The 136,728-nt window shown below is 57.8% G+C and overlaps 6 protein-coding genes across 10 annotated transcripts; 5 read left to right on the forward strand and 1 right to left on the reverse strand.

Moving 5' to 3' along the window:
* The first annotated feature begins 9,206 nt into the window (after nt 1-9,206).
* Nucleotides 9,207-14,153, forward strand: RPL38 (ribosomal protein L38). Of its 3 annotated transcripts, none has more exons than XM_075994713.1 (5): nt 9,207-9,257; nt 9,447-9,487; nt 9,651-9,711; nt 13,497-13,619; nt 14,084-14,153. In XM_075994713.1, exons 2-5 carry the CDS (start codon nt 9,485-9,487, stop codon nt 14,107-14,109), a joined length of 213 nt encoding a protein of 70 aa, XP_075850828.1. In that variant the 5' UTR covers nt 9,207-9,257; nt 9,447-9,484; the 3' UTR covers nt 14,110-14,153. The 3 variants fall into 3 exon arrangements, with proteins under 3 accessions (XP_075850828.1, XP_075850826.1, XP_075850827.1); XM_075994711.1 differs by having other exon boundaries at nt 9,207-9,239; XM_075994712.1 differs by having other exon boundaries at nt 9,210-9,299.
* Nucleotides 14,154-18,813: 4,660 nt separating this feature from the next.
* Nucleotides 18,814-54,869, forward strand: TTYH2 (tweety family member 2). The gene is made up of 14 exons (XM_012778705.2): nt 18,814-19,007; nt 26,511-26,683; nt 30,883-30,994; nt 35,767-35,987; nt 39,018-39,113; nt 39,579-39,651; nt 44,022-44,091; nt 44,343-44,398; nt 44,848-44,940; nt 45,208-45,300; nt 46,687-46,829; nt 47,495-47,680; nt 48,230-48,308; nt 52,888-54,869. The coding sequence occupies exons 1-14, from the start codon at nt 18,879-18,881 to the stop codon at nt 52,966-52,968; spliced, it is 1,605 nt and encodes a 534-aa protein (XP_012634159.2). The 5' UTR covers nt 18,814-18,878; the 3' UTR covers nt 52,969-54,869.
* Nucleotides 54,870-62,169: 7,300 nt separating this feature from the next.
* DNAI2 (dynein axonemal intermediate chain 2) lies at nt 62,170-89,475 on the forward strand. 3 transcript variants are annotated; one of them, XM_075993969.1, is made up of 15 exons: nt 62,170-62,256; nt 62,929-63,025; nt 67,010-67,203; nt 68,726-68,887; nt 70,059-70,180; nt 73,813-73,955; nt 75,230-75,343; nt 79,459-79,598; nt 80,492-80,614; nt 83,577-83,800; nt 85,245-85,380; nt 86,049-86,195; nt 86,963-87,190; nt 88,945-89,049; nt 89,231-89,458. In XM_075993969.1, the coding sequence occupies exons 3-14, from the start codon at nt 67,021-67,023 to the stop codon at nt 89,038-89,040; spliced, it is 1,818 nt and encodes a 605-aa protein (XP_075850084.1). In that variant the 5' UTR covers nt 62,170-62,256; nt 62,929-63,025; nt 67,010-67,020; the 3' UTR covers nt 89,041-89,049; nt 89,231-89,458. The 3 variants fall into 3 exon arrangements, with proteins under 3 accessions (XP_075850084.1, XP_075850083.1, XP_020136434.2); XM_075993968.1 differs by having other exon boundaries at nt 89,236-89,457; XM_020280845.2 differs by lacking the exon at nt 62,929-63,025 and having other exon boundaries at nt 88,945-89,475.
* Nucleotides 89,476-94,694: 5,219 nt separating this feature from the next.
* Nucleotides 94,695-117,900, forward strand: KIF19 (kinesin family member 19). Its single transcript, XM_075993922.1, has 20 exons — nt 94,695-94,817; nt 95,955-96,035; nt 106,559-106,669; nt 107,138-107,225; nt 107,529-107,665; nt 108,694-108,819; nt 109,196-109,390; nt 110,212-110,358; nt 111,014-111,136; nt 112,419-112,584; nt 113,190-113,364; nt 113,500-113,698; nt 114,258-114,528; nt 114,608-114,729; nt 115,141-115,274; nt 115,518-115,623; nt 115,828-115,915; nt 116,453-116,826; nt 117,020-117,167; nt 117,359-117,900. The coding sequence occupies exons 1-20, from the start codon at nt 94,695-94,697 to the stop codon at nt 117,487-117,489; spliced, it is 3,045 nt and encodes a 1,014-aa protein (XP_075850037.1). The 3' UTR covers nt 117,490-117,900.
* A 676-nt stretch (nt 117,901-118,576) lies between these two features.
* On the reverse strand, nt 118,577-123,159 carry BTBD17 (BTB domain containing 17). Its single transcript, XM_012778715.2, has 3 exons — nt 123,026-123,159; nt 121,335-121,611; nt 118,577-119,868 (listed from the first exon to the last, which is right to left on the reverse strand). Exons 1-3 carry the CDS (start codon nt 123,108-123,110, stop codon nt 118,794-118,796), a joined length of 1,437 nt encoding a protein of 478 aa, XP_012634169.2. The 5' UTR covers nt 123,111-123,159; the 3' UTR covers nt 118,577-118,793.
* A 5,611-nt stretch (nt 123,160-128,770) lies between these two features.
* Nucleotides 128,771-131,363, forward strand: GPR142 (G protein-coupled receptor 142). Its single transcript, XM_012778716.3, is given in 4 exon segments — nt 128,771-128,823; nt 128,825-128,862; nt 129,624-129,782; nt 130,492-131,363. Coding segments are annotated over 4 exon segments (1,122 nt in total).
* Nucleotides 131,364-136,728: the final 5,365 nt, after the last annotated feature.

Below are 136,728 nucleotides of genomic sequence, written 5' to 3' on the forward strand. Positions count from 1 at the left end.
CCACACTCAGGTGATGAGGCTTCCTTGCCCTCCGGTTACTAGCTGTGTGGCCTTGGGCAAGTCACTTAACCTTTCTGGGCTTTAGAAGCCTCAGCTGTGAAATGGGGGCTGTGATCTTGCTAACTCCGGGCTGTGGGGAGGATCGCAGATGGTCTTCATGGAGCAGCTGGGGTGGTGCCTGACGCACAGTAGGCACGCGGCACAGCGGTGGCATTTGTCCCCTGCTCTATGGTGAACCCACAGGACAGGGCCCCTCACGGCTCCCCCAGTGGCTTCCTGCCCAGGTCTGCTGTGTCTCCAGTCAGCCACACGTGGACCCTCTTCTAAGTCCTCTGCCAGGCCGCTGTTCTCAGAGGACTAAATCCAAGGGTAAGGCCGTGTTGACAACAAACTGCAGCCACTCCTCCCCTGCCTTCCCCAGGAGCCCGGGCTGAAGACTTCATCTGCTGTAATTAACGAGCCAACGGCATCTGTCTTGCTCCATTAATAGCAGACCAGCCTGTCAGGCGAGGGCTGACATGGGGATTCTGAACAGGAAGGTAGGAGAGGACCAGGCAGGAGCAGGGGCATGACCCAGCCAGCGTCCAGCCTGCCCTGCACCTCCACCCCACCCCCTGTCCCCTTGCCCCTCCAACCCCTGGGGCTGACTGTCCAGAGGCCACAGGCTACGCAGAAGGAGGACGACTGAGTGAAGGGGACAGCCTCCGCCAGCCCCCCCAGGTGCTCCCAACAGCAGGAAGGGTCGGGCAGGTGGGAACAGAGCCATCGCTCAGAGGCCCAGACAGTGGGGAGCAGCCGTGCCCCCTGCAGAAACCCCCCTCCCCAAGATTCAGCCAGGCAGGACGCTGGTTGGGGCCATTCTGCCTCCATCCTTCTTTCTCCAAAGATTTTGCAATTCCTGTGACATGGCGGCACGTGGCTGCTGGTGAGCTTCGGGAGGAGGCGGTGGCCAAGGCCTCTCACGCGGAGACCAGTGGCAGTTCCCTTCCCCTTCCCTGTCCCCCAGGATGGAGTCTAGGTTCACAATTCAAATTGTTTTTCCTGCTTGCACGCACCAGAGCAGAAAGCAGGAAGGAGAGAGAAGGACGTGAGGATAGTGACCCAGGCCCCGCCCAAACCGTGTTGGCCTCCGTGGCCGCGTTCCTCCTGCGTCTCCTTCCCCCGACTCCGGTTTCCTCCTCAGACCCTCCTAAGTGTGCATGTGCTGGCCGGCAGGTGCTTGCACGCACGCGTGTGGTGCCTCCAATGTATGCAGCCCGCAGACCCCTCGAGTCCCTGCTTCTAGCCGCGAGCAGTCTCTTTAATCTCCTGCCTTGGGAGGCGTTGCAGCACGCTGGCAGTTGCTTCTGGAGATGCGGGCACCGGCTTAATTGGTAGAACTTGTCCTGGGCGATGTAACACCACGATGCAAGCTCAGGCCTGTTTCTCTGGATACCTGGTGGGTGTGTGGCTGTGCGTGCACGTGGGTTCGCCTGGGTGTCGGAGATGTGCACAGGGGCTCACCTGGGCGTTGGACATGCCAGCCAGAGTGTGTCTCTCCTGTTGAGCGGCAGATGAGCTAAAGGCATAGCTGGTTGGAGCGATAAGGGAGCAAAGGGCTTCTGAGGGCTGGTGGGACGGGACAGAAGAGAGCCAGCCTGAGCCTGGGTGGCCTTCTCCACTTTGAGACCGAGAAGGCGAGGGGCAATCCTTCTGGATGTCAGGCATCCAGACAGCCGCCTTCAGTGGGCTCCCTGCCCCGTGTGGAAGGGTGGGAGGGTGGGAGACCTTCCATGGACCCCTCCAAGTCTGCAACTCCCCCCTGCTCTGTGCCCAGGGAAGACGACCTTGAACCTGTTGGGTTTGGCCAGCGGGTGCCCCGGCAGGAGATGGGGAGGAGGGAGCTCCAGGGATCCTTTCCCCAGAGGGCCTGAAGGTCACAGCCCAGGTTTGGGGGAAGTAGACGCCCCTGGCATGTGAGGCTGGTTCTGGTTTCCTTCTTCGTTATCCCCCAAGGGCAGACGAGCCCCCAGGCAGGGGGAGGGAAGGTGACTCACAATTCCCCCCGGAACACATCCCTCCCAAGCCTCTGTACCACGTCCCCACACCCTAAGTCAGGGCCGGCCAGCGTGGGCAGGACACAGAGGGGGCCCAGGACCACTCAGGCCTCACACGAGGGTCGCCAAACTCAGGGCCTCCCCTGGACACTGCTCACTGCCAGGGCGGCAGAGGCAGGCGCCCAGCAGGCGGGACGCAGACTCAGAGGAGCAGACAGACAGACAGGCAGAGGAGGAGGGGCAGCTGAGCGGAGGCCAGAGGGCTCCCTGTGGGGCCAGGTATTGGGGCCCAGGGGCTGGGGCCGGGATGCGGCTCCAGCCTTCAGAGGCCAGAGCCTTCTGGGAGCAGCAGCCGCCCCCATGGAGGCTCCGCAACCCACCTGCCTGCCCTGACCCAGAGGACCCGACCTCTGGAGGGGGTTGGGGGTTATCACTGATGTCATCCTGCTCCCCTACCCCAGGCTAGCCCACACCAGCCCCGCATGCCGGCACTGACACCAGCAAGGCGAGGGGCCCACCATGCCCTCCCCTGCGGGCCCAGCCTGGGCGAGAGCCGCCCGTCACCCAGTCACCCAGTCACCAGCCTCCCCCTGGGGCCTCCCACCTGGCAGAGGGACCCGCAACCCGCCCGACGCCACTGCTGACGCCAAGGGTCTCCTGTCATTCTCGCCCAGGACACTCTCTGAGCCTCTTGATTTATGGACTTTAATTTCCCCAGATCCTCAGTCGCGCCCTCCTCTCCCTCCGGTCTGTCAGGGTGTTCGTCTCCCAGCCCCCCGGCCCCCTCCCCCTCCCTGTTTTTTAATTTGAGGCATCCGTCTGGAGCATCCTGAGCGGGGCCGTCTGCAACGCCGAATGCATTAAACCGCTGACAGCTCTATTGATTTCCTCTCTCCCACTGCATAATGCAAGATATACACAAGCCGATAGGCTGGCCCTCTTTGAAGGGACTGTGCCCTTTTTTCCTCACTCTGATGTCCCCTCACCCTGGCACATGTTGATATATGGGAGGGGTGCCTGTCCCTTACGCTCAGGATGGATGCTCCCCTGCCCCAATACCGCTTCCCTCACCGTTGGCGGACGCGGCCCAAGCCGTCCCTGTTACGCCAGCAGATTGGACGCCGTGGAGGCAGCTCTTGGAGTGAAAGGGGCCGGTGGGGGGAAGCACAGGAGCGGAGGAGGTGGCCTCTGCCCCCGCGGAGGAGATGGCGCAGGGCTCTGGGAGCAGCGGGCTGCCTGCCCCGCCGAGGTCCGGGCAGGGGAGGATGCCTGCCGCTCTGCCAACACCGCCCGGTTGCACTTCCTCTCCCCCAACTCCTCGGGAACTCCTGCCTGGGACTCGCATTCAATTAACAGTCAGGAGCCAGCTGCTGGGCTAAGCACTTTTCTGTTCTCCGTGCCTTCTGGTTTCTCATAGGCAGGGCAGCCGCCGACAGTTGTGCAGGCTGCGCACGATGGCTGCAGTGGCCTGGCTGAATTTGCACGGTTTATTGCACTACCTCCTCCAGGAAGACCACCTGGACGGATGTCACCCCATCTGATGGCTCCTTTGTTCTTGGCCCCCGGGACTCACTTGCTGTGAGGGTGCCCACGCTCTGGCAGGTTGCTCTGAACGGGCCGGGTGGCTTCTCGGGACACACCAATGTTCTGCTCCTCTTCGTGAAGCAGCACGGACCACGTTACTTACTCCCGGAGGGTTTCCCAGGCCCATGCCATCCCCAGCATGGCTCAGACAGACCTCAAAGGCTCCCATCTGGTCCCAGAGTGACCCTGCCTGGTCACTGCCTCCTCTGCTAGTCTGTGAGTTCCCTGAGATGGGGACAGAGATGGGATCAGAATCTTATTTCTATATCTTCACCACCTGCCCAGAGCCTGGCACAGAGCTGGGGTGACCAAAAGCCATGCCAAATGGATGCTGCTGTGATAGGGAACGCACCTAGCACGGTACCTGGCCGACAGAGCAGCTCTCCAAAACCGGGTGGCATCCCCCTGGCCAGTCAGTGAGCGGGGCGGTGGGTGCGTGGGCTTGTTCTCCCATGGGCACCTTAGAGGTGGGCCCAGTGCCTCTTCCCCCCTCCCACTCCACCCTGACGCAGCCCCCCACCCCGGTACAAGGTTTCCCACTGGAAAAGGTATTCCAACCACTCTTTGGGCCGGCCTCGGCTACCACACCTGCCCGGAGTGGGGACGAGGCTCCTGGCGACGGGGCTGCCGCAGTGCTCCCTTGGTGACCGCAGCTGCCCGTACTCCGCCCTGCCAGCCCCCAGAGGCCCACGCAGGGCCAGTGCCCAGGACAGTACCCCTTTGAGCATCCCAGGAAAGGTTTGCAAACCCCAGGCTAGGCACAAACGTGAGGAATGGCTGGTGGGTGCGAACACAGTAGCCTGGGCCCAGAAGTAACCTGGTCACAGGCACAGGACAGAGACACCCGTTATAATTAAGAATATTCTCGTGGTTTTGTCCTTGTAGTCAAGGGGCTCACAATCAGAAGCGATTTTGCCCCCTCCCCAGGGCACATTTGGCAATGTCTAGAGACATTTGTGTTTCTTGCAATGGTCTGGCATCAACTGGGTAGAAGCTGGGGACGTCACTAAACACCCTCCAGAGTTCGGAACAGCCCCAGCCCACCCCCAGACAGAGAGTGACCTGGTCAGGGAGGTCAACAGTGCCCAGTGTGAGAAACCCTGTTCCAGTCCAGCCAGCCACGCAATGTGGCTTTTGGCTCAGCAGCTGGGAGAATGTTGGACCCGTCTGCCTCCCTGGGGCATCTCAGGGTCTCTCAGACTCTTTGGGGACTGGGGGAGAGTGGTAACAAGCATCATTTTAGTGTCACGATCTTGGGTTCCCGAAACAGCACCAGCCCTTCACCTGCACCCTGCCTCCCCCACTCCCTCCCATCCTGTCCCCAGGTAACCGAGTTTGGTGACAGGGACTATGGGCTCTCCCCTGCTGGAACCATTAAGGTTTAATAAACAACTCCCTTCCAGAATGATTTAAAGGACAGTCCTGCTGGCAGCCAAACACACGGGCCTCTCGGGGGCCTCTTGGAGATTAAATGAGATGGTAGATACGAAAGCACTCCACCAGGTGTGAAACAGCATACAAATGTTACTTATAATTTATGCATTGTCCTCGCAGCCTGAGATGGTAGCATTCTAGGCAGAAAGGGGCTGGGGCCTGCATGGTCCATTTCCAGCCACAGCCTCAGCGCCCCCGAGTGGCGACTGGTGGACACTACAACCCAGGCGGGCGGGGCCCGGAGGAAGCCCAGGCCAGGCTGCCTTGGGCTTGGCTAATTATCACACCAAGCTCTGCTGCAGCCCTGCAGGGAGGAGAGAAAGGTAGTGCCTCACTCACACTCACAGACACAAACACTCTTCAGAAGCAAGGAAACCAGGGCTCGGGAGATCAGCACTAGTAAGTGAAGGAGATGAGATGGACCCCAGAGATGGGCCGATTCACAGTGGTGGCTACAGTGGCATTCGTGAGGCTGGACAGGCCTCAGACTGCAGCCCTCCAGCCTCTTCTCCCCAACCTCCTACCCCCAGACCCTACACACTTCTGCTCCAGCTGCACTGAACCTTCAACCGCAGTGAACTTCCTACTGTTCCCGGAAACACCCTGCGTTCTCCTGTCCCTGGGTGTATGTCAGCTCCCTCCTTCCTTCTGCATGGAAGCCCTTCTCCTGGCAGACTCCTGCACACCCCTCATGGAGGCTAAACTCTGTGTCACCTCCTCCATGAAGCCCTCCAGGACTCTCCCAGGAGGAATTAGACCCTCGGGCCTCTGGGATCCCCGCAGCCTTCGAGTGTTCAGAGCAGGCGCCATGTCTGGTCATTCCCAGGGTCCAGCCTGTTCCTGGCACAGAGTAGGAGCCCAATAAATGCTCACCCAGCAAATGGAAGGGATCAAATAATAGAAAAACATGGAGGTTGGGAGATCTTGCCAGCCATGTACCATATTATCCCTCTGCCCGCCTGCGAGGTGGGTGCTAGGGCTTTTGACGGATCCTGGTCCTACCTCCAACGTGCCCCTGAAAGTGTAGAGAGAAATCTAAACCATTTGGCCTTCAGGGCGGCCAGTATGGGCCTGCTGGAGGGAGGGGAGGAGGCCGCGTGCCTTCCAAGTCCCTCTCTGCCCCACTGCGGAGCCCTGGGGCCAGCCCTGAGCCAGCAGAGTGACGAAGGGAAGGAGGAGAGAGGGTGGGCGCGCCCCACAGCTCTGCAGGGGCCCTCTTGCACCTCCAGCCCGTGACTGCGCTGCGTGCACCCTGCTCGAGACCCTCCTCCCTGTCCCCTTGGACACTGGCAGTAGCCCTGGCCGTTCCAGTCTTGGATGTTCCGGCCCACCCCCCACGCAGCACAGCCAGAGTGACCCCGGCAGGCAGCCTGGCCCCGGCTCTGGCCCTGCTCTGGGCTTTCCTCTCCTGCCCATCCACCCCGGGCCCCTTTGGACTTTCCTGTCTCGCGCGTGTGCGGGAATCACAGGGAGGCTCACGCCCAGGCAGCATCCCGGGCTGCAGCCCCACGGACACAGGCTGCGGCACTCCAGGCCAGGGCTTCGGCCCCCTCTGGTTTCCAACTGTCCCCAGTCACACCAGGACATTTGGGGCTCAACTTCCCATGGAGCACGGGGAGTGTTCCCCCTGGACGCCCTGCTTCACCTTTCAGTAGCCACAGTTTATTTTGCTATTTGTCCCCTTGGGGAGCTGGAGGAGGCCTTTGGTACTTGAACAAATTTGCCTTTGTGTTTTGTTACTACAAATCTATGTTCCCTTAAATTATACAACTCAAGAGGGCGAACATCTGTCTCTCTGGGATCGCTGCCAAAAGGGAGGTGCAGCCCCTCCTTCTGTCCCCGTCCTTGTCCTGTCAGTCCTGCTGTGGGGACAAGAAGCAGCAGCCATTCATTTGGCAAATATTTTTTTATCACCTACTACGTGCCAGGCACTGCTTTAGGTGCATTAATTCCTCCTTCCATCCCTCCCTCCTTCCTTCCATCCCTCCCTCCTTCCTTCCATCCCTCTCTCCTTCCTTCCATGCCTCCCTCCATCCCTCCATCTCTCCCTCCCTTCATGTCTCCGTCCATCCCTCACTCCCTCCATCCCACCCTTCATATAGCGAGTGATCTCAGATGTCACATCCAGCTTGAGAACCCTGCAACAGCAGCATTGAGCGCCTTCTGCATACATGAGCACTGCATTCCAAGAGCTATCAATAGGCCGGGCGCGGTGGCGCACGCCTGTAATCCTAGCACTCTGGGAGGCCGAGGCGGGCAGATTGCTGGAGGTCAGGAGTTCAAAACCAGCCTGAGCAAAAGCGAGACCCTGCCTCTACTATAAATAGAAAGAAATTAATTGGCCAACTAATATATACAGAAAAAATGAGCCAGGCATGGTGGTGCATGCCTGTAGTGCCAGCTACTCGGGAGGCTGAGGCAGGAGGATCCCTTAAGCCCAGGAGTTTGAGGTAGCTGTGAGCTAGGCTGACACCACGGCACTCACTCTAGCCTGGGCAACAAAGTGAGACTCTGTCTCAAAAACAAACAAACAAACAAAAAAAGAGCTATTAACAGCCCTGTCCTTGCCTTCAAAGAAAAGTAGTACAAACATACAAAAGTTTTAACATGGCCACGCAACCCATGGAGAGATGATTTCGGGGAACCCCTGGACGAAGGACAAGCGACAGGAGTCAGGGGTGAAAGGTCCTGTCGAACTTTGAAGGATGAGTAGGACTTAGTATCAGAGCAGCAAATGCCTGGAGGTCAGAAAGACTCATTGGCTCGCTTGGCTGAAAGGGCAGCTCCCTGTCCAGGAGCAGTGGGGTAGAAAAAACCAGAAAGGCATCTGCCTGCCATGGAGGAGGGCGGCTGAGACATGTGGGAAAGTCCTTCTCAGGTCAGGGCTGAAGCATCCCTGATTCCCAGACTGGATCTTGAACCTCGGACATCTAAAATTAAGCTTCTGCCAATTAACTTTTTCCACTGCTAAGACCCAGACACATTTATAGTTGCAGAAATATAGTTTGGCTCCTTTAAAGGACTCTCCAGTACTATTAAGAGTATTTTGTTTACCCTTCCCTGCATCACCAGCACCCCTGGGAAGGGGTCAACCCGGGCTTGTCAATGTCAGTAGGAGGACAGGAGGGGCGAGGGAGGGAGAGAGGAGAGCGCGCTGCAAGTAGGGCTCACGGCTAAGTGCTCTCTCTCTCCGGGAGGGCTGCTCTGTAATCATAAGCACAAGGCAATTACATTCTGCTGTGTGGTTATTAAATTTGGGGGCAACAAATATAATAAAATGTAGACATTTGTAGAGAGGTTGAAAATAAAATAAAAGTGGAGGATAAAAATAAAATCAATAACCACAGGTTTCCAGGCGCCTACCTTAAAAGACGGTATAAATGTGCACCAGTATAAATGTGCACGGGGTGGGGTGGAGGCTGGGGGACCCCAGGGGCGCAGGAAGCGGTGCCTTCCCCCAAAGGGCTGGGGACTTGCACGGGGTCCAGTCCGGACTCCGCGTCTCCCAGCGGGGGTTGGGGCCTAGTGCCCCCAAAGCCCTCCTGCTCCGCGGGCAAGAAGGGCGAGAGCAGGAGCCACCTGCCGCCACTTCCTGCGCACCGGGGCGCACTCAGCCCCGGGGCAGCTGCTGGGGCCCCTCGCTCCCAGTGCCCCGCCACGCGGGAGGGACCCCGAGGCAGTTCGTGGGAAAGCCCCCTTCGATGGAAAGAGGAGGCCCTGGCCGTGACGGACTCGGTGCCCCTCACACACAAGCGGTGCAGGGAGGAAAGGCGGGGAGCCCCCGCGAGAGGTCCCGCCAGGTGCGCACGGGGGTCCCTTCCGCGGCATGATGAATTCCCTGGGCAGACGCCCAGCGCAACGAACCCGAAACCAAAGCTAGCGAAGCCACGCTGGGGTTTGGGAGGTTTTCGGGGCAGGAAAGGAAAAGGGGATGGGGTAGTCGGGAGGGGGAGGGGTGGGTGAGTGGGCGGAGGGAGAGCGGCGGGCTGGTGGGTCGCTGCCGTGGAGCTGCACTGTTGACCCTGACCGGCAGGGGGCAGGGCTGCTCCAATTGGAAGGGCGAACGCTTATATGATTCTTGACCCTTTGCGGACACCGTTCCCAGCTTCCTCCGTTGGGAGGGTTTAACTGCCCGGAAACGGAAGTCTTGTTCTCTTCCTTCCTTCTGCCTTCTTGCTGTCTGCTGTGAGTGTCTCTCGGGCGGTACGCGAGGGAGAGGGGTAATCCGGAGCAATCCACGGCCTGGTGAAATTTAGGGTTCCTGGGCGTGCATCGAGGGTGTGAGGGAGGAGGAGGGAGTGCGGTCGGGCCGGTATTTCGGGGGACGGAGGGGAGTCGGGGTTCTCTGCTCGCCCCCGCGCCCTGTTAACGCTGAGGACTGTTCCCCCGAAGGTACGGGTCAGCACCCCTTCTCTGCGCGCCTTGTCGCCATGGTGAGTACGGCCCCTGCCTGGCGCTTTCCCGGGGGGGCGGGGAGCACGTGGGGACCTGGGGGGAGGGCGGGAGCCCCTTTCCAAGGGTCTTCTGGAGCGAGAGGGGCCGGTGGACTCGGCCGTCCCCAGAAAGTCTGCAGCTTTTCCCCGTTTCCTTTTGCAGCCTCGGAAAATTGAGGAAATCAAGGACTTTCTGCTCACAGCCAGGCGAAAGGATGCCAAGTGTAAGTGGGCGCTCTGGAGGCTTACGACGAGTGAATGGTCTCGGTCGCGCTGGCGTGGGCTGGGGCCTCGCCGGTGCGCCCCGGCGGCGCCTCCCCAGAGCGGGGCGCGGGCGGCGGGCTGGCGGTGTGGGGCAGTGCTGCTGGCGGAGTCCCCGGGAGGCAGACCTGCTGGGGCACCGTCGGGTGGCGGAGAGAGTTCTTAGGGCCGCCTGCCTTAGCTAATTGTGAGCATCTTAAAGACCATTCCGAGTTCGTTTTTCTTCTGTTGTCTATGCGGTAGATTCATGCATCTTCGCTGCATGAAAGTCTCGAAACGCGCGTCCCGTAGTAAACAGTTTCGTGCTGCACGTTCAGTTCTGGGCATGCCGTGGACTGAGTACGGTCCGAGCTCGCAGTGAACTTAACTACTAAGTAATTCAGTGTCTGATGGCAAAGTTTTCCTTAAACTTTCTTAGAGCGCTTTTATTAGCCACCAGTGGAGCAGAATGGTCTAAACACAAGCCTGTTTTATGAAGTGTTGAATGTCTCCTGTGGTTAGTTGAGTGTAGCAGAACTGTAGGTTGTTCGCCCTCGAGGGATGCTGGGGGCTGCCCAGCACCAGGAGAGGGGACCTGTACCCTAGCCTGGGAAAAGATCAAAATTTGAAGTACGGTTTCTGCTGGATGTGTGTCACTTTTAACACCACCCTAAAGTTGGAAAATTTTAAGCGGAACCATCCTAAGTTGGCGGTGATCTTTATTCATTTTGCAGCTTGTAAATAAAGGGGAAAGGAGGTGATGAGCAGGTTTTTGATTGATGTGGGCCACCCTCTGCTGCCCACATATTGTCATTTTTTATACCAGGCATGAAAGGTAGTTCTGTTTTCCCGTTGTTATGGTTGAAGATTTGGGGGCTTGTGTTTAATACAAGTTAGATCTTGATTTGTGTTATGTTACTTTAACCTGGAGTCATATTTTTTCTGCTACATGGAAGAGAATTGGATAGTTTGTGAAAGTAGGACACCCGTTGGGCAGATGTATTAAGGTGGGCTGAGACCAACCATCTCCAGTGCTCTATGCCAGTGATAGAACCAATTGGTAGTGCTTGGGAAGAGCCTTTAATAACGAGTAGGGGGTGGGCAGAGGCAGGGAGGGTCATGTTTGTGTATCCTGATTACCCAAAACAGGCCTTTGATCTTCTGGTGTTGTATGAACTGGTAAATCAAAACCACCCGTGGGAACAAGTAGCATCTGGTGGGAATGATGTCTGTGTGCTTGTGTTTTGTGTACTGTCATACTACAAAGAGAGGAGATTATTGGGTCAGTTTTAAGTTCAGAACAAATCCCAGCTCTACCAGCAGATAAGATACCTGTTCTCAGCAAGTTAAATGTGACACCATCCTTTGCTTGTATTTAAAAGGGGTGGTAACAGTATCTGTCGCACAGATTGGTGCAAGGACTGAATCAGATGATCCATCAAAGCCCTTAACATGTTGAAGAAGTGATAGCCACATCCATCAGATTCGTTTTCGTTTTAATTCTGTTTGGGAACCTGGTTTTATTTTTTATTTATTTATTTTTAATTTATTCTTCTTATTTTTCTTTTTAATCGTGGAGGACAGAAGAAATGGGAACCTGGTTTTGTTTTATTTTATTTTATTTTTTAGACAGAGTCTCGCTTTGTTGCCCAGGCTAGAGTGAGTGTCGTGGCGTCAGCCTAGCTCACAGCAATCTCAAACTCCTGGATTCAAGCAATCCTGCTGCCTCAGCCTCCCTAGTAGCTGGGACTACAGTCATGCGCCACCATGCCCTGCTAATTTTTTCTGTATTTATTAGTTGGCCAATTAATTTTTTTCTATTTATAGTAGAGACCGGGTCTCACTCTTGCTCAGGCTGGTTTCGAACTACTGACCTCGAGCAATCCTCCCACCTCAGCCTCCCAGGGTGCTAGGGTTACAGGCGTGAGCCACCTTGCCCGGCTGGGAACCTGGTTTTAGATGATATGGCTTATGAGGGTAGGGGTCACAGTCCCCTGGGCATAATAAGGTGTTCAGTAGGTGTTGAATAAACTTTCTTCACATGTGAAATAGGCCTAGCATAAAATTTACCACCTTAACCATTTTTCAGTGTGCAGTTCAGTGGCATTAAGTACATTCGTATTATTGTGCAACCGCCACTACCACCCATCTCGGGAAATTTTTCATCTTCCCAAGCTGAAATTGTCCCTGTTAAACAATTCCCCAGCCCCTGGCAACTACTTTCTGTCTCTGTGATTTTGACTATTCTAGGTACCTCTTAGAAGCAAAATACATACCGTTTGACCTTTTGTGACTGGCTTCTTTCACTTCAGATAATTTCAGCAAGGTTCATCCATGCAGCATGTGTCAGAATTTTCTTAAGGCTGAATAGCCCATTGTATAGGCAGACCACATTTTGTTTATCCTTTGTGTATTGATGGATATTGGATTGCTTCCACATTTTGTGAATTTTGGCTATTGTAGATAATGTCTCCGAACATGGGTATGCAAATATTCTGTCATTGTTTTCAGTTCTTTTGGGTATATACCTAGAAATGGAATTGCTGCACATATGGTAACGTTGAATAATGTTTTTTAAGAGATCTGTACGTCTTTACAAGTGGTGTTCAGCTTAGTTTCTGGGATACTGAAATAGGTTGATTTGGATGAATATCCAGGTGTCTGGATTTATTAAGAACATGTGCCAAGACAGCCAGTGCCTTGGGCCAGCTCCAGTCACGGTGCTTCTTCCAGTGATGTGCCCCTGTCCTCTAGGAATTATTGGCAGAAATGGAGTTGGGAGATTGTGAGTACAAGTTAATCTTGTGCTGCTGCTTTGAGATTAAGTGCTATGCTGTGTGTCTGGTTAGGTACTTGGGTTCAAGCACTAGAGCCCATGTTCAGTCCTTAGCCACCTGATTCTCAACTGGCACTTCACTGCTTTTAAAACAGTGAGTACTTTGGAGTGTCTGTGAGTAGTTTTTAAAGAAGTTGGAACGAGGCATTTGACAGGTACATGAAGTGGCTAACCTATTCCTGGGAAGCAGATGTCTTCCAGCAGCCAGATGGAAGTGCATTGACATTTACATATAATCAGACTGTGTTTGCAAAATTTCAAACCCTGCGCAGTTGAATTTGAGGCACACTTAGCATTTGCTCTTGTCTGAGCTGTGATCCTGAGACAGAACTCGGCAATAGGAAATAACCCAGAAAACCAGTTACACATAAATTTTAGGGAAAGCTTTGTTACGTGCTGCGGGGGTGGAGGAACATGGAGGAGTCCTGAAGGAGAAGCTCTATATTACTGCCCCGAAAGTCATATATGCAGAGAACTGATTTGCAGGAGTGAGGTGCTAAAAAGTTTTTAATCCCAGCAGATAACCCATCTCCTTACTTTAGGAACTGCTTCTATCTCTTGGAAAAAAATAAGGTTTAAGTAGAATATTCTACAATGTTGTCAGTTCAGTGTGCCAATGCCTGTTTTAAATGTAAACAAACCAGTTAAAATTGAATAGGGCTCAGGCTCTTGAATATTAATAAAAGGGAAATGTAGATCTCTGGCACCTTTTTTTTTTAAATTTTTAGGTCATAGAAGGACACATAGTCTTGTTTTCTGTTTCACCAGAGGGGGACAGTACAGGGAGGTGGGGCACAGCTCTGGCAGTGGGTGCTGAATGCCCAAGTGCAGTCACTTAATAAATGCCACCTGCTGCATGAGTGTAAAGCACATGAACTATGTGGCCTCTCTTTTCTGTGATACAACTTAATTACTGATTCTGGTCTCTGATAGCTGTCAAGATCAAGAAAAATAAGGACAATGTGAAGTTTAAAGTTCGATGCAGCAGATACCTTTATACATTGGTCATCACCGACAAAGAGAAGGCAGAGAAACTGAAGCAGTCTCTGCCCCCTGGTGAGTGAGCCTGAAATGAAGAGGGGGGTGGTGTAACTGACTAGAAACAGAGAATGTTACTATGTTGCCATTTTGTTTCAAATCATCCCGGGATTTAAGAAAGCCTATTTTGTGGTTTTTCTAAGTCTCTGCTCTTGCTGTTGGTAGCGTAGGGAGTGGTCGTGATTCCCCGGTTCTGTCCAGTACCAGAAATAGTCCTTGGCCAGAGGAAAGTGTTTGGTTCATTTAGTCCTCACCCCAACCCTGCGAGGCAGTGCTCATACTGACAGTGCCCATTTTTACAGGGAAGGGAGCTGATTGAGTATCATAGGCCAAAGACTAACCTCATGTTTTAACCAGAACCTCCCTGGTGGGCTATCTCTGAGCCTTGTGAGCTCTTGTTAGCTTAAGTACAAAATCAAGACAAGTGGCAGCAACTCAGCGTATCTCCTGCGTGACTCACTTCTTTGTCTCTTTCCCTCTAGGTTTGGCCGTGAAGGAGCTGAAATGAACCAGACACGCTGATTTGAACTGTATTAAAATATTTTAAAATTCTTAAGTGTCCTTTATCTCTGACATGGGAAGCGAAATGCCGCTTGGTAGTAGCTTCTGGTGGAAATGGGGCATGGATCCTGGTTGCTAATCCCTAAGCTTGGATGAGATCTCAGTGGACAAATGAGACCATCTTTATTTAGCCTGAGTTTGAAAATAGACATAGGGAGGCCATAAGAGAAATAGGTGGCAGGATGGAGGTCAAGTTCACCGGCATTCAAACAGGTCCACAAAGGCCCAGCTCCCAACACGGGTGCAGCAGGGGCCTAGCTGCTCTGACTCTGGAGTAATTAGATACTGGTTCTGCCACTTAACTAACTCGCATGATTGTGAGAAAGAACTTCACTTCTGCCCCTATTGCCTCGGTTGGAAAACAGCCGTATTGATAACCTTTTTCATAAGGCTTAAATGAGCTAGAACTGCTCATGCCACTTGATACTAGCAAGTTTCAGCCGGGCGCAGTGACTCATGCCTGTAATCCTAGCACTTTGGGAGGCTGAGGCGGGTGGATTGCTCAAGGTCAGGAGTTCGAAACCAGCCTGAGCGAGACCCCGTCTCTACCAAAAATAGAAAGAAATTAATTGACCAACTAAAAATGTATATACAAAAAATTAGCCGGGCATGATGGCGCATGCCTGTAGTGCCAGCTACTCGGGAGGCTGAGGCAGTAGGATTGCTGAGCCCAAGAGTTTGAGGTTGCTGTGAGCAAGGCTGATGCCATGACACTTACTCTAGCCTGGGCAACAAAGTGAGACTCTGTCTCAAAAAAAAAATAGTAGCAAGTTTCAGTGAGGTGGGGATATGGGGTCATGTGGGGACAGACCACAAGGTGGCACCATTCTACAACAAACAGTCTCCAGTAAATGTCTAGAAACATAAAATACACTCTCAAGTGAGTGCCTGAGATAGTTGGGTTTTTTCATCTTTAATTTTAAAAGTGTGCTTGGGATTGTGTTGAATATTTAAACATAAGCAGGTTGCAATGGGCAGGTATCAGTCTGAGTATTTCTGCAAGAATTGTAAGGGTGAGAGGTTTTTTTAAATCTGGCTGTGAGTTTACTGGAAGGCTGGGGTTTTATTTCCTCCAGGAGAAGGTGTACACGGGCACCCAGAGATTGTCATTAGATATGGCCCTATCAGCTTTCAGTCTTCCCATTCTTTAAACATTTAAGATTCCCAAGGAAGAGCAAGAGTTTACCACTTTGGCTTTCTTTGTCCCCAGCACATTGTCCAGAGACTCGGCCCAGCTCCTAGGAGACAAGCCCTGCAGGGATTTGTCCGCCCGTCCAGAGAAGGCGTCCTTTCATGCAGTGCTCTGCAGCGCTGGCTTGTGCCTTACGGTCATTGGGGCACTTAAACAATTCACTGTGGTGGTCAGGGCTGACTGCAGAGGTTCTGGTGATGTTGGTTTGGAGCATAGGTTTGTTTTTTAACCCTCAGGTGGCAGACAGTGTCACCACTGCCTTGCTGAAGCTTCGGTGAGCTAAAATTTACACACTGGGGGTGATGAGTGGGCCACAGTTGCTGGTTTGGACTGAGCAGGGTACTCGGGAGTGCTGTTCTGGAGTCCTTAGGAGGTCTGCTACTGTTCTCCCTCACTGACTCACCTAGGTCAGCAGGCCCCTGGGGAAGACTGCCTTTGCAGGTTTTGGTATTCCAAGCAGCACACAGGTAGCCTCTGAGGGAGAGTTTCTGCAGTTAGTGGCTTTTAAGTGTCAGGTGCAGGCCTTGCCTCCTTATTCCCCCCTTCCTTTTTTGGTGCCCAGCCCCAGCTGCTGGGGTTCCCCTGCACCAGGTCAAAGTCAATCTTGGGGTGACCACCCACTGACCAGGAGGCAAACATCTTCCACCAGGGTGTCTCCTGTTGTCCTTTCTCTCCTAAGGCACCATGCAGGTCACAGTTGTGACTAGTCTCTTCCTAGAGGAATGACATCTATAACTTTGAGTCAGTTGAAGGTTGGGTGGTGGTTGGGAGGCTTTGTAGCAAAGATAAGCACCTTTAGCATTATGTGCTATTGACCTGGAGAAGGAGGGGGCCTGAGCAGGGTACCAGGCAGTGCCTGTCCCCAAGGTTCTGGGGAGAGGGTAGGCTGTGCTGTGTCCTCTGTTACCAGTGCCCCCCTGAGTGTGTGGGCTGTTAAGGGGCACCTATGAGATCCATTTCAGGCCCATTTTTCTAAAGAACCTACAGTGGCCGTGACCAAGAGTCAAAAACCAAAACCCTTACTGGGGTCTGGGGGACGCTAGCATCTGGCTCTGCCTACCTGTTTATTTTTTTTCTTCTTTTATTTATTTATTGGGGTTTTTTTGTTTTTGTTTTTTGAGATAGGGGTCTTGCTATGTTGCTCAAACTCCTAGGACCAAGCCATGGTCCTAGGACCAAGCCTGCCTCAGCGTCTCAAAGTACTGTGATAACAGGCAAGAGCCACTGCCCCTGGCTTAAAGGGAGATGATGTTTTTTTGAAGTATAATTTACAGTGAAGTTAACCCTTTTTGGTGTACAATTCTGTGAGTTTTGACAAAACACTTGCAGTTGTGTAACCACCACTGCAGTGGAGAGAATGTTTCCGTGACCCCGAAAAGCTCCCTTTCCCGGCCCAGCCTGCTAGGCTGATCTGCGCCTGCCCCTGCTGCTCTCCAGGCTCCTGGACCCCCTCATTCGCTCCTGCACTGGCGATTTCCTTCCTGCCCCCACCCCTTCCCAGATCTCACCGGGTCCTGTTCCCTCTGCTCAGAATCCTCCCCAGGACACCCCCAAGGGGTGTCCTGGGGAGGATTCTGAGCAGGACTACAAAGTGCTGAACAGGATTTGTAACTCATCTCCGTGTTTGCAGGATAAAAGTCGGCTTCCTGGGCTGCTAGGCTGTAGGTGCTGTGCAGGCAGGAACAGGGACGTGTGTGCTTTATTCATCACTGTATCTCCTAGGGCAGAGAAATACCCAATAAAATTTGTTGAATTAAGGAAAGAAACCCCTATGAGAGAAGGACAAGCGTTCCTGGCCTCCCTCACCCGGTCTCTGCCTTGGGCACGGGTAGATGTGACCTCTGGAAACTATGGGATGGCAACCACCAAGAGAGGCCCCAACAGCAGGGCAGGACCGGACTCCCTCTTCCGGCCTGGGGTCTGTGGGCATGGGAGGTCTTGGCCCGCCCTTTCTAGCAGCCCCGCATCTGCTCTGTCCCCCAGGCCGAACCCTAGGAGCCCTTGCCCTGCCCGGTGGGCCTCCTTTCTGCCCCGGCCACTCTGCACCCCTCAGGCTGGCTGCCCAGCGCTGCCTCCCTCCAAGCCCGAGCCTGTTGCCTGTTGCGACCCCTTCACTCCACCGCACAAACCTGCGGCGGCTCAGCTGCCCTGCCCCCTGCCTCCAGGCTGAGCTCCTTCCTCCCAGCCCAGGTCACACCTCTTACGTTCGCAGCTGCAGGACGGTGCAGCCTCCGCACATGCGCTCAGCACTGGGGCCCCAGGGGCGCGAGGCTCCCCAGGTGGGTTCCCCACGTGGGCGGCTGCTCCTGGCCCTGCCTGGCTTTGTTTTTCTCCAACTTGCCCTCGGAATAGCGTGCGTGGGACGTCACTAGTGGACTGTCGTTGTCGCACACGGAACTGCCCTGCGCTCTGATGTGACAGTACACCGGGCACCCGTCCCTGCCGGGAGCTCCCACTGCTCTCCCGCCCTCCTCTCTGCACAGATCAAAGTTCCCTTTCTCCAAGAATCCCGCCCTGTCCCTCCTGCCAGGAAAATCAAGCAACTTTTTTCAGTCCTCAAAACACCTCGTTCTCATGCCGGAGCCTTGCAGGGGGCATCAGTTACTTATTGGGGCAGATGGGGGGCGGGGGGAGCTCCCGAGGGCGGGGACCACATTTTTTTTTTTTGAGACAGAGTCTCACTCTTTGCCCCTGGGAGGCTATGGCATCATCACAGCTCACAGCAACCTCAAACTCCTGGGCTCCAGCGATCCTTCTGTCTCAGCCTCTGGAGTAGCTGGGACTACAGGCATGCGCCACCACGCCTGTCTAACTTTTTCTATTTTTAGCAGAGACGGGGTCTTGCTCTTGCTCAAGCTGGTCTTGAACTCCTGAGCTCAAGTGATCCCCCCGCCTAGGCCTCCAGAGTGCTAGGATGTAAAGGCGTGAGCCACCGCGCCTGGCCAGGGACCACATCCTATTTCCCTTTGAGTCCACATGGTTTACACAATAGATGCTCAATAAATGATGGAGAGTGAATTTAGAACGAGTGACCGAGTGGCTGAATATTGCTTCCTTCCCTCCGGCATCCGTCCGTGTGCTCACCCTGTAACAAGCCCTGGGCGCGGCCAGCCTCGCTTCTCCTGCCAGGACTGCTAGCTGCTCTCATTCATTGACACTTTATGGCTTTGATGTGATAAGTAATTAACAAGCTCGGAGCCTTAGAGACTGAAACAGTTTAGAATAAAGTTCTGGAAGCTTTTACACTTCTACTTCCCAGTCTTTCGCCCGTCAGGTCAGGACAAATCCCAGCTCAGAGAGGGGCGCCGGGCTCCTGGGGCTGCGCGCTTGGGACCCGGACCTGGCCCGGAGAGGGACGGGGCGGGTGCGCGCCCAGGGAGAGGCGGGGCCTGGGACGGGGCGGGGGCGGGGCCTGGGACGGGGCGGGGGCGGGGGCGGGGCCGGGGGCGGGGCGGGCGCGCGGCCCGGGCCGAGTGGCGGCTGCAGCTGCGGCGGCAGCGAGCGGGTGGCACCACGGCCGAGCCATGCCGGCGGCGCGCGTGGAGTACGTTGCGCCCTGGTGGGTCGTGTGGCTGCACAGCGTCCCACGCCTCGGCCTGCGCCTGCAGCCTGTGGACAGCACCTTCAGCCCCAGCGACGAGAGTTACCAGGAGGTGAGTCTGCGCCGCCCCAGAGCCGGACCACGCGCGCCCTGGTCCCCGCACCTCCCCTTCTCCCCTCGGCAGCCCGCATCTCCCACGCGCCTCTCAGACCCTTTCTCTCTCCCCCGTCGCCCCGCCGCCCCTCCCCCGCTTCTCTTCCCTTCCCGCCTCCGCTCTCCAGGCCCTTGGCCCGAGGCCCCTCCGGCCTGGGAACCTCGCGAGCCAAGAAAACTGGAAAGATCGGAGTTAAGCCGGCGTTGGGCAGGGGAGGAAGGGCCCAAGGGGGCAGGGCAGTGCGGGGTGCGGGCATGCCGAGGGGTGCCCCGACGTTTTCCACCTTCTGACGTCCCAAGACCGGTTGCTGCCTGGCCAGGGAGAAGTTTTGGCAGAAACTGACTTGAGTCTCCCTAGTGCGTCTCCGCAGCGCGCCTCCTCCTGGCCCTGCCTGCAGGGTGGGAGCCGCTGCCACGACCTCTGCTGGGCCCCTTCTGGAAGGCTGGAGGGCTGGGGAGGTGGCCTGGGTGACTTCCCTGTAGCACGCAGAGAACCAGCAGCGCCTGTGTTTGTTTCAGGAAAGGAAGGTGGCCTCCGATCAGCCCCCCTCTCACACTGTCACCCTGAGAACCCCCTTGTGCTGTCAGCCCATCTCTTCTCTTTGTCCTCTCCTTGGTCCTGGACTGCCCCATTCCTGTTCCCCCACCCCACCCCTTCTAGGCCCTGAATTTCTGGGGTCGGGGCTTCTTGGCCAGCCACTCCCCTCATCCTCACACTGCTGGCCCTGCCCTCTGCCGGTTTCTGCACCCCACAGTCAGGGGCAGGGCTCCCCAGACCTCCCTGCCCGGACGCAGCTGCAGAATCTCCCAGTCTGTCTCAGGTCTGGTCCCACCTGCTGTGGACCTGTGTTCTGGCTGAGTCGGTCGGTACCCCCGTTGGGTCAAAGATTCATGGGCTGGGTGGCCTAGGAGAGGGCACGTTTATTCAGAGTTGTGCACCCATCTCGGGACTTTGACCCCCAGACTGTGTCTGCCTGCAGGGCCAGGTTCTCCTGGTATGGGGCAGGTCTGGGCAAAGAAAGCAGGGCCTCTCTGGAGGCCTTCCTCCCACAGGGCCCAGGGGATCCTGATCTGGTAGAGTGTGCACTGCCCAAGCGCTGGTGACAGTGACAGGGAGTCTAATAATAACCCCTGGCCCAGGCAGAGGGTGCCTGCCTTTCCAGCAGGAGAGGAGAATCAGGCCCCCTTCCTGCTGTCAGGTGGGCGCACAGGAGCAGGGCAGCAGGGCAGTCCCACGCGCCCAGCTCCTCCAGATCTTTCTGCCCCTCCCTCTCCCGGAGCCCTGCCCCTGGAAGTCCAAGTTCCCTGAGAATGTGGCTGCCTGGGGATAGCTCCAGGGAATCTTCCGCTCCCAAAGAATGCATGAAAAGAGGCGGATATGATTTCAGAGACAGCTGTGTTGTTGGGAGAGAGAGAGAGAGAGAGAGAGTGTGTGTGTGTGTGTGTGTGTGTGTGTGTGTGTGTCTGTCCATCCCCCAAATCCTGTGTTCCAGATCCCACACCCGGAGTGTCCAACCATAGATTTCTCCTCTCCACTGGAGGAAATCAAGAAGACCCTAGGTGGGGGTAGGGATGGCACTTCTCCACACGGCTGGCCCCAAAGATAGCTCCTTTCTGTCCAGCGGCTTTGGCTGGCAGAGCCTGAGCCTGCCTCATCCCCGCCCCACCCCCCAGTCCCACAGACAGGTGGCAGCTGAGCCAGAGGGACCCACTCATGTTCTCTGCCCATCTCGTCCCAGGGTTCTTTTTTTTTTTGAGACAGAGTCTCACTTTCTTGCCCAGGCTGGAGTGAGTGCCATGGCATCAGCCTGGCTCACAGCAACCTCAATCTCCTGGGCTCAGCGATCCTACTGCCTCAGCCTCCCGAGTAGCTGGGACTACAGGCATGTGCCACTATGCCCGGCTAATTTTTTTTGTATATATATTTTTAGTTGGTCAATTAATTTCTTTCTATATTTTGGTAGAGACGGGGTCTTGCTCAGGCTGGTTTTGAACTCCTGACCTCGAGCAATCCGCCCGCCTCGGCCTCCTAGAGTGCTAGGATTACAGGCGTGAGCCACCGCGCCAGGCCTCGTCCCAGGGTTCTGACCCTGGCTCACTTTGAGCTGGGCATCAAATGGCCCCAGAGGGCATCCCCTTCCCATCGGCCACTGGTCCTGCTCAGCCCACCCCACTCCGCCCCATCGCTGGGTGGGGGATGAGTGTGGTGGGCCAGGACAGGAAGTCTGGCACTGGGTGTTATTTATGGCTGCTCCTGTTTGGGAGTTCCCCTGTTGTCTGACCACAGCCTCTCCCAGATGTACCCTTTCCTCCTGAGCGCCACTCACTGCCAGACCAGACGGTGGATCAGTCACCTCCGTCTGCACGCAGCAAACTTGACTGGGGCCAAGCACCGTGCCGGGCCTGGGGTGACTGTGATAACCCAGGCAGTGGGGCCTTCGGGAGCAGCTGCTGAGAAGTGTCAGGGCCAGCCCCTGGGCCCAGTGCTATGGGCTGGGGGCTCTGCCATCCACCTGGTGGGTTGGGTTCCTAGTTGTGACCATGGGCAGCTGTCAGCCACTCTGAGCCTTGCTTCCTTCATCTGCCGCTGTTAACTGAGACAGTCCACGTAACGTGCTCGGTAGAGTCCAGTGGCACATAATAGGACCTGGTGATATAAGTCATGGGATGGACTGGCCTTGAGGTTCAACAGCACGTCTCGGTGCAATACCCCGTAGAGGTGGAGAGGGAGGAGACCTGTTCCACAGACACTGGCCAGGGGAGACTGAACAAAACACACGCACAACGGGCTTCATTTGCTCGTGCCCCAAATGTCCAAATGAGCCGTGCAGGCTCTTGGGACAGTGTGCATGGTACAGCGTGCATGTGTGTGCACGTGCATCAAAGACTAAGAGAAGATGGAAACAGGCAGGTGAGGGCCTGGAGGAGCGGCCAAGAGGGGCATGAGATCTCAAAGCAAAGGGCTGCTGGGAAGTGCAGAGATGGTTGAAGAGCAGGCCGCCTGGGGAGGTGAGAGAGCCTGAGCAGACCCATGTTCCAGAACCCGAGGAAGTAGGGGCTCCCACTCATTTTCCGGGGTCTTTAGGAGGAGTGGAAGCCCCCAATCCCCTGATGGGGCTCTGCCCCTCCCCCTGCAGACTTGAGCCTTTGTCTGCCAGCCTCAGGGCGAGGCTGCCCTCGGGGCAGCAGAGGCCTTCGAGGTGGCACCAAGGCAGGCCATGGAGGAGGGAGCCCTGGCCCTGGTGGGCACCCAGCTCCAGGCCACCAGGCGTGGCTGTGTGTCTTGGAGGGGAAGCAGCCAGGACCTGCAGCCTGAATCTTCTCACCTTTGACAGGTGAGGAGGGTTGGGTATGGAGACGATTCCTACTTCAAGGAGATAGTAAGGGGACCGGTGAGTTAGCCGATACAGGCGTGTGGCCAGTGCCCGGCACATCGAAAATCGCCACAATCGCTGCTTAGGAAGGAGACGCCTGCTGGCCGGGTGTCCGTGAACAGTATTGACAACAGAAAGAGCACCTGGCACTAAATCCAGCTGTTCCTGAGCAAGTGAACAAGCCACTTCAGTTCCCTCCTTGCCCGGTGTTGGTGCCACCATCACCGTCCACGGCCCCGCACGGGAGCCCCGACCCTGCTGAGCTAATGTGCTTGACATGCCTTAGAAAGCCCCGGACGCCGTGCACCGGGTATTTGTTGCTACCGTCAACATGCAGGAGCCACGCGTGTGCCGCCTGTTCCAGCTCTCCTTGCCCTGGATCCGTAGACCACATTCTTTTGGGACACGTGTTGGGGGTAGAGGAGATGTTTTTAATATTAATACTTTACATGTAGGCATGCATTTTCATGTGTTGTTGTTTCGTCCCTGTTGTTGTTCAGTTCAGGTCAGTCTCCCCAAAGAGTCCCGAGCGTGTGTCCTCAGGCGGGGGAGGGGACAGAGTGAGGGCTGGGCCAAGAACTACAGGACTCCCTGTTCTGCCACGGGGTGGGTCCGAGGAGGGAAGACCAGGCCGCAAGCTAAGGTCGGGATGAGGAAGCCCCATTCATGCAGCCCGAACTGAGTCACCATCATCAGACAGTCACACTGAGCCTCGGGAGGGGGCTCTCGTGCTCCTGGCTCCCCTCCCCCACCTCCCCGAGGCCAGCTCACCTCTCCATACCTCTTCTCAGGGCTGGGGCTGTTGTCCCCCCCTCCCCAGTGTGGACACCCCACGCGTCCGGCTGCAGCAGTCACTGCTGCCCCCAGATTCGGTCCTGGGTTGGCGCTCACTGCTCTGGGTTTCTCATTACATGGTGACAAACCAGAGATAATTAAGTCACTTTGAAGAGGGCAGAGGCAGTCTAACCACTGATGTGGCAGCCATAGGCATGGTATTGGGGCAGCCCAGGGTGGGGGTGACTGCAGGGCACAGCGGGTGACGTGGAAAGTTGTCCTTGCTGAGCTCTGTGCATCAGAGCAGGAAGCCTGTGCGCAGGTCTGGGCTCCCTCTTCCACCCCACCCCCATGCGCATGGGGACTTGCGGTGTTAATTAGGGCCAGGAAAATAATTGCCCATTAGAGAGCAGCAGGTGACACCAGGCTGGCCATGGGAGAAGGTTCTGGTTAGGCCTCCACTTGCCTCCTCCCCTTCCTCTTTGCCCCCATCTTCCTCCCTTCTCCCTTCCTCTTCCTTTCCCGCTCCTTCTCCCCCTCCCCCTCTGCCCCTGCCGCACCCCCACCCCCAGCGTCCCCGAGCACCCAGAGAGGGTTCCAGGGAGGGTTCGGGAAGTGACCTGCTAACAAAAACCCTCCGAGTTTGGGTTTCCCAGGCGCCGCTCTCGCTGGGGCTGGACTGCATTATCGGTGACCTAATTGAGGCCAGCTGCCCGGCTTGGAGAGGGCCCAGGCCACAGAGTCCCAGGGCCTGCCGAGAGGCCAGGCTTGCGGATCGGGAGGCCGGAGGAGGCTTGAGAGAGTGTGGAACAGGGGAGCCGGCCACACCGCCCGCAGGCTGACCGCTTCCTGGGGGAGCCTTCCTTGCTGGGTGGGGACACATGGCATATTCAGTGGAGGGGGGGCATCCCATTTAGGGATACAAAGAGAGTAGGACTGTCTAGGAAGCAAACTAGAAGTAAAGGGTGGCTGGGGGGAGGGCTAGATATTAGCCACCTCCAGTCCACACCGGAGGTTTGTCTGGGGTTCGGTTACAGTCTTTTTCGGTAGGAGTAACTTATGGGACAGTGCACAGTCTTAAGTGTGCTGCTCAGTGGATTTGTGTGTATGGCGGGGGGACATTGTCCCAGTGAAATAGTACTCCAGACCCCCAGGATCCCCCTCACGCTCCCTTGCAAAGGTCGCTACTATTCACACCTCCATCTCTATAGGTGAGTTTCTCTGGCTTTGAACTTCATATAAATCAAACCACATCCTGTCTGCTGTTTTGTGTCTGCCTTGTTTCCTTGAACATCACCTCTGTGAGATTCATCCCTGTTGTCATGCATGGCTGCCGTTTCCTTTTCATGGCTGCATGGTATTCCATTTATGACCATAATATGTTTTGCATATCCATTCTCTTGCTGGTAGACGTTTGGGTCATTTTGGGTGTTTGGCTATTGCTGCTGTAAATTGCTGTGAACATTTGTGTGTGTCTTTTGTGGAGACACGAGCCCTCCTTTCTGCTAGGTCATGGTAGGCATGTTACACAGCAGTTTGCAAATTGTTACGGGGATCCCTGGGTTTTAGGAGAGGGGCCTCAGGGGCAGGGGTGGCCAGGACAAAGTGTGGCGTTTCCGTGCACTCCCCATTCAGATGCGGCTCTGTATTTCAGGGCTCTGCCAAGTGAGTCAGTTTGAAGAGGCAGCTAAGCTACTAGAGAAAAGTTGGAGAACTTCTGTTGACACTGATCCCGTGCTTCCCAGACTTCAGTGGGATACGCATTGCCTTGGAGCATGGCTAGATTCAGGTCCCCTTTGCTGGGTCTAGGGCCTTCCCAGCTGCCTGGAGGAGAGTTTACAGTGTGCAGAGCTGAGGGGACCAGGGAAGCTGTCACTGTGACATGTTTGTCCCAAGTGGAGGTAAAATCCACATTTTACATGGAATCCTTCTGCCCCCTTCCCACATGCGCCATCTCTCTTGCCCTTTTCTGGGCTGTCCCCACCACTGCGGCTGAGAAGCCTGTCTGGCCTGGGTGACCAGCAGAGCAGCCCAACTCAGGGGTCCAGAGACCTGTCCACATCTCACAGGGCTGGGCAGCGTGGCCTGCAGCAGGTGTCCACACCACTGTGCTCTGTCCCTCCGGCTGCAGACCCCTGGCCTCGGCTTGTCAGGGCTGTCTCTGTGTTGCCTGTCCCTGCACAAGCCTTGTCTCCCCCTTGGACCACAGGGTCCTGGAGACTCTCCCAGCCACCCCAGATTGCCACCACTGGCATGCAGGCTCCCTGAAACAGGCTCCCCCGGACACTACCGGACACGGGGGATCCTGGACTGGGAACCCCTCGGGGGCTCGTGGGAAGCAGGGGGTGGCTGTCAGCTCAGGAGCCTGACTTAGAGCCAGGTCCAGGCCTGGCTGGCGGCCACCAATCCCGGTGCCATCTGGTGTCCATCTGGCGGAATCAAGAGATTGGAGGGCAGAGGGGGGCACCCAGGCCTCCTGACAGACAGCAGCTCCCCGTGCAGGACCCTGAGGTGCTAGGCCAGCCCGAGAAGGCTCTTCCCGCCCCACTCAGAATTCTGGCTTGGCTGCAGCCCCTGACAGCTGGGGTTAGCTGTCCCTGATGGGACACAGGAAGGAACTGCACAGGTTGCAGATCCTGACTCTTCCCAGCCCCAGCCCCAGCACAGAGCTGGCCTCTTCTTTCTCTGGAGGGGCCCCGCCACCCAGAACAGCTCCTTACATTCCGGGTAGAAAGTGTGACTGCACCGCCGACAGCACCCTGCGCACAGCAGGCAGCAGACAGGCAGTGCTGTCCCCGCCTGGCTGGGTCTCAGGTCCCACCTGGCGTCCCACCCAAGGCCACCCGATGCGCTGGTCCTCCTGGGTGTCCCTCTCCTTGTCTGTCTCCATCATCCATGGGGCTCAGCACCCACAGCCCTCACCATGACAGTCGTTGGCGATTCCTGCCTTGTCTCTCGAGTGGCTCAGAGCTCTTCATCAGCAGGGCCTGGGCCGTATCCTCATCCAGGTGTGTGAGCCGGAAACCGGGGACCCGCCTTGGCAGCTCCTCTCCCCCGAGGCTGACCACCGAGCCCACCGCTTGTCCTCGTGCCCTCTAAGCTCTGTCACCTCCACCCTGGTGCCTCAGCACCAGAGTAGGAGGAGAGGAGGAGGGACAGACAGAAAGGGCGGGTGACAGACACACAGCTCAGCCCCTGTCCCCATACCCACAGTCAGTCGGGGCAGCAGGGCACTCAGGGCCCCAGGGCAGGCGCTTCCAGAAACCCCCACTGACGGGCTGCTGAGCTGACAACAGGCCTCTCTTCTCTTCCAGTCGCTGCTGTTCCTGGGGTTGGTGGCCGCCGTCTGCCTGGGCCTGAACCTCGTCTTCCTTGCAGCTTACCTGGTCTGCGTGTGCTGCTGCAGGCGGGACCATGCGGTGCAGACCAAGCAGCGCCACTCCTGCTGTGTCACCTGGACAGCGGTGGTGGCCGGGCTCGTGTGCTGGTGAGCGTCCCTCGGCACTGGGCCGGGGGCGGCACAGACTGCCAGGGAGCAGGGCCGAGGTAGCCTCGGCAGCGCGGCAGGGCGAAGAGCCCACTTGCTCGGGCCTGAGCCACCTGTGTCTTGCCGGTGCCTAGCCCTTGACCGGGACGCCCCCTGCTCTGCCCCCAGCGAGCCCTGAGTGGCTCATCGCCTGTCTGGCCGTGTTCTCCCAACCGAGCTCTTGATGGAAAAGATGTCCCCAAAATGATACTGTCCAACGTCAGGAGACCTGAGATGGTGATCGGGGGTCTCCAGGAGGGCCCTGTGCCTGGCCCCCAACCCCTGCCCCAACGTGGGTTTGTCCATGGCTACTGCGCCTGGCAGCCACGCAGGCTGCTCCCTGAGTTTACGGCATAACCAGATAGCAGGCACCTCCACCCCCTGTGTGCTGTCCTCTCCCGCTGCCGCCCCGGGTCCGTAAGGTCAGAAGCAAGTCTGACTCCAGTCCAATCAATCCCATCTTCTTAGGAGATCGATAGCTTTTAGTGCCACTGGGTGGTTCTTCTTCTGTGCCGTGGGAGTGAGGATCCTGAGTCCCATGCAGGCGTTGGCACTGCCCGGCCACTCCACCCGCACACTAGCTGCTTTCAGGAGTTGTATTTTTCTTTTTTTGTTAGTTTTATTTATTTTTTGTAGAAACAGGGTCTCCCTATGTTGCCTGGTCTTGGTTTGAACTCTTGGCCTCAAGCGATCCTTGCTTCTTGGCCTCCCAAGGTGCTGGGATTACAGGTGTGAGCCACCTCGCCTGGCCTTTTTCTTGTTTTTGTATCTATAGAGGCCTTCCCGAGAGCCTATGTGGCCGCCCCTGGGTGGAAGCCCCCACTACTTGGCAGCAGGACAGGAGCCAGGCAGGACCCGGCGAGCCTGGGCTCTCCCCGCCAGCAGCCCCCCTCACTGCCGCGCTTCCCTTCCCCATCGGAATGTGTTCTGGTCCCGTCCTGCCTGTAGCGTGAGGCTCACCTAAGCCAAAGGGTGGGTGAGGCCCAGAAGCCACCTAGCAGGGGTGACGAAGCTCTGAGCCCCTGGGAAGGGCTGAGATATAGGCTCAAAGGTTAGAGTTCCAGCCGAGGTCAGGAGTTCAAAGACAAGTTTGATTCCGTGTAGGGAGGAAGATCTCCTGGGAAGTAACCGTGGCATTAAAAACCCTCCTGCCGAGGGCATGTGGCAGCTCAGGGTTCGCAGGGAGAGGTGGGACCCTGGGGACCACCGGAGAAGCCAGCGGTGCCTGCGCTTACACTGGGCCCCCTGGCTCATGTGAACTCAGGTTTAAAAAAGAACACACACACACAACAAACTTGTTTTTGAAAGGTCCTTTAGAACAGTAAGAATGGCTTTGGGGGGGCAATTCTGGTGAGTAGAAGTCACCCATAGTGTAAAGACAACTCGAGGCAGGAGAGGCGTGGCAGGGTTCGTTCCACAGCATCTCCACGTGGCTTGTGCCAGGCCAGTGGGAGCGGGCGGCGGGAACACAGGCCCTGCTCCGCCTCCCCGGTCCTGCAGCTCTGGGCGTGCCGGGAGAGGCAGAGGATTGCCACTGTGTGATTTGAGTAATTGCAAACTAAGGAGAGAGCCCTGGAGGGAAGGGACGGGCATGAAAGTAGGTGACCCACCCGCGTTGGATGTCCCTGGGTGCAAGGGCGCCAAGACCCAGGGGATGAAAAGCGTTACCCAGGCAAAGGTAGGGATGAGGAGGGAGGAGCGACTTCCAGGCAGAGGGAAGAGCACAGGTGCAAAGGCCTGTGGCGGGAGGGAGCGTGGAGCTGGAGGAAGCCGATGTGGCCGCAGCGGGGAGAGCAGACACGGGTGGGGGTTCTGGGGGGCGGGTTGTGAGCAGATCGTGTAACAGTGTGAGAAGACGCAGAGGGGCAGCTGGGACCCAAACCATGCAGGAGTGGGATGCTGGCAGGGAACCAGAAGACAGGCAGGCGGCCGTGGCTTGGTTTGACACGGCTTGAGTTTGTTTAAGGTGTCTTTGAAACATCCGAGTGGAGACTCAGCCTTGGAGTTATAGCCCGGGGTCATGAGGGCATCCAGTGTGGCAGCCACACACAGACACAGGGACCTGCCACCAGAAGAGCTGGGAGTGAGGAGGGGGCAGGGCCGAGCCAGGGAAGGAGCCCAGGACAGAGTGGCCGGGAAGGGGGAGGACAGCCATGGGGGCACGGGCCAGCACGCCTCGGGAGGGGGAGGCCACGCTGTCCACTGTGCGTGGGGGTGGGGTGGGAAATGCCCTTGGGTGCAGCGGCCAGGAGGCCATCGGTCACCTTCGCTGGAGCTGCGTCCCTCAGGGTTGGTGTGAGTGTGGGAGAGGGGGGGTAGGAGGAGAGGCCGGGAAGGGGAGTGGAGGCAGCAGGCGGGGGGGGGGGTGGCAGGTGGAGGCTGGGGGGTGGGATGGGAGAGAACGTGCCGAGCCCCTCTGCTGAGGCTCCATGGACAAAGGGAGGTTAAATAGGTAGAGAAGAGACCAACACAGGGTTCCTGAAAAGGCAGCAGGTGCTGACATGCCAGAGAGAAGACTGCACCACCGACTCATGTTTTCTGTCTTTTCCCTTAAGCAAATGGTCCACCACATGGCCCAGGCAGGACAGCAACTCCTGGGAAGAAATTAGGGGGCTGCTTGTAGACCACAAGGCCTGTGGGGGGCAGGAGGGGCACGGGACACAGGGTCAGGTCGGCAGGGGCAGGAGGATCCAGGGCACGGGCCCCCCTGCACTCAGCGCTGTGGACAACCTGGACAGGAGCGGCTCACTCAGAGGCCACGGTTAAGAGTGTCGTTGCCCAGTTAGTCAGAGTTGACTCCAGAGGACGGTGACGACATGGACCAGGGTCTGAAGACCTTAGTCCAGAGAGGGACACATGTCCAATGCGGACAAGCAAGAGGTGAAAGGGTGATGAGGAAGCCACGTTCTGGTGTCTCCCTTGGTGTCACGCAGAACTGGAGGCAACCCAGGACCTAGCAGGTGCCAGGTTTAAGGGGAAGGTTTACGCTCAGTATAAGAAGGAACATCCTACAAGCTGCCACGTGGGTGCCCTGGGGGTGTTGGGAGGACAAAGTGGAGAATGGTGAGGGGGTCCCCAGTTCCTGGAGGTGTAGGGTGAGACCCAGGGTGGGCACTGGGCGTGTGGGCTCGCCAGACCTCAGCGGTTCCTGAGCCCACCTGTGTCAGGGTCGCCTGGGAGCTGGGATGAAAGCGAAGGTGCCTGGGCCCCACCCAGACCCACCAAGTCAGAATCCCTGTGGCTGGCCACAACCTCCGGCTTTCAGAGTCTCAGGACTAGGGGACGGGATTTTCCTATTGCCTCACGAAATGCAGACAAGCTTCAGGGACAAGCTGGCTCCTGCTCTGTGACTTTGTACGATCCTTAACCTGCCAGAACTTGAGAAATCATTGCCCCACCCACCCACCCACCCATGCCATCCCCCAGGAAAGAGTTTTTCAGCTAAGGTCAAAAACCTGCTCCAAAAACAGCCATGGGTGTTTATAGCAGTGTTACTCATAATTGCCAAAACTTGGAAGCATCCAAGACGTCGTTCAGCAGGTGAACAGGTAAATAAACACTGGTACGTCCAGACTACGGGATAGTACTCACCACTAAAAAGAAATGAGCTACCAAGCCATGAGAAGTAATGGAGGAACCCTAAATCCATATTACTAAGTGAAAGAAGCTGATGTGAAAGGGCTACATACTGTATCTTTCCAACTGTACATTCTAGAAGAGGCAAAATTATGGAGACAGTAAAAAGACCAGAGGTTCAGGGGAGGGAGGGATAGTTGGAGCACAGGGATCTTTAGCGAGTGGAACTGCTCTGTAATGATACCATATGGTGGACACATGTCACTGTCCATTTGTCCAAACCCCTAGAATGTGCAGCACCGAGAGTGAAACTAATGGGAGCTCCTGACTTCAGGGGATAATGATGTGGCTGTCCAGGTTCGTCACCTGTGACAGATGTCCCTCTCTGGTGCTGGACTGTGATGGTGGGAGGCTGTGCGTGTGTGGGGGGGGGGGACAGGGGCGTTTGGGAACTCTGTACTTTCCATTCCGTTTTGCTGTGGACCTAAAACGACTGTTAAAAAAAAAAGTTTAATTTTTAAAATAAGCACAAACATTCTCCTCCGGGTGTCACCTCTAACCTTTGTTTGGGGTCTTGCTCGCAGTGCTGCGGTGGGTGTTGGTTTCTATGGAAACAGCGAGACCAATGATGGCGTGTACCAGCTCGTCTACTCCTTGGATGATGCAAACCACACTTTCTCTGGGATTGACGCTCTGGTAAGGCCCCCGGGCAGCTGGCCGGCCACAGATGCACCCGTTGGTCCCTGTGGCCATCTCCCAGTGGATCCCAGCCTGCGCAGGGAGGGGCTGTGTGATGCCCAAGGGCTGGACACCCCCTTCTGGGCTGCAGTTGCCCCTGCCTGGGGCCAAGGGGCCACTTGTGCCTCCCAAGCCAGGAGGGCAGCAGGGATTGGGGTCAGGACCACAGGAGGGGTGTGGGGGTGGCTGCGAGATCAAACACCGTTTAGTTTTTCGGAGAGCAGACACTTTCCCCTGTGTCAAAGGAGACCTTGAACGTGGAAAAGCAGCCCCACTGCGTTTTTTACGTCCGGCGTTTTAAGTGCTGCGTACAGAGTGTTGTGGGGTCCGGGAGATACCGAGGGAAGAAAAACTCTCTTCCGAAACAAGCGAAGAGCCCCGTGGGGTGGTAAGATTTTGCAGGAAGCCCGGCGATATGTCTGTCCTTGGGGCTCTGTCTTCTGGGCCGGTTCTCCAGCTGGGGCTCACAGTGGAGGATTGTGCTGGGCTGCACATGGCGGACTTTTAGGGGAAGGAGAAAGCTGTTCTGCTGAGCCTCTGGCCAGGCGACAGAGCCAGAGGACAAGGGACTAGGGTTTTCTCAAACTTTGACCTTGGTCCCCACGCCCCTGCCGCCTTCTCTCCAAGCCCCAGTCCCTTGGGCTGGTTTTCCGGGCAGCCCCACAGTGGCTCTGGGTGCTCCCTGGGAGCAGGGCTCCCGCAGGAAGCAGAGGGCAGCGTTCAGGGAAACCAGTCCTGGGACACGCACCCCGGTCGTGGTCCTCTCTGGGCCAGGTCCCCTGCAGAGGGTGACAGCCGCAGCAGAAGGCCCATCTGTGTCAAGCAGCCTCCGCCACCAAACCCAGCCCCAAGCAGAGAATCTGGCCAGCACCCTGGCCTCCTCTGCAAGAGGAGTCGGCCTCATTCGCCCACTCCTGCCCCCTTAAGCTCCTCTAAGGCCTTAATCCCTCAGTGGGTGGGTGGGGGGGTCACCTTAAAGAGACAGCTGTGCTGCTCCTGTGCCCAAGACAACTGGGGGAAGGGACCCCGGCCTCCAGAGAGGGGCTGAAGATCGGTCCACACCCAGGCCCAGCTCCCCTGGTAAACTCATCTGGCCACTGGTATCCGCTAGGGCCCATCCCTGGTTGCCCGAGAGCTGGTGTCTCAGGAGTCTGGATGCTGGGCTAGGACAGCCCTGCAGGGGGAAGAGGGCGGCTGGGATGGAGGAGCTGAGGAACGGGCCTCATGGGGTGTGGCCTGGCCCAGCTGGGGGCAATGCACCCTCACCCAGGCCCTGGTGGGGCAGGGCTCCAAGGTCACTGCCCTCCAGGCTCTGTCTGTCCCTCTTCAGCCCCCAGCACCCGACTGCTGGAGGAGGAACCTGGCCCTGAGAGGAAGCCCCTGCCCTGCCCTGCCCAGGAATCCCCAGGGCCCTGATGTCACTGGCTGAGGGAAACTCCCAGAACCACCCTGATGGGAAAACTTGAGTGCAGGGAGGTGAGCTGGGAACAGCCCCCCAGGCCAGGTCCATCCTCCCCAAGGCCCGAGAGTGCTCCAGGGCCAGGTCTGGATGTTTCATAGCAAGTCCCACTGTCCAGAATTCCCCGTGTCCCCAAAGGGAAGGGTCCTGCGTCTCTGGAGATCAGCCATCGGCCTTCCCCCATTACAGAACATGAGGACAGGCTGACAAAAGCAGCTTCCGGCTGTGGGCGTCCACCTCCTCCTCTGGGGTGAGCCAGGCTGCCCTCCAGCCCCAAGGGCTCCAGGGGAGGCTGCAGACCCTAGAGGGCTTCCCAGATCTGAGGGGTGAAGTCCAGATATCAGATAAGTGGGCATTAGACGAGGTAATGTTGGGGACAGTGCCTGGCAAACCATGGAGTGCGCTCAGGCTGGGGCGACTCTGATCCTGAGTGCTATTATAGTAATTACGGTAATCACTGTGCAGTGCAGAGGCTGGGAGGGGAGGCCTTGGGCCGCAGAGGCAGAGTGGGGGGACTGGAGGACAGGCCAGCTGGCGTGGACCTGGGCCTTTTGGAGCCCAGATCAGGCAGCTGGGTGGCCGCCAAGAGGTCTTCTGGGGCTGCACCCAACACAGGCTAGGTGGGCCCTGCTGTGAGCCCCCATTTACTGGACTGGAAGCTCCACCCCTGCGCCCTTCCGCCCAGAGGGAAGCCTGTGCCAGGTGGGTAGGGGTGGCTTGGGCCTGGAGGCCTGGCAGGGTTCCGGATCAACTGCACACCCTGATTTGGGGGGTCAGAAAGGAGTCATTTGGGGGTGACAGGTGGGCAAAGGCCCTTCTGTGGATCAAATGCCCTCATCCGGCCACCTGGTGAAGGAGCCCTGTGCACCAGGGCCCTGGGGGCTCTGCTGCCTGGTGTTTGTGGCTGGTGTTCTGGCTGGCGGGTGGCTCCCCCAGCCTCCCTCATCTGAGCCTGCACAGGCTGTGAGCAACACTTAGGTGAAGAAACTGAGGCACAGGAGGTTACACTGCTGCCCCAAGGATGAAAACGAGCAGAACCGAACCCAGGCCTCCTGGTCTCAGCCCCTCACTCCCATCGATCGGGTCTGTCTGTCCTTCCAAACAACCTCCTTAAGCTGGGGAGATTCCTCCCTCGCAGAGGTTTTCAAACTGGAGCTTGTGGAGGGCCCCGCCCTGGAGTTGGTGATTCGGTAGACCTGGGGCTGAGCACGAGTATCTGTGCTGATTCCCACGTGATGCTGAAGCTGCCAGCCTAGGGACCACACTTTGAGAACCGCTGCTCCACCCTGCGGGCAAGTTCTCACAATCTCCAGCAGGTCCCTAACCCCGCCCAGCCTGGGGAGCCCACCCGTCCCTCCTGTTCTCAGAGCTTCTCTTTCCTCCGTGGCGAAGAGCTTGGTCCCATCTCCAGAGAGGGTGGCCCACCCTGCCCTGGGCAGAGCACTGTGTACTGAGCCTCGGGAATCGGGGTGGCGTGGAGAAATGGGGAGCCCTGAGCTGATTGATGTTGTAATTCTTATTTTTTTTTTTTATTTTGCTTTGTTTCCTATGGAAAAACATGAGGAAGAAAGAGAGGGCCTGACAAATGTTTCTTTTCTTTCTTTTTTTTTTTTTCAAGGAGAGATTTAAGAAATAGAAAAGGTAAAAATGTAAGGCTATAGAAGGAGAACAGAGTGGTCTTATAGAAAAAGTTTGCAGATTATTCTTTTTAATTTTTTTTTACTTAGTCCATTTTTTCTGCACAATACAAATAATTTTAATAGCCCTTTGCTCTGAAGTTTGTTTAATATGGAAATATAAGTCTCACATTTGTTGCTGGGTTTGCACATAATGTTATCATTTGATAGTAGTGCCGTTTGTGTCAGCGGTTACAGAGCTCTTGTACGTTTATCTTGGTAAATTGAACGGGAGAGCTTACTAGGGTGGCATTTGGTTACCGAACGTGCTTTACGCGGCGCGGGGTTTTTCCCTGCGCTGCTGGCTCTGCCGCGTGGGTCTCCATGCGCGCTATCTTAGTCCTCCCCCAGCCCGAAGGAACCAAACATAAGCCCGAAAAAAACGGAACAAGCCGCTGACATTGTAAAAAAAAAAAAAAAACAAAATGAAACAAAGAGCTATTCTCTTCCCTAGAACCAGGAACTCCCAGTGTTGTGCAGATGTAAAAGGCCACACGGTGGACGTTAAGTCCCCACAATGCGGCCAGTTTGCCACCGGGAGTGGTCTCTGCTCGACCCACTTGCCTCGCTCGCCGTGGGAAGCTCCTTCCCCTTCTCGCGTGTTGTTTTTGTCTCCCGGGCCTGCAGGAGCTTTGAGCTGCCGGACGAGGATTAGCACACTCTGCCCTCTCCCAGCCAGCTGTGCTTCTTGGTTCAGCTGACGGTTTCCGAACAACAAAGCCCTTCTTCCCCCGGCTGCCGGGCTGTGCCCCCAGGCCCTGCGGGCAGCCCTGGCTGTTGGAAAGCCCCTGCCAGTACCGCTCTCCCTGAGCCTTCTGGACGCCAGCAGGGGTGGTCACAGCCGTGTCCTTCCATTGCCACCTTTGCACAGACAGGTGCTTCCTTCTGGGTCTGCTCAACCTCAGGCCCTTGTGGCCCAGCCAAGGGACATGAGCCTGTCCACCCACCTGGTGGGACAAACGTCCGGGGAGGACATGTGTACACACAGAGAAGCCACTGGTTTCCTCCTCCTGCCTTGTGTCCAGGCTCTTCGAAGACCGGCTTGGGACTGTTTTATTTTTGTGAAGTCCAGTGGTTCTGCCTGCACGCAGGTCCAACAGCAAAACCTTGCTCTCGTAGGAGATTTAGAAATCCTGTTAAGGGAATAAGAGGCCAAGGAAGCAACATAGGAACTCTTCCATTTAAACATTTCTCTAAAAGAGAGTTCCTAATCCAAACTGTCAAAGTTTGTAGAGAATCTCCAAGGAAAATCGATTATTTCGTTGGTTTTCCCATCTGGGCCTCTCTTTATTGGAAGGCACTGGGTCTTGAAGCCCGGGTTCTGGTTGAGGCCAGGTCAGGGCCTGTCCCCTGGCTTGAGGGACATGAGGGCTGGGTGGGTATTGGGGCCTTTGCCTTTGGTCCTTCCTCCGGGCCATGGGCTCATGAGATCCTCAGGCTGGGGGCGGTGTGGTGTAGCCCTTCAAGCCTGAGCACGCCGCCTCTCGCTGCCTGCGAAGATCTCCTCCCCCACAATGAGAATCAGGAATGTTACCTCCCTGGCTTTCTCCCACCCAACGGCCAGACTCACAGCCCATCCGCCCACCCCTCCCTAGGTTTCCGGAACCACCCAGAAGATGAAGGTGGACCTAGATCAGCACCTGGCCCGGCTCAGCGAGATCTTTGCTGCCCGGGGGGATTACATGCAGACCCTGAAGTTCATGCAGCAGATGGCAGACAACATCGCCGTCCAGCTCTCGGGATTGCCCGTGTGGCGGGAGGCCACCGCAGAGCTGACCGAGCTGTCCGACCAGACTAGCTACGTGGAGTACTACCGGTGAGGGCCGGTGGGGCAAAGGGTGGATGGTGGGGCTGCCTGGCTCCCTCCTCCAAACCTGCATTTGGGGCCTGGGCAGAGATGCGTCTTAATAAGCCATCAGCCAACATCAGGAAGACATGGGAGCTTGCAGGGGCCGAGTGGCGGGCGTGCAGAACGGCCGTCCTGACAGACAGGCAGCCAGAGTGCCCGCAGTCCCAGCTCTGGAGGCTGGACTTGGCCTCCGGCTTGTGCAGGGTGCTCCTCCCAGACCACATGCTCCGTGGCTGGTGCTGGGTGAAGCCACGTGGTTTACATCCTCACCCACCGGGGCCCATGAGGCAGGCTCCCTTGGACCTACACACTAAGCCACAGGGGTGCAGGGGGCTGGGGAGGTGGTGGCCTGTTTGTCTGCGTGGACCGGCCCCTGATGGCAGCGTCCCAGCACCCCAGCGTGCCCCAGCCTAGGTAGGGAGAGGCTCCGCCCTCGCCTTCCCCCCCTCACTCAGGAGCACAGGCTCATACCTACGTCCTAGCCTTTGGGGTCCTTTCACGTCTCCCCTGTGCCCATCCCAGGTGAAGGCACGGGGCACAGGGACAGCTGCCCTCCCTCCAGGTGCAGGGTCTAGCGGAGGTCACTCTGGGGAGAGCCAGGGAAGGGGGTTAAGCTTTTGGGCGACTCCCAGTTGAGAGAAGTCACTCATGAAGCACAGGTCATCGTGCTCCCTGGGCCGGTGCCCAGCATGGAGCAGGCTTGAGAGTGGCGTGGGTACTTGAGTCATGCAGAACAAGTGTCAGCTCTCTGGACAGCCCCCCGCACCCCGACTTGTTGGCTCCTCTTCAAGCCATTGACAAAGCTCAGAGCCTTTAGCCCAAAAGTGCACGACTTACTCTGGTTTTCTGGACTCCTCCCCCTGTGTTGTAAAGCCCCACCCCAGGAGGTCACCGCTGGATAGAGTCCAGGGGCCTCTCCCCGTCCCGAGAGTAAGGGATGGCAGGGTTCCAAGGAGGGGCGCTCGTGAAGTCCGGGGCTCTGGATGGCGCTCCCCATCTCCTATCTCCCTGGCCTATCCAGCCCCTGCATTTCCACAATGTCACGGACGCTCTGGATTGAAGGAGACCTTGGTCTAACTCCCCAGCAGATAGATACTTAGGAGCAAAAGCGCCTCCTCCCAAGGGACAGAAAGCAACTGCCAACTCTGAGACCTGCCTGTGACCTCCTGTGGCCCAAACAGCGGTCTCTGATAAGTCCTGTGACGCGTGGGCCATTCGTTGCCTGAGCCTTTGGGATCTTTATGTCCGGACAAGGCTGGGGTAGGGGCATAAAGGTGTCCATTTCCACCTTGCTCTTCCCGCCCAGCGCACCTAGTGTAGGGCCCTGTACATTTGAGGGCCTCACGTGGGCATTGCGACAATGACACTGATGAAATAAGTCAGCAAGGACATATCAAAAGGGGCTTATTGTTAATGATTTCATTAAAAGTAGGGGAAGGTGGTGGCGCCTGCACAGCTGCTATTTCAGTGTGGGCAATTGGGGGGTCCCCATGACTCCCAGCTCCCACCCCTTATGTAGGTAGGGGCAGGAAAGGTCTAGTCCGGGTCGCACCTGTCTCCTGGGAACCGATGGCTCCGCCCCCACGCACAGCCTTCCCTGTGCCTGTGGCCCCCCTCACTGGGCTGCTGCCCAGCCTCAGCCCTGCTCCCCTGGAGGGCCCCCGTCTTTGCTTTTGGGGTGGTTCTTAAGCAGAGCCATCAGCTGAGCAAATCTTTCTGAGCACTTTTGCACGAGGGCTGGCCAAGTACTGGGGGAGGTAAGAGCAAGAGGCTGCTCTCCGAGAGGCCTTCGGGTGGGAGGCGCGGGAGTGGGAGTGGGAGAGCCGAGTTCTGGGTTAGAAACACCCCCGCCAGCCCCCGCCCGGCCCCTCGGGGAAGACGCATCCGCCTCGAGAAGCAGTTTCCAGGAAGCCCTACGACACGAGGCCTGGACGCAGAGAAAGTGCTCGGATCACACTGCGGGCGGCGGGTTGGAAGTAGCCCTGATTGGATTTCCTGCTGACGGACGGAGCAGGGCTGGGCAGGAACCAGGAATCTTTAGGTTTGAAACGCACAGCCGGCGTTTGGAGAGGTTCCCCGTGGCTGGCCGTGTCCCCTGTGGGCAGGGTCGAGGTGGACAGTCTGGAATCCCTGCACCAGGCTCTCCCCACGATGGGCCTCTGCTTTCCAGCCTGTAGAATGGAGCCCCAAACTGCATGGTTCCCGAGCTTCCTTCCAGCTCTGAGTCTGGGAAAACTGACTCCTTGGTGGCTTCCGGCAAGTAGAGGGCGGGCTCTGCCCGGTCCCCAAAGTCCCCAGCCCTATTTCTGGGAACCCAGAGACCTGCTGTGGGCTGCCCCCTGCTCTCTGTGGGGGTCGAGGACTTTGATTAGTCCCCATGATTCACAAAGTCGGAAAGACCCTCACTTGGCAAAGGGGCCTCCAGCTCGCTCCCTCTGCCACCCCTGCCCCCCCACTTGGAGCCTCTGTGTCACTCTCTGCCAGCCGCAGCACCCCCTCCCTACCCACACCCCGACTCCTGCTCGCCCTCTGTGGTGTTAGTGCAGGAGAAAACCGCTGCTGGGAAGGAGGGTCAGCATATTCACGTGGCTCTCGTGTCAGGAGAAGGCCACGAGCCACGTGTGGCCATTTAAATTTAATTAACACATTTCGAGTTCTCGGTAGCCACCTGTGGGTGGTGGCAGATAGAGTGGACAGCACAGATTTAGAATAGTTCACCACTGCGGAAAGTTCTAGCGCACAGGGCTGGTTCAGACACTCAGCCATGAGGTTGAGGCAGGGGGTGGGAGGTGACAGCTTTATTCAGGCAGAAATGGGGGTGCAGCCCCAGAGCCCCCACGGAGACCTCTAGCCCATGCTTTCGGGGCGCTTCCTAGCTCTGGGCAGCTTATGGGCATGAAGGGTCATGTGGGCCTGGGGGCTGCAGCGTGGGCCTCCCAGGTGGCAGCAGGCAGGGCGTTCTGCCTGCTGCCCTGACCATCCCCGTCCTACGCCCAGGTGGCTCTCCTACCTCCTGCTCTTCATCCTAGACCTGGTCATCTGCCTCATCGCCTGCCTGGGACTGGCCAAGCGCTCCAAGTGCCTCCTGGCCTCGTGAGTAGCCCTGCCTGTGGGCCCGGGACAGAGAGCTGGGCAAGGGGCCAGCGTCAGAGAGAGAGGGGGCCTGGCCAGGCCCAGAGTGGGGGGCAGCAGCCAGACTGCCTGAAGCAGCCAGCCGGGGGGGAGACAGCAGCCTCTGACTCACCATCTGGTCACCAAGCAAGCACCGGGCCCTTGTGCTTCCCTGTGGAGCAGCTGGAGAAACCTGGGCCCAAGCGTCGGGGCCCCCAGCCGTGCCCGGTGTCACCCGCTCCTGGCGGCAGGCTCCACAGCCTCTCCCAGCAGCCGCCGTCAGGGCAGGGACCGAGGCTGCCTTCAGAACCGCTGCAAGGGCTGGGGCCGGGGAGGGCAGGATGGCAGCCAGGAGGGGGGCCTGGGGGTTGGTGGGGTGACAGCCATCACAGGGGGACGCCTGCCAGCCTTTGCCCGGGACTCCACCAGCGCCTGCCTCTCCCCTAGGATGCTGTGCTGCGGGGTGCTGAGCCTGTTCCTCAGCTGGGCCTCCCTGGCCGCGGACGCTGCTGCGGCGGTGGTGAGTTGGCGGGGGCCGTGGGGGGGGTGGTCTGGCCAGGACAGTCTGTCTGTCTGGTACTGTGTCCTGTCTAGAGCCCCCAGGGAGGGCCAGCTTCCGGTCACAGCCCCTAACCTAGAATCCCAGCACCTCAGAACCAAAGGGACTTGGGTCATCTGGACCAGCCTCCCGGGCGGGGAAACAGGCCCAGAGAAGGAATGGGGCTTGCCCAAGGTCAGAACCAAGACAGATAAGCCGCCACGGCTTGCCCAGGCATGCGGGGGTGACCAGGTGGCTTCTCTCTGGGTGTGAAGGACAGACGGGCCTGGTGGGATCAGGCTGGAGGAGCTACCGGCTTCGGAAGCACCCCCCTTGCCAGCTCCCAGGCCTTGGCGTGTGGGGTGTGGCCTCGGGCTTCCTCCCGTCCCACGACCTTGGGCTCACACGCAGTCTGAAGCACACGTGGCATGTATTTCTGGAGGTGGGGCCCCAAAATGTTTAAAAAAAAAAAAAAGTGGAGGGCTTCCTTGTGGGTGCTTTTAGTCTTTAATGGACCTAATACTGGCGTGAAGCCGTGTGTACGAGGCTCTTTGTCCACGCAGCGGATGGTTTGCTGTGCGGCGCTCACCGGCGCCAGGGGCTGGGGCTGCAGAACGGGGAGGACTCGGTGTTTGCTGTTGACCATGTCCCGGCCTTTAGACGCAAGACTTGCAGGCGGGTCGCTGCAACCCCGAGGGAGTCAGTACAGTGGAGGTGCATGCTGTGTGTGTGTGTGTGTGTGTGTGTGTGTGTGTGTGTGTGTGTGTGTCCACGTGCACGTGGGACAGAGGAGCACACGACTGACCAGAGGGTTTCTAGGAACCCCTCGCTAATTCGGGGTCCACACACTAACCCCGTGATCTCCGTCTGTTCTGACTTAGCAGCCTGAGGGAGTAAGAGATGGGGGCTCCGAACAGAAGCCCCTAACCAAACTCATGCCTTGCGCAGTGACTCGGGGGCTGGCCAGTGGCTCTGGACTGGGCACTGTGCCTCCACGATGCCCTCAGAATGAATGAATGGCCCCTGGTGCCGCTTGGCGCGGCAGCTTCTGGCAGAGGCTTGTGCAGAGGGAGAGGAGGTGGCCTCTCTTGTCTTTGCCCCACCCCCATGCAGCGGCCTCGGCCCAAGGACTGGGAGAGAGAAGGGCCGGGCAGGAGGGCCCAGGGCACTCCCAAAAGCATCCGATGGCATCAGGAGCTGGGAGGGCTGTGAGTAGCGCCACTGCCGGCCAGCCGGGCCGACACAACCTCTCCTCCGCAGCCGAGTGCAAGCACGGGAGCTCGCCCCTGTCGCCGGGCAGCCTTGCCTTCGGGAGGCAGTGGTGGCCTCCAGCTTGCACCACCTTGTGCCCGGCTGCCCTGGGGGAGTGGGCTCCCGCCCAGCTTCAGTGTGCACAGAAACCAGAGGCGCCTTAATCTCCCAGCTGGGTGCCCTGGAATGCAGGGAGCTGGGCAGAAAGGCCACTTCCCTAATTCCTTCAGTGGAAGAGGGGCGTGTGGGGAGAGCTGAATGGGCCTTTGACAGGCTGGAGAGGCTGCTGCATTTCAATAGGAAGCGGGAGGAGCGGAGGGGAGGGCAGGGCAGTCTGGCAGGGTGATAGTAGAGAGCTTTTGTGTGGCTTCCCAGTGCCACCCTGCTCTGAGGCCAGAGGACTGACAAGGCCACCCCTTCCTGCCCTTCCAGTGAGGGGCTCCAAGAGGACCAAGCACTGCCCCTGAGGTCTGTTCCAGGGGATGCAGAGAGAGGAGGGTAGGTGCGACCTGGGGGGCAGAGCTCTTAGCTGTCAGGCCCGGGGCCACCCCATGTGGTCATGAGTCTGAGCGACAGAAGCTTCCAGCACGCTTCACGTGGACTCAGAGACGCATACAGACAGGGGGAGGGGGCAGGAGGGGAGTCCTGGCTGGATGTCAGCTTCTGGGGCTCAGGGGGGCGGCCAGGGTCCCCCATGGTAATAGCAGACAGGGCCCGCCCAGTGGCTGTGCTTAGCCGGGGGTGGCAGAGGGGCTCTGTCCTCCAGTGGTGGGACCCAGAGCCCCCTCCCAACCCTGACGACTGGGTCCCTGCCCAGATGTGAAGGCTGTGGGAGAAGAGGGGGACAGGATCTAGCAGTGGCCGCAGGGAGGGGTTGCGTCAGCCACCTCCCAGCAGTACAGCCCAGGCGGGGAGGGGAGGAGACACCAAGGAGGAGGAAGGGGATTCCTCTAGCAGGTGCTTCGGCCGGGGTGCACCTTGGATGAAGTGCTCCAGGGGAATTCAGCGGCCAAGGGACGGCCAGGCCAGCCCCCCTGAGTCACAGGGTAGGAGTGTGGCCTCTGGAGCCCCCTGCCTGAGCCCACATGCCCCCTCAACCCCTTCCCAGCAGTGGAGCCTGGGAAAAGTTACTCAAGTCCTCCATGCCTCAGTTTCCTCCTATGCGCACAGGGAGGATCAAAGGACCTGCCCCACAGGGCCGTGAAAGGAGGAGATGAGTGGGTCTATCCCTGGGGGGTGCACAGCCAATGCCCAGGAAACAGCGGCCACCACTGGCCCCCTGCACATCTGTGAGCGTCACGTGAGCATCATGGGGAGCCCTGCGGACCCTCCCCTCCCTTCTTGGGAACCGATGCAGCCTCAGCCACCGCCCGGGCTGGGCGCTGGGCAGCTTCTCCCACCTGCCCCATCTGGGCCTGGTGCCCCTTCCTCTCCCCTCCTCCATGCATCCCCACCCCATCACATGAATGAAGCACACGTACATATGCACACGCACATGCATACATACACATGCGCACACACACATGCAGGCACTTGTCTTTGCTAATAGTGAGTTGACTCCTCACTAAGTCCTACACCCCAAACCATCCCGATGCCCCTGTCCCAGGAGACTAGGCTCAGGGGTGGTGGAGGGCTCTGAGGAGCAGGCCTGGCCGGGAGGGGAAGGGGGAGCAAGGAAGGCCACATCGCTAGTGGAGCCTTGGACGGCGGGCTCCTGTCCCTCTCCCTCCTCGGATCCAGACTTCTCGGGGGTGACCCACACTGATCCAGTGGCCTCACGTCGCTTTTCCCAAGGCGTCCCCAGCCCTGACCCGGGCCCAGCTGCCTTCTCTCTGCGCCTGCAGCTAGGGGGTGGGAGCGCACCAGGCCTGCTGGCCCTGCGGCCCTGACGGATGAGAAGCCTGGCTGACTTACCATAAACGTTAGTGGTTGGTAGATAGAGCAATCCTCCCAGAGTTCTGAGCGCTCACGAGTGTGTGTGTGTGTGTGTGTGTGTGTGTGTGTGTACACAGGGCTCTATGAAGCTCTGCACCTAGGGACATGTTACTCCCCAGCACCCCACACCCCCACGCACGTTCTCTAGACCTTAGTGCTGCGACGCAGCTTGCCACTGTATCCGTGCCCGGAACCCTGCGTGGCACCCGGGAAGCCTCAGTAAATACTTAGCATTGCTCTAGTGTGGACCCTGAGGCAGTCGCCCCTGAAAGGGGACAGGGTCACTGGCAGAGCAGGGCCATCAGAGGGGTCCCCTGCCCGGGAGCCTGCACCAGAAGAGGGGCAGCCCCTAGGAATAGGCCAAAGGACTAGAACTCACCTGGCTACTCAGAAAGGTGGGTACGCCCCTCACCCAGTCCCAAGGCACCCCAGGCTGGATCTGGGGTGGCCTCACTCAGAGGACATGTCCTTGCTGCCACCTCTCCCAGGGCCTGTGTCTCCTCCCACTCAGCTGCATGGGCCTCGGTGGTCACCTGGCTGGGCCGTGATGCAGGTCCTGGTCCCCAAGCTTGTCACTGGCCGTGTCCTCCGACTCCCAGCCCCGTGCTCTGCCCACGCCCTGTCTCAGCCGGTGAGGACCTGCAGGTGACGGCCCATGGGTGGATTCGGCCACTGGCCTCATTCTTTAGAGAGAGAGTCGGGGCAGCCTTCGTAGCCCGACAGCAGAGCAAGTGGCCCTGCTAACAGCAAGACAAAAGACAAAACAGAGACGAGCAAACGAGGCCACACACAGCCCTGCAAACAGCCCACAGCTGCCCCGGGCCTGGGCTCGCCGTCCCTGAGGCTCTGTCCCACAAGAGGCATTTAGGAATAAGAGTAATAGTTGACATGCTGTCTGTCCCCGTCACTTTTCTGAACACTCTGTGTATTAGTCCATAAGGTAAATAGCGTTATCTCCACGGTACAGATGAGGAAACTGGGGCGCAGAAAGAGTGAGTAACTGGCGTGCGGTAACCGGGCCGGGAGGGGCAGAGTGAGGATGCGGACCAGGAGGCTGCTTCCGACTCTGTCCTCTGCCATCTGGGAGTGAGCGCCAGGGGCCTGGCTCCTCCCCGGGCCCCGGTGTCAGACTTTCCTCCGCACTCTCCTGTCTCTCCCTGACTCAGGGCACCAGTGACTTCTGCGCAGCCCCCGACACCTTCATCCTGAACGTCACGCAGGGCCACATCAGCACAGGTAAGGCTCTCGGGCCGGGCCCACGTGGCCATCCAGACTGTGCCTCTACTTACCTCTCTCAGTCTTGTAGTTACCCAGCCCCTCCCCACCCACAATTTCAGGCCCAGCTCGTCCTCTGGGCCATTTCCAAGAAACCACCTGCCCCCTTTGGGAGCTCGGGGATGGGGGTAGGAAGGCCAGGCGTGGGCGCGAGGATGGTAGGGGGTCTGGCCATCTGCGAGCTGCCTGACACCAGTGCCACTGCCTTGCAGAGGTGACCCGCTACTACCTGTATTGCAGTCAGCGTGGAAGCAGCCCCTTCCAGCAGGTATGGCCCGCCCAGCCCCGCCCTCGCCCTGCCCTGGCTCCTCAGCCACATCCCCGAAGGGGCCAGGCTCTCGGTCAGTGTGTAGGTCGGTGGTTTTCACGTGTTAACGTGTGTGCACCTCCCCGGGGAGCTGGCTCACATGCAGATGCTGTGCAGGAAGTCTGGGGTGGGGCGAGACTCTGCATTTCTCACAGCTCCCAGGCAAGGCCGATGCTATGCTGCTGGCCCGAGGACCACATCTGGGCAGCAAACAGCGAGAGGGAGAGGACTGAGTTGTGCTCAAGAAGCTGGGGGGAGGGGGAGGCTTCCTGCAGGCGGGAAGGGCTGTGGTCAGGATGCACCTGTGCAGTTGCAGCCAGCTGGGGGACAGGAGCGCCGGCCCCGCAGTTTTCGTAGGGCTCCTGGGTAGGGTGGACCCTCACGGCAGGGCTGCGTCTCTCCCGGCCCAGACGCTGACCGCCTTCCAGCGCTCGCTGACCACCATGCAGATCCAGGTCTCGGGGCTGCTGCAGTTCGCCGTGCCCCTCTTCCCCACCGCAGAGGTAAGGCGGCCGCCTCCCACGGCATCTGTGCAGGAAGAGGGGGAGCCCCAGGTGAACCCTAACTGCCCCTTCTCTTGCCACGCCCCACCCCCACCCCAGGGCCAGGCTGCAGAGAGCTTGCTGGCTCTCTGCATCCCCTCTCCCCGGCGGCTGGGCCCCTCCCTTGGGCACTAAAGGCCTCTGCATAGCTGCTGCTGTGGTTTTAGCTGCCCGAGCCCCACCCCCACCCCACGGCTCACGCTCTGCCTTTCTCTCTCCCTGCTCCAGAAAGATCTGCTTGGAGTCCAGCTCCTGTTGAACTCGTCAGAGTCTAGCCTCCACCAGCTGACAGCCATGCTGGACTGCCGGGGACTGCACAAGGTGCCGGGCACCCCAGGGCGTGGGGGTGCGGGGGTGCTGGAGGGTGACAGCCTGGGCTCTTCTCAGACCCAGGAGCAGGGCTGAAGCTGTGCGGTGGGAAGAGGAGGAGGTGCCTGGCTTCTGGCTTCTCAGCCAGCGGCTGGCACAAGGAGCCTCAGTAAAGGTGACCAGTGGTCAGGGACAGGAGCATTGTGGGACCCTGACCAACGTGAGGGAGGCCGTTCCCCATTGTCCAGACTCCCGGCCATCTGGTGCACCCATCTCACTACCTGATGTCCTGGTCCCATCGCAAGTGTCGCCTTTTCAGGCACTTGGAGCATCAGACAGACACGATGCAGGGAACACGTGGGCATACGTGAGCACCCTGCCCCCACGCAGCAGGCAGTTCGTGTCCTCCGCTTTCACTCCCTGTGGCTTGAGAGCAAATAGTCGTAATGAGGATCGTGGCTGCCAGCACTGTGCTTGGCCCTGTTCTGTGCACTTTATATCCAGTGTGTCATTTGTTCCTCACAGTTGTACTGTGAAATGCATGTGATTTCATGGGAAGTTTTACATATAAGGCAACTAAACTACACATACATGAGTGTGTTGTGGACGGATGAACACGGATATGTGTGCACACGTGTGCATGTGTACATGGGTGTCTCTACAGAGTAGCCCACTGAAGAGCCCAGAGCCAGCAAGTCCAGACTGGGTTTGGATCCTGGTAGTCTGACTTCAGAGCTGGGCACAGGGGACAACCTGTGTCCTCTCCCCTCCCTCCACATCTGTTCCCTCGGCAGGTCCTAGCAGCTGCATTGTCAGATGCATCCTGAATCCATCTGGTTCTATCTCCACGGCCGCCCCCACTGGCCCGTCCTGCTTTTCCTCCCACTTTCTCCTGCTCCCTTGCTACCCATGACCTTTCACACCCAGCAGCCAGGGCAGTCCTTTTGAAAAATGAATTGGATCACGTCCCTCCCATTCCCAACCCCTCCGATGTCTTCCTGACCCTTATGGTAAAGTCCAGACTCCTCTCCTGCCCTCTGGCCCTGTCTCCTGCTGGCCTGTCTTCTCATTCTCTTTCTACCCGTCTGGCCTCAGCTTACCTGCCACCTTTCTCTGGCTCCCCGCACCCTGCAACCTTGTGTGTCTTGTTCAGAGCCAGCCCTTCAGTGCCCGGCACACAGTAGGTGCTCAGCAAATGTTTGCAGAGTGAACCCAAGAAGCCCCGTGGTGTGAGGCTCCAGAGCGTGGACCCTGAGTGGCAGTATGTGGGGCTTAGGACAGGGGGCAGGTGCTAGGAGGCCCGGGTCCCAGCTAGGGGAAGGGGGCTTCCGGAGAGGAGCCCAGACCCGGGCTTTGCCCCGTTCACTCTCCAACTGCCCGTTCCTCCTCCTCCTCCAGGACTACCTGGACGCCCTCGCCGGCATCTGCTACGACGGCCTCGAGGGCTTGCTCTACCTCAGCCTCTTCTCCCTCCTGGCCGCCTTCGCCTTCTCCACCATGATCTGCGCGGGGCCTCGGGCCTGGAAGCACTTTACCACCAGGTGGGCAGGGGCCTCCTGCAGGCCGGAGCTTCCCGGGGGAGCACACGGGAGGCTCTGCCCTGTGGTCGCTGAGAGCCAATAGCCTGCGACTGAGAAGGGCGGCAGAGGGCCCAGCAGGCTGGCAGGGTGTCTAGAGACGCTTCCCCAGAGTCCAGACAGACCCCCAGCGGGAGCCCCAGGGCAGGAGCTGGGGCCGAGGTGGTGACAGCTCTCCTGCCACAGCCTGGCGTCCCTTGCTTCTTTTCTCTTCCTTAGCAGGACTTTGCAACGTGCAATGATGACAGATTTTGGTGCCGGGAGGGGTGCCCCAGGGAATACCAAGAAGGATAAATTGCATCACTATCATCAGGGAACCACAGGCTCACTGAGGAGGTAGACAGGGCAAGGTGGTGTTTCGGCACCTCCTGAGCAGATGAGGCAAGAGGAACCAGGGTAGGGAGGACCCGCGGCATGCAGTCAGCGTGGTGGGCTGCCTGGAAGAGGTGACCATGAAGTTGGGAATGGGGCGAGGCAGGGCCCAGTGCCATGATTTAGAGGAATCTCAAGGAGACACACGTGGCCAGAGAGAGTCTGGGAGGAAAGACCGGGAAGCAGAACAGGACCACCTGCCTGGGAGCCTCCCACTCCTCACGCTGGCCCGATTCCACCTGTCGTTCTACTCGTAGAAACAGAGACTACGACGACATCGACGACGAGGACCCCTTCAACCCGCAAGCCCGGCGCATCGCAGCCCACAACCCCCCGAGGGGGCAGCTGCGCAGCTTCTGCAGCTACAGCAGCGGCCTGGGCAGCCAGACCAGCCTGCAGCCCCCGGCCCAGACCATCTCCAACGCCCCCGTCTCCGAGTACATGTACGGCGGACGCTCCCGGGGCTCCGCACACACACGGGCTGGGCCGATGGTTCCCCCTAGCCCTGGAGGGGAGCTGGGTCTGCAGACAGCATATCCGGGTCCCCAGAGCCAGGTGGAGGGAGAAGGCATCAAAGGCCCCCGGTGGTCCCCACTACAGCCATGGGATGCCTGGAGGGAAGGCCCCCAGGGAGTAGCTAGTCACCCTTCCACACTGACATGTGATAGAAAGAACCCACCGTAGGTGTCAGGCTGCAGCAGCCTTTGGCCACAGCCCATGGAACGTGTCCTCGGCCTGAGAAGCCGCGTGTCTGTGGGCCACACCGCTCCTGGCACCTGTTGCCCATCTGCTGCTGGTCCCCAGCCTCCCAGGGTGCCCCCTGCCTGCATGTCTTCCACCCACACGGCCTCCACTCTGTCTGTGGTCCCTCTCCATGCACCCACCCCCAGGAGCCCCCACTCCCACGTGCACCCCTCAGGCCCCCTCTGGAGGAATTAAGCCCGCCCCCCCACACACACTGTCCCCTCCTGAGCTCTCCGCTCTGCCCGCAGGAACCAAGCCATGCTTTTCGGCGGGAACCCACGCTACGAGAACGTGCCGCTCATCGGGAGAGGCTCGCCCCCGCCTACGGTAATGTGGGCTTCCCAGCCACGCCCCTGCTTTGGCCCTTCTTGGGGACATAGTTCAAGATGAAACCTCCAGCCAACCCAGGGAATCCCCTCCGCAAAGGTAGAAAAGAGTGAAACGGTTTTATTGCTGAATAAGCGTGACACCAGGCTGCCCTGGCTGTCACAGGCGGCCGCTAAGGAGATTGCAAAGACGGAAAGAAATCGTTCCCTGTCCTGCAGCCGGGCAGGCACGAGACGCGCCCCGCCGCATACCTGTCCTCAGGCGAGAGGACTGGACAGCACCGTTTGTCACACTTGTCCACCCTAAACCCACCTGCTAATGGGTTGGCCATCCTTGTTAGCTAACTTCCTTTATCCAGAAGAAAAACAAAACTTCCCATATTTCCATGACTATCGGGGGGGTCACAACTTGGAGCCAGCCCTGAGTGAACCGCCCCTGAGCAGGGGATGAGGTGCTGTCTGCCTCCACATGTGCATTTCCGAGAGGTGGCTCCCAGACCCTTAAGAAACCATTCCTGGACCGTAAGACTGGCAAGAGTCTTGTTTAGCTTTTTAAGAGGTTTACGTGCATCTCAAAGGGACAGATTATTTACAATGGTACGTTTTCTAAAGGAAATACTCCAAGAAGAGAGGGAGGTTCCTGTCCCTTTTTTGCACCAGGAAAAATTAAGGGAATTTTTTGCTATCTAGATTTGTATTTACCCTTAACCCTCGGGCCCTGCACAGCCCTGGGCTGGAGGGTGAGTCAGCCGTGGTGTCATGTCTTGAACAGCTGATACTGGACACGGCCTTCCTCAGTCCTCCTCAGCTCCCAATGTCCCTAGGACTGTGCCCCTTGCCCACCTCCAGCCAGGGCACCTGAGATACTGTCTCAGGGAAGGGGCCCAAGGTGTGAGGGGTGGGCAAGTTGAGGAGAAAAGACCTTTCTTATCCCAGAAAAGTATCTGAAGGTCAAAAACAGCAATATTGGCTGAGACAGGGAGAATTGCAAACAGAGACAGTAGATTTTTTATGTATATATGCACATATAATGACAGCAAACTTCATGATAGAGAAATAGTAGATCATTGAGGTTCAAGGATACAGACTCCGATGCCAAATGCCTTGACACCATTCCCAGCTCATTGCTTATGGCCTCTGTGACCTTGGACAAGTACTTTGTCACTCAGTGCCTCAGTTTCCCCATCTGTATAATGGGGATGTAATAATGGCACATCCCTCCTAGGTGGTCTGAGCGTTGGAGGAATCGGTCGTTAGAGTGTGTGTGCAGTGCACGGTAAGAGCTTTAGGACAGTGAGCTGGTTGATTTCTCACCCCTCCTTCCACTGTGAGGGACACTTCCGCCTCACCTTCTGTACAGAGCTGTGGCATTGATAAGAAAGGGCCAGGAGACACGGTCAGAAGTCTGCAAGAGGGATGGGCAGAAGAGTTCTTGTTCCATCCAGGTAGTTGGAAAGGGGACGTCCAACCATGAAATAGAAGCACTGGGCCGAGTACCTGGGACCGATGAGAGAGACCTGGGCCCCGAGGACGCAGGAAGTGCACACACACGTGCAGGTTTCCAGGGAGGCAGCTTCCCCATCCCGGTGCTCGGTGGAAATCGTAGGGCCAGACCCAGTCCCCGTCTTCAGGAAGCGTCTAATCTGTAGGAGGGGGGCTCACAAAAGCTGCCTGTAAAATGTGCCACAAGGGGCCAGTAGGGAGGAACTGTCCCCACTGCTCTGGGGAAATCCCAGGAGGTTCTGTGGGTAGGTGGCATTTGATCCACAGTTTAGAGCAGTGGGCCTAGACTGGGCAGTTTTGCCTGCAGGGGACATTTGGAGACAGTCTGATCACTGCACTTGGGGGACGGGGAGGGAGAGTGGGCTCTTCTGGCATCCAGCAGGTTCAGCCAGGGACCCTGCTGAGCGTCCTACGGTGCACAGGACAGCCCCTGCCACGGAGAGAAGGCTGGCCCCAAATGTCCACAGGTCCTGTGCACTACAGGATGTTTAGCAGTGTCCCTGGCCTCTACCCACCAGAAATCCTGCTCAAACCACTCCCCCGTCTCTCCCTCCGGTGACCCCACCTTGGTGCTCTTCTTCTCAGCAGTTTGCAAACACACAGCAGCAGCTGCAACTTGTTCTTTCTTTCTGGGGTCCTCGGGAAGGGCGAGAGGGCCGGTGGGAGCCTGCGTCCAGAGCGAGCACCTGTTAAATCCCAGCCTGGCCTCTCTCGCTAACAGAAGCTTCCTGGGATCCTTTTCCACCCACCAGCTGCCGTGGCCCCAGGAATGCAGACTGGCTTTAATATTAATCTAAGCAGAACATAATTAGCAGAAATCTGCTGCTGTGAAAATAGAATTACTCAGTGCATTGCGATGCCAAATACAAATGATTTTGGGATTACCTTCTGTTTTGAAAGACCCAGGCCACTCCTCCTGCCATTTGCAGAGATCAAGAACTGACCTTATTTGCAGGCTCAAGGACAGAACAAACCTTCTCTGGCTTTAAGACCTGCCCAGAAACCCTCATTGCTTTGGCAAACTTGACTGCTGGGCCCCACCCAGTTCAACCTGCCTTGCTAAGACCCTCACCGCCCCCTCACCGCCCCCGCTGCCTAAAGAGCATCTAATGATGCTGGCAGAGGAGGGTGGGGTGTCTACCCCAGTAAAGAACACTGGTGGGGACCAGTGTGGAGGGTCCGTCCCCCATCCTCCCTGGGGCTGCCTGATCTAAAAGCTCAGCAAGTTTGGGGTTTGGATAAATTCCTCCCTCTCTGGGACAGACTGGGATTTCACTAGGTGACCTGCATGTGCAGCCTGTTCCCTTGCTGGAAATGTGTCTCCCCCTCGCTCTGCCTTCAAGGAATCCCTCCCTCCTATCCTTCCAGGCACTGTTTCCCAGGGCGATCATTAAAAGTACCAGCCCTGGGAATTCTCTCCAGACTGACTCACAGAAACAATCTCCTGGGAAAGGAGCCTGGGAGGTTCTAAGTTTACGAAACTTACCGTCAGGCAGGTTGGGAAGTACTGCTTTAAGGAGGAGGATCTCCACGGGGCGCGGTGGCTCACGCCTGTAATCCTAGCACTCTGGGAGGCCGAGGCGGGCGGATCGTTTGAGCTCAGGAGTTCAACACCAGCCTGAGCAAGAGCGAGATCCCATCTCCACTAAAAAAATTTAAAAAAATTAGCTGGCCAACTAAAAATATATAGAAAAAAATGAGCCAGGCATGGTGGCGAATGCCTGTAGTCCCAGCTACTCGGGAGGCTGAGGCAGGAGGATTGCTTGAGCCCAGGAGTTTGAGGTTGCTGTGAGCTAGGCTGACATCACAGCTGGGGCAACAGAGTGAGACTCTGTCTCTAAATAAATAAATAAATAAGGAGGAGGATCTCATCCCCACATGTGCATCTAAATCGGGAGGGATTTGTTAAAACACAGGCTCCTCGTTCTGATTCAGAAAATCTGGGCTGGGGCCTGGGGGTTCGTGTTTGTAACCTGTTCCCAGGTAAGGCCGATGCTGCTGGCCTGGACCCCGCCCTTGGGGAACCCCTGCCCTGAGCCTTCCTCACTGTCACCATCACTCTCTGCACAGGGCTGTCCTATGCCTGGTAGGACATTTAGCAGAGCCCTGGCCTCTGCCACTAGAAGCCAATGGCATCCCACCCCCTACTCCCGGTTGTGGCCACCAGAATGCCTCCAGACATTGTCACATGTCCCTGGCAGACAAAACCACGCCTGGTGGAGACCCACTGGGTGGAAGAGCCTCACACCCCCGCCTCCCCCAGCCCAGCCAGGTGGGAGCATTTGTGAATGGCAGGGACCCCTGAGACTTCCCGGGGGGCCAGGACACAAGCGGCATCTGGAAGTTCGTAGAAATGCAGAATCTCAGTTGCGTGGACAAGGTCCCCAGGTGGTTTGTACGCAGGGGACAGTGTGAGAAGCCCCACTCAACTTTGTGCCGTGTCACCGCTGCTCTGAGTGGCTGCACGCAGGAATTGCCTAAAGTGCTCTAAAAGACACTGGTAGCACTTTAATAATGCTTAGTTTGATGTTGTGTGCATTTTGCCTTGCTATGTACACACACTGGCGGGTGCGGCCCAGGCATTGGGGTTTTGGGGCTCCCCAGGCGTTGCTGATGCACAGCCGTGTTTGAGAACCTCTGTGTTAGCGTCTTGCCTGCTTCATGTCATTTCACCTTTTCAACATAAAAGTGAGTGCTTGTAGGTCCATTTTGCAGATGGGTATACTGAGGCAAGGAGAGGTTGGAGAACCTCAGCCAAGGTCACAGGGCGAGGAATTTGCACAGCTGGGACGTGGACCTGGCTCTCTGAGTCTGTGGGCCCCTGCCCTCGGCATGCTTGCTGCTGGCAGTTCCTCGGTGCACTGGTGCTCCCTGCCACTGACCCAGGCCGGGTCCCCGGCTGTGCACCGGAACGGGCACGGTGGAGGGAGAACGGCTGGTCCGTGCGTGCATTTTGTGTGTGAGGCTGGAGCCGTCGCCAGGCTCCCGCATCCCGGTGACACCACGAGGTTATGACTAGGTACCTGGCCGCCGTGGCTGGCCCTGCTCTGACCACCCCCTCTCCTTTCTGCCCGCAGTACTCTCCCAGCATGAGGGCCACCTACCTGTCTGTGGCGGATGAACACCTGAGGCACTACGGAAATGAGTTTCCAGCCTAACAGACTTTCAGGGCTTCCTGCCTCCATTTTCCGTTTTGGTTTTTAATTAATGCAAATACACGCTGCGTTTCTTTAAGAGAAACCAAAGGCATCTGGAGACTGGCAGGCCCCTGCAGAGGGCGACTGAGATTCCCGACCAAAGCCCCAGGGGGGCAGAAGACCCACCACTTGCTCCAGCCTCTCTTCTGCCTGCCCCCCACCCCAGGAACCGCCCCCGTGTTTGGCTGCCTTGGCGGTGCGGTCCCTAAGCTGACTGCCTGGCTCTGCTCACCCCTGCACCCCACCCTCACCAGGAGGGGCCCGGCAGGAAAGAAGGACAGAGTCCGGTGCCACCATGGGGAGCTGTGTGTCCCACTGCTGGGACTGTGCCTCTTGTTAGCACCGATCTCATTTTCAGAGTCACCTCTCTGCCCTAGTTCCCTGCAGGTGACAGTGGGGAGGGCTGATCAGGAGATGCTTTTTAAGGGAGGTGACATGCCCGATGAGACCAGAACAGTCCAAATCAGAGTTCCCAGGGCCAGGCAGGCTCTTCCTAGGCCACAGAGGGAAGGCATCAGGAGAGGGAGGTCTGCAGGGGAGGCTGGTGGCTTGGGCATGGGGGAGGGGGGCCACAGCCCACCCTGGGGACCCAGGTAGGGACAGGGGTAAAAGCCCCACCTCCACTGTGGAAACAAAACTGCAAGCTTATTAGCTGCAGACAGGGACAGTCTCAGGTATGAACAGACACTTGGAAAGCAATACTAACTTTTTTTTTTCCAGTGTTTTAAACATTTTGATTATCCAAAGAATTGAAACTCATAGTGCATCCAGTTTTTACAGCAGACTCGGGGCTCATTCCTGACACCTGGTTTTTATACTGGTAGCACTGCTTGGACAGATTTTGCTGGCACCGGCCAGTTCTTTACAGGTCCAGAGGAGACAGGGAAGAGTGGGTTTTTAAATAAAATAAATGCCAGTGAGACGGCCTGTCCCAAGCTGCTGTTTGACGGGGATCTGGGCTCAGCCACCCAGGGAGGGAGGATCTTAAAGAGGGAAAGTTGAACAGAGTCCTCTGTCCCAGGGACCAGCTGATGTTCACTCCCAACTGTGCCCTCCCTGTTGTCCTCCTGCAAGTTTGTCAGAAAAGGTTTTAGCAAAGCGGCATCATGGTGTCTTGATGTGAGGACAGGCCTCCTCCCTGCCGCCCCCAGCCCCTGTCCTCACCCCAGCCCCTGCCAGGCGCCAGAGCTTGTTGGCCAGGAGGAAATAACGACCCACCGTCCTGCCTATTGAGGGGCCAGGGTTGGGGTCTTCGGTGCTTCCAACCTCCTGCCAACCCAACGTGCACGGCGCTGAAGCCCCCACGGCCTTGCACGGCAAAGCAGGGGCGTGGGGCGGCTTGGCTCGGGACGAGGGCTCTGTTTCCGTTTTGGAAGAGCCACTTTGTCAACGGCAGAATGGTTCTCAGCCCCCCAGCCAAGACTCCACGACAGAATGGGGCCACAGGGCAGCCGGGTCTCACCGTGTCTCACCTGCATTAACCTGTACATACCGCGTACCGTGAACACACCTTGGTATGTCCACGTCACGGGCAGATAGGGACCCTGCGACGTCAAGGTGTTGCTTCTTAAGGTTTCGTTATCGGCAACTAGAGGGTTGTTTTTAATGCATGGAAACTAAACTAAAATTCCTCGGGGGTTCCTGAAGGAGTCAGGGGGGCAAACCTCTGCTTGATACATGTGCACCCTCACCCGGAAGAGAAATAAACCACTTGTACTAAAATGTGCAGTCAGCTTCTAACTTCCTTGGCGGCAGGGAATAATGGGGGCATTGAAGGTCCCCTCCAGCAGGGTCATGTGGTGGGAGGGCTTCCAAGCAGATTCCAGCAGTGATTTCCGTGCCAGGATCGAAAGGTGGAGCTCGAGTGAATGTCACGGGGCTCTCGCGTGGCCTCTGGCTGCTCCTACAGGACAGCAACAGGCCTTCGCTCTGCCCTAGTCTTTCTCCAGAGTTCCTCCCAAGGTCATTGCTGTTAATGTGGCCAATAATAAGTAGCATTGATTGAGTACTCAAAATGCGCCAGGGTCATTTTTATTCATTTGTAATCAAACCTCACACCCCTAAGAGGTCATTTGTTTTGTAGTTAAGTTGAAGAGGCCCTTAAGGTAAGGGGCTTGTTGGAGCAGGGGGCAGCGCCGGGAGTGTGCACCCAGAGCCCCAGCTCTGGCCCCCACCACTAGCCACCTCTGCCCGGTGCTCTGGGGCTGGGGCGGTGGTCACACTATTTCCTGGCAGGTCCTTGCTGCACCTCTTCCTGAACTCTTCCCCTCCATGGCTGCTTCTCCGGGCCCTGGCCACACAGCGCCCTTCATGCTTTCTCTGCGACGTCTCTGAACCGTGAGGCTCTTAGCCAGCCTGGCACGGCCTACTGGGCCCGCTGCAGCTCTCTTCCCAGGGCCGACCCTGCCCATTCACTCCCACTCCCGGAACCGACTGTGATCTCAGGAGCTTCCTGAAACGACCAGCTTGTGCGTCCTCTAGGGGCACTTGTGGAGTGATGGAGAGAGCCCGTGCAGCTGACCGTGCCTGGCTCAGCTGAGCGTCTGAGCTGGGGCATCCCTTGAATGGGAATGTTTTCCCCGCCCCTCCCAGCGAAATAGCCTCCCCTCTCCCTGGGCTCAGGATGCCAAGGGCAGCGGAGGAGAAATGGCTCAGAGGAACAGAGACACTTTTCTCTGACGTGATGTTCTGAAGGTAACTGCAGCTCCATACCCATGTGAGATTGGCTTCCGGGCTTTCACTGCCTCAGGTCTGCAGTGAGCCCTGAGCTGCAGGCCAGCCCTGCATGAGACAGGAAGGCAGGCCGAGGGACTGCACCAGCCCAGGGTGGCATGGTCACTGCCACGTGTGTCACCTCCCTGTCCTGTCTCTGCTGTGCCACCTGCCCGGCTCCCTGTCACCATCCCGGACAGCCTCTGAACAGCACCCTGACTGCAGAGCCAGGCAGAGCCGGCTGTGGCAAGAGGAGCAGGTGCTCAGCCTGCTCTTGGGGAGAAAGAGCGGTGAACTCCACCGGGCCCCTCTGTAGGCCGGGCCTTTGCCAGGAGCCAGCACGTGTTCCCTGCTGTCATTCAGAGCCCACCTACCCCCACAGAGCGCTCCCTTCTCCAAACCTAATTCATCTCAGACGTGCTCTTTCCCTCGCTGAAGCTGTGCACTCTTTATTCAGGAGTAGCAGGAGTGCTATTACCGCCTCTTAACCTAAGAAATTACTGATCTCATACTCAAGAGGCTTGGTATGTCTATTGACAGATGTTCCCAGATAGAGAGACTTTATCTTCCTTTCTTCCCACTTCCATTCATTTAACTAAAAATGCATTGATTGCTCAGGGGCCAGCAAACTATAGCCTCGGTGAGCCCACCCTGACCAGCTGCCTTGTATAGCCTGTAGCATAAAACTGCTTTTACTTTTTTTTTGAGACAGAGTCTAACTCTGTTGCCCAGACTAGAGCAACAGAGTTAGGCGTCAGCCTAGCTCACAGAAACCTCAAACTCCTGGGCTCAAGCGATCCTTCTGCCTCAGCCTCCTGAGTAGCTGGGACTACAGGCATGCGCCACCATGCCCGGCTAATTTTTCCTATATATTTTTAGTTGGCCAATTAATCTCTTTCTATTTTTAGTAGAGATGGCGCTCTTGCTCAGGCTGGCCTTGAACTCCTGATCTTGAGCAATCCTCCCGCCTTGTCCTCCCAGAGTGCTAGGATTACAGTTGTGAGCCACTGTGCCCAGCCCTGCTTTTACATTTTTAAGTGGTTAAAAAGAAATAAAACATTTGCAACTGATTTTGATGGTAGACTACCCTAAGTTCGAACCTCAATTAAGTAAAATGTTATTCCCTCCAAAGACTTTCATTCTTGTCATTCATAGACCTGTATTACAAAAAAATTGTACTCAATTATATTTTATCAGTCAAAAATATGTGGAAATTGGTTTTCTCTCTTGTCATACAAGTATCTACATGATATCTTTGATGTTGCTTCTTGGCCCAAAAAGCCTAAATATTCACTATCTTTTACAGTAGTTTATAGTTTGCTGACCCCTGGCCTGGCACAACACTTTTTCTAAATTCTGGGGCTATGGAAGTATCTAAGGCAATCATGGCCCTTGACTTCCTGGAGTTTACAAATTAGCATGGCAGGTAAGTAACATCATCAATGCTGATTTGCTTAGATTCAAGTTCAGAGTCTTACGTGGACATTTGGTGAAATTCCTTAAATCTTATGTCTCCTGTTTTGTCTGTTTTAATCATGATTATTTTTCTGATTACAAAAGATGTGCATGATGCAAACATTTCAAACCCTACAAAAATGTGTGAGAAAGTGAAAATCTCCCATAATCCAATAACCTAGAACAAAACACCATGACCTGTTTGGTGTATATTCTCCTGCTTTTATCCCAAAGCATATGTAGAAATATAATCACCCTGTACACCTTGCTCTGCAACTGCTTTTTCTACTTAACAGTATGCCTCAGCTTGAAAAATCTGCCCCCTTTCCACCACTGACCTGAGAATGCAGAGGAGGGTAGAGACTGTGTCAGACACCAGAACCCCTTTGAGGAGAGTCACTCTCCCTGCCAGCCAGCGATTTGCCCATTGCTGACTCTGATAAGGGTCTGCTGCAAGCGCAAGGCAAAAGCCTTCCTGAGGCTCGCACGCATAGAGAGCAGCTCTCAGTAATTGTCTTTTGAGCAGATGAATGAAAGTCAGTGCCCATGGTCACGGTGGTTGTACACACATCTGCCCATTTCATAGGAATCAGTCAAGAGCTGTCCATTAAGTCCTAGGTTGTGGCAGGGCACAGTGGCTTGAGCTCAGGAGTTCCAGACCAGCCTCAGCAAGAGTGAGACCCCCGTCTCCACTAAAAATGGAAAAAATTAGCCGAGTGTCGTGGCACATGTCTGTAGTCCCAGCTACTTGGGAGGCTGAGGCAGTTAGATGGCTTGAGCCCAGGAGTTTGAGGTTGCAGTGAATTACGATGATGTTGCCACACTCTAGCTTAGGGTGACAGAGAGAGACTCTTTCTCAAAAAAAAAAAAAAAAAAAAAAAAAAAAATGGGAGTAGGGACAGCAAGGATGCCTGCTTTCACCATTTCTGTTTAACACAATGCTGGACGTTCTAGCCAAAGCAATTTGACAAGAAAAAGAAATAAAAGGCATTTAAATTGGAAGGGAAGAAGTAAAATTATCTCTGTTCACAGATGATGTGATCTTATATGTAGAAAACACTAAAGATTCCATTAAAAAATTGTTAGAACTAATAAATTCAGCAAAGTAACTGCATACAAAATCAACACACAAAAATCAGTTGCATTCCTATACAGTAACAATGAACAGTCCAAAGAGGAAATTAAGAAAACAATTTAATTTACAACAGCACCAAAAAGAATAAAATACTCAGGAACTGACTTAACCAAGCAAGTGAAAGATTTATACAGTGAAAACCACAAAATTTGCTGAAATAAATTAGAGAAGACATAAATAAATAGACATCTCATGTTCATGGATTGGAAGACTTAATATTATTAAGATGTCAATACTACCCAAAGCAATCTATAGATTCAGTGCAATCCCTATCAAAATTCCAAGGATATTTTTTGAAGAAATGGAAAAAGCCATGCTAGAATTCATATGGGATCTCAAGGGACCCCAAATAGCCAAAACAATCTTTAAAAAGAACAAAGCTGGAAGACTCCCACTTACTGATTTTAAAACTTACTACAAGGCTATAGTAATCAAATGGGTATAATCCTGGCATAAAGACAGATGTATAGACAAATGTAATAGAATAGAGAGTCCAGAAATAAAACCTTATATATGTGGTCAAATGGTTTTAGGCAAGGGGGCCAAGGTCATTAGTGGAAAAAGGACAGTCTTTTTAACAAAAGGTGTTGGGAAAACTAGACATGCAAAAGAATCAAGTTGGGACTTTACCTAACACCCTATATAAAAATTAACTTCAAATGGATCCATGATCTATATGTAAGATCTAAAACTATAAAACTCAAAAGAAAACAGGGAAAAAGCTTTCCAATGTAGGATTTGGCAATGATATCTTGGATATAACATTGAAGGCACAGGCAACAAAAGAAAAAATGGACAAATTGGACTTCGGGAAAATTTTTAAATTCTGTGCAACAAAAGATACTAACAACAGAGTAAAAAAGCAACCCATAGAAAGGAAGAAAATATTTGCAATCTGATAAAGGATTACCATCCAAAATATACAGAGAATTTCTAAAACTCAACAACAAAAACAAACAACCCAATTCAAAATTGGGCAAAAAAACTTGGATGGACACTTTTTCTAAGAAGATCTACAAATGGCCAATAAGCACATGGAAAGGTGCTCAACATCACTAATATTAGGGAAATGAAAATCAAAGTTACAATGAGATACCACCTCACACCCATTAGAATGACTGCTATAAAAAAAAAAAATCCCAGAAAATAACAAGTGTTGGCAAAGATGTGTAGAAACTGGACCCCTTGTGCAGCATTGGTGGGAACATAAAATGGTATAACTACTGTGGACACATATGGAGGTTTCTCCAAAAGTGAATTAGAATAGAATTACCATATGACCCAACAATTCCACCCTGGTTATGGACCCAAAAATAATTGAGAGCAAGGCCTCAAAGAGATACTTATACACCCATATTCACAGCGGTATTATTTACGATAACTAAAATGTGGAAGAGCAATCCATGTGTCCATCCAAGGATGAAGGGATAAGCAAAATGTGGAATGTTATTCAGCATCAAAAAGGAAGGAAATTCGGACATATACTACAACTTGGCTGAACCTCGAGGACATTATGCTAAGTGAAATAAGCCGGTCACAAAAAGACAAATACGGCGTGATTCCCCTTACTCGAGGTATTCAGAGTAGTCAGATCCACAGAGACAGAAAGCAGAAGGGTGCTTGCCAGGGGCTGGGGGAGGGGAGGGAGAATGGGGAGTTGGTGGTTAAGGGGGACCATTTCTGTCTGGGAAGATGAAAAGAGTTCTGGAGATGGGTGGTGGGGAGGGTTATGCGACAATGTGAATGAACTCAATACCACAAGCTTCAGATGACATACATTTTATGTTATGTGCATTTTACCACAATTTTTAAAATTGCAAAAAAAAAAAAAAGGAGGGGCAGTGTTACAATGGTTGGGGGACTGGTCTAGGGATGTCCAGGGCCGGGGCTGCTCTCAGCAAAGAATTTCTGTTACCCATTATGCCGTGATTGGGTGGAGATCTGAGAAACACCACGATTGTTTTTTAAACTGGGCCCTTGTGAATACTTCTAATTATATGACCTCATGCTGGCTTCCCTGGGTGGCTGAGACGTGCCTGCCAAGGGGTGACGGCTGTTTTGCCAGTGAACAGAGCTGCTCAGCGGTGGTTGGCAGCCTGTAGGCCTCCCCAGTGAGGGTGGGGGAAGGGAGCCTGCAATAAATCATTGCAATAATATGAGAAAGGTGGCTGCAGTTTCCCTTATCTACCCCCCACCCCCACCACTTTCCCACCCACAGAATAATAAGTCTGCAAAGAGCCCTGGCTTCCCAGAGCTGGGGGCGGGGCAGGGAGGGCTGCCCTGTGGCTGCGGCCCCAAGCAGCCGCCACTCCATTGTGGAGCAGGCCCTTTCCCTGCCCTTGCAGCTTTGTCTGGGTCTGATCTGCCCCTGACATCCCATCAAGCCATTTCAGTGGGGCTGTCACACGTCCCCACCCAGCCCCTGTCACCCCCTTCAGCGCCCACCCTAAGGGAATCCCTCCCCCAGAGAAGCTGCTGGGAGCCAGAACCCAGAGGGAAGAGGTTGGTGGCTGCAGTCATTCAGGGGCTTGTTCTTGGTTTGTGTGGCCCCCAGCAAGGTGCCATCTCAGGAATTTCATTGCACCTGTCCCTTAAAGGCAGGTGAGAAGTGATGAAGACACATTCATGGAGAAGCCGGAAGTAGGAAAGGAACTTTGGCCTCTTTCCTTTTGCAGATGCAAAATCCCACGCAGGGCTTCCCACCGGAAGCTGTCTGGGTGCCTTAGCCTGCCTCTTGGCACCCCCCAACAGACTGGCCCCAGCTGACCTTTGCAAATTCCTCTCATTTTCCCCCTGCAGGGACTGTCAACTCCAGCCAGACTGACCCACCAACCATCCCCCTTCCTTGCTCACACCATGTCCTCCCCCTAATCTGGAATTCTCTCCCCTCTCCTTTCTGCAACTCATAATGATTTTTCAAGGCTCAGTACCAACCCCAAATCCCACTTCTTGGATGACGCTTTCCTTGTCTGCCCCAGTCCACATCTCGGATGTTTCAGCCCCTGAACTCAGGGAAACCCCATTCCCTGAGCTGCTGTCCTTTCAGGCACCACCCACTCTGCCTTCCGCACTGGGCTGCACACGCCCTGTGTCACCCTCTCACTTATCCCGTAAGAACCGCCACCATCCCCGCCACTTTGCAAATGAGGAAAGTTGAGTCTTAGAAAAGGAAAAGTAACTTGTCCAAGTTCACGTGATTAGTAAGTGGCCAAGCTGGGATTCAAACTTATCTTTTCTAACCCCTAATTCCCTTCTTTTATTTTAAATTATCTCATTTAATGGCCTCAAGCCCCTGAGAAACATGACCTGTTCCATCATTCATTCATTCATTCATTAAGCACAATGCATTGGGACAACTGCCCACCAGGGAGGGAGCTAAGCTGTGGATTCCCAGCCCGGACTTCCAAGGAGCGCCCATCCCAGCGGTGCAGGAAGAGGAAGGTTTATTACACAATGTGCAACAGGAATGGTGGCAGAGGGGAGGCGGGTATAATTGCCATTTAATGAATGAGGAAACTGAAGGAAGGCCTGGCAAAACAGCCAGCTGGGATGATAAGCACAGTGCAGAGGCTGCCAGGTCTGGGGGCTCGCGAAGCACTCGCCACCCTGCATTTTCTCAGCGCCTTGCCCGATGCATATCTGTATTGCAATAGGCGCCTTGGCAAGGGCCCCTGTAAACGTTTGTCGCTACTGGCATTTTACGAACTTGTTGGTTAATGTTTCTCCTAACGCCGGGAGACCTCCAAAAGGAAGGGGAGGGACAGGCTGCGCTTCCGACTTGGCGGGACGCGAGTCACGTGCTCGGGCTCCCCTGCGCCGCCGGCGTCCCGGCCCGGCCGGGGTTGCTAGGCAACGGGTAAACGCGGCTGCTCGGAGCCGTTTGAGGAGCGCTGGAGCCGGACGGTGGCCCTGCGCGTCCCCAGAAGCCCAGGAGGAGCGGATCCGGGGTAAGGGGCGGGCGCGGGGACGACGACTGAGGCTGAAGCCGAGAGTGGAGAGTGACAGGGAGAGCCCTGAGGGCAGTAATGACCGATAGTGCAAAAAACTCCTGGAGGGGGGCTTCCTTTGGGATAGCTCTGTCCCATGGTGGATGCCAGCATTAGCGCTCCTCGTGCCCTCTGCCCCATGAGTCCTCGCTGCCCTGGATACTCTGCAAGTCACAGGCCCCTGCAGCCTCTGAACACCTTGCCCCCTGCACCCCGCCCCCATCTGGCCCTGCTACAGGCTGTGTCCTGGCGTGGGCTGGAGACCTCTGGGGCTTTACAGCTGAATGGATGGAAATACAGCCCCGGGCCAGCTGGTGGGAGGCGGCCAGCTAAGAGGAAAGCTTTCCACCAAGAAGAGAGGGAAGAAAACTAATAGTACTGTGCACCTACTAGGTAGCAGGTACTTTAAATGCTTCCTTTCATTTATTCCTCATCCTGGGAGCTGGCATAAACCTGCCTCATGGTAGGGTATCGCGACCAAGGTCACCCAGTTGCTTAGTTCCTCCTTCCTGTGCAAGTTCAAAGTTTCCCACATTCTCTTGAACTACAGAAGTGCATCTTCTCCCAGCTTTCAGATCCCCTGTTTTCTCCTCTCACATCCTTTGTTTCAAATTCTTTTCTTTGTTTTTCAAGGTCAAAAGAGGAAGAGGAGGAGGAGGAGGGGAGAGAGCTCTAGAGAGAGCCCTGGTAGAGAGTTGGTGTCACAGTCAGGCAGGCAGCAGGTGACAAAGTGAGTTGGCTGAATAAGAAGTCCACCCTCTTGAGGAGACAGCAGTGGGGTGGGGAGAGCAGGTAACATGCGTCACTCTCCAGTTCTGGGGACCTCCTCCCACCTGTCCCTGCCCTCATTCTCCACCTTCCTGGTTGGGGGGGGGGTGTCAGCCATGCTTGGCGCTGCCCTGGATGGCAGGGGACAGGGGAGAGGGGATTCCTAGGAAGGTCTGCATCTTTTGAAGGTAGAATGACCCCCTGAGGACCCCAGACTTCTGGAAGGTGCACAAGGACCTGAGAAACAGGGACAGATGCCCTCCCCCTGCATTCCTCTGCCCTGCCAGGTGCCATGCAGGGCCCGCCAGTCCGGGGCTGCCCCCAGGGATAAAGGAGAAGTGTCCTCATCTCTTTTTTCCACCCTCTAGCGGAGCCTCCAGGCCGCCTCCCTCCAAACTCCCACGCTGACACTCCTCCTTCCCGCGGCTCCCTTGGCCTCCCTCCCGGCTTGGAAAACACACTTTCTCTTTAGCCAGGGGAAGTTCTCTCCAGGAATTACTTTGCTCATTCTCACTGCACAAGACGAGTTTTGTTTTTATAGTCAGTGAAGGTTCCGATCCGACTCCCTCCCCGGGGATGTGGGAGATGCTTGCGTTTTTGATGTTCAGGCCAGAGCGTCCCTGGCTCTTTGCATTCCTGTGTTTAGTCCCATACGCCTCTGGGGCTCTAGGTTCCCACGGGTGGGGAGCAATCTCCCCCCAGAACTCCCAGAGGGCAGTGACACTCCTCCTGTCCCCCCTCCACACCCCCTTGCAGACAGCTCGGCTCAGCCCCTGCTTGGGGAAGCCCACCGGGTAGTACTTGTCTCACAGAAGGTGGAGGGGACCTCCTGAGACCCCCTCCGCCGACCTCACTATTCATCCTCGTGCCCCGCCAGCTTCTGAGAAAGAGCCTGCTCTGGGCCCTTGAATGAGCTGTCTTCCCATCACCCGGCCAGCCTGTAAATGTCCCCTCTGTCTGCCTCCAGACACAAGACAATGCCTCTGTTCTCGCTCTGGGCTTGGCCTTGGGAAGCCCAAGAAGGAAAGCAAAGCTGTTAAAAATGCGATCTGGGCTAAAGAGGCTATTTCTGTCCTCCTGGAGTTTCCTCATTCTCTTAGGCCTCCTTGTGTCCCCTAGGAGCTGGCTGGCTTGTAGCAATTCTTTTAAAAGAGGGAGAGAGACAGGCAGCCCCTAACTGCCCGAGTCCAGCAGCCCCGTGTGGAAGGCACAGGTGCCCTGCAGGGTGTTGGCAGAGAGGAAGATTTCACTGAATTTGCATGTTTTTCACAAGGCCCTATCTCTGTCTCTGTAGAATTAGGGCACCCTGCTGCGATTGGGTCTCTCTCTCTCCTCCCTCTGCCCTCTCAGCCATTGTTTTCACCCAGGAAAGTGTTTCCAAACCACATACACAAAAAAAGAGGCATGTGTACGGTGTGAGGTAGGGGTCTATGGTCATTCTTTTTTGCATGTGAATGACGAGTTATCCCAGCACCATTTGCAGAAAAGACCATTCCTTTTTTCCATTGCACCTCGATACCTTTGTCAAGAGTCAACCATAGTATAAAGGTTTATTTCTGAACTCTCAGTTCTTCTACTAAAAATAGAAAAAGAAATGAACCCTCAGTTCCATTCTATCGATCTACATGTCTATGGTTATGCTAGCACCACACTGTCTTGATTATACATAGTGGGCTTAATAAATGTTTGTTGAATGAGTAAGTGGAATAATGGGAACTATGCTTAGAACAAAGACAAAGTATGTAGTTTGGCATTCACAAAATCTGTGCATTCCTAGAAAATTCTATGTAATTAGATTTCTTTTAAAAAGTAGAGTCATTTTGGGGTGCCTTAGAGTAGTGGTCCCCAACCTTTTTGGCGCCAGGGGCCAGTTTCATGGAAGACAATTTTTCCACGGACTGGGGATGGGGGAATGTCATGGGTGGGGGTGGTGCGAGCTCAGGTGGTGATGCACAGACTGTTTCCTGACAGGCCAGGGACCGGTCAGGAATGGGCAGCGGCCTGGGGGTTGGGAACTGCAGCCTTAGAGGACATTCTTGGGCAAAAATTCAAGGACACACTTGCTTGGTAAAGCGAATTACTGCTCAAGCATTTCTGTTGAATGGCATTTTTTTTTCATCCGTTTCCTGTTCAGATAGTTGTCTTTGGGTTTTGTTTAAAGCAGGGGATACTCCCTGCAATCGTTTTCCCACCAGGCCCCCATTTCACTCGGAGATAGCGACGCTTGCTCACAGGCAAAAGCCTCCTCTCTCGGGTGTTGAAAGGCCTCAGTTGTAAACCCCACCACCAGCTCACCTGCAATTTATGTTCCCCATGCCCACCACTGCCACCACCCATCGGACAGCTTTTGTCCCAGGGCTCTGCGCAGCCCTGGGAGCCTTGTACAGACCCACATCTCAGCCCTTGGGAACTTGCCATCCAAGGCACAATTTCTGAGAGCGAGGGCGGCCAGCAGATGGACGGCTCTGCTCTCTCTGTAGTGTAATGCCGCAGACAGGCCCTGTCACATGGCCAGCCATCTAAGTCACTGAGCAGACCCTCAGACCCGGGAAAGTCTAGTGATGTCACGGGAGGTCAGAGGGGCAGGGTCTCTTTTGGGGTGAGTGAAGGGCAATTTGTGGGAACTGCTTATTGGGTTTTAAGACTTGCAGTCAGGGGCCAGGCGCGGTGACTCACACCTGTAATCCTAGCACTCTGGAAGGCAGGCGGATTGCTCGAGGTCAGGAGTTTGAAACCAGCCTGAGCAAAAGCGAGACCCCGTCTCTACTATAAATAGAAAGAAATTAATTGGCCAACTAAAAATATATAGAAAAAATGAGCCGGGCATGGTGGCACATGCCTGTAGTCCCAGCTACTCGGGAGGCTGAGGCAGGAGGATCGCTTGAGCCCAGGAGATTGAGGCTGCTGTGAGCTAGGCCGATGCCATGGCACTCTAGCCAGGCAACAAAGTGAGACTCTGTCTCAAAAAAAAAAAAAAAAAAAAAGACTTGCAGTCAGATCTGGGAAAGCCCTTCCTTGCGCTGCGTCTGGACGCTGGCCCTGCGGCTGCGGGCGCACTTTCACTTCACTTCTCAGCATCCTGTGGGCGTGGCAGGTCTTGGGAAGACTGAGTGGCCCGCCCAAGGTCACGCAGCTGGTGTGGGCAGGGCCAGCACTCGACGTCAGGGTCCAGCCCGGCCCTCTTCCCAGTTCCCCTCCGAGCCTTCCGTGACCAGCAGCACATGTCACAGGGTTTCCCCCAGGCCTCGTGTCCCTCCTGTTGAGGAAGCCGGTGGCCTTCTCCCTTTCTCAGGTTGACTCTCAGCTCTGTCCTGGAGTGGCATGAAGGGAGGAGACTCCCAGTGGGGCCCCCAGGAAGTGGGGGTGGGTGCAGTCTGGTGACCTAGAGCCCCGAGAATGGATGAGCCTTTTGGACCACTGGGTGGGGAGTTTCCAGAAGAGGCTCCCCAAATCTGCGTGCTGTGTGGTTCAGGTCTGAGTGTGGCAGAGCATTTAGCCAACGCCGTCACCGTCAGTGTTTCTTCCCGCCTCCCAAAACATGTCGATTCAGTCAGAACAGTGTCATTTGCTGGGGAAGAGCTTTGGAGTCAGGCAGAGCAGCTACAGCACTCATTAGCGATGTGACCCTGGGCCGGCCGCTCAGGGTACCTCTGAGTATCAAACTCCCTCAAAGAAAGTGGGGATTTTATTGCCGACCTCAGAGAGCAACTGCAAGGACCAAGCAAGATAATGCTTAAAATAGAGTCAGCACTCAGATGATTTTGTAAAATGCAGATGCAGCTTCTGGACAAATTCCCTAGGACCCCCGCCCCCTCCGGTGCCCGCCCCTGCCCCAGCCAGATTGAGAGCCTGGAAACCTCCCCTCCCCGGCCCCCGTGAGACCAGTGGAGACGGGGAGGTGGACAGGTGGGACCCCTCACCCCACACCCTCCCTCTGCACCTGCAGCGACCGTCGTCATGGAGATCGTGTACGTGTACATCAAGAAGCGCAGCGAGTTCGGGAAGCAATGCAACTTCTCCGACCGCCAGGCCGAGCTGAACATCGACATCCCACCCAACCCCGAGCTGGCCGAGCAGTTCGTGGAGCGGAACCCGGTGGACACCGGCATCCAGTGCTCCGTCAGCATGTCGGAACACGAGGTGGGTCCCGGCCCCGGGGCCCAGGCCACGGAGGGCGTGGTCGGGCAGCGGACTGGGACCTGGTGTCCCTGTGCACCTGAAAGCCAGTTAGAGTGGGCCATGCAGGTGCTGGCAGTGTGAGCAGCACAGAGCCCCCCCCAGACCCCCCACAGTGCACAGGGTCAGAAGAGGACCCGGCGCCAATTGCACCCTGGGCCGGGTGGACGTGAATCGAGATGTTCCCTTTCCCGGGGCTCTTGCTTCGCCTCTGAGCGCTCGGCAGCGTCATCTGGGGCGCTTGGCACGGCCGGGAGAGGTGTTTTGGGGGAGCAGGATTCTTACCCACGGGCAGCTGCCCGGCTGGAGAGAGGGAGGTGTCCCGCAGAAAGTTCCGGCTGTTCGGACCCAAAGAGCTCCTTGTCCGTGTGAACCAGGTGATCTGCCCCTGACTAGGTTGAGAACAGCTGAGAGAAAGTGAGGTGGACTAAGACAGCCAGCCCATTTCATCCTGCCCGGATGGACTGAGTGAAAAAAAATCACTGGATTTGGCCGAAACACGTTCAACGACTGGGTGGGTGTGGGTGGTTCCCGCGACTCACAGTCCAACAGTTCGGGTGAGTCCTTGCTCTCCCAGGCCTCACTGCTGTCTTGGGGACAAGGACAGCTGTGCCTGGGGTGTGGCCAACAGATGGAGTGGCTGCTGGGGCCGCATCACACCCTGTGGGGCTCTCCTGACGGCAGCCCCACCCCGTCCAGGCTTTTAACTTCTGTGGGGGCTGCGTTAAAAATGGAAGGGAGACGGAGCTACTGACGCGAAGGGGGGCGGGGTTCCCGTGTGGCATGATGTCAGAGTTCGCAGCTAGGGGGTGGCGAGGGCTGCGCACCGCCGTGTGTGATCACGCCACGGAACCGGACACTTTCAGAGGGCTAACTGGTAAGCCAGGCACGGCGGTGCGCACCTGTAGTCCCAGCTACGCGGAGGCTGAGGCAGGAGGATCCTTTGAGCCCAGGAGTTCAAGGCCAACCTGGGCAACACAGTGAGACCTTGTCTCAAAAAGAAAAAAAAGGTGAAATGGTCAATTTTATATTACGTGTATTTTACCACAATAAAACAAGTGAGAAGAAATGGAAAGAAGGCAAAGTGGCCAGATCAACAGGTGAGACTGTGCTCCCCGGCTACAGAGGACGGGCAAAGGCAGTCCACGCTCGGAGTTGCCTGCGCTGCGTGGATCTCTGGGACGCTGCTAATGACAGAGTGGAGGAGGCTCATTCAGCCCTTTTTCCCTGGGGTTCTCACGGGACAGGTGGGTGGGCTCCTCAGGTGCATTAGGGTTCGCAGCAGGTCAGAACCGGATTTCCCATGACCACTGGCGGCAGCTGCAAAGCGGCTAGCTCCACAGGGTGGCGCTGTTGTGCCTACCTGCGACCTCCAGAAAGTTCCTTGCTGGTACCTGAAAATACTGTGGCTTTGGCCAGGTGCTCATCATTCCAGCCCTCCTGGTCCGCCTGTGAGTGACGCCTTCTCCCTGCGCTCTCTGTCTAGGCCAACACGGAGCGGTTTGAGACGGAGACCCGGGGAGTTAACCACATCGAGGGGGGTTGGCCCAAGGACGTGAACCCCCTGGAGCTGGAACAGACGATTCGCTTCCGGAAGAAAGTGGAGAAGGACGAGAACTACATCAACACCATCATGCAGCTGGGCTCGGTGAGGTTCCTTCTGCTTCAGCCGTGGGACCCTTGCCCATCACTCCGGGGTCCTGGGGGTGTCACGCCCCAGCCGCCCATGCGGGCTCATGTGGCTACTCAGGGGAGGAGACCAGCTGCCCACCTGAAGCACCCTTGTGTCCGGGAGTGGGCAGAGTCCCAGCAGCAGACTGAAGGGCAAGGCAGGGGGGGTCCAGGGCTGAACAGGCTTTAGGAGGAGTCTGAAAAGCAGGGAACCCCTTGACCAAAGAGGACCCCAAAAGAGCCCCACCCAGCAGCCAATAGGGACCATTCATTCATTCATTCATTCAGCAAATCTGGACTGAGCTCCGAGTCCCTTCCAGGCACAGTGGAGGTTGCAAAATGACTCTCACATACATCCTGCCCCAGAGAGTTTACAATCCACTGGAGGCCAAAGACAATGCAGAGACATCACCACATAACAGAGAGAGAAATGCTAGGCTGAGTGCAGTGGCTCACGCCTGTAATCCCAGCACTTTGGGAGGCTGAGGCAGGAGGATCGCTTGAGCCCAGGAGTTCGAGGATGCAGTGAGCTATGATTGTGCCGACTGCACTCCAGCCTGGGCGACCCTGTCTCAAAAAAAAGAGAGAGAAAGAAAGAAAGAAGTGCTTTAAGAGAAGAGTGACTTGCCATTTTGCCTGATGAGGCGGGAGAGTCAGTCTCCTGATGAAGGGATCAAGGAAGGCTTCCTGGAAGAGGTGGCAGGGCTTGGTTGTCCCATGCTGGATCTTTGCAGTAGTGAGGAGGACAATTTGGGTGGAGGAACCAGGCATCTGCGAGGCTGGAAAGCAGGAGATGGCTGCCTGTATACAGAGTGATTAATAATTTTGTTTGGCTAGAGCTATATTCTTCAACCTGCTTTTTATTATTGTCCCTCATGTTTTTCCTAATCACCTCCTCCTCCCCCGCCATGAAATTTTAACGCCGTAGGTGTACTGTGTATCTGTTCATGTGCTGCATATATATCTATGCTTTGTACATAAAAAGTGATACTGTTTTGCCCCCAAGAACCAATGGAAAATGCCCGCATTGAAAACACACGGGCCAGAAGGATGGGAAAAGGCCACCAGCTTTGCCTTGTCCCCACGCCCCGGCTGGGCCCGGGCAGTGTGGCCTTTACCGCTGAGAACGTGCGCCGTGCCCTCCCCAGATCATGGAGCACTGCATCAAGCAGAACAACGCCATCGACATCTACCAGGAGTATTTCGACGACGAGGAGGCGGCGGAAGTGATGGACGAGGCCCCTTCGGCTAAAACCATCAACGTTTTCAGGTAGCTCTGGAGCTAGGCAGGTGTCTGGCCAACCTCTGTCGCCCCCGTGGGCGCCCCCAAAGGCAACTCCTTCCCAGCCATTGCGTTCCGTGCCTTGGGGTCTGTGCTGAGAGCTTCATAAGAGGCAGAGCCATAAGGTGCCAGCGGAAACGCGGTCCCCACCCTGGGGGCGGGGCGGTGATGGAAAGGGAGGGCGGACCCTGGGGAGAGACCCCCGGCGAATGCACCAGGCGGTGCACAAGCGGGGCCAGCTCCCCCAGCGTAGAGCAAGCACAGAGCGCCACACGCCAGTGGCCGCCCGCCCCGTCATGGCTCGCACCTGGGAACAAGCTGGAAGGATGGCAGGTGGGCAGCAGGGACTCACCCCGCAGCGAGAGGGGTCACCGTGTGTGTGGCGGGCACCGCAGCAGGGTGTGTGCTAGACAGAGGTCGGAACAGGCTAGATCCACGGCAGGGGCTGGTTCTAGCGACTCTGGTGCGCCCGCATGGAAGGACACCACGCAGCTGGCGAAACCAACAGGGCGGCTCCTCTGTGCTGGGCGGGAGCGAGTCCCAAGGTTCACCACGTGGAAACCAAACCCAGCTAAGCACAGTGTGGAACGGCGTGTGGGCAGTGCGAGTGTTTGTTTGAAACGTACACGCGAGTGTGTGTACAGATGGGCCCTGACTTTTTGGCGAGGGATTTTTCGGCCTTACGGTGGCGTGAAGGTGAGACGAGTTCGGTAGGAACGGGACTTGGAGAACCCATGCAGCCATGCTGGTCTTCACGTCCAGTTCGGTATTCCAGGAATGACGTGAGATCCTCAGCGCTGTGCTACGAAATAGGCTCTGTGTTAGATGATTTTGCCCGGCCGTAGGCTAACGTCAGCGTTCGGAGCACACTGAAGGTAGTCTAGGCTATGATGTCTGGAAGGTTAGGTGTATTAAACGCATTTTTGACTCCCGGTATTTTCCGCCTACAATGGCTTTTTCAGGACCTAACCCTGTCGTGAGTCAAGGGGCCTCTGTATGTGTGCATGAGTGTATGCGTATGTGTGTATGTGTGTACAGGTATGTGTGTGTGTGCTTGACATGCGGAGCATACCTGTGATGTTTGACTTCTGGCCTCTAGAACTGTGAGAGAATAAATTTCTGTTGTTTTAAGCCACCTCGTTTGTGGTGCCTTGTCGCAGCAACCCTGGGAAATTAGTTCACTGACCTACAACACAGCCGCTGAGCATATCTGTCGGGTGTTGGAAGGAAGCCCGTGGGAAGGAGAGCTTGGGGACAGGGATGGGGCGGGGACAGGGGAAGAAGGACACCTCGCCCGTGGAGACTTGGCGGGAAGGGCCACCTTCATGGACGTGAAGGGTGCAGAAGTGAGGGCGACAGTGCCTGGTGGCCTTGTTTTGTCCATGAAGTGAAAGCAAGGTGGTCCATGCAGAAGACTGCAACAGAGGGAGGTTCAGATGGTCGCCCAGGGGAATGGGAAGGCCAGGCCCCCTCAGGACCTGGCGCAGGGCTCAGGTCTTGGGTCTGGGTGATGCGGGATTGCAGGGATGAAAGGCGTTTGGGAAGTGACTAATCTCAAGTGCCAACCCTGGGGGATTCATTTTGCTATCACGACCCACCGAGGGTCCTAGAAGTATCTGACCCGTCCCAGCACAACCGTAAAGGGCCTTTTTTCTGATCCAGGGCAGACTGTGGCGTACACAGCGGGGCCAGTGACTGTGGCAAGGGGCGTGCAGGAGGGGGCATGGTGGCACAGGAGCTGCCGGTCCTGACCTCGCATGTGGAGCACCCACGCAGGACGAGGCGTTAGAAATCACCCACCCAACCTCCGAGGTTTACCAAGAAGGAAACTTACCCCGGGGAGGCGACATGCTCTAGGTCGCACAGGGGGTGGGTGACCCAGCCAAGCATGGGGCTCTGGTCTCCTGCATCCCAGCCCGGCTCTCTCCTCTATGATGATGCCCCCAGAGTGGAGCCAGGGGGTCGGATCCCCCTGAGAGGAAGTTATTTCCCTGCCCACTGTCACTCGTTCTTTCTGAGTACTTTAAGAAGAAGGTCTCAGTTTAGGGTCATTAAGTATCTTTTTTTTTCTGCACTGTGTTTTTTTTCTGGACTGTGAAAGGCAGCATTTTTTTTTTTTTTCTTTTTGAGACAGAGTCTCACTCTGTTGCCCAGGCTAGAGTGAGTGCCGTGGCGTCAGCCTAGCTCACATAACCTCAAACTCCTGGGCTCTACCAATCCTCCTGCCTCAGCCTCCCGAGTAGCTGGGACTACAGGCATGCGCCACCATGCCCGGCTAATTTTTTCTCTATATATTAGTTGGTCAATTAATTTCTTTCTATTTATAGTAGAGATGGGGTCTCGCTCTTGCTCAGGCTGGTTTTAAACTCCTGACCTCGAGCAATCCGCCCGCCTCGGCCTCCCAGAGTGCTAGGATTACAGGTGTGAGCCACCGCGCCTGGCCAAAGGCAGCATTTTTGAAAAGCATGAATCACACATCTCTCATTGTATTTTTTTAATTAAATTAATTTATTTATTGTTAGAAACAGGGTCTCACTATATTGCCCAGGCCAGACTCAAACTCCTGGGCTCAAGTGATCCTCCTGCCCCAGCCTCTCAAGTAGCTGGGATTACATGCTGCACCATCACAGCCCAGCTAAGTTTTCTATTTGTAGTAGAGACAGGGTCCCACTCTTGCTCAGGCTGGTCTTGAACTTCTGAGCTCAAGCGATCCTCCTGCCTCGGCCTCCTAGGATGCTAGGACTATAGGCGTCAGCCACTGCGCCTGGCCCTCGTTTCTTTTTTAGTGCTGGATAATATCCCACTGTCTGGATTCACCACGGTTTGTTTATCTGTTCACCTACCAAGGACATCTTGGTTGCTTCCACGTTTTGGCAACACAGCTGCTGTAAACGTGCACATGCAGGTTTGTGTGTGGACGGAAGTTTTCAGCTCATTTGTGCAAACCGCAAGGGGCAGACTGCCAGACCAGTGATGGAAGGAAGATCGAGTCTCAAGCTCAAAACTCTTCAGCAGGAATTTAATGTTTTGTTTCCATTGTTTTAATTTTCATTATTACATTCTATGTATGACTGGTGAGCTTGGTTTCCATGTATGGGAGTCTGGTAAACTTCGTTGTCTATAAAATAAAATAGATCGCTCTGAGTACATGTGGGTGCTTAAATATATTTGACTTTTTTAAAAGGAAAACTCTAGCCGGGCGCGGTGGCTCACGCCTGTAATCCTAGCTCTTGGGAGGCCGAGGCGGGCGGATTGCTCAAGGTCAGGAGTTCAAAACCAGCCTGAGCAAGAGCGAGACCCCGTCTCTACTATAAATAGAAAGAAATTAATTGGCCAACTGATATATATATAAAAAATTAGCCAGGCATGGTGGCGCATGTCTGTAGTCCCAGCTACTCGGGAGGCTGAGGCAGAAGGATCGCTCGAGCCCAGGAGTTTGAGGTTGCTGTGAGCTAGGCTGACGCCACGGCACTCACTCTAGCCTGGACAACAAAGCGAGACTCTGTCTCAAAAAAATAAATAAATAAATAAAAAATAAAAAATAAAAGGAAAACTCTAGTTAATAAGGAATTGGGGAGCCTCACACTGCAGCCTTCTGTCCGCTTTCCTCTGCCCTGAAGGGATCCCCAGGAGGTCAAGCGGACAGCCACACACCTGTCCTGGCACCCGGATGGCAACAGGAAGCTGGCCGTGGCGCACTCGTGCTTGGAGTTTCAGCGCGCCCCCATGGGCATGAGCTACGACTCGTACATCTGGGACCTGGGTGAGGAGCAGCGGGGGCCCGGTGGCCAGGGAGGGCAGAGGGGCAGGGCTGGGGCCCGGGGGCCAGGGAGGGCAGAGGGGCAGGGCTGGGGCCCGGTGGCCAGGGAGGGCAGAGGGGCAGGGCTGGGGCCCGGTGGCCAGGGAGGGCAGAGGGGCAGGGCTGGGGCCCGGTGGCCAGGGAGGGCAGAGGGGCAGGGCTGGGGCCCGGGGGCCAGGGAGGGCAGAGGGGCAGGGCTGGGGCCCGGTGGCCAGGGAGGGCAGAGGGGCAGGGCTGGGGCCCGGGGGCCAGGGAGGGCAGAGGGGCAGGGCTGGGGCCCGGGGACCAGGGAGGGCAGAGGGGCAGGGCTGGGGCCCGGGGGCCAGGGAGGGCAGAGGGGCAGGGCTGGGGCCAGCAAGCCAAGGGTGGAGAGGACGAGCAGGAGGTCAAGACAGGTACTCGGGTCCCCATGGGGAGAGGCTGGAAGCCACTGTTTGGTCACTTCCCCATCTGGGCTCAGGCACAGCCGAGCGGAGCCAGATGATAAGCAGGAAAGTCCCTCCAGTTCCAGATCCTTAATCTGGGGCATGGAGGCCAGACCCCATGGGACCCCAATTCTCAGCCCTTAAGGAGCATAGACGTGCCCAGCGGGCTGGGAAGGAACCCAAGGGGCAGGGCGCGGGCACTCATGCCTCCGTCTCACCTTTTCTGACACTGGCCCTTAATTCATGGACTGCAGAGCTCCACCTGGGAGCACAGACCATTGTCTCCAGGAGGGCTGGCTCGAAGGGCAGGAGGGAGCAGCCCTAGGGAGCAGCCGGTGGTGGGCACCACGCTTCCAGGCTTCCCTCCTTACCACAGACAAACGTGTAGGTGCCACGCATGAAGCCAGCACCGGACACACTCGAGCAGCTCAATGCACCTCACTGCAGCCCCGGAGGTGACTCTGTCCCTGTGTCCAGTGCGCACACGGCTCAGAGAAGTTGGTGGGGAGCTGAGTTTATGTAAAAACCTTCGTGTCAAAACCTTGTTTCACACCAAACCTGGAGAATGGACTAGGAAAATAATTAAACACACACACACACCCCAATCCTGAGCCAAAAATAAAACCATCAGATTCTGCCAAGGGGACCAGAGGGCGCAGCCTGGAAGACGGACAGACAGGAGGGGGTTCCAGGCCTCCCCCCGCCACTCCCTGCCCCCCCCCACACACACACAAGGAAAAGGGGTTAATCTGGTTGACCCTGTTCTTTGCCTTCCAGGCCTCGTGGGATGATTTGTTTTTTTCTGCTTTATAGAGAACCCCAACAAGCCTGAACTCGCTCTGAAGCCGTCTTCTCCGCTGGTCACCTTGGAGTACAACCCCAAAGACTCACACGTGCTCCTGGGGGGCTGCTACAACGGGCAGATAGGTGAGCAGGGACCTGACGCTTGGCCCGAGTCTGTCCTGCCGCCGCCAGGCCAGCGCCCACGTGCCAGCCCGGGCCTGGCCATGCAAGACCAGGTGGGGTGGGGCCTCCCGCAGCGGGGACACCCCCCTCCGGACGCCACTGAGGCTGGTTTCGCTGACACCTCAGCAGTGCCTCCTGTCCTAACAGTTCGAGTACGTCTAAAGTAGGTCAAAATAAAAAGTTAGAAAGACGGCAGCAACTATTGCTCTAGTCAAGTCAAGGAACGTTTGACTAGGGGCCAGCTGTAGAAGTGGGGTGAGGCCACCAGGGACCCCACCTTGGGAGAGGCAGTCAGAGAAGCCTACGACAGGATGATGGGTGTAGACAATCCTGGCCTTATACAATGAGCTGGGAAGTGTTGTCCCCTCCTCTTCTGTGTTTTGGAAGAGTTCGCGAAGAATTGGTATGAATTCTTTAAAACCCTTTGCACTCGCTTGCTTTTTTTCTCATTATCCACTCGACATTATCCACACTCGACATCCGAGTGCAAAGGGTTAAATGTTTGGTAGAATTCACCAGTGAAACCGTCGGGTCCTGGGCTTTTCTTTATTGGAAGTTTTTTTTTTTTTTTTTTTTTGAGACAGAGTCTCGCTTTGTTGCCCAGGCTAGAGTGAGTGCCGTGGCGTCAGCCTCGCTCACAGCAACCTCAAACTCCTGGGCTCAAGTGATCCTCCTGCCTCAGCCTCCCGAGTAGCTGGGACTACAGGCATGCGCCACCATGCCCGGCTAATTTTTTTCTATATATATTAGTTGGCCAATTAATTTCTTTGTATTTATAGTAGAGACGGGGTCTCACTCTTGCTCAGGCTGGTTTCGAACCCCTGACCTTGAGCAATCCGCCCGCCTCGGCCTCCCAGAGCGCTAGGATTACAAGCATGAGCCACCGCGCCCGGCCTTTATTGGAAGTTTTTAAATCACTAATCCAATCCCTCAACTTGCTGTAGGTCTCTTCACATTGTCTATTTCTTCTTGAACTGGTTTTGGTAGTTTCTGTCTCTCTAGGAACTTTTCCATCTCATCTGTGATAGATCATCTAATCCGTGGACATGTAATTCTTCATAGTGTAATATTCCCCTGTAATCATTTTCACTTCTTCAAGGTTGGTAGTTAACATTCCCTATCTCATTCTTGGTTCTAGTAATTTAAATCTTCCCTTTGTTTTACTTGGTAAGTCTAACTAGATGTTTTGTCAATTTTCTTTTCTTTTCAAGGAAACAATCTTTGGCTTTATTGATTTTTCTCAGGTTTTATTTTTTATTCTCTATTTATTTCCACTCTAATCTTTATAACTTCCTTCCTTCTGTTTGCATTGGATTTAATTTGTTCTTCTTTTTCTTTTTCTTTGTGGAGGGCAGACAAGGTCTTGCTCTATCTGGAGCAAGGCTGGAGTGCAGTGGCCTAATCATAGCTCACTGTGTAACCTCGAATTCCTGGGCTCAAATGATCCTCCCACCTCAGCCTCCTGAGTAGCTGAGACTACAAGCACGTGCTACCACATCTGGCTAATTTTTAAAATTTTTCTTAGAGACAAGGTCTCACTATGTTGCCAGTCTTGAACTCTTGGCCTCAAATGATCCTCCCACCTTGGCCTCCCAAAGTGCTAGGATTACAGGTGTGAGCCACTGTGCCCAGCCTTCTAATTTCTTAAGGTGGAAAGTTAGGTTATTGATTTGAAATGTTTACAAATACAGGCATTTATAGTCGTAAATTTCCCTCTAAGCACTGCTTTAGCTACATTCCATATATGTTGGTATGTTATATTTTAATGTTCATTCATTTCAAAGTATTTTTTAATTTCCCCTTTTGATTTCTTCTTTGACTCATTGGTATTTAGGAGTGTGGTGTTTGATTTCCACATATTTGTGACGTTTGCAGTTTTCCTTTAGTTATTGATTCCTCATTTCATTTCATTTTGGCCAGAAAAGATACTTGGCATGACTTCAATCTTTTTAATGCAGTGAGACTTGTTTTATGGTCTGCCATATTGCCTACCCTAAAGAATGTTGCGTGTGCGCTTGGTAAACCTGTATTCTGCTTGTTGTCAGGTGGCGTGTTCTACAGATGTCTGTGACGCCCTGTTTATAGTGTCGGTCAAGTCTTCTATTTTCTCGTTTATCTTCTACCTAATAGTTATATCTATTATTGAAAGTAGGGTGTTGGAGTCTGCAGCTATTATTGTTGAATTGTCTATTTCTCCCTCAATTCTGTCAAGTTTTGCTTCCTGTGTGTTAAGACTCTATCTTTAGATGCATATGCATGTTTATCATTGTTTGTTTTCCTAATGAATGAACCCTTTTATAAATGTATAATATCTTTCTTTGTTTCTAATAACATTATTGTTGGTCTCTAACTCTGTCTTCTCTGATGTAGGCACTCAGTTCTCTTTGGTTACTGTTTGCACGATATATGTTTTCCATCCTTTATGCTTTCAACTTATTTGTGTCTTTGAATCCAAAATGTGTCTCTTGTAGATTACATATAGTTGGCAGACAGTGGATCATGTTTTTTTCTTTTTTCTTTTTCTTTTAATCTATTCTGTCAACCTCTGCCTTTTAATTGGAGAGTTTAATCCATTTACATTTTCTTATTGCTATTACGGAGGAGAGAATTTTCAGAAGTCTTCACTCTGCCGTTTTGCTCACGGCATACCTGGAAAACTGACTTTTTGAATTTCTAGTAAGATCAGAAGTAACCTGCCCACATCATCGGTGCTGAACTTTCCCACCTGCCCTCTACCCCTGGCCCTGAAGTAGCCAGACAGCCGACCCCTCGCTGACACCCCGGGCCTGTCTTGGTCCTGGGCATTGAAAGGGCTCCTCACCCCTCCAGCTCTGCACACTCTTTTACTTCCCTCCTTCCCTGGGAGGAGGAGCCAGGGTGGCTGGGAAACTTCTCCTTGGAAACCCTCTGTAGCCAGCTGCCTCCTGGCCTTCTGGGACCCCCGATCCCCACCCCCAGCCCCGCTGCTCCCTCCCCGGGGAGCTTTCAGATTATGGAACTGACACGGGCTCCCATAATTCTCCCTGCCAAATTATCCGGGTGCCAGAGATCTAAAAGACTGAAGTGGAGCCACTTTGCCATGATTTATTCAGGAGCCTTGCCTCACTCATTATTCATAAGTTCTTTCAGTGGTTTTTCATACCAGCTCAGACCGGCCTAGGCTCGGGGCTCTGCTGCTGTGACAGGGGCCCCTGTGGGGGCCTAGGGGACCCCATGGGACCCACCCTCGAGCATTCTCTGCTCAAGCAGAGCGAGCTTAGCTAAGAAAACGCTTCTCTGGGCCTGGCCAGTTCAGGTGCAAATGCCTTGGACTTGGGGAAATGTTAAGTCAAAACGTATGGACTGAGTACTTTTGTTATTTTGCAAAACCAGCTTTCCTAGACACATCTGTAAGAGGGTGGGTCCCCAATGCACACTCATGGGAAAATGCAACAAAACCCATCAGGACAGAAGTAGATAAGCATCCCATTGGCAAAGCACTAATCACGCATCACAGGAAAGGCTGAAGCCCCTCTGGGAGTTTCCTTCCAACACGAGGGCGAAAGGGAAGGAGTTCATGCGTCTCGAGAGCTTTGCCTAAATCTTCTCCCCTTCCTTCCACCCTTCCCGTGTGCTGTTTCCTGGGATGGAGACCCCCCCGCAACCCCCGACCCCCGTGCCTGGCTCGGTCCATCCTCAGTCTCAGCTGCCTGTCACTTCCCGACCCCTCTCCCTGACCACCCTCAGGTGTGTGCCCGCCACCATAGCACCCATAGCACGGGCCATGCTTCTGGGGTCCCCTTCCTGCTTCCCAGGGACCACACCTGTCCTACCCCCAGAAGCTTCCCCAGGGCCTAGTGAGGCATCAGGACAAGGTAAGGTCTCAAAGGAGTCATGCAGCTTGCCCTCTGGGGGTCCCTCCAGAGATTTTGTGGGGGCTGGTAGGACACTGAGGCTGGTTTGAACCTGGCCCTGCTTCTAAAAATCCACAGACCTGCCAAACTAAGAGAAGCATCCTCCCTCTGTCCCCTGCTCCCTGGCCCTGGGAAGGAGGCCTGTGCTCCCTTTCACCCCTTCCTGCCATCCTTCTGCACCAGCCTGCTGGGACACTCGGAAGGGCAGCCTGGTGGCGGAGCTGTCCACCATCGAGTTCAGCCACCGAGACCCCGTGTACGGCTCCATCTGGCTGCAGTCGAAGACGGGCACCGAGTGCTTCTCGGCGTCCACGGATGGGCAGGTACCAGCCGGGCAGGCACGGGGGGTGGGGGGGGGAGGAAGGGCGGAGGTGATGGGGGGAGTAAAAGTCCTGGTTCTCCATCGGAATCACCCGGGAACATTTCCTTTTATGTTTGGTTTTGAACTTGAATAGTGGGTAATACATGCACATGGAACAGAACCCCAAAAGTGCCAAAGGGCAGGTAGTGAAATGCCCTCCTCCCACCTGTGCCTGCAGCCTCCTGCCCTCCCGCAAACGTCAGTCGCCTGGGTCTGCTTCAGAGACAGTCTCTGCACAGTCAGGCAGACACGGACCTCTCTTCTTTGCTCTTTCTTTTTGCACACCTTACGTGCTGTTCCGCATGTGATATTTTTCCTTTTGCGAATCTCGGAGACAGTTTCTTATGGCATAAAGCACTGTCCCATGCCTGTTAAGGACTGCAGCATGTGGGTGTTCCGTAATTTATCTCAGTGGATCTTAGATATTTTGTTGTTACTCTAGAAAAGGTGGCAAAGAGTGTCTTTGAACATGGATCATTGCATAGGTGTGCAGACACATGTGCAATGTGCGTTCCCGGCCGTGGGATTGTTGGTTCAAAGCATATGTGCCTTTTTAACGTTGCTAGATATCGCCATGGTGGGGAGAGCCCTGGAGGATACAGATTCTTGGGCCTGCCCCTGGCAATTGTGATTCAGTAGGTCTTGGGTGAGGCCACGGCATCTGGATTTTATGCAGATGTTATGACCAGCGGGGTCTGGAGACTGTGCGCGGAGCAGCGATTCCCAAAGTGGGTCTGCTCCCAGGGCTGTCGGGAGCCCCAGTGCTGGGCCAGGGAGGTGGAAGGGGGGAGGAAGGCAAGAGGGAGGGGCATCGCAGGACCTCAAGTTCCCAGCGTGGTCCCCTCCTCCCGCCAGGTCATGTGGTGGGACATCCGGAAGATCAGCGAGCCCACTGAGGTGGTGATCATGGACATCACCAGAAAGGAGCAGCTGGAAAATGCCCTGGGGGCCATCTCCCTGGAGTTCGAGTCCACTTTGGTGAGCGTCTCTTGCCAGGGCTCAGGATCAGATGGGGACCCCCGGCGCCAACCTCACTGCGGCCATCCGGGACCTGTGTGGTCTTTACAGCAGCCTTCCAGCAGGGGGCAGCAGAGTTTGCATTGTCACACCCAGGCGCCGTTTGGCTGGTGGTGGCTGGGCTGAACCAGAGGGCAGTTGTTTGCAACAGGACAGGATTCCAGAACAGCCCTGTTTCCTGGGAGGTCTGGTCTCCAGCCCTGGCTCTGCCCCTGCCTCGAGTGGGCTTTTACTCGGAGCCAGGTGGCAGCTGTGCAGGATTCGGAGCAGAGGAGACGGCGACTGATTTACGTCGCAGAAAGATGAGCGTATTCGTTTTCTATTGCTGTGTACCAAACTCCCACAAATTTAGGGGCTTAAAGCAACCCAGATTCATTATGTCCACAGTTTCTGTGGGTCAGGAGTCCGGACATACCTTGGCTGGGTCCTCTGCTCAGGGTCTCACGGGCTGGTTGGGCTGTGTCTTCATCTAGAACCTGGACTTGGGAAGAATCTGCCTCCAAACGCCCTCCAGCTGCCAGAGTTCAGCTCCCGGCAGTTGTGGGACCGCGGTCCCCTGTTTTCTTGCCGACCGTCAGCCCTTGCCCTAGAGATCGCTCATGCCTAAGTCCCGGCCCTGTCTCAGGCCCCCGCAGCATGGCAAGCCAGGGAGAGGCTCCACTCTGGTTTGCCGAGGCGGAGCCGAGTGTAACATAATGTCATCAGGAGTGACACCGTCCCTTTGCTGCATTCTGGCGGGTAGGAGCAAAGGACAGGTTATGCCCACACCTGAGGGAGGGGGCTGCACAAGGGCGGGATTCACTGGGGTCATTTTAGGCTGTGGCCGCTGGACAGAGGAGACGGTCCTGGGGACAAGGGTGGACCAAGGAGACCAGTCAGGAGGCAACGACCTGGGCCCGAGATGAAGGAGGCTCAGGCCGAGGTGGTCGCCGGGGCGGGGGGAGGGTGGAGAATGGTTGGATTCTGGGGACAAGCTGAAGGGCATCCTGCACCGTTTGGTCCAGAGGCACCTCTGGGAGACACCCGACACACCCTAGGTTGAGTGCCAATTCCAGTTTCTCCACCCTCCTGCCCTGCTGAGGACAGGTCTCAGGGCAGGACTTCCAGGGCCCTCCAAGGCCCCCTGGGTGGGGGGCGAAGGTGTCTGTCGAGGTTCCCTAGTCTCTGGAGCCAGCCAGGGCTTAGCGAGCTGAGCATCTTTCCTTCTTCCTGAAGAGGCTGGTGGCCTTTGCCTTGCTCACAGGGACAGCAGGAGGACTGTGGGACAAGGGACCCTGGAGGGGCAGTTTGTTCCACTTCTTGAGGCTCAGCCAGAAAGCCAGTGCTGAGCCTGCAGGTGGCCCGTGCCCAGCCCCCAGAGCCTGTGCGACACCCAGTGAGCTTGGGACCCCGCTGCGCCCTCTCCCTCCAGCTGCCTCTGTGGGGCAGCCACCCCTCGGCCACGTCCCACGCTACACCGGGGGGGTCTGGGGGCGGAAACCTGCCCATCGACGCTGCACACGCTGCCCAGAACCCACAGGGACAACTACTTCTGATGTTTCCCGCTAAAGGCTTCGGCTCAGGCCAGCCCTCCTGCCCGGCTTCCCGTGTCCATCTCCACGGTCTGGCCCCCCCGTCACTGCAGCATGGCAGCCACACATGCTCCCAAATCCCCGTCAGGGCCTTTTAGGGGCCCTGTCCACACAAGGGCAACAGGGTGCTGGGGACAATAAGCACCGGTCCTCCACGTCCTCCTGAGGAAGTTGGGGCCGCAGCCCCGCCCTGGCCCTGGGTGCAGCACAGAGCTGTGCCCTGACCCATCCCAGGTGAGCACCCAGGCCCTGGCCCAGAGAGAGCTGTACCTGTGAGTCCGTCACGTGCACGGACGCCATGAAGACGAGTCATCCATCGGTCTCTTAAAAACAAGGAGGTTGGCCCCAGTTTGGGGAGGAAGAAGATGACGGATCTGGGTATTTTCTAGATTTTATGTTTATATTTTTAGTGATTTTTCTGGTAGAAGGACATTGCACAGTAAAATGATTTTTTTTTTAAACTATAAACCTGGGGGCTCTGCAGGGGCAGGCCCCTCACCCACAGGGGACATCTGAGCCCGTTTGCAAAGGCCTTTCCCACCGTGACCCTCCCATCATCAGCTTACCCATTCTTTCATTTGGGGCACTGAGGACACAGCGCCATTGTAGGCTCGGGTCCTGCCCCTGGAGGTCGTCTAGTCCGGCCTAGAAGTTAAGACACAGAACAGTAAACGAGGCGAGGCCCTGCATGATGAGGGGGCTGTGATCAGACATGTGGAGGGAGCACAGGATCAGGAGAAGGGGGACTGGCCTTTGTATATACAATCCACAGTGAAATGAGCCGCTTAGTGGGCACAGAACCAAGTAAGACAAGCTCGGTCCCCTCCGGGAGCTCATCGACTGCCAGGTGGTTTCCTGAGGGCTGGATGGCCACCTGCTCTGAGTCCTCGGGGACATCCAACCTAGACGATGCTATGGCTAATGTTACTGTCATGCCAGGGAAGGCTCTGCACATCTTCTGAGTGGTCTGGGCCACACTGTGTCCCCCATCTCTGGGCCTCGTTTATTCTCTCTGTAAACAAACATTCAGGATCTTTATGGGAAAATGCTTAGTGAAGACAACAGTGCTCTGTAGAGGGGCCAGTGGTGACCCTTTGGGTACTGACAGAGTCAGGGGGGGCTTCATTAAGCACAGGGTCCTCGAGCAGCTTCCAAAAAGGGTGGGATCTGACAAGGCTGGGAAGAGTGGGGACAGCTCCCCAGGAGGGGTAGGGCACATAGCCTGAGGAGAGACTTAAACTCAGGGACTTTCTAGCACCTGCAGATGTGCTGAGCAGGCTGCTGGCCATGCCTGCTAAGCCCAGAGCTAATGGTTCATGGAACCTTCCACTCCTGTGTCACTCCCTCCACAGCCAACCAAATTCATGGTGGGCACCGAGCAAGGCATTGTCATCTCCTGCAACCGGAAGGCCAAGACACCAGCTGAGAAGATTGTGTGCACCTTCTCGGGCCACCATGGCCCCATCTATGCCCTCCAGAGAAACCCCTTCTACCCAAAGAACTTCCTGACTGTCGGTGACTGGACAGCCCGCATCTGGTCTGAAGACAGCCGGGAGTCCTCCATCATGTGGACCAAGTAAGTGGGGGGAGTGGGAACCGGAGGGGAGGGAATAGGACAGAGGGGCCCAGCTGAGCCCAGGAGTGCCCTGAGCTTCCATATGTCCATCCGTAAAATGGAGAAAAGACCCCTCCACAAACACCCGGGGCCGTGTTAGCAAGTGACTTGATTTAGCCACTTCACAAAGGAATAGGATTCGAATGGCTTGGGTTACTAATAATAAAACAGCCATGGCTTAGTTTTCGTAATCCTCAAAACACACCCCTAGCAGTAGGCAGCATCGCTCTCCTCCTCATCTCAGTTTTCCTGTTAGGGAACTGGGTTAAGGGGACACAAAGCCACCTTCTCCTGGCCTCCAGCTGGACCCAGGAAGTTTGGCTGGGGGATCTGCCTCGGCAGGATTCAGCAGTGCCTGCGTGGCCTGTCCAGCCTGGGCCCCCCTCCTCTGAGGGGAGGAGCAGACAGGGAGCTTGAGACAGAGCTGTGAGTGCAATGGTTAGACCAGAGCAGAGACCAGGTCGGATGCAGTCGTCAATCCCAGCCACCACCAGCAGCTTCTCGGGTGCAGGGGCTGAGACGATTCCAGTGCCCCTGGGGGCAGGGATGAGGCACACCAGCACAGAGTGGCAGGGGCCCTGTCACTTTGCAAGTGTGGAGCTTGCCAAGCTTGGTGTGTGTTTCTTTTTCAAAAATGTTCCGTGTTCACTGAAGAAACTTTTGAAAACCTAGATCAAACCAAGTAGGAAGTATAACACTCTCCTAATCTGAGTTTTATGGACTTTTCTGGGCATGTCCTTCCTCTGGATCCTTCGGGCGAGTCCCAGACTGAGGCCGGATCCAGCTACGTGTGCCTGTTGCCTGGAGTCAGCAGGAGAGGAAAACCGGTGGCCAGCCCCAGGGGGAGGACCATGCCCAGCCCTTTAAAGAGCAGCCTGTGTGGCCGGGCGAGGTGGCTCGCGCCTGTAATCCTAGCACTCTGGGAGGCCGAGGCGGGAGGATCGCTCTCAAGGTCAGGAGTTCGAAACCAGCCTGAGCAAGAGTGAGACCCCCCGTCTCTACTAAAAATAGAAAGAAATTAATTGGACAACTAAAAATATATAGAAAAAATTAGCCGGGCATGGTGGCGCATGCCTGTAGTACCAGCTACTCGGGAGGCTGAGGCAGAAGGATCGCTTGATCCTGGGAGTCTGAGGTTGCTGTGAGCTAGGCTGACGCCATGGCACTCTAGCCCAGGCAACACAGTGAGACTCTGTCTCAAAAAAAGAAGAAAAAAGAGTGGCCTGTGAGCTGTGGGTGGGTGAGGTTGGCACGGCTAGAAGTCAGACACAAGGAAGAACTTCCTGTCCAGCAAGACTCAGACCTTGCAGCCCTGAAGGGACTAAGCGAGCAGGGCTGGGGCCCGGCCTCCTCTCTGTCCCTCCCAATCGTAACGGCCACTTTCCTGTGGCACCGGCCCCCACAGGTACCACATGGCCTACCTCACTGACAGCGCCTGGAGCCCCATGAGGCCAGCCGTTTTCTTCACCACCAAGATGGATGGGACCCTGGACATCTGGGACTTCATGCTCAAGCAGTGTGACCCCGCCCTCAGCCTGAAGGTCATGTGCACCCCCTCCCCGTGCACCCAGGCCCTCAATTAGCTGGGCCCTCCCCAGACAGGCCGGGAAGTGGCTGGCAGTGTGGCGCGCCGTGAGCCCGTGTGTTGTGCCACGTGTGGTCGGGCGTGTCTGGGGGTGGGGGCATCTCTGGGCGCGTGGCATGCTGGCTGGCTGCAACTCTACCTTTGGAAGCATGTGCTCCTCCAAAGGTTAAGGGGCCTGGGGACTTGGAACCCTGGTGGCACAGCAGCAGGGTCACCTGGGGGAAATTATAAAAGAAACAAAAGCAGGTGCCTAGCCTCTCCTCCCAGGCCTACTCCTTCAGAAACCCTGGAGGCGGGCTCCGCGCAGTGCCCTGTGACGTGAACTCATGCTGTCATGTCAGCGGTAGCTGAGCTGGCCCCGCCAGTGGGGACCACAGAGGGCGTGGGGTTTGGGAACTGCAGGATGGCTGCGGAGCTGGGCTGAAGGGGTGTGGGGTGGCGGGGGAGGTGAGGCTGGGAGGCCGGGGGTCTTGACAGCCAGTCTCCAAGTTTGAACTTCATCCTGTGGTCAGGGGCGTCGCTGAGGGTGTTTGTAAGGGGCCAAGCCGCTCAGCCTCCCCGGGGGCCAGATAGTCAGACAAAGGTGACTTTGTTCCTCTCTTCCCTACCTGGCCCCGACAACAGGTGTGCGACGAGGCCCTCTTCTGCCTCCGGGTGCAGGACAACGGGTGTTTCATCGCCTGTGGCTCCCAGCTGGGGACGGCCACCCTGCTGGAGGTCTCGCAAGGGCTGTCCACCATGCAGAGGAATGAGAGGAACGTAGCTTCTTCCGTAAGCACCGGCAGAGCCCACCCAGCCCAAGTCCTGAGCCCACCCCTCGGCAAAGCAGCCTAGTCAGAAAGACGTATATGCGCCCGCTCCCCCACCTTCCGGGAGATGGCTGGACAGTTGGGGGAGGCCCGGAGCGAGCTTGGAAAGTGGGTGTCTGTGCCGTGTGAATTTGCCCTCGCTCAGCCACTATGCAGCTAAGCGGTCTTGAGCAGGTCACTTTACCTCTTCAGGGTTCGATTCCTTTCAGCCGTAAATCAAAGTCAGTTTGTCTAGTTTTGAACGACGTATTTTTTTTTGGCAGCAGAACCTTTCCAATGACGGCTTAGCAGAATGCCAGTAGCTAAGACAGATGCCGGGGGACTGCCCCTGGGGGGAAGGGGACTGAGATGCGTCCCTACACCCTGTCCCCAGCAGGCAGCCCTGGCCTTGAGGCAAGCCCAGAGCCCCGGGCATGCCGTGGAATTGAAAACCCCTCTTTGCTTGAGACTGAGGTCTCACCATCAAGCTGGTCCTTCCCTGGGCCCACGGCCGCCATGTTGCGTAGCTCCAAAGGGCGTCTTTAACCTGTGGTCCATGTACTGGGTGCTCCCTGGAACTGAGTGCCTTGGCGTCCCCCTCCGCTCCTGACACCAGCCCTGGGTGCAGACCCCTGTGGAGACTGTTTGGAGTCGAGCCAAGAGAGCTCAGTAGAAGGCCCACCCGGCCCCTGCGCTAGAGCCGCCAGCTGCCCCCCACCCCCACCGGCCTCTCTGTCCCCGTGTGCCCAGATGTTTGAGCGTGAGACCCGCCGGGAGAAGATCCTGGAGGCCAGGCACCGTGAGATGCGGCTGAAGGAGAGGGGCAAGGCGGAGGGCAAGGAAGAGGACCAGAAAGAGGACGAGCTGGTCACGGACCTGCCGGCAATGGTGGGCATGGCTGAGCAGGAGTTCTTCGACATCATCTACGGCGAGCTGAGGAAGAAGGAGGCAGCCGCCATGAAGAGGAAGCGCAAGTCGGTAGGGGCCTCGGCCGGGGACACGCGTGGGCTGGGGGCAGGCGGGAGCCCTGGCACCTGGGTTCTGCCTGCTCACTGCCTCGAGCTAGCAGCCTTACCACCTGGCCCCTCATTTGTCCATCTGGCAAGTGGGAGGAATTTCTCCCCGCCTCCCCAGGAACCCTAAGTCTCCACATAGACTTCAGGCTCCTTGCGGGCAGGAGCCAGGCTCCCTGCCTCCTGGCATCCTCCCTCCCCCACGGTGGGCGCACCGTGGACATGCATGCTGATGGGCCGAATGGGGGTCCTGGGGGTGCACGAGCTGTCAGAGAGGAACGAGCCTTGGGACCCGCTGAGAGAAGGGCCGTGACATCCGCGGTGTGTACACTGTGCTGGCTTGCCCAGGTCTGGCATCAGGAGTGTGAGCTGCGGTTAGCTCATTGGCCCGTGGCCTCAGCTCTTAAAGCACTTTCTAGCTGTGTCACCTCTTGCTTGGTCCTGCATTTCCAATATAGAAAATGAGAAGACTGATCTATAAAGATGGTGTCTGGTCACCTTCCAGGCCCCCCTCTGTACCAGGGGACAGAACAAGAAGAACGACATTGCCGTAGGGGGCCACAGATCGGACGCTAAGATGTGAAAGACCCCAAGAACAGTGGGGAGGGGGGAGAACAATGGAGTGTATGCGGTATTTACTGTTCTAAGAAAGACTAGCTACAGAATTGTGGGCGTGCACAACGAAAATGTAGGGTCCCTTGTTTAAAAAATATTAAGAATTTCAAGACAGTGACAGCAGAGCACAGACCCTGTGTCACTGCACAGAGCACTCACTTGTGACGCTGGCTCTGCTCACGGGCAGAGCTGGGTGGCAAGTTCTTGGTCACTGGTGGAGTGGACATGGTGGGTGGGGGTGAGCACACGGGCGGATAACTGGTTCCACCTCGTGACTTCTCCCACTTCTGTCTCCCCTCCCACTGGGTCTGAGGAAAGGGTGTGAGTCCTGCTGGTGTGTTTTGCATTTACAAAGAGTTGGCTATGAACCGCTTTATACTCACACCCTCTGTGTGGCACCAGTGGGGCAGAGCCAGAGGCGAGACTAGAGCTCTGGCTTTCTGTCCCATGGCCCAGGGCTCCTCCCACCCATCGCCCCTGGCACATCCAGCCCTCCAGAAGGCAAAGATGACAATGGCCACCTTTTACAGTGCAAAGTGGCTGGCAGGCATCGCGTCTTGTACCATACGTCCCAAAACACACGCCTGGCAATAGCCTGAGCATTCTAGATGCACTCGAGCCTGAGAAGGGGTCGCTGTTCACAGACCTTGGCCCCTTCTGCCTGCCACACACGTCCTGCTTCTCTCGTCATCTCCGCAGTAGGCCTGAAATGCCGGTGGTCAGAGATCACCGCCGGGCACTGAAGCTGTCCTATCCACTCTGAGTCCTTACGATCCTAGCCACAGCCCCTGCAGGGTGTCACGTCCTCTTTACGGGGGAGGGCCAAGGAGACTCAGGAGGCACTAGCCCAAGGTCGCCAGGTCTGCAACTGGACCCGTACCCAAGTCTGCTGGATTCCCAAGGCTCTGCCCACCTTCTGCTCCCACTGGCTCTGAGCACCCACCGGGCCCTTGCCAGCTGCGGAGCTGGTGCCACCGGGTCCAGGATGTCGGGCGATCGGGGCTTCAGCCATCGGCTGCTTTTAGCCTCATGTGTTAACACGGGGGGAGAGGGAAGGACTGCCCCCCACCCACACCAGCGCTCCTGTGCTGCCTTCTTCCCCAGGAAGACCAGGAATTTGTGGACGAAGACCAGGAGATGGAGGGGGATGAGGACACGCTGGAGCAGGAAGAGGCTGAAGAGACTGAAGAGGAGACGTAGGCCCAGCAGGTCGGCCCCCGGCTGCGGCGCTGCCCTGCACGTACCACCCGCCCCGCCTCTCGGTCTTGCCCCGGCCCTGCCCGTGGGGAGCTGAGCTTGCACAGCCTCGGCGGGGCCTGGGGGGGACCTGTGGGGGGGGAGGGTTTCTCCTTGTCCCTTACCGACCTTTCTCATCCACCTACAAATGGAGAACAGAGAGCCTGTCGCTTCTAAGCCGCCTTCCCAAGCAGGTCCCCGGGTGTCTGCACACACAGCCACGACGGAGGCCCCCGGGTGTGGGGGGATTGACGGCACGAGCTTAGTTGTTCTCATGCACATTCGCGCTTTCTGTTATCTTCATTTCTGTAAAATTAAACAAGTAACAACAACGCCAGCAGTTAGCGTGTGTTACGCATCCTGCGCTAAGAGCCTCCCGAGTTGTCACGTGTGATTCTTTCACGGGGACCCAGGAAGGTTTGCGCTCTGATGACCCTAATACTACAGGGGAGTAAATGGGGGTTCCGGGAGAGGTGCAGGGACTTACCCGAGTGACAGAGCCAGGATGGGAGCCCGGGCTACTCATTCCTGACCCTGCACGGCCGGCAACTGTGGGCCACCTGCTGTGCAGGGCCGTGGGGGGGGGGCTCCAAGGTGGGCAGCGGGCTGCCCCAGGGAGCTGAAACCACAGCTCCACAGAGCAGTCGGCCACCGTCCGTTGCGGAGATGTCAGTCGGGTGAGAAGGCGGCTGGGAGCAGCCTTGCGCGCGGAAGTCCCCTGGCCTGGCCACCATTCGTCCTGCGATGTCAGCTGTGTGTGGCAGGGGTCAGAGTGCCCTTTGAAAATGCCTGTGTTGAGAATCTTGTTGAGGAAGAACCCAAAGCCAGCTGCCCCTCATGCCCAAAAAAAAAAAAAAGCCACTGAGTTGCTGAAGGCAGCTAGACTTTGCTAAAAACGATAATCTCGGGCTATGTGTCCTGAGTGCTTGATCCTCACAGGCACCCGGAAGTGATCACGCCATCCTCAATCCCCGCCTGGCGGCCGTGGCAGGTGACACACAGAGAGGGAGCAGCTAGCTGAGACTCCAGCCCAGGGTGCCCGCCCTAGAGCTAACGCCACACACACTGCACCCCCAGCCGCCCCCCGTAGGAGGAGTGGGCTGTGCCGGGTGGACACCCCCTGCCCGGCTCTGCCGTCCAGGCGGCAGGCAGAGGGTGCCAGGAGGGAGCGGCCCCCCTTGCAAAGGGGAGCAGAGCAAAACCACAGCGCATCATCAGAGAGCCGGAGGCTGCTGGGAAACCCTCCCCGTGGAGTGTGGACAGGGTGGGGGCCACACAAGAATGGAGCTGGGAAGTGGAGAAGCCATGCCTGGACTCCAGTGTCCAGAGCACAGTGATGTCCCCCTGATCGTGCCTCCTGGGTCTGAGCCTTCTTTGGGCTGTTCCATCAGCTGACTTGATTAATAAACGTGGCCCTAAACTGATAACATTTCAGCTGCCACTACAACAGCCCAGCGGGCTCCTGGGAGAATCACTGTCCCTGTTCTCTTTCATGTGGCTGCAGGAGGTAAGGGTGACTATTCATGACTTCAGGGTCACCTCAGCACCCAGAGACCCCAGGGCAGGCACCTATGTGCTGGGGGCTGTGGCCAGCCTGGGGGTGGTAACAGGGACCGTGGCTAGAAGCTGCTTTGTATGGGGCGTGCAGCCAGGGCAAGTCTGAACCCAGCCGGGCCACGTGCCGCAGCTAGTGGGAAACACGGAAAGCTAACATTCCCCGATGCATGTAGAACGAAAGCTGTGCAAAATGACATTTTAATGAAGAGTACAGAGCACTACGAGAGGGACAATAGGAGGAACTAACCTAGTCTCTAGAGAGAAAGGAGCTGTAGAGAGGCCTCCTTGAGGAAGTGGCAATGAAGCCGAGATCCTAAGAAAGAGCATGAGGCAGCTGGGTGGTTTGTGCACGTGTGCACGTGTGTACACATGTGACTATGTGGTGTCTGCATGGAGGGGCACCCCAGGCAGGGGAGCAGCATGCACACAATACCCCAAGGACAGAAGAAGCTAGTGCCACTCTGTGTGAGCAACAGCGAGACATCAGTGTGGCCGAAGTGCAGTGAGTTCCAGCTAGCACAGGGGACCCAGTCTGGAGAACACTCAGGGGTCAGGTGGGGCCAGCCTGGAGTCAAGGACTTTGACCTCTTTCAGAAGATCACTGGGAAGCAGGGGAGTGTCTTGATGGAGCGTCTGCTGCAGAGGAAGGCTCAGGGGAGGCGCCTGGGGGCCAGCTGGGAGGACGCTGAGGTGTCAGGCAAGAGAAGACGGGCAGCTTGGGCTGGGCAACGGCTTCAGAATCTTGCCTCTCCAGAATCTTGCCTCTCTGCTCCTCTGCCCCTAACTCCAGGGATTATCTGAGCAAGTAAATGAAATAGCAGGTGTCAGCCGTTGGGCTCAAAGTAAATGCTTGATAAACATCTCTCACCTCCCTCACTTAGAAGCATCTGATAGCCACCCTGACAGCTTTCATTACTGGGACCACGTTATAGGTCAGAACAAGGAGCCACTAGAATGACTTGTGAATCAGTTTCTCAGGGTTCCTTCAGCATCTGAACCCCCAACCTGGAAGGGGCTGCTTAGGAGACAAATCCTCGATCCGCGTGCTTTGCTTTTGCAATAATTCCCTTCCGTTTCCCCTGCAAGCTCTCGCACAGGGAGCCCAGCCTGGGAGGAGCCATGCCCAGCCCGCAAGCAGATGGGACCTTGCCCCCTTGGGCGCTGGGGGTGGGGTGGGGGTAAAGGACTTTAGAAAGTACTCAGGGCTCATCAAAGCCGGGGCCTTCCAACTGCAGGCGGGTTAGGGGGGAGGTGGGGAATGTCACGCATCTCTGATTGACAGTATCGTTGCCACATGGGTCATCGTGGCCGCTGATGCCATCCACACTGGGTGTGGTAGCACCTTCTATTAGGTCTTTTTTTTTTTTCTTTTGAGACAGAGTTTCACTTTGTTGCCCAGGCTAGAGTAAGTGCCAGGACGTCAGCCTAGCTCACAGCAACCTCAAACTCCTGGGCTCAAGCAATCCTCCTGCCTCAGCCTCCCGAGTAGCTGGGACTACAGGCATGCACCACCATGCCTGGCTAATTTTTTCCTCTATATATTTTTACTTGGCCAACTAATTTCTTTCTATTTTTAGTAGAGGCGGGGTCTTGCTCAGGGTGGTTTCGAACTCCTGACCTTGAGCAATCCTCCCACCTCAGCCTCCCAGAGTGCTAGGATTACAGGCGTGAGCCACCGCGCCCGGCCCCTATTAGGTCTTCTTACTAGGCAGGGGAGGTTTTGCCCACTGGAGGGCCCACTGCAGGTAAACGGATGAAGATTTCAATGAGCTCAGATAAGCCTGAGCCCAGGTAGGTTTTTAGTGACTTTTGGTATGTGAGGTTTGACCACCACCAGCAGCCCCTCAAGCTCCCTGAGCCCCAGGACCTCGTGAAGAAGAAGCAATGACTCGAAGGTACGGCTACGCAGGGGATGGAGGTTTCATTGACAAAAACACAAAAGTCAAGCAGGGGAAACGGCTAGAGACTACAGATGACTTTGAGACGAGTCTCCGTGCCAAGTGGGTGGGGACCTCTTGCTTAGGAGCAGCTGCCCAGCTGACCAGGGGCCTGCTTGGCTGATCTAGATAGATTCTATTCAAGGCTCTGGAACGCAAGCCCAACACATCCTCAAAAGTAGGTGATGCCCATCTGCAAACCAGCCACCTGAGGGGCAGCTGGACAGGACAAAACCGGGGCCCCCTGCAGGAGGGTGCGCTTTCCTGCACCAAGCTGCACGGCGTTTATCTATTTATCTCGCCCAGGGCGGGGCTGCGTCTTGCTGTGTTTATTAATAACTATTCCCAACACAAGCTCCTCGTGGCGGCTGGGGAAGCCAGTCCCAGGGCACAGGCTGGCAACGTGCTCTGCGGCTGGAGCTGCGCCAGGCAGTCTGGGGCAGCCCCGGGGACCTGAGCTCTTCCTTCCCCAGCTCCTTCCGCGGGAGGTGAACCCCACTGTGGCACCCCCTCCCGGTCTTTGCAGGGGCTGCGGGCTCAGCTTCGGTGGGCGCAGAGACGCGAAGGATGCACCCTCAGAATATCGGAGGACCTCCGACACCGCCCAGGAAACCGAGGCCCAGAGGGAGGCAGGAAAGGCCCGCTCCAGGTGGCTGGGCAAGTTGGAGGCAGAGCTGAGACCAGAATCCTGTTTCCCTGGGGCCTCCTGAGGACGGGACTCTTTCCCCGTGCTCCCTGAGTGTGTACCGTTGTTACCGTCACCAAGAATGGAAACTGCTGCGTCTGACCGAGACTTTCTTGCACAGTAGGTGGCTCTTCCAGCGGGCAGAGAGCCAGAGGGGTGCAGGGACCCAGCCGGCTCCCCTAGACTCTGGGTTTGGGGATAGAGCCTTGTTTGCTAGTGGGGTACACTGAGGCAGGCCGGTCTGTAGCATGCCCCAGGTAATATAGGTGCTCCCCCATCACCACGCAGGTGGGCTGCCTGGGCAAAGGGCCGAACCTTTACCCACCCTGCCGCTGAACAGTGGGTGCAGACACCCAAACCGGAGGCCCCAGCGAAGCACGCAGCGCCCGTGGAACTATGAGGCTGCCAGCCGCCGCCCTGGAGGCGCCGAGGGACAGGCGGCAGGTGGGCGGCAGGTGCGCGTGGCCCGAGGGCCAGCGAGCCGCCGGGCGCGCCCTATCGGGCAGTGGGGCGGGGCCCGAGCCGCGAGCCGGGCCGGGGGCGCGGGCAGGTGCCCAGGAGCCACCAAACGGACGCACCGAGGGCCGAGGGACGCACAGGCGGCACAGGGCAGCGGCGCAGGCTCGGGCGCCTCCCCGGCGGAGGCGGCCAACACTCGCGGGGCGGGGCGGGGCGCGGGGGCGGGGCGAAGGGGGCGGGGCGGCCCGTCCGTGCCCTCCCTGGGCCCCGCCTCCCGGTCAGCGCCCTTGGCCGCGGGCGCGTTGTTGGTTTCGGGTTGTCAGGCAGCAGCAGCGCAGGCGAGGCTGCGACAAGTGACCGGACGAGACCCGGCGGCCGTGGGGTTGCGGCTCGGCCATGCCCGGCGTCGTGGCCTGAGCCCCTCCACCTGCCGCAAGCATGAAGGACAGCGGGGACTCCAAGGACCAGCAACTCATGGTGAGACCCCTTCAACCTCCTCCTGGCCTCCTCGGTGGGCCAGGAGTACCTCAGTCGGCCTCCAACAGGCAGAGCAGTCCTGTCCCCTCACCCCACCCCGCAGACAGGACATGCAAGGGTCGGGGCTGGGACCCCCCAGAGCAACTTTCCCCAAGTCCTGGACCAAGGGGGTCAAGGAGGTGTCATGGCATCCTTCTGAGGCCTGAAAAGCTAGCCCAGCTTCAACCCTATTCCCCTCTTTACCCCCTCCCACTGGGGACCGCACCCCCAAAGCCCGTGCAGGGGGGTCTCTGGGCAAGACTTCACTCTGATCCAGAAAGGCCAGGGTGGGGCGAGATGACCTACCTGCCCCAGAAGGAAGGTGGGAGTTTCCTGGCAAACCAGAGGGCATTGCAGCCCTGGTGAGGTCGGGAGCTAAAAGGGAGCTGGGGGGGGGGCGGTCATTGGTAGGAAATCAGGAGCCCCTCCTCCCCCACACCTGGGAAGCCAGGATGGGATGGGCAATGGCTGGGCATCGGGCTGCAACACAGATGCTATGTCCAAGTCAGGACTCTCAGTATTTCAGAGAGGTGCTGGAGGTGACTGTGGCGTCCCGCAGAGCCCTGGGGTCTGGGATGGTTGAGAAGGTGGGAGGGGGCGCTGGGGGAGGTAGAGACTAAAGACGGAGATTGCTGGTGACCAGCGGTGCCTGCACAGAGCAATGAGGGGAAGCCTCAGTGACCCCAAGGCCACCACTAGGCTCTGGGGGTGGGTTGGGGGACGTGTCCCTTTCCAAGCCCCTTCCTCACTCCCTAACTTCTGACATCTAGGAATGGGCTTTTATCACCAGCACGGGCGGTGATGTACCTGGAGGGTAATGTAACCCCAGACGCCCCTCTGACAGGCGAGGTTGCTTCTCCAGAGAGGAGCCTTGGCCCCAACCCCCAAGCAAGCCCTGGGCTCTAGAACCCCTTCCTGGCAGCTCAGACTGTGCCTCTTTGAAAACAGCTTCCCTTAACATGTCTGGTGTGCTCCCCGGGCAGGGACGAAGGGTCCTCCCCTCCCACCAGTGGAATTGGGCAGAGGAAACCCCACAAAGACGACCCGACAGGCAGTGGAGGTCCCTGAGAAAGTGCAGTGTGTCCTTCCTCTGCCTGAGGCCCCGTTCCATCTACCCGATCTACCTGCACCCGCAGGTGTTTCCCTTTGACCAGCAGAGGCCACGCTCCCCCCCTGCACCCCGTTGTTTGGGGAGACTCGGGGACAGGATGAAAGACCCGCCACTTCTCACTGGCTGGAGAATAGTCAGAGAGGGGCCCTGGGTGACACTTTCCCCGGGGTGGGAATGTGGTCACAGGTTGCTGGGATGACGAGAGAAGTTCCCTGTGCCACCGTACGTGCCAGGCCCCGTCCGGCACCTCCAGTTGCAGCGTGTCACTCACAGATGCACAGACAGGCTGCTCCAGCGACAAAGGCTGCAGGTGCGAGCCCAGGGGAGCCAGGAGAGCCTCGTCTGGGCTCAAGGCTCACGCAGGTGGGAGGAGCAGACAGCTCTCTCCCCCGGGGCGCCTCTCCCTGAGGCCCTGGGCTCCTGGGAACATTCTTAGACTCAGACACAGACCGCCACCTGTGCACCTGCCACCCTCTGACCTAGGCAGGGCTTTCCTGAGGACAAAGGAGGCCTGGGACGGCTGGACACCGAGAAGCGAGGGCCTTGCGGGCGGGGGCACCCCGGGGCCTTCTCACTCTTCCTCTAATCCAGGGGGTCTGGCCTTTGCTTTCAGGTGGCGCTCCGGGTCCGGCCCATCAGCGTGGCGGAGCTGGAGGAGGGAGCCACCCTCATCGCCCACAAAGTGGACGAGCAGGTATGCAGGGCTGCGCGTGGGAGGTGCAGGACAGAGGTCCGCTCAGAGCGCTCAGCTCACCTGCAGGGGACAGGAAGGGCCTCTGTGGCTTGCGTCCTTCCTCTGCTCGCTGAACTCTTGGCTGTGCCGTTGACAACATCGTCAGGGGAGGTGGGGGGCCCTTCTTCCAGGAAGCCTTCCTAGGTTGATCCAAGGAGAGCTAAGAACTTCTATAGCCTTTTGTGTGGCCATGGCTTTACTTTCCACCTTAATATGCCTACTTCCCGTAGAGCTCGTATCCATGTGGTCCAGAGCTAACGCTCACGTCCAGAGTGTTCATACTTGCAAAGTCCTTGGCTGTCTGTTTGCAATCTTGGTCCTCATGTCACCAAGATGAGGGGGGCAGGGCACACAATGCAATAAATATTTATCAAGTAGCCACAACATGCTGGGGACCATGCTAGAAGCTGGGAAGCCATGGTGAACAGAAAAGACCCTTCCCTCCCCCCACATTACAGTCTAGTGTATCTTTCGAAGAATTGAGGCCAAGCATAGTAGCTCATGCCTATAATCCCAGCACTTTGGAGGGCTAATGTGGGAGGATCACTTGAGATCCGGAGTTCAAGACTAGCCTGGGCAACATAGCGAGACCCAGTCCCTGCAAAAAAATTTAAAATTTAGCCAGGCATGGTGGCACGTGCCTGTAATCCCAACTAAATGGGAGGCTGAGGCTGGGGGATGGTTTGAGCCCAGGAGTTGGAGGCTGCAGTGAGCTGACATCATGCCACTGCACTGCAGGCTGGGTGACAGAGCAAGACCTTATCTCTAAAATAAATAAAGAAAGAAAAAGAATTGAATCGTGAACAATCGTGAGTTTGCATCTAACAAGGGCTACAAAGTAGTGCTATGGAGGAAGTAAGAGGGGAACCTGACGTAGCCCTGGAGGTCAGGGGGCTCCCTTAAGAAACTGAGTTTGAGCTGAAACATGAAGGATAACAAAGAGGTCATTAGGAATGTGCATGAGAGGAGAATTTTGACCTGAGGGACTTGCATGTGCAAAGGCCCTGTGGTGAGAGGGGTTGTGATGCAATTGGGCAACTGAGAAGGGGCCAAGTAGCTCAAGCAGGAATGAGGGGGTGAGAGGTGCCAGTGGCCAGGCACGGTGACTCACACCTATAATCCTAGCACTCCGGGAGGCCAAGGTGGGCGGATTGTTTGAGCTCAGGAGTTCGAGACCAGCCTCAGCAAGAGCAAGACCCCATCTCTACCGAAAAATAGAAAAAATTAGCCGGGCATAGTGGCACATGCCTGTAGTCCCAGCTACTCGGGAGGCTGAGGCAGGAGGATCGCTTGAGCCCAGGAGTTTGAGGTTGCTGTGAGCTAGGCTGATGCCATGGCACTCTAGCCCAGGCAACAGAGTGAGACTCTGTCTCAGGAAAAAAAAAAAAAAAAGAAGGTTAAAAAAAAGGAGAGGTGCAAGTGAGCCTGGAGACATGGGTGGGCCCAAACCACACCCACTGTAGACCTCAGCCAGGATGTTCGTTTGGGCAGCAGCTGAGGACTCAGGTGAGGGTGGGCACGGGCACTGCAGCGGGGTGTGCTGGCGGGCCAGAGAAGTCGGAGGGTCCTATACAGGGTGCAGAAAGGCACGGGTGAGCACTGGATGCCCCTGGGCCCAGGTCCCTCTGGCCATGACAAGCAAACCAGGTAGACGGCACCGCTTCCAATGCCTGCCGGCCTCTGGGCTCCCAGGGGCAGGTGCTCACCCAAGCCTCTTCCTTCTGCAGTGGTGGCGGAGCTGTGGGCACGGTAGAGCCCTTGCTACCAGTCCCCCAAGTTCTCTTCCCCTATTCCTATTGGAAATAGGGTGGGCTTCCTCAAAGACCCCAGGGAAAGCAGGGGCGACTGGGAAGACCCGTCTAAGTTGGTTGGGCCCAGCTGGAGCAGAATGAATGTGCATAATGGTAGCACAGGGTGGGTTCGGTTTTGCCATTTGCCGGATGTGTGGCCTTGGGGTCTTGCTCCCAGGAGCCCCAGTTGCCTCATCTGTAAGTGGGGACAATAGTCATGATGCCTTCTCTGGAGGGCCTTCGTGGGCGGACCTGTGCACGTGCCCACCCAGTGCCTGCACGTAGGAAGTGTCACGGAGCCAGCCGTCCCCGTCTGCTGGAGACTGGAGTTCCCGGGGCTGCTGGCTTGGCCCCTGAGAGGCGCCAGCCCTGGAGGGCCGCAGAGCTCAGGTGGAGAAACCTCCTCCCAAGCAAAGCCACTCCCTGCTTTGTCCAACTTGTCCCGGAAGATATCGGGTCCTCGGGTAGGGACAATGATGTCTCTCTCTCTGCCACTCCTGGCTCCTGGCCCGTGCGGGGGCTGACAAATATTAACTGATGTTGATGGAAACGCTGCCCGTCAAGGGGACAGCCCATTGTGTGCCCACACGCGGCAAACACTGGCTCCTTTCTGTCCCTGCCAGCAGAAAGGGAGAGGCTCCCTCTCTGGGTGCAGCCTAATCCGTCCGAGACATGCCTCCGCCTCCAGGAAGGCCCCCGAGCTGCAGCTGGGCGTTTCTAACAGGGCTGCTCCTTTGTCAGCTGAGAGAGCAGAGAGGGCTGTCTGAGCAGCTAGACTCAGGGCTCTCCATGCAAACTCCCTGTGGGCTTCTGCCCTGAGCTCCCTCTGTCCCCTGTGGGGTCAGGGATGGGCTCATACCAGGGGCCAGGCTCATCCCTGCTGACCAAGGCCTGCAGTTTGGGAGTAGCTGCAGCGGTTGCCAGGCAGGGAACCTCCCGAAAACAAGCTGTCCCTCTGATAAGTATGGCCCTGGACACCAGGAGGTGAAGACACATGAATCCAAGAAGCAAAACAGACGTCAGCTCCCCTTGACTAGCACCCCCACCCCAACCCCCACCCCTCTCCAGTGACCCCGCAGTTCCTCTGCAGCCCTGGCCCTGCGTGAGGGCTTGGGCCAGTCCCGGCTGGGCAGTGGGAACTCCGCTCCTTCCTCCTGGGGCCTGGAGGCCCGGCGGGCAGGGGGTGTCTGGGAGCTGACCCAGGACAACGTGGTGGGTGCTCAGTGGGCAAGATGGAGTGGGGACTTGGTCACCCCCTGGCTCGGGCCACCATGAGGACAGCCTTCTCAGGGCTAGGCATTGTTCTCTTGGGGATGTCTTGAATGGGAGTGATTGCAGCAACAAAGCCTGCCTGCAGACAGAGTGTCCTCCGGGGACAAGTGGCCTGTGTGCTTCTGGCAAAGCTGGAGTTAGGTTCTGGATTTGTAAAAGGGACAGTGCAGGTGCCTTGGCAGGCCTGTGGCCCCAGTTCAGGTCTGGACAGTAATCCTAGTGTCTTCTTTGATGGGTCCTCGTGGGCTAACGCATGCCCCCGGCACATGTTGCTTAGGGGTTAATAACGGTGAGTTTATCCAAGGGCTGACATATGGGATGGTTTCAGGCCGCAGAGGTAAGCAAACCCTGGCCTACCTTCCGCCTTCCCACTTCCCGCATCAAAGCTCTCAGCACGGTCCCTGGGGCACCCCCATGTCTGTGTTCCTGGAAGAGCGTTGGTGGGGGCTCCATATGGGTTGAGACTGGGCCCTGAAGCCAGAGCCCCCAGGCCAACCTCAGTAGCTGGAGGGGCCCAGAGTTCCAGGTGGAGGAAGGAGCTGCAGGAAATCCTGCAGACCACACAGCACCTGTCCCTGCCCCTACCTCCCGACCCGCAGCCACTGACCCTCCCCCTGGCTCTCAGGTGCTGTTTGTCTGCAGGATTTATGACAACCGGCAATGTGTGTAATCCCATAATTAGCATTTGTCTGCTCAAAGCCCAACTGCCACCCCACTCTGCTCCTGGGGCCCCCCCACAAGCCCGGCAGTGGGGCCAAGGCTGGCAGAGCAGGGCGGAGGTGGGCGGGGAAGAGGAGAGAAGGCAGGAGGGCCACCGAGCAAGACTGGGCTGGCGGTGTGACATGGGGACCAGGACACACAGTCCTGGCAGGGTGCTGGTGGGCCAGCCCGGGTCTCGGTTTCCTCATCAGAAGACAGGAGAATAAGAAACCTGCTCCACCCAGGCCAGGGCTGCCGAGAGGATTAAAGGGGATAATGCATGGGAGGGCCGCAAAGGCAGAGCTCTTGTGAAAGATAAATAAAGTATAAGGTGACAGATGCCAAGTGCTGTGGGGGGCGGCTGCCTTTAGCCCACTTGCCTGCCTGGGGGGCAGTGGGGTGGGCCGCTCCCTGCCCACACCTGCCATCTGGATGCTTCTTGGCCCTGTTGCCCTAAGAGCTGAGCGTGGTGGGGAGTGGCCTGGGGAGGGTGCGGGATTCTTCCCTTCTCCCCCTGAGCCACCTGCCATGTCCCCAGTCCACCCAGCCCCCGGAACCCCAAACTACCTTCCATCTCTGTACGGCCCATCCTGGACATTTAACGTCAACGGAGTCATGCACTTGTGGTCCTGGTGTTTTTGAGGTTCATCCACGTTACAGCTTGTATCGGAACTTCACCCCGCTTGTGGCTGAACGACACTCCAGGTGTGGATTCACCACGCTGGTTCGTCCATTCAGCAGCCGGTGGGCATCCGGGTTACTCCCACTTTTGGGGTGTTGTGCGCCATGCCGCTAGGGTGGTGCTTAGCGTCTGGGTGGGTATGAAGAGAGGGTGCTTGTTAAAAATGCAGACTTAGGGGCCCACTCCCCCAGAGACTCTGACTCTGAATGTGGGCAGTGCCTGAAAATCTGTGTTTTCCGTCTTCCCGGGTAGCTCTGGTGACGGCGTCTGCAGAGCCTTAGGGAGCACAGCCCTGGACTGTATTCTAGGTGACGCCTCCCCCGTCCTGGGCCTCAGAGTCCTCAGAGTCCTGTAGCCAAGTGGAGACCTGACCAGGACATCAGCCAAGTGTAGCTCTGTCCTCAGCAGCCAGCTGGGCCTTGGTGGCTTTATGAGCTCAGTGGGCTCCATCCAACCTGTAGGCTGCCAGGGCCCAGGGACCCCCTTTCTGGGATCAAGGTCTCCTTTACCGAGGACTCACAGCATGCTACGTTTACCACTAGAGAACTATGACCAGCAACAAATTCTCCTTATTAAAGGCAAAGACAAAAACCAGAAATAGCCTTGCAGGGGTGATACCCAGCGTGAGTCAGGTTTTGGTTTTGCTGTGCAGGATGGCAGAGCCCGAGTCTCTGCTGAGGCTTCCTGAGCAGGATGGGGGGTGGTGCATGATTTCTTCTCTCAAGGCTGTGGTCCTGCTGGTCCCCCCAACTTCCAATCAGGAAATCTGGAGGCCCAGAGAAGCGATGCAGCTTCCTCAAGGTCACACAGCAGCGTCAAACCTGAGCATCATTGGTGGCACTCTCTCCCTTGGGATCCTTGCCACCCACTATCCTTGGGGGCTAAAGGAGGAATAGTCTACCTCAGTGGCTCTCAACCAGGCGATCTTGTCCCCCAGGGAACATCTGGCAGTGTCACAAGGTGGGGGAGGGTACCACTGGCATCTAGTGGGTAGAGGCCAGGGACACTGCACATTCTACCATGCACAGGGCAGCCCCCGCAACCAGGAATGATCCCGCCCAAAGTGTCGGTAGTGCCAAGACTGAGAAACCCTGGTCTGTGGTCAGCCATTTGGAGGCCAGAAGGAGCCCCACTGAGACTGCAGGGCTGGTAACTGCCCCTGCGGCTTGGTGCCGTGCAGCCGGAGGAGCTGCTGGTGAGCTTTGGCAAAGTACTTCTCACCTAGGAGGACGTTAGGAGAGAGCCTGGTTCCCAGTGGGGACAGAGCTCATCGATGAGACAACCCCTCCCTGGCCCAGCGACCCCACTTCCCTTCAGGATCTTGCTTGGGTTTTCAGGTTCAAAGACTCCAACTCCATCTGGAACTCTGGAAAAGGTCAAAACCTACATTGAACTAGGAGTAGGGCCCGGAGCGGAGGCTCAAGCCAGACTAGTTTGCAAGGCCACTGTAACGAAGTGCCACACGCCGAGTGGCTTAAACAATAGCCATTTACTATCTCTAGGTCAGAGAGCAAGGCAGTGGCAGGGCAGGATATGGCTGGGGCTCTCTCCTTAGCTTGTAGATGGCTGCTTTCTCCCTGTGTCTCTTCACGTCGCTGTCCTTCTATGCATATCTCTGCCCAAACTTCCCCTCTTGATAGGGACACCAGTCATATTGGATTAAGGGCCCACCCTACCCCGGTATGACATCATCCTCACTTAACTGGTTGCACCTGTAATGACCCTATTTCCAAAGGAGGTCACACTCTAAGGCACCAGGGCTTAGGACTTCAACATATGGATTTGGGGGTGGGGGACACGGTCGGCCCCTAGCAGGTGTGCATTCACCCAGCCAGGCAGCTGTGCCCACCTGTTCTCTGGGAGAGGCAGGTGGGTGGGTGGGGGGCTAAGAGCCGGGGTTCTGGAAGTCACGGCTCCGAATCTGAGCAGCTCAGCCCTTTGCGGGACCGGGGGGGGGGGGGAACTGACTAAACCCGTCTGAGTCCCTATCTGCGGGCCAGCGGTGACGGGAGCGCCCACGAGCTGTGAGAAAACGCACCCGAGCCCTTGACACTGTGCCCTGTGAGCTCACTGCCCCCCATAAATGGCAGCTTATTGAGCAGGCGGCCCTTGGCATCTGCTGTGTGCCAGCCGGGGTGGCATTTCGAGGGAGCCTTGGAGGGTGTTTAGGAACATCCCAGAGTGAGGGGCGGCGAGTGCTCACAAAGGCACCCTGGGCTCACAGAGGGGCCCTGGGCAGGGCACAGGCGTGCTCGCCTCGGTGGACGCCCAAGTGAACTCCCAGGTCTGTGCAGTGGGGGTCCCCGGCAGGGGGGACAGAAGGCGAAACTCTAGCGCTCTCTCCCCAGCTCTGCATTTCTTGCAGGAACCCGCAGTGATCTGTGCTAAGAACTGCTGTCCCAGCCTGCCTCTCACCCCTTGCCTTGCTCATGCATTCGTCTGCAATGCTCTTCCTCCCTCACTCCCTTGGCCACCTCCTGCTCATCCTTTGGGACTCAGTGCTGGTGCCACCTCTTCCAGGAAGCCTGCCTCTGGTGGCAGTGTTGGCTTGGGTGCCTCTCTCTGCTCTAGCACTGTCCCGGTTAGGATGATCGTGGGTGTCAGGAAACCCGGCCTCGGATTGCTCCCTCTCCCTGCGGCGCTGCCCAGTGCCTGCCACCTGGAAGTGCTCAGCAGACATGCGGGACTGGCCTGAACGCTCTGTGCTGGGCTCCGTGGCAGCCCGGAGTGCCCTTCCCCACCCCTGCCCAGCTCAGCTCCGGCTCACCTGGCGGAGGGGCACAAGGGCTCCATTGTGAGCCTGAGTGGGCAGGAATGGGGGTGATGCTCCGGAGGGTGCGGCGGGGGCTGGGCCCGGACGGGAGGGAACCCAGACAAAGCCCTCTTTAAGCGGAGATCATGGCAGCTGTGCTGAGAAAGTGCTGATGCCCGAGCCCAGATAGCAAAGGCACCAAATGCCCAGGGCGTCTTGAACTTGGCAGTGTCCGGAGGTCAAGGGAAGGTCACAGGTGAGGGATGGGTGTTGGTGCATGCTGCTCACCCTCCCCCGCACTGAAGGCCCCCAGAGGGTGCCCCTCAGGCCACTGGCCCTGCCCCTGTCCACAGGAACACTGGCATCGAGGTGAGAGCTGGTGCAGCTGGTCGGGTTCCTGTTGTGTCCCATGGGGACCACGCCGGGGGACTCAGAGCCAGGTCTTATCTTCAGCTGGGCCTGAAACTAGAGCAGAGCTCAGGCTGCTGGGGCCTGGGACAGGGACCAGATCCTGGAAGAGCTTTACAGGGCATTGGGCCTAGGCCCTGAGGAGGTGTACAGTGGCTGGGGACCGGTGGCCCATGTAGCAGTGCCGGCCCAGACTCCCTCCATTGAGAATCCCATAAGAGCCCTTGCCGGATACCCGAGGGTCTTAGGTCAGGTTTGCTGCGGTGAGCACAGGTGCACACCTGCCCCAGGAGTCCGGGGGTTTGACCCCAGGGCCTACCTACAGTGCCGAGAGGGGTCCAGGGGGAGTCCCTAGGGTGTGCTACTCCTAGAACTGGGCCTCCAAAACCCTCGAGCTCAATGGGGGTGGACCTGAAAGGACCCACTGCACAGCTCCTGAGCACCCCCATGGGTCCTGGCCACCTGCTGCTCCCCGTCAGCTCCCCCGCCCCTGAGCCACTGCACCTCATGCCTCGGCCTGTTCCTAAGCCTTTTGGGGGGCTGTCAGCAACCCCAGCTCCCCTGCTGACCCAGGGAGGGAACGCAGCCGCCGTCTCTGCTTCTGTGGGCGGCCTGTGACTGCCGTGCTCCTCAGTGCCCTGGCCTCGGGCAGGGCCAGTTTCCCTCCTTGGACAGCATCTCGCCACTCACGTCAAGTCAGGCAGGGCCAGCGTGCACAGTGGGTGTTGGGGCATCACTGGGACCATGGTCACTGCTGAGGGACAGGGCAGGAACCCCCCACCCCACCCTCGAAGGTCCCCTGCAGTGGGGTTTGTTGGGGGGCACGTGAGATGTGGTTTAGGAGGGTGGGCAGGGCTGTGATCCAGGCGGGGATCCAGACTGCCGGGCCCAGGTCCTGGTTCTGCCATTTCCTGCAATGTGACTTTGTGCCTTGATTTCCCCATGTGAGAAAAATAACCAGGATTGTTCCAGTTAAAGTGCACAGGAGGTGAGCTACTGTTGTTACGCTTTGGGAGGAGGGGCTGGGAGTGGAGGCTGCACACGCCCTCCCTCCCTGCCCACTTCCCTCCCTGCCCACTTCCCTCCCACTGGAAGAGGAAGGGGCTGGCGAACTGCCTGTGCCAGCTGAGGCCACCCGTCTGGCACTCCACCCAGCACCCACGGCCCCGGGGAGCATCCTCCTGCTCATTAGGAGGGAGCCCTGCAGTGGCTGACATTGCCCTGGCTCTGGAGCCAGCCAGGGCCCCAGGGAGCCCAGGTGCTCCTGGGCACAGAGTAGCACTTAGAGGTGCCAGCCATTCTCAGGGACACCTACATGATGCCACGAGAGGGACAGGGACCCGCCCTGATGGCTCGGCTCTAAAGGGGCCTCAGGCATGTGCAGGACCCATCGAATCTTGGTGACCTTCTCCACGGGAGGGTGAGCTTGTGGCCCTCAACTTGAAGGCAGAGTCCTGGGTGCCAGGACAGGTGACTTCCCATCCCCCGCCTCCACCTAGCCTCCTGAATGAAGACCGTTGTGCACTCAGCACGTGCCTGGCCCAGTGCCCGAGCACTTTCGCGTTGCTCACGAGCCTCGCAGCCCCGCAGGTAGATCGTGCTGCTGTCCCCCCTGACAGAGGAGGAGCATGAGGCTCAGGCAGGTTAGGGCACTTGCGCAAGGCACCTCCACCAATAAGAGGTGGCATGGGGGTTCAGCGCCTGCCCGAGTCCTCCTCCCTCGTCCTCAATCCCCTAAGCTCAAGCCCTCCCATGCGTCTTCGAACGTCTTCCATCACTTCCACGGGTCTGGCGCTGACTCTCCCCACCCCTACCCTAGCCAGGACCCCCAGCGAGGAGCCAGCGCCTTCCTCTGCATCTCCACATGGAGCCTGGGGCGAGGCTCTGCTCACCGGGGACATTGGGGCCGAGGGAGGGCAGAGTGCAGCAGGCCCAGAGACTGTTCTGGAAAATGAGTCTCTCCATCACCCCTGGAGTAAGAGAAGGACCCAGCCAGGCCCCTTCTGTGTTTCAACACACACACACACACACACACACACATGCACACGCACTCGCACACGCACACGCACACACACACACACACACACGCACACGCACACGCACACACACACACACACCCCAAGCACAGCCTCGCCCACCTGTGGAGGGGGAGCCCCATCCTAGCTGCCAGCCAGGGCCCCTCGGCTCCCCTTGCCACCCCTGGCTCAGGCTCAAGGCTGCAGAGGGCCACCGATGAGGTCACCCCCAAGCCCCTCAGCCACAGCGGTCTGCCCGAGGGCTGAGGGCGGGGCAGGAGGGTCCCAGAGCCCCACAGTGGTAGTGAGGTGATGGGGTCTGTGGGCTTTGGACTGGACCCTGGGTTTGTGCCCAGGTTCCTCCACTTGTCAATGTGTGACCCGGGCAAGCTACTTCCCCGACTATAAAAGGGAAGTCTGGCACGGTGGAGGGGCTGGACGAGACTGTATGTGCTTGAAGCAGGCCCTGACACAGAATAAACTCTCCCCCATGCCAGCAGCAGTCGCTGCCCGTTCGGCAGAGGGGCCGTGGGCCGTGGTGTTGCAGTTAGGGGCAGGGCCCAGGTCTGGGGCTCTCCGCTCCCCTGGGACTGTGCCGGCCTTGCAGGGGCAGCTGTGTGCTGTCAGGGAGGCTTCCGCCTTTGGGTGTCCAAGGCCAGGTGTCTGGACTTGATCCCTGGAGAGCAGAGGAGGGACAGGAGTAAGCCCAGGGCACTGGCATCTGGCCCCTCCCATCCCTTGCCCACGTCCTGAGGTGGGGAGGGCTGAGGCTGGGGCCCAGCAGGCTTTGCTAACTCCTGAGGGTTGACCACACGTGGGCCTGGGGATCCCAGCTGACTGCAGCCTCCCCTTGGGGACCTTTGCAGATGGTGGTTCTCATGGACCCAATGGAGGACCCTGACGACATCCTGCGGGCACACCGCTCCCGGGAAAAGTCCTACCTGTTTGATGTGGCCTTTGACTTCACTGCCACCCAGGTGAGGGAGGGCCTAGGCCCACACTGGCCTCCTGCACGGACACACTTGGGTTGCACTGAGACCCCTCCCTCCGTGGTGGGCAGCTGGAGCGAGGAGCTTGAGGCCCATCTGGTGCAGGGAGGGTGGATGCAGGACAGCTTCGGGGAAGCTGACACCCTCCCTGGGATCCCATCTTGCCCACCTGCGGGACGTTCCGGGAGCAGACGTGATGCGTCCCCAGGGCAGGGGGCCAGGAGCCAGCTGTAGGGGGAGGCGTCTCGGGTGTCCTGGGCTTTCTTCCAGGCTGGCGTCCCCCACTGTGGGGTGTAAGTGGAGACATCCCCTCCCCCACTCTCCACCCCCACTTCTCTCGGGTCTGAACCTCCAGGGACTGAAACCTCTCCTATCAGGGAACAGGACGTGCCAGTGAGGATCTGTGCTCTGCGCTGCCTGTGTCCCGGGCCCCCACAGCTCTCCTCTTCCCTGCAGGAGATGGTGTATCAGGCCACCACCAAGAGCCTCATCGAAGGTGTCATCTCGGGCTACAATGCTACTGTCTTTGCCTATGGCCCCACAGGTGAGGGGGAATCCCAGACCACGGGTGAGGACTGTAACACCCCTGCTGTCCCCCTCGAGGGCCAAGCCCCGTCCCTTCCATCAGAGAGTTGGCCTGGCCCCAGCTGGGATGCAGCTGATCCAAAGCCCCTGTGGGGCCCTCCAGCCCTGGAGGCCCCATTTGGAGCCAGGGCTGTTGTCCTCCCCACCCTACCCCCACCATCTGGGAGGGCCCAGCCTTGGGGACAGACCCAGGTCTGCCAGGAGTGTCTGTCCAGGGAGGCCTGGCTCCTGGCTCCTCCACCCACACCTCGTTCTGCCCCAGGCTGCGGGAAAACCTACACCATGCTGGGCACAGACCACGAGCCCGGCATCTACGTTCGGACCCTCAATGACCTCTTCCGGGCCATTGAGGAGACCAGCAATGACATGGAGTATGAGGTGTCCATGTCCTACCTGGAGGTGAGCCCCCGACCCAGGCTCGGCTAAGAGCCCATTGGATGGGGCTGGCCCACGCCCCAGGGCCGGTCACCAGGTGGCTTGCTGTGCTGCTCACCACTGCTGCTCTCCCACATGCACACTACGAGCCTCACTTTACAAAAACCTAGGGCTCATCAGAGAGGTTAGGCAACCAGGTCAACGTCACACAGTGAGGGAGCCGGGACTCAGACTCAGGACGCTGCAGCTACAAAGCCCAGCCCTGCCCAGTGTGCCCCACTCCAGAGTAGCCTTGCCAGGAAGCACAGGGCTCAGCCACCCTGCCGGGCAGCTCACCACCTCGCCACGCTCAGGGGCCCGTTCCTTGGAGCAGACCCTGTCTGCCCTGCCAGGCTCCAGGCGTGGGGCACAGGTGAAAACTGCACATACATGTATGGCTGGGCCCTGTGGGCTTCCCCACCCAGCTGCAGCCTCCTGTGCCCACCTGGCAGGGCGTGGGGGAAGCACACAGAGGCCAGAAGAGGCAGGAGAGCCATGGGCTGGACCCCGTCCCCTCCAGGAGCTGATAATCTCCTGGGCAACAGCTTGGGAGGGAGCGAGGCGAGCTGCCAGCGGCTGCCCTGCTAGCTCGGTGTTGACTCGCCAGCAGGACTCGCTGTTGGGGAGGTGGTTGGGGGAGTGCCACCTAGAAGTAGCCTGAGGGTTGCCTAGCAACAAACAGGGCCCCCCACCTGACAGGGGAAGGGTGTTCTGGCCATCAGGCAGGGCCGAGCTCTGGCCAGTGCCTGGCCTGTCCGCGCAGGAAGTCCCACTTGGTTCTAAAGCCGCCTGTGACCCTGGCTCTGGCAGCCCCATGATCCCTGTGGGTGCTGAAGCCCCACCCCCACCCCCATAGAAGGAAGGGGCCTTTCCACCAATCAGGGCTCCTCCAAGAGGACCCTGGGGCCCCGAAGGTGCGAGCTCCCACCCTCTTTATGCTCAAGAGAGAGGGGACCTGGCCTTGGGCTGGACCCAGCCTCAGTCTCCCTCCCTACCCCTACTGGTCCCATCAGATCTACAACGAGATGATCCGGGACCTGCTGAACCCCTCCCTGGGGTACCTGGAGCTGAGGGAGGACGCCAAAGGGGTGATCCAGGTGGCCGGAATCACCGAGGTCTCCACCATCAATGCCAAAGAGGCGAGTTTCCTGCAGCCAGCCATGGAGGGGTCAGGACTGGAGCCAGGGAGCCGCTGCCCACTCAGCTGGGGCTGGGGCTGGGCCTGGGACAGAACATGCTGAGTGGCGGCAGGATAGGGACTCACACCTGCCACTGCGCCCCCACCGTGCTGACCCTGGGGGAGTGAGCAGGCAGCACGTCCCCTCTGTTTACACAGACACCCTGACCCCAGAGAGCCAAGGCCACTCCCCAGGCCCCTCAGTCCCCGGAGCCCAAACCAGCCTGCCCCTTCCCAACCTCTCAGGGGCAGGACCCTCCCCGCCAGCCCCTGGGGCTCCTTCCTTCTGCTGGAGCATCTGCACAGGTCCCCACGAGCCGCCTCCCACCCCCTCCCAGATCATGCAGCTGCTGATGAAGGGAAACCGGCAGAGGACCCAGGAGCCCACGGCCGCCAACCAGACGTCCTCCCGCTCCCACGCCGTGCTGCAGGTGGCCGTGCGCCAGCGCAGCCGGGTCAAGAACATCTTGCAGGAGGTGCGGCAGGGCCGCCTGTTCATGATAGACCTGGCCGGCTCCGAGCGCGCCTCCCAGGTGAGGCTGGTTCCCGGGGCGAGGAGGGAGGGCAGGGATGATGCTCCCCAGCGACAATCACATCAGCCAAGCAGAGGAGAAGGGCCCCGTCACCCATTTCCGGCAGCATCTTTGTCCCCCACCACTGGTGCCTGCTTGCCCAGCTCTGAGGCCGTGTGAAGCGGCACCCCAGCAGGTGTGGGCTTGGCTCCCTCCCGCACGCACACCTGGCGGTTGTACGGTCACGTGAGCAAGGAGGCTGGGTGATGTCACCGTGGTCAGCACCGGTGCAAACGCAAAGCAAAGGACAGCACAAAAGAGAATTAACAGCCTTTCTTGTTCGAACTCGTGGAGCTGGGTTTGAACAGGGCAGGGTTCAAGAAATCATCCCTGTCTTCCTGTAAAGCCCCAAGGGTTTCCCGGAAGGGGAACGGGAGAGCAGCCTGGGAGGAGAGGTGTGCCCTCCAGCAGCTGGTCCCAGCATTGCAGGGCTGGGCAGAGTGGACCACAGCCTCCCTCCCATCTCATCGCGGCACCGTGCGACAGGCCACGCCATGGTGCCTGCTCTGGGGCCCAAGCACCAGCCATCTCAGCCCTCAGCGGCCTCCAGGCCCCCACTCTTGTGCAGAGGCCTTCTCATCCTCCTTCTCCACGGCCCTCGGTGACCCTGCAGGAGGGCAGGACAAGGCCCTCTTGTCAAGTCCTTGCTGCCTTCCAGGGCCCTGCGGGAGAAGGGGGAGTGTATAGCCCAGGATCACCAGGGTATTTGGTGGGGCAGCTAGGGCAAAACCCAGTCTCCTGCCCTGATGGGGCACAGTTATGCCCTCTGCTCGCCACCCCAGACACAGAACCGTGGGCAGCGCATGAAGGAGGGCGCCCACATCAACCGCTCCCTGCTGGCCCTGGGCAACTGCATCAATGCACTCAGCGACAAGGGCAGCAACAAGTACATCAACTACCGAGACAGCAAGCTCACCCGGCTCCTGAAGGTACCAGATTTAACACATAAAAACACAGGACACCCAGCTAGATATAAATGTCAAATACAACAAAACTCGTTTGAGTATAAGTATGTCCCGTGCAATATTTGGGATATACTTATACTACAAAAATTATTCGTTGTTTATCTGAAATTCAAATGTAACTGGGTATCCTGTATTTTACCTGGCAACCCTAACCCAAGGGCGGGCAGCAGGGAGGGGAAGAAGCTGTACCTGAGGCCCCCACCCCCAGCCGGGCACAAAGAGGTTAAGTAACTTTCCCAAGGGCTCAGCTAGTAAGTTCTGTATCCAAACAGAGGTCTCCCTGGTCTAATCTCATAGCCACCGTTTACTGCCATCAGCCACTGTCATCACTGCACCCACAGCAGGGGAGGCGGGGCAACTGCAAAATGACTGCCATCTTACAAGGGGAGGAAGCTGAGGGTCGCAGGGGAAGGCGCTGCTTAAGGCCACACAGGCGGATGTTGCTGGAGCCGGGGCTTTCTCTGCCTCACTCTGTGTGACTTTGTGCACGTGGGAGAGGAAGAGGAGGGCAGGGAGGAGGGAGAGAGAGAACACACACGCCAGGGAGGGTGTCGAGAGCAGCCTGGCAGGAGGAAGGCCTGGGGAGGTGGTCCCGGCTGCCCTCACCCCCTCCATCCAGGACTCCCTGGGGGGGAACAGCCGCACCGTGATGATCGCCCACATCAGTCCTGCGAGCAGCGCCTTCGAGGAGTCGCGGAACACCCTGACCTACGCCGGCCGGGCCAAGAACATTAAGACCAGGGTGAGGGCCCCTGCCTTCCTGGGCCAGTATCCAGGCCCCCTGGCCGATCCCTGCCCCGCCCCACCCCGCACTCTCTGCAACCAGCCACCCTTGCACCGGCCCCACTCCCCGGCCCCACGCGACCTGTGCCCTTCCCTGCACCTGCTTGTCCGCCCAGAAGCCCACAGCTCCCGAGGCTCCCACCTTCCTCTGTTGCAGGTCTGTGCCGCCCCTCTAGCCCCTTCCTCTCCTTTGGGTTTTCAAAGCATCTCGCCCAGCCTTGACTGAGCACTCACTCTGAGCCCTTCAATTATCCCATTTATTACCTCTCTGCCGTCTCATTCGATCCTCAAAATCAGGCAGGTGCTGTCACCGCCCCCATTGTACAGGCTGGGACGACGAGGCTTAGGGAGGTGAAGTGACTCCCCAGCTGGTCAGTGACGGCGCTGAGACTGGGCCTGGGTCTGCCCGGTTTCCAGGTCCATGCCCCCACTGCTCTGTGAGAGTGTCGGAAGCCCCGTCTAGTCAGAAATCTGTCTCGACCTGTCTGCGTGCAGAGGGGCGGGAATGGCTAAGTGCGAGAGAGCCCGCAGTGAACATTCCTCCGACACTTGACGTTTCCCAGGCAGGGCCCTGGTGCTTTAAGTTTTATTCCAACCCTCGAGGAACTTAATGGGGGAGAGCGGACATATTCTTGGGCTAGTTCACTGATAGTTCAGAGCACTGTCGGTAGCGGGTCAATTATGCCAACGTCAGGTGCTGAGACAAGTTAGGGAATGGGGAGATGGGGGTGGGCCGGTGGGATCTAGTGGGGCACTTTGGGGACAGTGAGTGGGACCCTGAAGGATGGGAGGACTTTCCGGAAGGGTGGAAAGAGGAAGGGAGAGGCTGTAAAGGCAGGAAGGGGACAATGTCCGTCATGGGCATGGGGAGAGTAGGATGGTTCTTCGACCAGAGCAGGTGTTCACGTGGGAGCAGTGAGCCAAAGGAAAATGTAAGAGATAGTGGAGGGCCTTCAGCACCAAGTGAAGGATTTAGGCATTTCCCCAGGCAGTAGGGAGTCACCGAAGGTTGCTGAGCAGGAGAAGCAGCACTGTAGGAGTGTGGACCCAGCAGGGGCATGGAGGTGTGATAGGAGGCTGTGGACTGGAGGCCAGGAAGCCATTGCTGCCATCCGGAAAGGCTGGGGGAGGCGGGGAAGAATGAAAGGACGGCCCTGCAGGCCAGCCTCAGTGAGTGCATGCAGGTGGCCCAGTGTCTGGGGTGACCGTACCCCCTCGGGCCCCATTCCACGCTCCCACAGGTGAAGCAGAACCTGCTCAGCGTCTCCTACCACATCGCCCAGTACACCAGCATCATCGCTGACCTGCGGGGCGAGATCCAGCGGCTCAAGTGCAAGATCGAGGAGCAGGCTGGGCGGGGCCAGGCCCGGGGCCGGCTGGCTCGGGGTGACATCCGCCACATCCAAGGTGTGCGTGGGAGCCCATCTCTGGCAGCCCTCTGCCAGCCGCTATCACGTTGCTCTGGGGTCAGACGGTGCTGGGTTCAGATCCAGACGCAGGCTCTTTCTGGCTGGGTGGCCTTGGGCTAGGCACTCACCTGCTCCGAGCCTTCTAGCCTTCCACTGTGAAACGGGACGGCGATCTCTGCTTTGGAGAGCTGCCATAGGAGGGCTCGCATGAGTGACAGGCAGGTGGGTCACTCTGGGCGCTGCAGAGCAGGGAGAGAGCCTCCGTTCCCTGGGAGACTATGATGGTTTCCCAACAGATGGCAGCAAAGTTTCTAAGGGGAGCCTCTTTACAGTTGGCGCGACGGTGCTGTAAGGGCTAACTCCAAGTTCACACACAGGAGCTGGGAATCACCTTTGGGCAGCAGCCTACAGAGCCAGTGTGATCGTGGGTGTGGGAGGAGGCAGTCAGCTAGGAGGTCTTCCTGGAGGAAGAAGTGAGCGGTTGGACAGAAGTGGAAGCAGTAGTTTGGGAAGAAAGAGAGGAGAGAGCCCCAGGTGGGGCCAGCCTGAATCTGCCCCCGCCACTGACCTCCCCCACCCCGCCACCCCACACCTCCCGGGCAGCCGAGGTCCAGATGCACAGCGGGCAGGGCGAGCAGGCCGAGATGGGCCAGCTTCGGGAGCAGCTCATCAGCGCCTTCCAGGAGCAGATGGACGTGCGGCGGCGCCTGCTGGAGCTGGAGAACCACTCCATGGAGGTCCAGATCGACACCTCCCGGCACCTGCTCACCATCGCCGGGTAAGCACCCCCTGCTGCGGGACCCTGCAGGTCCCACCCTGGTCCCGGGACAGGGGAACAGGAGTTGTGGCGCAGGCCATGTCCTGCCCCCACGGCCTGAATCCCATGTCTCCCTCCCTGGTGGGGCCACGGCAGCTGGGAGCACGAGAAGTCCCGCCGGGCCCTCAAATGGCGGGAGGAGCAGCGGAAGGAATCCTACACCAAGGACGATAGCGAGAAGGACTCTGACACCTGCGATGACCAGCCGGACATCCTGGAGCCACCCGAGGTGGCGGCAGCCCGGGAGAGCATCGCGGCCCTGGCGGGCGAGCAGAAGAACTTGCGCGGGCAGAAGGTGTGCAGGGTCCCGGCCGGAGAGCGGGTGTGAGAGGCCCAGGCAGAGGCGCTGGGGGAGGGGGGTGTACGTAGTGAGACCGGGGAGCTCAGGCTGCAAATCTTGTGACCTTGCTAAGTTCTTTGACCTGTCTGTGCCTCACATTCCTCGTCTGGAAAAGGGGAGCAGTCCAGGTGCAGCCCTCCTGGGGTTGTTGGGGAGATTAAATAAATGCCTGGCACATACCAAGGACTCAAGGAATGGCAGCTGGTGGTATAATTAGGGTTTTCCAGATGACATCCTTGCCTTCTGTTCTGGGGCATAACCAAACCAGGAGGGGTTCAGGGTATGGTGAGTCCCGAGGGCTCAGATAGGCTGGGGTTGAGCAGTTGTCCACAGAGCTGGTTCCAGGGGCGGATTGTGGTCAGTCCCCAAGTCAGTGGGCGCAGAGGGGCCACCTTGGAGCAGCCCACGGTTGCAAGGCCCAAGATGTATCTTAGAGACCCGAGCACCAGCCCGATGCCGATGCCGGGAGTCCAGGGTCTGGAGGGGCCTGGCGGTCACCCGGCGTCTCCCGCAGCTGGCGCTGGAGCAGCGGTGCCGCGAGCTGCGCACGCGGGGCCGGCGCCTGGAGGAGACGCTGCCGCGGCGCATCGGCTCGGAGGAGCAGCGCGAGGTGCTCAGCCTGCTGTGCCGCGTGCACGAGCTCGAGGTGGAGAACACCGAGTTGCAGTCGCACGCGCTGCTCCGCGACGGCGCGCTCCGCCACCGCCGGGAGGCCGTGCGCCGCCTGGAGCAGCACCGCAGCCTCTGCGACGAGATCATCCAGGGCCAGCGGCAGGTCATCGAAGGTAGGGTCTACGCCCCGCGCGCTTGGCCAGCTGCGGAGGGCCCGCGGGCACGCGCTTAGCCCCGCCCCTCCCCTGGCAGACTACAACCTGGCCGTCCCGCGACACCTGGAGGAGCTCTACGAAGTGTACCTGCGGGAGCTGGAGGAGGGCAGCCTGGAGCGGGCCACCATCATGGACCGCGTGGCCTCCAGGGCCCTGCAGGTGGGCGCCTGGGCCTGGGCACATGTGCCAAGGGAGGAGCAGCCAGGATAGGGGTGGGACCCAGCTGGCCAGCCCCACAGGGAAGTGATTTCCTTCCCTTCTTATGCCACCCAAAGCCTTGCCAAGCCTAAGTAAGATTGCCATCCCCAGGCATTCCTCTCTGGCACTTGTCCCCACCCAGGGTCTGAGGGTCAGGGTTGGCCATCTGAGATATCACAAAGGATCCCAGATGCCCTCCCAGGAGTCCAGGCCACCAGGCAGTGCCACTAGAGGATGCCCAGCAGCCCACAGCTTACCCCTGGGAGCCCACTGCCCTTCTGGGGCTGCCAGCCCATGTGACAGCTCTTTCCCGCTGTGCTGCTACCTGGTCCAGGACCAACTCTGACTCTGCACCCTTCCTCCCCTTCCCAGGACAGCTCTTTGCCCAAAATTACCCCAGCAGGAACCACACTGACCCCAGATTCTGACCCGGAGAGCGTGAAGACGCTGGGTTCTGACGCTCAGCACCCACAGAACAGCACCCTCCCCACCCTCAGCACGGAGAGGTGAGACCAGGGACCGCCTGCCCCAGACATCGTGCTGTGCCCTGTCCCTGGGAGGCCAACCCAGATCAGGCCTAAGTGGGGAAGACAGAGCCAGAATGGAAGGGAGGAGGTGGCACAGTCTGGAGCCAAGACTCCCGGGTTCTCTCTCCCTCCACACCACCAGCTTCTCCCTGGGGCTGGGGGGTGGGACCTCGGTGGCACCAGCCTGGTCAACAGCCACCCATCCTCCTCTGCCAACCTCAGTGAAGCCCACCGCATGTTCAAGGCCAGTTCCAGAGCCTGGCAGATGAAGAGCTCCTCTGTGCCCACCCCGCCTCCCATCCAGATTGGCAGCCTGGTGAGCCAAGAGGTGAGCTGTGAGCATCCACTGGCCCTGAGAGCACCCCTGCCGGGGGCGGGGGGGGGGGGAGGCACAGGGGCGAACACACTGCAGTCAGGAGGGAGCCTTTCCTAAACGGCCACCACCGCTGAGGCCCCGCTGCCTCTGCTGAGTGGGGTGTGGGGTCCCTGCTGTGTTGGAGGGTTCCCTCCTCCCGACCACTTCGCCCCGCAGGCCCCCGCTCTGGACAGCCTGGGCAGCCGGATCAACTCTTCCCCCGACAGCAGCGAGAACCTGTCGGAGATCCCCTTGTCCCACAAAGGTGTGTGTGCACCCCTGCCCACCCTGCCAGCCCCTGCCTGGCCTCATCGAAACTGCTCAGATCACCCAGCCCCAAGCCCCTCCTGCCCTCTGCACCGCCAAGTGCACCCGTGCATTGGCTGCCGCCTATTCTACAGAGGCCACGGTGCCCCCCCCCAAGGACTAGCCACTTGCTCAAGGACACACGGAGAGCTGGGAGCAGAGTCGGGAATTAGAACGGGGAACACAGGGCACTTAGAATCAAGCCTTCTCATTGTGATAGCAAATGTCAACTGCACGCCTGTCTGCTGGATACTGCAGCTTAAGCCCATTATCTCCATTAACCCTGAAATAAGGCTGTGGGGCTAGTGTCACCATCCCTTGTTTACAGGTGGAGGTGAGGCTCACAGAGGTGTCCCAAGTTTCTTACACGGCAAGTCACTGGGGGTGCTGGGATTGGAACCCAGGAGGTCTGGCTGCCGCCCACGTCTGCCGTGGCAGAGGAGGGTGCTGGGAGGCGGCCTTGATCTGGGTTGGGCGCTCCCTGTGTCCGCTGCAGAGAGGACCGAGATCCTGACCGGCACCAAGTGCATCTCAGTGAAGGCCGCCCGGAGGCGCTCGCGGGCCCTGGCCCCTGAGGGGCGCCACCTGCTGGTGCCCACGACAGAGCGCAGCAGCCTGTCCCTGCACTCGCTGAGCGAGGCTGAAGATGGGCAGCCACCAGGCCAGCTGGCCTGCAAGCGGCCGCCCAGCCCCACGCTGCAGCACGCTGCCAGCGAGGATAACCTGTCCAGCAGCACGGGCGAGGCCCCACCCCTGGCGGCTGGGCATCGGGGTGGCCAGAAGAAAAGCCTTGGCAAGAAAAGGGAGGAGTCGCTGGAGGCGAAGAGGAGGAAGCGGAGGTCCCGGTCTTTCGAGGTCACAGGGCAAGGGGTGAGGCTAGGGGTAGGGGGCAGGGTGTCTGGGCCCCTTCAGATGGGGCCCTGAAGGCTGGATTCTTCCAGAGGCCCCCAAAGCACCTCCGGCCTGCACCACACCCAGAGGGGCCCCCCCAAAGCCTCTGTCCCCAGGCTGGCGCAGTAGCTGGGGCAGATCCCCGCCTCACCTCACTGTTCAACCAACACAGCTCTCCCACCCCAAGACACACCTCCAGGGGCCCCGTCCTGCTGGGAGCATCTCAGACCACAGGATGCACCCAGCCCCCAGCACCCGGCGCCTGGGAAAGGTCACGCTGCCTTTGGCCAAAGTCAAACTCCCTCCAAGCCAGAACGCAGGTCAGTACCGGCAAGGAAGGGGAAGGGGAGGGAGAGGCCTCGGCCGTCCCTTGCTGGAAGCATGGCTCTCAAGCAATACTCACGGGACTGGCATCTTGGGGGTGCCCCTAGGGAGTTCAAGGCCACCGGTTGATAGGAGGGGAGGGGGAGGCATTCCTAAACCTCTGATCCTGGCCCTGCCCCTGTTGCAGGCTCTGGGAACCCCTCGCCCCTTGCTGTTCCCCTCAACCCAGTTGGCATTTCCCGACGGGCTACTCGTGGGCCCCGCCTGCTCCACGGCGCTAGCACCCATGGCAAAGACGGACGCTTCCGGCATAACTGAGGGGCTCTGCCTGGAACTGGCTCTCCTGCCACCCAAGACTGAATGGGGTGTCGCAGGCATGGGAGGTGGAGGCTGGGCAAATGGCGATGGCCAGGGAGCAGAAGCTCAGGATCTCGGGGCTTATGAGACCCAGGGATGGCAGGGGTGTCTGCCCAACCCATCCATGCGTTCAGTGCCACCGAGATAGGGAGGTGAGGCCAGGAGGCATGTCCAAAATGGCTGGACACGTCCGGCCTCCCAGCCCGGGACAGACTGCTGTTGCCAAAACCCTGCGCAGACCTGTGGCCAGTCTCGGCCTTGGAAATGGGGGAGAGAACCTTTTTTGGAGACGGGGTCCCTGGCCCACCTCTGGGGCAAGGGCATCCTGGATGGGTGGGGAGGGGCCGACAGGCATTTCTCATATTATGATTGGGGTGGGGGGAGGGAATCTGGTTTTGTTACTTAGCAGTGGATTTTTCCTCCTTCCTTTTTAACAGTAAAATCCCATTTGGGTCTTGATGGTTGTGTTGGAAATTGACCTTGTCTGGAAGGTGGAGTGACCATGACCGATTAAGATGCAACCAACTCCCGTCCCTTCCACACACACACCCCCCGCCCCCCACTGGCTGTACTGCACCAACCTACCAGCACCTGCGGAAAGGGGTTTTCTCTAGACCCGAAGCCCTTCCCAGGGTGCAGCTAGCAAGGTCCTTTCATGCCCCCATCCCGCAGGGGTTCACACCTGCCCAGGCCCCCTCCCAGGGGAGACCAGGGACTTGGGGTGGCCTAGAGTGCAGAAAGCCTCACAGCCCAGACGAGGCGTTTGTGCCCTGGAAGTTGGGTCTCAGAAACTGCCCAGCCAGGCCCCTTGGCTTCAGGGTGGGAAACCTCCTGCAAGGGGGCCTGGGGTGTCCCGGGCTTCACAGGCTGCCCGGTGCTCTGACCATCTGGATGTTCTCCCCTGCCCTGCACCACGTCTGTGGCACCATGTCTGCACCAAGCCCCCATTCTCAGGGAATAGCTCAGTGAAGGGCAGGGGAGACCCGCAGCTTGTGGGACTCTCACTGGGATGTTTACACCCAGGGACTGGCGGCTCAAGCACCCCCTCACCTCTCTGAACATTGGTTTATTCTGGACCAAGAGGGTTGCCTGCAAGTCAGCTGTGGAATCAGCTGCAGACACCAGGCATGTGGTCTACCACCCCTCACCTGAATCCGCCCAGCCCCAAGGCCACCAGTGCCTGGCCACCGGGGACCCAGCTGGTAGCCACCTCGCCCTTCCCAGGTCCCCGGGGCCATCTAGGCCTTTATTTCCCAATTCGGAGGCTACTTGGGGGTCCGGATGAGGGTGTGGTAGACGGGCTTGACGATGAGGTGCAGGTGCAGTGCGTTCTCCACCAGGTACTCGGAGTTGCGCCGCTGCAGGTCGGCGTGCACCAAGAAGTCGCCGGCCTCCTCGCTGCTCTGGTGGAAGCTGTAGGCGTGGCGGACGAGCAAGCGGCCCTGCTGGCGCGCGCCCACGAGCACGGTCTTCTGGAAGCTCACGCCCGCCGCGTCGGCGCCGCTGCTGGCCGGTGTGACCACGAGCCGAGGCCGGCCGTCTTCAGGGCGCGCGGCGGGCAGCGCAGTGCCAGCAGCGTCCGCGTAGACGGGCCGCAGGCTGACGGGCAGCCAGCGCGGCGAGAAGAGCACGTTCCACGTGACCCGGCGGCCCGCGTCGTGGCCGCTCGGGCCCAGCTGCGTCTGGAAGCTGGTGCTGCGGTCGTCGCGGGCTGGGTTGTTGATGACCCACGGGGCGCCCCAGGCGGGCGCGAGGTAGTTGCGGGGCAGGAAGGCGCTGCCGTTCACGTCGAAGAACTTGGCGTAGTGCAGCGGCGAGGCGGCGTGGAACTGGTAGGCCTGCAGCAGCAGGTCGGCCACCGCGGGGCCGTGGCGCGCCAGGGCAGTGGAGCGCGCCTGCAGCTGGAACAGCTGGGCTGGCGGGATCATCGGGTAGCGGATGGCGCGCAGCGCGCGCTCGGCCACGGCGGGGGGCGGCCGCGCGCGGCCCAGCCAGGCCTCCAGCGCGTGGAACAGCTCCAGCTCGTCCTGCAGCACCAGGTCCGAGCGCTGCAGCAGCTGCGCCAGCAGCTCGGGGCTCACGGCGCCCCACTCGGCGCTGGCCGCCACGGCTGACAGGTTCCAGGCCAGGAACTGCAGGCAGCTCTCGCGCAGGGCCTCGTCCCCAGTGCTCACGGCGTAGTGGTACCAGCCCACGGCCGGGCCCGCGCCGCCCGCCAGGTGCGCGCGCATGTAGTCGGCCACGCCTCGCTGCAGGGAGGCCACACCGTACTTGGTGGCCAGCCTGTGCAGGGGGATGGCCTGGGCCAGCAGCACGGTCAGCTCCCCGCAGTACAGGTACCTGCGGGAGAGGCAGAGAGGTGGCGGAGGGTGAGGATCACGGCGCACCCCACCCCCTCAGCGCTGCTTTCTCTGAGTCCAGAGGGGACCCGGCCTGGAGGCGAGCTTCGTGGTCTGGGGCCCAAACCGAGCAGAATGGGCCCTGAGGCTTTGCGTCTTTTCCTCTCAAGAGTCCACCCAGGCCGTTCCCACTTCACAGCCCCTTCCTTCCCTTTCTTGAGGGGACATGGAAATCGCAGCCATTGACCGAGCCTCTAGGAGGTGCCCAGCCACGGGCTGGAGCAAAACGGATGTGGCTTCTGCGGTTGTGGGGTTTCCAGCCTGGTTCGTGTCCTACCACCTGCTTGCCCAGATTCTGGGCAAGTCTTTTAACTTCGATGACCCTTAGGCTAACCATCTGGGGAAGGGGGGTAGCGCCCACCGCCCACCCCTCAGGGTTACTGTGACAATCACAGACAGTCAAGAATCTTGTTAGAAAGTAGACTGTCAACACCAGTTAACTCTCCTTCTCCTGCCCCCCCTCCATTTCCTTTATGCAGCCTCACCTTCCTCCCTGCGTTTTTCCTCTCCCTCTGCTGTCTCTTGCTCTCATCTCATCTGCCACTGTGCCCCTGTTCACCCCACCAGCACACGGTGTTCCACTTGGCTCTGTAGGAGTGTGGCCGCAAGTGCCGGCCACCTGCCCTCACATCCACATCTCCCCTTTCCACTGCACCGGTTGCCTCTGCGAATAAAAGACTGCATTTCCCAGGCTCCCTTGCAGTGGGTGTGGCCACGTGACTGACTTCCAGTCAATGAGATGTCAGCGGTGGAGCATGGTGTGGGATTTAGGAGAAGGCTGGTTAAATGCAACTGACTCCGGGTAACAGGAAGACCCTTTTCTACCCATCTGTTTTATCCTCCTTCCTGTTGCCCGGAACTTGGAAGTGATGTCTGGAATTCTGCACCCGTCTTACCTAAGCCATTTTCTAGAACAGAGTTACTTTCTCAGACTATGGTGTGAATGGTGCCCCCTGCACAGCATTCTAGCAGGAAGCAGGGAGGTGGAGGAGAGAGCCGGCTAATTTTTTCAGCTCCCTAGCTCTGTGGTTCCAAACCTGGCTGGACAGCAAAGCCACAGAGAGGCTTTAAAATAAAAAATGATCGCTGGTCCCAACCCTAGACCTAAAACTGATCCAGGGTGGGGCCCAGGAATATGTGGTTTTCAAAAGCTCCCCTGACCAGGTTTGGAAATAGCTCTGAGAGGGTTAACAGGGCAGGGAAGTGACATCGAACTGCACAGAGCACACAGGCAAAGGGAGGGAGCTGCACCCCACTGTGCAAGAGGGCAGTGGGACCAGAGATGCCGGAGGTGGGGCACTGCCACCCCAACGACCTCTAAGGGCCCGGGCTTCCATGACCCTGTGGGTGGAGGAGCCAGGGGCGGGGGCAGGGATGAAGCCTCCCCCTAATGCTCCCCCTCCCCACCTGATGAACTTGTCGAAGACGGCGGCACAGTCCCGGGGCTCCTGCAGCACCACCTCGCTCTGGTTACTCAGCAGCCCCCTGAACAGCTCACTGTGCAGTCCCAGCAGCAGGCGGTGGGCGTGGAAGACCCGGACCTCGTCGGTGCCCGCAGCCTGCACCCGCAGGACCACGTCGCTGGCATTGCCCTGACGCAGCAGCTCCTGCAAGCGTTGCAGCAGCACCTGGGAGTGGTTGATGGAGGTGCCCGCTGCCTCCCCGCCGACATCGGCTCTCTGGGCTGCAGCAGGAAGGAACACAGCACAGCCTGAGAAGGCGCCCGGACCTGGGGCTTCGGTCTAAGGGTGCAGAGGGAGCAGCCGGAGACACATGTGCATGGGTGTGGGCAGAGAGCAAGGTGGGCCAAGGAAGGCTGTGAGTGCACACCTGTTTGTGCCTGTGAGCACATCCTGGGTGGGAAGCGTGTGCGGATGCAGACCCCGAGAGGATGCTCTTGGGAAGGGATGGATTTCGGGTGGGGAGAGTTTGGGACATTCCCAGAGCTGCTCTCTATGGTGCCAGAACCCCAGGCAAGGCTTGAGGAAACTCTTGGTCCCAGCCCCTCTCACCTCCTGAAGAATTGTCCCCCTAACCCCTCGGGGTTGTCAGCACTAGTGCATTCACTGACATGCTCACTGAGCCCCTCCTGTGTGCTGGACGTTCTCCTAAGCATTTGGAATATGGCCGTGGGCAAAATAAGCCAAGCCCCTAATGCTCACGAAAGCACAAATTGGCATATTAGATGAGTAGTAAGCACACAGATAAGCACTCTAGTTTAAAAGCGCCAGCCAGGGGATGAGCAAGTGTCAAGGCAGAGGAACCAGCCTTGCAAAGGCCCCTGAAGGGGGTAGCCTTGGTATGCCGGGCGCAGAGCAGGTAGGGAGGCCAGAGCAGCAGCAGCAGGAGAGGGAGGCAGGCGGGAGGCGAGGCTGCAGGCATGGCAGGGAAGCTGTCACCAGGCCCAGCCCTGCCCGCTTGGGTCCTGACCTGTGAGACAGAAACCCACTTTCCACGGGCTGCCTGTGGGGGCCGGGAGAAAGCACAGAGGCCAGGGGTGCTGGTCTGAGCCGTTCTCTCATGCTCCGGGGATGCCAGGACAGTTAGTTGGGGCTGTGCACTGCGCTCAGTTACAAAGCCTCAGCCAGCAGCTTTCCCAAGCTCAGGACAGCGAGAGGAGCCTTGCAGAGGGAGGCAGGGAGGGTGCCTGACAGCAGCAGATGGGCCCCATACACACACACACACACACACGGGCCCATGGTGAGTGTGGACAGCACAGAGCAGAGCATCTGTGAGACAGGGGGACCAAGGGACAAAGGGAGGGCGAGAGAGAAGCGGGTGGTGTGTTTCCCAGCCCCGCCTCCCCAAGCTGTCACTTTGAAGGACTTGAATGCTGATGGTGTCCCCATTCGGCCTCTGCCTGGGACAATGGGCAATGGAGGGTCTTCTTGTCCTTAAGACCCCTGCCTGCCTGCCCGGCGCCTCCTCCCCTCCCGGGCATGCTGCCCTCCTTCCTCCAGGAGGATGTGTCCATGGAGCAGTGGAGACCTTAGCTGGCTGGACACTGCCCCCACCAGGCCGGCCGTGTGCAGCGAGGGCTGGAAGGTCCTGCCCCTCCACCCCACCCTGCACCCCCACCCAGCCCACCGCCCACTCACCTGCACGAGTGGCCAGGCCCACCAAGGTCAGCATGGCCCAGAAGCTGCCCCAGGACCCGGGCTTGGAGTAGCCTACTCTAAGCATCTTTGTGCTCTGCCCCCAAGTCCACTGGAGGGACAGTGAAGCCCAGGCCACTCTGTTCACATCCCTCCTCCTTATATAGGATTCTGCACAAGGGGACAGCACCCCCTTCCTGCCTGGCCTCCCTCCCCCCACCCCCCACCCGACCCGGCCTCTGCCATGGATTGGTGGAAACTGGCCCCAGCTGTTGCCCAGGCAACCACTTAAGCCAGAGAGCGGCAGCCCCAGAGGCTATTGTGCTGCTGCTGGGCCCCCAAAGGGAACAGATCCGGAGCCCTCCTCCCCCCGCATCTCCTTACCCCCCAGCAGGACTAGCGGTTTCTCTCTCTGGGACGTTTTGGGCTCTCTGAAGGGCAGGCGAGGGGCTCCGGGACCACCGGCAGCCACCGGCCTGAGGGTCCCTGGCTCCCTCCCCCCCTCGCCCAGGCGCAGCCTCCGCCCTGGCACGAAACACACTTGGCAGCATGGTGGCTAGAGCGCCATGGTGAGCCGGCTGCAAAGGCAGGGCCTGGCGGGGGGTGAGGAGAGGCAGCTCAGGCTCCCACCCCTCCTCCAGTCCCATTTTGGGGCAGGCCAGCTCTCCGGAGAGGAGGGCAAGCATCTCTCGAATAGCGAGTAGCAGCCCATGGGGTAACTGTATCATTTCCTTGTTCTTTGTTGGAGGAAGCTCCTGGCATGCTCTGGGGGGGTGATGGGCCCGTAAGAAAGCTGTATGGGGACTGTGACCATCGCCCTCCTGGAGTCAACGTGTGTTGAGACGGCCGGGCTGGGCGAACAGCAGATGCACCCAACCCCGCGCACCGCTGTGTGGGGAGGACCCCTTCCCAGGGCACGCCTGGCCACCTTCCCGCCCTGAGCTCCAGCCGGCCCAAGGCCGGGCACCTGTCGGCCCCGCCACTTCCTTCCTTTCATTGGCCTTCCCCGAGTGGCCTCAGGTCTCTGAGCTCGCCTTTTTGGAAGGTTTCTTTTACCAGATTCTGCCTAATTTCCAACTGTAACTTCTCCCAGAGTTTCAAAGAGGCATGCCGCTGATTTGGCACCCCACTGTGACTAACTATAGGGAAACTGAGGCAGAGGGCTAGGTTGGAGCAGGGCTTTTCCAAAAACAAAGGCAACAGAGGGAAGGGGCTTGAGGTCTTGAGCCCAGTGGGCGCGTGTGTGTGCGCGTGCGCATGTGCAGGGCGGAGTGCTTTGAGTCCTTACCTCTGCAGCTCTTTGTGGGCGGGACTCCTTTGAGGCTGATAGCTGAACTGAGTGGCTCCCAAGGAATGCGGCTCCCAAAGAAAGGTCCTGGATTGGGGATGGATTGGCTCGTCCCCTCCCTTGCTCTCTCGATCCCAGAGACCAGCTTGATGCATTGATTTCTGCCTCTGGCTGATACAGAGAGGCCCGACAGCTCCACCCCCTCTCTGGAGCCACAGAGAGAGCAAGAATTGGGTCTGGCACCTGCCTCGTCCGGGTTGGCAGAGTCGGAGCTCTCTGGCCCAGCAGAACCCCTCTGGCTGCCCTGACGTCCACGCCTGCCTTGCTTTGTCCAGACCCACCATCCCTCGCCCACTGGCTGCCCGCCTGCCCTGCCCGTGGGCCGCACCACATCCTGGCTCAGCCCCGCAAGTCGGGGTCTCCAAGCAACGGGATACCCCGGGCCTCCAGGGCAGCCCAGCGTCCACACACGGTTCTTTTCCATAAGAATGTCCTGATGATAAGGAACCCACTACTCAGAAAACGGCCATCCGGTAGACCCGCTTCCCAACACCAGCCTCTTTGAGCTTCTGCGCCTGTCCGTCTTGGAGGGTGGCCCATTGCACCGGCGTCTCCCACCCTCCACCTGGAAACCAGAGATCCCCGGGGCAGGACCTGGCATCTGTCTTTTCTGAGCACTCCCGGGTGACTGCTATGTGCACCCCAAGACAAGATCCCCCCACCAGGGTTAGATCAGAGGCATTTCAAGTGGGAAGGGAGCTGGGGCCCTGGGTTACCAGGAAGACCCAGGAGGGTCACCTCTGGCTCCCCGTCTCTAAGAGGCCCCACCTCCCACTATTTCCTTCCTTTATTTTCTTTCTTCCTTTCTTTCCTGGCTGGTCAAGTGAAGCAGTGGGTGTGCAGAATGAACAAAGAAATCTGTAACTGGTTTGATCAATCGGTTTTAAACACCACCGCACTCAGGCCAGCCTTCCCACTATTTCTAACCTCCCTTAAACCGGACTGTCTTCTAATGATTTAGACACTGGCTTTCCACAGAGGCATTCTCTGTTCTCATTTTCTTGGTCCAAGGGTTGCTGGAGAGTGTGTGTGTGTGTGTGTGTGTGTGTGCAATGCATGTGCATGCATATGTGTGCACTGTTTGTACTTGTGTGTGAATGCTCATGCACGTGGTAGGTGTATGAGTGTGCACGTGTATCTGCGTGTGCATGTGTGTGGTGTGCGTGTGCATGCATGTGTGTGTGTGTGTGTGGTGTGCGTATGTGTGCTCACGTACATGTGTATGGGGGGTGTTGGGTGGGAGAGGGGAAGCAGGGCATTTGCCCCGCACAGTCTTTGTGATGGCGCAGCCACAGCACTGCACTTTATTTGACCCCGGGGACCTGCAAACTCCTTAATTCCTTTAAAGCAAGTCTGCTGAGCTCACAGCGAGAACAACGCCCAGGGAGGAGCCTCACTTCCTGCTGGAGACGCAGTGTTCATAGCCTAGGGGACTTGTCTGAGGTCTCGCTGCCTGGAGCTGGACTTCAGGACTCGAATGTTGAGTTCTGCTGACTTTTCTTTCCCCACGCCATGCTGTCGTTCCTGGAAACCTATTTCAGTTGTGATAAGTTATATCCACCGGACAAGGAATCTCTAGGGCTGTAAAAGCAACTGAAAACTCTTGCCATCTTGGGGCAGGATGAAGAGTTTCTGAACCTGTGAAAGGGGGTGATCAGACACCAGACGGTGATCACACCACGCAAGGCCCCAGACCCGGCCCCTACCTGGCAGCCGTCCCCACATCCGCAACGTCTCTTGTCCTGAGTTAGGGTTGATGAGTGGCTTGGACACCTAGATTGGGGAACAGGGAATGATGAGTTTAGGGTCCAGGCCCTATGTCCTCAGGGGGGCACATTAAACAGGAAGGACTCTTTCCCTGAAGTGACTCACACCCCATCCGAAGCTCCCTGAAGCCGGGCTGTCCCGTCACAGGGGCACATCTGCTTTCCCACTCCGCACACCCGATCATGCTGTTCCCAGAGCGAATGCCCTTCCCCATCTGGTCCCTGGCTGCCGCCTGCATGAAACCTGAGCTCACAGGGCCCCCCTTCCGGAATGTTGTGTGAGGGTGTGAAAAGTGAGCAGCTCTGGGGGAGGAACAAACATGAGCTCACGTTCCAACTGCCACCACGCACCAGCTCTGTGACCTCAGCCAAATAGCTTAACTTCCCTGAGCCTCAGTCTCCCCTTGTGTAAAATGGAGGGGACCAGAGTCAGCTTGCGGGGCGGCTGCCTGGATGACAAGCGTAGGGACAGGCAAACGAATCGTCCACCTGGTGCACGTGCCTGGGCAGGTCCGGCTGGACTGGCCGCAGCTGACGACTTCACAGCCCAAGAGGATGAGGCGTGCAGCTGTGCATAGGTAACATCTGCTACGGGCTGGCCCACCCCGCACGTGTCTGCCTCGGTGGGCAGAATCCGCCCCCTACCCCACTGTGGGCTAGCAGCCTGCCCTGGCCACCAACACAGCACCACGCAGGAAAGAATCGCCACCACCCAGAAGGGGTCCCTCACCTCTGACGCTCCTGCCCGTGACTTACCTGCCCCGTCCTGTCTGCTGTGGTCACTGAGCTGGGAATCTCTCCAGCTGTGGATCCTTCAGACCCTGTGTCTCGAATCACAAAACCCCACGCTGTTGGCGGTGAGTATTACGACGTCCCTCGTGGGGTGCAAAACATCCTACGGCCACACATCCCTGCGGGACATCATCGCTGTCCTGGGTACGGAGGCACTTTCTGGGGAAGATGAGTTGACTATGTCCTGTGCATGGAAAACATGGTGTTTCGCGTCTCAGCCATTGGAGGTTGCTGAGGTCTTCGCGGGTCCCCTAGGGAAGCTGGCCCCTCTGGCCGAGGCTGTCCAAGGGCCCCAGCAGACCCAGAGCAGGCCTGGAGGGCAGGGCTGTGAAGACATGGTGGTGGCAGCTGCTCAGCTGGCCGAGGGGCGTGCATGAGGGGCCCCCCTCCGTCTGTCTCTCTCTCCTTGCCCCTCTGTGCACGCCACATCAGAGCCTTGGTTGAAGCCATTGTGTTCTATCTGCAGAGTATTTAAGGTTTTCAGTAAATAAAAACAAAATGCAGGGAGAGGGAGTAAATGTTGGCAGGGCCGCCGCCGCTCCCCGTCACATGAGGGTGTTCTTTCCAACCTGACTATACCCCTGGCCTCGTGCTGCAGGGACATGGCAGCCTCGGGGATTACCTGCCACTTGCACTTTCGGGGGCTGGAGTCCCAACACTCTGCCAGGGACCGGTCCTGAGCCCGCACTGCCTGCTGCGCTGGTCCCCCTGCGCCACCCAGGGGGCTGGCCAAAACGGTGGGATGCCCGGCTTGCAGGGTCAGGATGTGGCCACCAGGGGGCAGCGAGGCCTCAGCTGTGAGTGCTCAGAGTTGGGGCCCCGGGGGTGGGAGGTGAGGTGGCTCCAGGCCCAGACATGGGCTCTCACGTGGGGAGCTGGGAGGCCCCTGCATTCCCTGCTACATTCCCTGCTACATCCCCAAGGACAGGCCGTGGGAAGCGATTCCAGGCTGGGCCTCGGCTTCCCCCTGGGTACCTCTGTCCCGGGTGTCCACCCACCATGGGGCTGCTCTGGCCGCTGTACCCCAGGGCAGGGGAGCTGGTGGGCACAGACCTGGCCTCTTCAGCATGCGCACGGCACCTGCTGGTGTTTATTTGCCAGGGACTGATTTTCTTGAGGGATGGTCCATTTCACCAGGGCCAGGAAAACAACAGCTTGCGGCACCACCAGGTCTTGTTTCCCAGCGCTGGCTGCTGGCAGCCCGGGGCAGGCTGCTCCTGGGTTGGCTGTCCACGGTGCATGGTTCCTGCCACCCTTCCTGGCCAGCAGCCCCCTCGTGGCCCCAGGTGGCCTCGGCCGCTCCCCCCACCATGGCCTCTGTGGGACTGGCCCCTTAGGCCTCTCTCCTGCGGTGGCCTCACCCCTCCCACCTGGTCCTGTCCCCCTGGGGCAGAAGTGCCCTTCTCTCTTCCCTGCCAGGAAACTCCTTGCAGAGTGTGGATGCCTGGAATCCTTCTGCCTGTCCCCAAAGTCCTCACCCTGCAGTAGGACCCCTAGCCAAGCCAGGGCCAGTGTGCAGAGTGCCTGGAGCCCTGATCCTGCCACCCTGCCTCTTACCCTGCCTTCCCTCTCCCCGAGACAGACCATGCCCCCCAGTCCTTTTCTCCTAAAGCCCCCCACCAGGCCCGACCCCCTACCCTGCAGTGTACCCCGAGGCTCCGCAGAGGCACCTACTAGAAGCTCACTCCCCTGTGCCTCCGCCCCAGCCTTTCCTTTCTCCTCCCTTTCCTCCCCCCACCGTTGTGCTAACAGGCTCAGTGCCTCGCTCACTCACTCACTCGCTGGCTCGCTGGCTCGGTGCAAACAACTGCTTAGAGAGCAGGGGTGCAGGTACAGCTGGTGATGCTGGGAGGCAACTGCGGGGACCCCCAGGAGAGGCCACAGGTGACCCAGGACTTGGCCCAGGAGCATGGGACTTGAGGGACGAGACACAGGTAATGCATCCATGGGGCGAGGGACAGGGTGGAAGGCAGGAAGGGCAAGAGGCAGGTGGGGACCTAGAGGCTGGGGCAGGGGGAAGCTGAGGGTGAGTGGACAGTGAGTGCCGCTCCCCGGTTTAGCAGGAAATCCAAAGCTAGAAGGTAAAACCGAAAGAGACTCACAGTGTGGTTTGGTGGAGCAGGAGCCACAGCACGTGGAGGGTGGTCCTCCCAGACCGGCCACCTTACCTCTGTGGACTCAGTTTCCCCAGCTGAAGACCAGGGCCATTCCAGCTTCAGTGGGCTAACCTATGAAGGGGGTGCTCTTCAGCTTAGAAAAGAGGGGACCCCATTAACAACCTGTCCTTAGAGGGGACGCTGTTGAGTGCAGCAGTGCAGCCACTGGGGCCCCCGTGGGGCAGGATGGCCGCGGGTGCGGGCTGAAACACAGCTGCGCCTGCCACACTCGCTCACCCACCCACCCGGAGGAGGCCCAGCACCCTGGGGGCCTGGCTCAGAGCCTCTGCTGTCGAGGGTGAGGACCCACAGGGAGTGATGTCTCTTGGCAGCAGGCCAGGCCGCCAGGGACTTCTTCCCACCCGTGGGGTGGCCGGGCCACTGAGGGGTGGAGTTGATGAGAATTCTGTTTGCCTGGCCCTGCCTGGAGTCTGCACTGAGCAGGGTGAGCAGAAAGACCCAGGGTCAGGGTGGGGCTGCTGTCAAGCCAGGCTGGAGAGAGACCAAAGGCCGTGACCTTGCCGATCTGGCCTCCCTAGCTGGGCAGCCACAGACCGCCCTGCCGCCCACACCCAACGGCAGTGGGCCAAGCCCGGAGTCTGGAGACCGCTGGCTGGAGATCCCAGAGCCGTCCCCGTGTGTGGCTGGCGTGATCCCTGTCATCTACTACAGCGTCCTGCTGGGCCTGGGGCTGCCCGGTGAGTGGGGAGCTGCGGGCTGGGGGCTTGGGCTTGGCCGGAAATGGGGGTCCTCCTTCAATGGGTGCCAGTCCTCTGCACTGACCCCTGAGGCCCAGGATCAGAGACCCCAGGGCTCCCCTTGCCTTTACGGGGGTATTCTGGGTCACTGGGAGGCACAGTGCAGAAGGGAGTAAAAGTGAGGGCTGGGATTTGGGGTGCTCAAAGCTAAACCCAAGGTTTCACCAGAGCAGACAGCCCCCTCCCACGCCAGCAGCAAGCCCTGTCCCCAGGTGACTACGTTCTCCAGGCCCATGCTCAGCGCGGTGCCAGCTCCCCGGCACCCAAGGTGGCCGCTGCCTTCCGAGAGCAGAGCTTGGGGAGGGGTGTGTGCGTGGGTGCAGGAAGGGATGGGTGGTCTCAGCCTGGTAAGCAAACCCATCCTGCTGCGGAGGGCTATGAATACCTAAAAAGGACCGGGAGGGGAATGCCACAGGACAGGTGGCTTCTGAGCACACCCTGCCCCATGAGTTCGCGGGTGAAGACAGTGACCTGCAGCGTGTGGACGGGCAGGCCAGGGCTGCCCTGGTTGGCCTTCTCGGTACAGTGGGTTTTAAGAGGGATCTGGAAAGAGGAAAAAGAGGGACGGTGACACTTTGAAAAGCGAAGTCTGAGCATCTCTTTGAACACCTCTGACCTCTCTCTCCCCTCCCATCCCGGCGGCCATCAGTCAACCTGCTGACCGCGGCGGCCCTGGCCCGCCTCGCCGCCAGGACCAGGAAGCCATCCTACTGCTACCTCCTGGCACTCACGGCCTCCGACATCGTCACCCAGGTGGTCATCGTGTTCGTGGGCTTCCTCCTGCAGGGGGCCGTGCTGGCCCGCCAGGTGCCCCAGGCCGTGGTGCGCACGGCGAACATCCTGGAGTTCGCTGCCAACCACGCCTCGGTCTGGATCGCCGTCCTGCTCACGGCCGACCGCTACAGCGCCCTGTGCCGCCCCTTGCGCCACCGGGCTGCCTCGTCCCCGGGCCGCACCCGCCGGGCCATCGCCGCCGTCCTGGGCGCCGCCCTGCTGACGGGCATCCCCTTCTACTGGTGGCTGGATGTGTGGAGGGACGCCGACCCCCCCAGCACGCTGGACAAGGTCCTCAAGTGGGCTCACTGCCTCATCGTCTACTTCATCCCTTGTGGCGTGTTCCTGGTCACCAACTCGGCCATCGTCCGCCGGCTGCGGAAGAGGGGCCGGCGCGGGCCGCACCCCCGGGTGGGCAAGAGCACAGCCATCCTCCTGGGGGTCACCACGCTCTTCGCCCTCCTCTGGGCGCCCCGGATCTTCGTCATGCTCTTCCACATGTACGTGGCCCCCGTCCACCGGGACTGGAGGGTCCACCTGGCCTTGGACGTGGCCAACATGGCGGCCATGCTCAACACGGTGGTCAATTTCTGCCTCTACTGCTTCGTCAGCAAGACTTTCCGGGCCACTGCCCGGCAGGTCATCCACGACGCTCACCTGCCCTGTGTGCCGGGGTCACGGCCAGAGGGCATGGTGGCGGAGCCTGCGCAGAAGCCCCTGGGAGTCCCCAAAGGAACAGAACTGTAGGGGAGGGGTCCAGCCAGGGTGCTCGGGTAGCTCAGGGCCACAGGCACTGGGGCCTATGTGGTTGCGCCCAGCAAAGCTCAGTCGACACCGCCTGCGTCGCCTGGCTGGGGGTGGAGGCTCCTCCTTCCAGGGTAGCTCCCTAGTAGAGGGGAGGACAACGTAGCCAGCTCTTGCGTTTGCCTCACCGGCCGTCCCCACTTCCTGGGAAAGGAAAGGCCCCCCCCCCAGGCACAGGCTAAAGTGTCAGCCACCGTGGCATTCCTTTGTGAGGGGCATTTTGCCTGGCATGTTGCAACGCTAAATTAATGTTGGTTGAATGAACGTACAGCTGGATGGACGGAGGGATGTGAATCGTGTCCAGCCCACCCCCTTTCCTGGGGCCTGCCTCTCACCCCTGAACTGATCACCTCTCTGGCTCCTGGCGGCAATGCCAGGGTTTGAAAAGGAAGACAGCTGCAGGTTCAAGGCCTTTCCTGGGCTAGGGGGAAAGTGTTCCAACCAAAAGTGTTGGTTGGAATGGGGGGGGCGGGCACTTGGGCCTTAGGGTCAGGCAGAGGGAGGAAGTGGTCTTGAAGCAGATTTGCTGCACCAGCCTGGGTCCATCCAGCCCGGGAGACACAGCCCGTCCGGTCTCAGACATCCTGGTTCAATTGTGCTTTACTCCCTGCCCTGGAGCCAGAGCGGGTGCAGGGCCCAGAATGGGCTCTGGGGCTGCAGTTTTCACTGTGGCCAAAGAAATGGCCTCTCAGGCCAGGGCACGGGGATAGCAGGAAGGGAGGACTTCGCTGGAGGGGACCCTCAAGCCCCTGCTGAGTCCTCCAAGCCCACGCCCCTTGGAGCAAGGCCTTTTCCTCCACCAAGGGGAGGAAGGAGCTGGCTGAGCTCGGGCCAAGGGGGACTCAGCCCGGCCCCTCCCTCCCGCCCAGCTCTGCTGCCGGCCTAGAGAGGCAGCTGGGAGAGATTAGCAGATGGAAGTCTTACCTGCTCCAGGTATTGGGTAAACACATTAGTGGCCAGGCTGGGGCCACTTTCTGACCTTTGTCCTTTGTCCTGAATGGGAGGTTCAGACCTGGCCTCCACCCCTTTCATGGGATGACATAGACAAAAGAGCCAGATGTGCACCGGGCACACAGTCAGTGCAGAGTAAATGCTCAGCTTTCCCCTTATCCTCTCTACATCTCCCCAGAGCAAGGAGGTCCACACAGGCAGGCCAGAAAGAGGATCACGCAAGTTACCCTTTAGCTCCAAAAAGCTCTGAAAACCAAAACATTGTTCCTCAGTCTGCCGCAAACACACGTCGTGGCACAGGCTGACCTGACAGATGTGAGACGACTTCCGGTCCCGACGGGGGCCTGTGACTGGACACTGCGTGCTGCAGCCGCACACCCGCCCGGGAGCGCGGTCTGGGGCAGGTTGATGCACCGGCTCTGTTCCTTGCTTGAGCAGGAGGAGGAGGCGGGATCCCAGGGGTAGCGGGGGGCACTGGACGGTGCCTGCCCCGGCCCAGTCCAGCTCTGCCCCATGGGAGGACAGGGAGGAGAGCAGAAGCTGCCCTGGATGCAGAACCTGGTGGAACACTGTGGGGGAGGGGCTCCTTGCCACTCCGGGAGACACTGCGGGGACCCCGCCACAGGGCGCCCAGTGACAGGGAAGAGCGTCTTCGTGGACGGCCACGAAGGCTGGTCTAGGCCGGTGACGGGATGCCTCTTTCAACTGGCCGGTGGGCTGTTCTCCAGGAGACCAGAGCGCAAGAGTGGCTCACCTGGCCCTGAGCACCGGCTAAACCAGAAACGATTGTGGAGGCTCTTTTGAGGCAAGCAGAGTTTTGCACAGGTTGGGGCTTCAAGGTGCCAGAACGCCAGGGTTAATATTTCACTGGTACCCACAGGCTGGGGCAATATCAGTGTTTCCAAACAACCCTGCAAACTCAGTGATAGAACCATTTTACAGACTAGGGAAACTGAGGCACAGAAGGGTTAAACATTATAGTCCGCCCTTAGCACAGAGCCGGCCAAGAGCGATGCAGAGACTCAATCCCGTCCCTTGTCTGCTGGTCCCTGGGCCACTGCCCGTTGCACCCATGCCTTTCAGGGGCTCTCAGGTGTAGATGCTTAGAGGAAGGGCGGTTCTCAGGGGGGCTCTGCCTTGCTTGGAACTCCCTAGTCCTGGGTTTGTCGTTATTTGAGAACCAATATCATATTTTCCTAATAAAATGCATTAGTTAACAGGTTTTTAAAAACAGTTTTGTAACCTTTAATAAAATGAAGAGATCATCGCTTCAGTAAGCATGTCACTGAAATGTAAATGAAAAGTTTATTAAATCTGCCCTTGTTGTTTCCTTCGTTTTTATTATTAAACTCTCAACTGACTTCTAGAGTAAAGACTAAACTGGTTTCCATTTATCCTTCTCCCTCCATACTTCGCCCACCCACCCATCCACTGAAATATCGTGGCTAATGGAAATTCTTCTTGCAATTCTTTTTTTATTATTTATTTGTTTATTTATTTTGAGACAGAGTCTCCTCTGTTGCCCAGGCTACAATGCAGTGGCATCATCATAGCTCACAGCAACCTCAAACTCCTGGGCTCAAGCAATCCTCCTGCCTCAGCCTCCCAGGTAGCTGGGACTACAGGCACTCGCCACGATGCCTGGCTAATTTTTTCTACTTTTAGTTGCCTGGCTAATTTTTTGTCCTATTTTTAGTAGAGACAGGGTCTCGCTCTTGCTCAGGGTGGTCTCGCACACCTGAACTCAAGCAATTCTCCTGCCTCAGTTTCCCAGAGTGTTAGGATTACAGGCGTGAGCTACCGCACCTGGCCCTTTTGAAATTCTAGGTTTATTTACAATTCCCACTACATACTGTCTGTTTTGCCAGCCCATCATACTATCGTTAATCTTTCGTTAACATTTAAGGATGGTTATTTGTCACGTGTCTTTCATTTCTTCCCCAGCCTTATGTGATCTTTGCCGGTTTGAAAGTTGGTGGATAAATTATTTCCTGGACTCTATGTATATTGGTTTTCTAGGGCTGCCATAACAGAATACTGCAGACCGGGGGTGCGTAAATAACAGAAATTTGTTTTCTTGCACCTCTTTGAAGGCCCCATCTCCAAACACAGTCACATTTTAAGGTACCAGTGGTTGGGTCTCCAACATATGAATGGGGGGGGGGACGTATCCGAGGGCAGTTTCTTTCTTTAAGACACTTCCCTGAGTCCACTATACACCTTCCACACTGATGGTATCTTTTCATTCAGAAAAGGTTTCTTGGTCGACCCCAGTGGCTCATGCCTGTAATCCTAGCACTCTTGAGCCCAGGAGTGTGAGGTTGCTGTGAGCTAGGCTGACGCCACGGCACTCTAGCCCGGGCAACAGAGTGAGACTCTGTCTCAAAAAAACAAAAAAGTAAACACTGAGCTGGGTGGGTGCTGGCAAGGACCACAGGACAGCCTTTGACATGGGGGTGTCTTGGAAATCCAGCCTCCTTGTTGGCGAGGGCAGCGTGAGCTCCTAGGAGGGTCTTACGCCTGTCCCTGCCATCTCAGACAGCAGGGGGCACTGCAGGACCAGCTGTGTGGATGGTCAGCCCGGGACTGGAGGGCGGATCTTTAGGCCAGATTTATAGGATGATCCAAGTTCTTACAAAGAATCCCTGCCTGCCCCGGGGGCCCACAGCCAGCGTGGAGTAGGTGGGTGGGAGACCTCAGCCGTACCCCTTGTCACTCTCCTCTGTCCTGAAGCCACATCTGCCACGCTGGGTTGGCCAGCCCTGGGCGCTGCAGCTCCCTGCAGTTTTCTCAGATCATTCCGGTGGCGTCCTGAGCATGGCCGGACTGAAGGTTCCCTTCATCACTCCTCCCCCTACCACTCACTGGCAGGGTACGGGCAGCCCTTCCAGCTGGCCTCCCCACTCTGGGGAGCTTGGCCTGCCTGGGTCCAGAGCCCCTGGGGCTCAGTCGGCGTCTGGCTCCCGCCTGCCCCACCCCCCATGTCGGTGGTTCCTGTCCATGGCAGCCACATGGGCATCCTGCCCTCCAAGCTACTGTGAGCCTTGGCAGCAGCGGCTCCGCCCGGCAGGACGGGGAAAGGGGCCAGGAAGGTATTGGGGCAGGGGGACTGCCACAGCCCACGGCAAGGCGGGAGCAGCGGTGGTTCCTGGAGATGCCACAGCTGGAGCTGACCTCCTCCCTCTTGTCACAAGCGGGAGGGAGAATCCTGTGTCCTTACTCCAGCCCCAGCCCTCACCGGTCTGCTGCCCCCTCCCCAGTTTGTGGGGTCCGGTGAGCCTCTGCACCATTTGGGGGGCAGCCATGCAAACAGGCCTAGGTCTGGGGGCCTTGCTGGGGTGCCACCGCTCAGGGAAGAGGGGAAGGTGGGAGGTGGGAGGTACTCGCCGGCCCCTCTGTCCGAGGCCTGCGCACTCAAGGGCCTGAAAGGGGGCCCACCCTGGGGAGGAGGTGGCTGCCTGCCCAGCCTCCCTCACTTCTCATGGAAGGCGAGATGAGTTCTTCTTTCAGCTCTTTCTGGAGAAAGTGGGTGAGGGCCTGACTTCACCAGATGCCTGCCATGCGATTTGAGTAACAGAGCCCCACTTGCCCTCCTCTGACTCGGTTTCCTCCTTTGGACAATGGGGTGGGCGGGTGGGGGCAGGGAGGCCAGCCCCATCTCTGAGCCCCAGGCCCCTGTCTTCCTGAGCTGCCCCTGGGCAGGGGCTCCTTCCAGTCGCAGGTGCCCCTCCCACCGGCTCACCAGGCCCCTCCCACCGGCTCACCAGGCCCCTCCCACCGGCTCGCCAGGCCCCTCCCACCTGCGCCCTCGCCCGGCTGCTGGAGGCAGAGGAGTTAATGACATCTGAGGCGGTTCCATCCCCAACTCCTCTGATATGTGTATTTAGCAGGTTGGCAGGGCGGGAGTGGACGCCAAGATGCCCTGGCACCGCGGTCCCGATTTACCACACCTCTCCTGGGGAGCGGGTGGGGGATGGTGGAGGGGGGACCAGCTAGACGGAGGGAAGGGGGGTGCGTGAGCTGGCTTTAAGCGGAAGGCTGTGCTCTTGGAAAGGACTTGCGCCCCGTGGGCAGGGGGTTCTCACCTGTGGGAGGAGGACAGAGTGACCTGTCTCCCAGGGACATGGAAGGATTGTGGGAAAGAGGGTGGAACAGAGCACTTAATGATGCCTGGAAAGCTCCAACCACCTCCTGAAAGGGAGGGACCCCAGGCCAGGGAGCAAGGTGCCTGCAGGCTGCGTCTGTCCTGGTGCCCCATGCCCCGCCTCGGAGCTGTGCCTCCAGTGTGGGGCGTGGGCAGCACTGCCGTGGCCAGTGGAGACACGGGCAGGCAGGCCTGTTGCACCCCCGCTTGAGA

This window comes from Microcebus murinus, chromosome 18, assembly GCF_040939455.1.
Source record: "Microcebus murinus isolate Inina chromosome 18, M.murinus_Inina_mat1.0, whole genome shotgun sequence".
Classification (NCBI taxonomy): domain Eukaryota; kingdom Metazoa; phylum Chordata; class Mammalia; order Primates; family Cheirogaleidae; genus Microcebus; species Microcebus murinus.

Coding starts and splice junctions, on each gene's coding strand:
- KIF19 (XM_075993922.1), top strand. CDS start 94,695: ATGGCTGGGCATCGGGCTGCAACACAGATGCTATGTCCAAGTCAGGAC. Junction 109,391..110,211: donor GCTCCGAGCGCGCCTCCCAG/GTGAGGCTGGTT, acceptor TCGCCACCCCAG/ACACAGAACCGTGGGCAGCG. Junction 113,699..114,257: donor AGAACTTGCGCGGGCAGAAG/GTGTGCAGGGTC, acceptor CGTCTCCCGCAG/CTGGCGCTGGAGCAGCGGTG.
- RPL38 (XM_075994713.1), top strand. Junction 9,712..13,496: donor CAGGCGAAAGGATGCCAAGT/GTAAGTGGGCGC, acceptor GGTCTCTGATAG/CTGTCAAGATCAAGAAAAAT. Junction 13,620..14,083: donor GAAGCAGTCTCTGCCCCCTG/GTGAGTGAGCCT, acceptor CTTTCCCTCTAG/GTTTGGCCGTGAAGGAGCTG.
- DNAI2 (XM_020280845.2), top strand. CDS start 67,021: ATGGAGATCGTGTACGTGTACATCAAGAAGCGCAGCGAGTTCGGGAAG. Junction 79,599..80,491: donor CGGCGTCCACGGATGGGCAG/GTACCAGCCGGG, acceptor TCCTCCCGCCAG/GTCATGTGGTGGGACATCCG. Junction 86,196..86,962: donor AGAGGAACGTAGCTTCTTCC/GTAAGCACCGGC, acceptor CCGTGTGCCCAG/ATGTTTGAGCGTGAGACCCG.
- BTBD17 (XM_012778715.2), bottom strand. CDS start 123,110: ATGCTTAGAGTAGGCTACTCCAAGCCCGGGTCCTGGGGCAGCTTCTGG. Junction 121,612..123,025: donor GGGCCTGGCCACTCGTGCAG/GTGAGTGGGCGG, acceptor TTCCTGCTGCAG/CCCAGAGAGCCGATGTCGGC. Junction 119,869..121,334: donor GTCTTCGACAAGTTCATCAG/GTGGGGAGGGGG, acceptor CCTCTCCCGCAG/GTACCTGTACTGCGGGGAGC.
- TTYH2 (XM_012778705.2), top strand. CDS start 18,879: ATGCCGGCGGCGCGCGTGGAGTACGTTGCGCCCTGGTGGGTCGTGTGG. Junction 19,008..26,510: donor GCGACGAGAGTTACCAGGAG/GTGAGTCTGCGC, acceptor CTTCTCTTCCAG/TCGCTGCTGTTCCTGGGGTT. Junction 39,652..44,021: donor CGGACGCTGCTGCGGCGGTG/GTGAGTTGGCGG, acceptor TCCCTGACTCAG/GGCACCAGTGACTTCTGCGC.